This window comes from Cannabis sativa, chromosome 9 (genome assembly GCF_029168945.1).
Source record: "Cannabis sativa cultivar Pink pepper isolate KNU-18-1 chromosome 9, ASM2916894v1, whole genome shotgun sequence".
Lineage (NCBI taxonomy): Eukaryota > Viridiplantae > Streptophyta > Magnoliopsida > Rosales > Cannabaceae > Cannabis > Cannabis sativa.
In genome coordinates, this window is record NC_083609.1 from 53,311,427 (window position 1) to 53,430,432 (window position 119,006).

The 119,006-nt window shown below is 38.2% G+C and overlaps 9 protein-coding genes and 1 non-coding gene across 10 annotated transcripts; 6 read left to right on the plus strand and 4 right to left on the minus strand.

Annotated features, from left to right (window-relative positions):
* The first annotated feature begins 3,915 nt into the window (after positions 1-3,915).
* Positions 3,916-6,791, plus strand: LOC115721940 (ankyrin repeat-containing protein At5g02620). Its single transcript, XM_061104980.1, has 4 exons — positions 3,916-4,690; positions 5,305-5,359; positions 5,458-5,999; positions 6,159-6,791. The coding sequence occupies exons 1-4, from the start codon at positions 4,109-4,111 to the stop codon at positions 6,789-6,791; spliced, it is 1,812 nt and encodes a 603-aa protein (XP_060960963.1). The 5' UTR covers positions 3,916-4,108.
* Positions 6,792-25,990: 19,199 nt separating this feature from the next.
* On the plus strand, positions 25,991-45,265 carry LOC133031475 (uncharacterized). The gene is made up of 6 exons (XM_061104982.1): positions 25,991-26,122; positions 43,761-44,028; positions 44,114-44,332; positions 44,423-44,515; positions 44,595-44,696; positions 44,786-45,265. The coding sequence occupies exons 2-6, from the start codon at positions 43,762-43,764 to the stop codon at positions 45,263-45,265; spliced, it is 1,161 nt and encodes a 386-aa protein (XP_060960965.1). The 5' UTR covers positions 25,991-26,122; position 43,761.
* LOC133031474 (uncharacterized) lies at positions 40,108-43,656 on the plus strand. Its single transcript, XM_061104981.1, has 5 exons — positions 40,108-41,668; positions 41,765-42,638; positions 42,726-42,813; positions 42,901-43,071; positions 43,171-43,656. The coding sequence occupies exons 1-5, from the start codon at positions 40,108-40,110 to the stop codon at positions 43,654-43,656; spliced, it is 3,180 nt and encodes a 1,059-aa protein (XP_060960964.1).
* Positions 45,266-47,068: 1,803 nt separating the features above from the next.
* LOC115723261 (phytosulfokine receptor 1) lies at positions 47,069-49,876 on the plus strand. Its single transcript, XM_030652702.2, has one exon. The coding sequence runs from the start codon at positions 47,559-47,561 to the stop codon at positions 49,641-49,643; it is 2,085 nt and encodes a 694-aa protein (XP_030508562.2). The 5' UTR covers positions 47,069-47,558; the 3' UTR covers positions 49,644-49,876.
* An 8,132-nt stretch (positions 49,877-58,008) lies between these two features.
* LOC115699800 (uncharacterized) lies at positions 58,009-59,376 on the minus strand. Its single transcript, XM_030627344.2, has one exon. The coding sequence runs from the start codon at positions 59,374-59,376 to the stop codon at positions 58,009-58,011; it is 1,368 nt and encodes a 455-aa protein (XP_030483204.2).
* A 50-nt stretch (positions 59,377-59,426) lies between these two features.
* Positions 59,427-61,184, minus strand: LOC133031476 (uncharacterized). Its single transcript, XM_061104983.1, has 2 exons — positions 60,465-61,184; positions 59,427-60,359 (listed from the first exon to the last, which is right to left on the minus strand). Exons 1-2 carry the CDS (start codon positions 61,182-61,184, stop codon positions 59,427-59,429), a joined length of 1,653 nt encoding a protein of 550 aa, XP_060960966.1.
* Positions 61,185-66,628: 5,444 nt separating this feature from the next.
* LOC115722722 (MDIS1-interacting receptor like kinase 2) lies at positions 66,629-68,454 on the plus strand. The gene has a single exon (XM_030652007.2). The coding sequence runs from the start codon at positions 66,887-66,889 to the stop codon at positions 68,321-68,323; it is 1,437 nt and encodes a 478-aa protein (XP_030507867.2). The 5' UTR covers positions 66,629-66,886; the 3' UTR covers positions 68,324-68,454.
* Positions 68,455-69,001: 547 nt separating this feature from the next.
* Positions 69,002-70,797, minus strand: LOC115723471 (uncharacterized). Its single transcript, XM_030652963.2, has 3 exons — positions 70,613-70,797; positions 69,760-70,065; positions 69,002-69,661 (listed from the first exon to the last, which is right to left on the minus strand). The coding sequence occupies exons 2-3, from the start codon at positions 70,042-70,044 to the stop codon at positions 69,317-69,319; spliced, it is 630 nt and encodes a 209-aa protein (XP_030508823.1). The 5' UTR covers positions 70,045-70,065; positions 70,613-70,797; the 3' UTR covers positions 69,002-69,316.
* A 7,326-nt stretch (positions 70,798-78,123) lies between these two features.
* LOC115721500 (small nucleolar RNA R71) lies at positions 78,124-78,230 on the minus strand. The gene has a single exon (XR_004012519.2). It is a non-coding gene; the product is annotated as a small nucleolar RNA R71 (small nucleolar RNA).
* A 20,443-nt stretch (positions 78,231-98,673) lies between these two features.
* On the plus strand, positions 98,674-101,368 carry LOC115723120 (ankyrin repeat-containing protein At5g02620). The gene is made up of 4 exons (XM_030652547.2): positions 98,674-99,452; positions 99,537-99,596; positions 99,683-100,230; positions 100,600-101,368. The coding sequence occupies exons 1-4, from the start codon at positions 98,786-98,788 to the stop codon at positions 101,311-101,313; spliced, it is 1,989 nt and encodes a 662-aa protein (XP_030508407.2). The 5' UTR covers positions 98,674-98,785; the 3' UTR covers positions 101,314-101,368.
* The last annotated feature ends 17,638 nt before the right edge of the window (positions 101,369-119,006 follow it).

Sequence of the window (119,006 nt, forward strand, 5' to 3'; positions counted from 1 at the left end):
CTCATGCCCATTTTGAAGCTAAAAGAGGGAGGGATAAATTCCAAAAATATCTGGTTTGCAATATTTTACATTGAAACCTGGCACCAAAGACTTTGAGAATTACTCGCAAGCATTCAACCCAATTTAGAGATAAAGGCCATATTCAGATCTCGAATTTTTTTTATTCTGAGACCACAATCTAATTTTGGCTTGCAAATAAAGTCCCAGTTGATGAGGGCCAGATACTGGTGTTTGTTTGAAACCCCCAGCCACCAAAATCGATGAACCCGTTTATTCCTCTCATCACAAAGGGTTTTAGGAAGCATAAAATTTGACATAGTATACAGGGGGATACTCGAGATCACAGACTTAAGAAAGTAGTACGACCCTCTTGTGAAAGTAATTTGCTTCTCCAACCATCAAGTCTAGCTCTAACATTTCAAGAACAAAATTAAAATCACACACCTTTTTTTTTTTTTGAAAAGAAAATGGGATTCCCAAGAAATTTATCCAAACAATTAAGCATTTAAAAGTCAAGAAAATTGTCAATCTCAACCCTTATCTTCTCTCTCGTATTGTTGGAGATCACCATGGCTAATTTAGGTATGTTGATTTAATGGCCAGACCACGTACAATAAGTATCCAAGCAAGTTTTTATCCTTGCGACTTCACCAATCCCCACTTTGCTAAACAAGAAGGTATTGTCTACGTACATGAGATAAGTGGGCATCTAAGAGTGGCATGAAATCCATGGATTCCACTATTGTCTTCCTCATGAAGGATCAGTCTAGATAGCACTTCACTGCCAATAATAAACAAGTAAGGGGATAGGGGATCTCTTTGTCGAATTCCACAGGTTGGAAGAAGTGTTTAAGCGGGCCTCCATTTAACAAAATAGAAAAGGAAACTGAAGAGATGCATTTGGAGATTAGTTGCCGAAGTTTTTCCCCAAACCCAAATGCTTGGAGAGTTTTAGAAATGAAACTTCAATTAAAATGGTCATAGGCCTTAATCATCACACTTGGCAGCCCCTATCCTTTTTGGGATAAGAACCAAGAACGTTTGTTTGAGGTCCTTTGAGAAATCCCCTGTCCTAAAAAACTATGTAACAGTGTCAACAACATCATCACCAACAATATTCCAATAAGCTCGGTAGAAGCAACCCGGCATTCCATCCGGACCAGGGGCTGTCAATTGACCCATGGACCAAACCACTTTCTTTATCTCATCTCTAGACAGGATTCGCAACAACTCCACATTATCCTAAATTGAAATTGCAGATGAAATGAGATCAGAGAGTTTGCTGAGAGAAGAACCATGGTAAAATTTAGTATTTATATCCCCATCGCGTAACCAAGTCTCACGAGACTTCTGATGCCAAATGGCATCCTGCCAAGACGAATCCTCTTCAAGCTCAAGGAAGATATCAGCTTCTGATTGAGCATTCTTCGGAGACGGCGGTTGATTCTGAATTTCAAGAAAGAATTTGTCTAGCATAATTATTATTTCCTTACAGAAACCAAAATGGTTCCTGATCCAAATTGTAAGTTTTTTCCTCGTATTTGTTAATCGAGACACCCACTGGAAGCTCTTGGCTCCATTAACCACAAAGAGGCAAGCTTTTCTAACCACCTCCATACACTCCGGATCTAAGCTCCAAGCATCCAGGAACCTAAAAGTTTTATGGAACTCGTTATTATTTCTTATTTGAATATTCTATTTGGCAAAAGTGTCCAAACCACACGTTGTATCTCGTAATTAGTTACTAGTTTTCTGTATTATTTATTAAAGGGCTTTTTTCATAAACGTACAACAAAAACAACATAATTACAAAAAAATGTACAAAAAAAATTATTTTAAAAACTTATACATTTTGAAAACTTATTACATGAAACCATATATTTTAATCATTAAATAATAAAATATGTTTATTAAAACTCAAAATAAACAATTTCGTAAAATTAATTAAACAATTTTATAAAAATAAACAAATTAAATATTTTTTTTTATTAAAAGATAAATATTTATTATCTATTTTAGTATGAATTATTATAATTTAATAAGAATTTTTTAATAAAATACAATATCAAAATTATAAACACTAATGTATATAAATATAAATCAATACTTAAAATTACTAAAAATAAACATGACACATAGAGTGATATAATAAACATATGTGAACATTATTATTTTATTTATTAAATTAGCATGTTTAATAGATAGAAAACAAAATAAACATATATATACAAAGTATTTTATATTGTTAGTATGTTTATTATAATTGTAAATATAAAAATAGACATATCCAATTTATACTATACTAAAATAAGTATATTTTTTTTTCTATTGTTTCTATATATTGATTATTTTTTAATGAGTTAGTGAATGAATTTTCTATTGAAATATAATTCTTACATCAAAAAATAAATAAACAAACATAACTTTATAAACTTCAAAAATTATTTAATTGGAAAAAATAAACATGACACAATAAACAAAGAAAAAGATAAAGATAAACAATTTTTTTATATATATTATTTATTTATTACAAAATTACTAAAATATAAATATAACACACATAGAGTGATATAATAAACCTATATGAATATTATTATTTTGTTTATTAAATTAGTATGTTTAATTAATAGAAAATAAAATAAACAAATATATAAAATATTTTATATTATTGATATGTTTATTATAATTGTAAACATAAAAATAAACATAGCCAATATTACCATATATATAATAATCAATAATTATTACCATATATATTATAAAAAAAATTGAAAAAAAAGTTTTTAATTATATATAAAAATGTATGAGAAAATGATAATAAGTTTTTTTTGCACATATTTTATAATTAACTAAAATAATGTATACAAAATTGTAAAATGCCCTTTATTAAATCAATTTATTTGTGAACCGATATTAAATAATAACAATATGTCACATTTTATTGTATTTGACACCTTAAGCTATCTCTTAGCATTTTTCTAAACAAATGACATCATCAAAATAGAACAAAGCTATTCCTTTTATAAACACTCTCCCAATTTGTTTGAATGTGGAAAAGAATAAAGTGAGTTGTTTGTAGGGTAAGATATATGAAATTGTATCTCAAATTAAAAAGGAATAATATAAGTCCAAAAATATACATGGTTGCTTCTTAAAACCATTTGATAATTAGTTGAGTATGCATATGCATCTCATATTAAGTTCTCCCATTGGGGTTGTCATGGAGTTCTTTTGGCATATATGTAATGTGATCATTATTTTTAATGCAATTTTATCAATATCATTATCTATATTTAGCATCAACCATGTGACATTATTTTATCTTTTTCTTTTTTTATTCAAAAAAAATTATTTTATAGTATTTAATAAAATTTAATCATTTAAATGGTGGCACGTGGATCATGGTGGATAAATTTTGGGAAACTTACAAAAATACTGGAATTTGGATTAACTTTTATAAAAACATTGTCACACGGAAATCTTTTCAAAAATACTGTGTTTTTATAAAACACCAGTAAAACACCAGTAGAACACTAGTAAAAACTTAACACATATACTGCAGTATGAAACTTATAAAAAAACACAGTAAAAAAGTAAAAAATATCGTCTAGCAGTATTTTTGTAAAAAAATCACAAAAATTAGTATACCATGTAAATTTCCCTCAATTTTGGAATTGTCAACCATTAAAGTAATTTTTGTATGAAAAACTATCAAATCTAGAGAAGATAAAAAAAAATATATATTTTAAGATAATATGTACACTTTTTTTACAACTATAATTATACTTTATCAACAATCCACACATAGCAAATTATTATTGGTTTAACATTTTTAGATGGACATAACTTTACATAATACAAAAAACTGATATGTGTGGCTGGCTGCTAAGGATTTTTGATAAAGTAGTACAGTTGATTGGGCAAGTAGCAATATTTTTAGATTATAGATTGGGAAAAAACCAATAACTAATGAAGCAAATTGTCACTTTCAAACAAAATAAATTGATTGATAACTCAATTGCTTAGTTGTTATAGACCTATAAGCACTGGATTTGGTTTTATGTTCAGAGCAAATTCTTGTGTTAAGTAAGCAAATCGGTTTTTTGACATGAGTTCTCTGTTTCGCGGTCGTGGGCTACAACTTGAAGAAGAACATGTAGTAGCAGCCGGCGTTGTCAATCCCGAATTAGATCCTCACCAGATAACAAAGGCCAGAAACAACGCCTTTCATGTTGCAGTACTACATGAAACTAATCCCAAAGATTTACCTGTGCAGAGATTGCTACTATCCCATCCCTTGCTTGCCTTTCAGCCAAACAAGAAATTCGACACCCCGCTACATTTGGCGGCCAAGTTGGGGAATGAGAGTTTCGCAATGGTTCTGATAGATCATGCAAAGACATTAGGCCATGATAGTGACTACAGAAATCTGCTGAGGAAGGTGAATTATGAGAAGGAAAACACAGCACTTCATGAAGCTGTGATCAACGGTCATTTGGAAATTGCAAAGCGGTTGATTCGAGAAGATCCGACATTGACATCTTTGGTGAATAAGGCAGGGGAATCTCCTCTGTTTCTTGCTGTAGAGGGACGTTTTTATGAGATTGCTTCTATCATTTTGGACACTACTTTTCCTGATTACTCTGTGTTAGGAAGAAGCATGCTGCTGTCATTCGTTCCTGCCCTACAGGTATGTATATATATCTAATTTCATCATCTCTAATCCATCTAAACATCTTTTGGCACTCTTATACTGTGGAATACTAATCTGTTTCTGCTTGATATTAGTTGTTTTCATTAGTTGCATTGATAGTGTGTAGGAATTTAATACCATATTCTAACAATATGTAAGCTTGTGTTGTTGGGAGAAACAGTGAGTTTGAGTGAATTCCTTGTCTTTGTAATTTGTTCGGCTGTCAGTATTTTGAGAATTAGAGGGATTGAGGAGGAGAATTTCTTGTGTGTCTCCAGAATTAGCCCATTTTGGTTGAAGATAGAAGAACCAAGTAGATTTTATGCCTATTATGGAAAGCTGATTTTGTGTTTTTGGAGCTTCAAAAACACTTCTGCTGCTGTTTGCGTAATAAGTGAGTTTCAGCTTTCGGCTCTAAAAAGTTGAAGCCAACTTTAGTAGCTTTTTTTCTTCCTGAAAAGCTAAAATTAGAAGCAAAAGCCCAGTCAAACAGAGCACTTACTGTTGTTTGCTCTACCTTTTTGTGTATGTGTTTCTAATTTGGTTTTACAAGGAATTATGCTACAACGTACACTAATACATTTACGTATATGTATGCTATGTTGTAATAGTTGATGCAAGGCTGCTTTCAAGAAAAGTTACCACGGCCAAGGATTTTTACGGTAAGTAGTCAATATATTTCTGTTATGTATTCTTATTATCTGATTTTACCCAAAGTAACTTTTCATCAGCATTAATTCTGTCCCTACTTTCTTAATTATTAGAATTTGCTATAAAGGTGTTAGAGAGATGTGGATCCCAGATTTTAGAAAAAGCAGAAGATGAGTTAGGATGGACTCCTCTTCACTATGCTACAAACATGGGACTTACAGGCATGGTATACCTATTCTTGAAAGTTAAAAGATCAGTTGCTTACATCAAAGATAAACAAGGCATGACAGCTCTTCACATCGCGGCAAGGAAAGGATACGTTGAAGTGATCAAGGAATTGATGGAAGAATGTTCAGATATTGGTGAGATTTTGGACAACAAAGATCGAACTGCACTTCATATTGCTGCTGAACACAATTGTCACTCTGCGGTACGTACTTTACTGAATGAGAGAGGTTTCAGTTATCTTATAAATGAGCAAGACAATGAAGGAAATACAGCTCTACATGTTGCTGCTATTCATTCTCGTTATGGAATTATGAATAGTTTGACAAGTAATAAAATGACCAACAAGAGAATGACCAATAAGATGGGGATAACTGCGTTTGAGATTCTTCTCAAATCAACAACAATTACGGGTTTTATAATTGGAAAGGTATGTTATGTCCTCTACTTAAGTGGATTCACTTGTCTATAGACTTGTAACTATAGTATCTATCTAAAACTAATCTACAATAAGACTTATAAGACTAAATAAGATTTATTTAGGCTGTTTAAGCGTTAATTTGGACAACTTTTCTATTCCCATTGGCAGTTTATTGTTGGACTAAAATTGTGGCTGGCCAAGAATAAAGACCCTCTTCTAAGTTTGCAAGACACTGGATTTAGGATGGTGGAAGAACATGGAAAAAACGAAGAAACAAGTGAAGAAACCCAAATAGAAAAGACCGAATTTGGTGGACCAATTAAAGAAAATAGTGGTGTAGATTTACAACACATGCAAAACATGAACTTGGTGGTGACCACACTCATTGCAGGTATCACATTTCAAGCAGTCATAACCATGCCTGGTGCTGCCCAATACAAAACTAAAAAAGGCCTTGGAGCTTTCAAAGCTTTCATGATAGCGGATTCTATGGCTTTCGGTTTTTCTGCAGGCTCTTTGTTAATCCACTTCATCTTTGCAATGTTTTCCATGATCTTTGGAAGGAGATTTAGATATCCTACTATGGTCACAATATCTTTCATCTTTATTTCCATATTTTTTTTTGTGTGTGCCTTTGTCGCTGGTGCAAACGCCTTGTTGCACGAGAAGACAGAGCTAAGGAGTCTGCTTTTAGAGACTAAAATAGGTTGGTTTTCTAGTATTCCTGGAAATTATGCACTCGCAGCATTCTATCTCACTACATTTTATGTCTTCATCACCCTTGTTGACCTCAAGAAATAATTTGCCTTTTTTCTTTTAATACTTTGTATTCAAGTTACTTATTAAGTTTATATCAATTATGATATGGAACTTTTTAATGATATAATATCTCCCACTCAATTCTAGTTGAGACTAATCCACAGGCCTAAGTCAATGTACAGCTTCTTCTTCTCCCACTCAATTTTAGGCTCTGACTATGAAACCTGAAAGCCTATCAATTTTACCCAAATGATTTGGGGGCTTTGAAGGATTTCCTATTTTGATTTAGTCAATGGAAGGGAATAAAATGCAACTCTTCATCTTCTTTGGGATTGAAGACTAATCCTGTTAATGATACTGGGAAAGTTGTAAAGCTAAGCTCTCTTAATCATTACTCATTAGGCAGTTTGGATCAACTCAATCTTTCCCAAATTTAGAGGTTCTAGACTTGAGCTCAAATGATCCATCAATCCATATTTTGACAGCTCTCCATTTACCTTTATTACACCCAGGGCCGGCCCTGGGCATAGGCGGGCTAGGCCTGTGCCTAGGGCCCACCTAGTCCAGGGGCCCAAAAAAAAAATTTGCCCTTTTAAAATTACACAATTTTTTTGCTGATTTTGAAAAATACCATTTTTTTTCTAAATAAGGGCCCAAAAAATAATTTTTACCCTATAGCCCACTACATTTCAGGGCCGGGCCTGATTACACCTCTGAAAATTTCTTGGAGGGTGTCTTCTACAAAGTCTATATATGCTGCAAAAGCTAACTCGTTTGAGTCTTGCAGAGAACGATCTGTCAAGATCACTTAGCAAATGGATCAGTAAGCTCACTAACTTTGTTCAATTTGACATATCCACTTATGAATGGAAGAACTATTCTGGTTGTTTTTCAAAGCATTGGAAAGTTAAGAGAAATTTGTTGCCTCTTCAAACAAATGTTATATTACTTTTGAATAATATAACATATAAAATGTGGTTATCTAATCGTGTCTTTTGTTAATTTAACAGAATATAGAATATTTTAAGAACATAAGAATATTTCGTTAAATTTTACGGTGTTAGTAGGGTTAGTTTTATAAATATATATAAATATTAATATTATTTATTTTAGATTAATTTAAATATAAATAAAATTAATATATTATTTGTAATAGAATTATTTTTATTGTTATTTTTAATATTGAGAATATGTTAAATTTTAATATTCTTAAACTTTGTATTTATTTTTCTCAAATTTTTAAAACTGTAAATATTATTTTTGTAAAAAAAAAATTACTTTTAATTTATAAATTTTTAAAAATACACATAATAAAAATAAAAATAAAAAATATATTTGAATATACATGCAAAGCACGTAATAATAACCTAGTATAGATTAAGGGGTGTTCATCCGATCCAATCCGCACTTTTTTGATCAAACAACATCCAATCCGCACTAAGTGCGGATTTCATATTTTGGATCCAATCCGATCCGCATAAGAGTTTAAATCCAATCCAATCCAATCCGATCCAATCCGCAATAGTGCGGATTGGATCGGTTATTTTTTTTAATAATAAATTATTTAATATTTCATAGAAAAAAAATTAAAAAAAAGACTACTGTTTCTTAATCTCCAATAATAATCTATTTCCATCTCTATTTATATACAAATTAAATCAATATATATATCAATATATATACTTATTTTTAGATTTACACTAAACTATATATGTATCTAATTACTAAAATAAAGAAGCTAGTATATATATATTTAAACTTTATGAGTATGTGTCTATGTGAATAAGAATTATTTTTCTTATGTTTTTTATTACAAAATAAATAAAATGTACCAACTCAATATATTACTAAAAAGATTAAGAAATTAGAAGTTTGTGTCTTTTTTTAATTAATATATATTACATATTATAATTTTTAAAAAAATATATATAATTAAGTGCGGATTGGATTGGATCGGTTACTTTTTGAGGTCAAACAACATCCAATCCGCACAAGTGCGGATTTTAGATTTTTCAATCCAATCCAATCCGCACAAGTGTGGATATCCGTATTTTGCGGATTGGATTGGATTGGATCGTGCGGATTGGATTGGATCGGATACTTTGTGAACACCCCTAAGATTATGTATGTGTAACATACTGATAAGTGGGGATATGACAAGTTGTCATCATTTTGTAATATTTAGAGAGTTATTTATTGGTAAATTCCACAATAATCACCAATATGATAAAAGGTACACATCATAGATTGAAATTATCAAAAGTTATAGGAGTTATAAATTTATAATTGTTAGAAAAGAGTGTTGGTGTTGGAAGCTACACCAATACAAGAACAGAATTCAAAGAAAAATGATCAAGCTAATGAGAATCAACGCACATTCAATATGGAACCAGTATTAAGAGAACAAGATCACTTAGAGACTAATCTTGAGCAATGCAGCTTTAACAATGGCTGCTTTCTTTAATTGACATTCAATCTAAATTTAATCCAATACAAGCATAGCCTAAACTATTACAAGTTATCTCACATGAGAGGCATTGATCAGAAACACAATGCACTCTTTAACAACCCTCAATACTTACACAGTTTCTAAGTCTAGTTCAGTACATAAATGAATGAGTGTTAGACTTGTATTTATAGTACATGGATTAACATAAGTGACAAACAGAAAAAGTAACAGAAATTAAAAGATGCAACTATTAACAGACTAAAGAGTCGAGCAAGCTGAGTTTCATAGAGAGTATGAATCTCAGTTGCACTTGTCAATGTTTAGAAGGTTGAGACAGTGTTTGGACTTCTGTAAGCTCACACTCTTGGTCAACATATTAGCAACATTATCTTCAGTGTTGACTTTCATAGCTTGAACTTGACCTTTGACAGCAATGTCTCTGATAAAATGGTACTTAATATCTATATGCTTTGATCTTTCATGCAGCATAGGGTTCTTAATCAAGTGTAGGGCACTTTGATTGTCACAAAACACTTTCTGATTTGAAACCAACTTCTTGTGTCGAACCCTTTAACCAATGAGCTTCCTTGAATGCTTCAGTTGCTATCATGTACTCAGCTTAAGTAGTTAAGAGGGTAACTACTTTTTGCATATTAGACTTCTAACTCATTGTGTTTCCAGCCACACAGAACACTAAACAAGTGAGTCACTTTCTGGTGTCTATGTTTGCTACATAATCACTGTCAACATAGCCATAAATTTTAGCTTGTTTACTTGATCTTCTTCCATAGACTAACCCTAAATCTGTTGTCCCTTAGACATATCTTAGAATCCATTTGAGGGCTTTCCAATGACCTTCTCCAAGATCAGTCATGTACCTAATAACCACACTTAGAGAATGTGCTAGATCAAGTCTAGTACATACCATAGAATACATTAGGGTGCCTACTATGTCAGTATAAGGTACAATTGACCTCGCTTTTTAGCCAACAACTGTGAGTCTTAATTAAAGCGATGAGAATAATTAAATAACAGAAAGAAAAAGAAAATAAAGTAAAGAAAACACCAATTTTATAGAGGTTCGACCCCTTATAGTTGGTAATAGCCTTCTCTCTTTTTTGTTGTATTAACTTGTGAGAAGAGTAAGCAAGAATATTATGATCTCTCTCGAAAGTTCTTACAATGATCTTTATGTTGGATTTTGTGCCCCAAATAAAACCCATTTCAATATAATCAGATTTACTAGTTAATAAAGATCAGAAATAACATTTATGTTGCATGGTTCACATGATTTATTTCATGATTATATTTAATGTATAAATTCTATTAAGTCCAGAACATATGTATTTGTTAATGATTATAGTGTTGTCAGCACAGTGGAATATAATCATATTTATATGTTCGAAAGTTTAAATTTCCTGATTTTTCAGTTCACTGGATTTAGACTGGCATGATAATCAGCGATAGGTATACTTATACCTTGGATAAGTGTTATATCCTTTCTAGGGCATTGGCAAAGTTTACCAGTATCGGATGTATGGAGTATACATTGGAAGAGACCGATATTGAACTTTGATTAGATATGATAAATTTATCGTGTTATCTATTCAATTCAATATCACCTAGCTGATCCTAGATCAAATGATCTTAATCGTGATATGGTTAAGTTCGATCTCAAGAGTATTATACATGTTCTTTGATTTGTTAGTTAAGCCTACTTTTGGGTCAGGGTGATACGTACATTTTGGGAACATGGTAGTGCAATTGAGTGGGAGTGCTAATCATAGATATGGAATCTATAGCTTCTATAGGTATTTAGAAGTGAAACGATGATTTCCTTCGAGCTTGCTAAATAGAGATAAATGATAGAACGTTCATTTTAGTGATTATATTATTTCACTAAAATATCATTTATAGGTGGCAAGTGTTTTAAGGATAAAATACATTGAAAGAGTGTAACGACAATTTTATCCCTATGCAATGTAAACCATCTATAGAAGATCATTGATTATTGGGATTATAACAATGGATAATTTATAGCATATCTATATCGTGGAATATATAGAGCGTTCTATATGACTGAGAGTGCAATTCTAAATTCTATGCGTGGATGCAACAAGGAATTAATAAGTCAGTGGATTTACTTGGTAAATTCTTGATCTGCTTATTGGAAGCTCGGTTATATAGGTCCATGGTCCCCATACTAGTTGAGACCATACTGCTTGTAAGACTCAGATAATTGATTTTAATTAATCAATTACAATTCTAAAATTAGACTATGTCTAGTTTATGAATTTTCACTAAGCAAAGGCAAAATTATGAAAAAAAAAGAGAGATTTTAAGTCTTATTTATTAATTAGAAGACTTTATTAAGTCTAATTAATAAATTTATTAAATGACAATATTATTTAATAATTAATTTTTAGTTATTAAATAATTGGAATTGGCATTTAAGTGGTTAAATTAGAAAATTGACGTTTTTGAGAAAATGAGATGGAAAAATGACAAAATGGCAAAATTACAAAGTGGGCCCATTATCCACAACCTAGGGTCAGTCACACTAAGGAATTTACCATTTATTTTTCTATTATTTTAATGCTAATTAAATCTAACCTAAACTTAGGTGGTTACCTATAAATAGATAGTGATGGCTCACATTCACACTTAACAGTTGAGATGAAATTCACTTTCAGAAAATTGAGCCTTCTACCTATACCCTAGCCGCCACCCTCTTCCTCTCTTTTCTGCTTCATATTATTCAACCTTGAGTGATAGAGTGAGTGCCCACACACATCAAGTGGTATCTCAATCATAGTGTGGAAGATTGTGAAGAATCCAACCAACAAGAAGGAGAATGAGACTCAAAGAAGGAGAGAAAGAGATCCAGGTTCAGATCTTGATAATGCTCTGCTACAGAAAGGAATCAAGGGCTAGAGATCTGAACGGAAGGAGTCATTATATTTCACTGCACCCAATGTAAGGTTACTTAAACTCTTATGTGTTTATTTCATTGTTTTAGAAATTCATATTACGATGTTAATGAAACATACTTGCACTACAAGAAAAGGCATTTTTACCGGCGCAGTTCGTCAAATGCGCCAGTAAAAGTTGTCGAGATACAACAAAATCTGAAATTCCACTTGCATTTACGCTTCACTTTTGCCGGCGCATTACTGCGCCGGTATTAAAACGTTTTGTCGGCGCAATAATGAATATGCGCCGGTAAAAGTGACCCAATGAAGCGCCAACAGGCGCGAGAAGTTTGCCGCCTTTCATTTCATTTATTATGGCGCTTGTTCACTTTTATAGGCGCACAATTGCGCCGGTAAAAGTGCCAAAAAATAGAGGGAAACTTCCCGCGTTGATTTCCTTGGTAGGTGGGAATACTTTTACCGGCGCACCATTGCGCCGGTAAAAGTGTTAAAGGAAACGTGTGGATTTTAATGTGATAAGTGGGGATACTTTTACCGGTGCACAATCGCGCCGGTAAAAGTATTTACTTAAACGCGCGCTTTGGCTAATTAGGTCAGATTTTATTTAAACACTTTTACCGGCGCAATTGGATGCGCCGGTAAAAGTATATATATGAATCAGGAGCACGAAGCCCCCTTCTTCTCCTTCATTTTTCCTTTTTTTTTTTTTTCAGGTTTTGCAGAGAAAACCTCCCAGCCCCCTTCTTCTCAATCTCTCTTCGATTCTCTTCTATTCTCTATCAATCTCTCTCAATTTCTATCTCATTCTCTCAATCCCCCTCAATCCCTCTCAATCCCTCTTTTTTTTCTGTTCAAAAAAACCACCACCACCACCGTCGGCCACCACCACCACCGTCGACCACCACCACCATCGACGGCGGCCGAGCTACGCCAGCCACCACCGCAGACCACCAAGCCCCACCTCCTCCAATTTATTTAAGGTATTTTTAATTTTTTTTAATTTTGATTTTTTTTTAATGTTTATGTGTATGGATTTGTGTATGTATGTGTTGATTAGTGTATGTATGTATGTATGTATTTCTGTATGTATGTGTATGTATATTTATTTGGGTATAAATGTATGTATGTATGTGTATAAATACATGTATGTATGTATGTATATGTATGTGTATGTGAGATTAGGTATATATATATATGTGTATGTATGTGTATGTGTTTGTGTATGTGGGTGTGTATATATATGTGTGTATATGTATGTGTTGCCCCTGAATTCGCCCAAAATACGTGGACTAGTCGAATTAGGACACGTGGATCAGATAACCTGTAAACATTTGATAAGTCTTTGTGCGCCACAAGGAAGCGCAGTTAGCGTGGGTCCCGGAGGAGGCACCCGGAGTACAAGGTACTCCGGGAAGCTCGCATGACGTGAAGCCTCTCCGGGATGTGTCAGATCTCTCTCGAGCAATCAAGTCGCATTTAATGCCGCATGGGAGGAAGCGTGTTGGGACTGTAACACGCAATAAAGTCTGACGGCACAACCCCCAAACGACGCAGCTACAAGAATGATCATTTAAGTCTAGCGACGGCTACTCTGCGAAGAGTCACGTCAATCACAAGGCAAAAAGGACATTCTCCATAAAAACCCTACGGCACCTAAGGATTTGACCATGCATCACCCATGGTATGTTCATTGGAAATGCCCAACTTTATGGATACTTACAGATACATGTGTAAGAACAATTCTAGGGATTACCCCACCAAAACACTATAAATACCCCCTCAAAGCTCATTTAATGGGGTCGAGAATCTTGGTTTGCAAAAGAGCAAGAAGAGAAAATACTCACCAAGAACATTCTCTGTATTTATGAGAAAGACATTCTCTCAAGTGTGGAATCTGTATTAAAGTCATCCATTAATAACAAAGACTCGTGGACTAAGGCTCATTAACGCCCCAACCACGTAAAAATCTTCATCTCACTTTCTTACAGCTCTTTATTATAATCATATTTTAATAGTTGCCGAAAATCTCGGTCAACATTTTGGTGCTTTCATTGAGAGCTGAGGAAAGCTACTACATAACAAGCATTTGACTTCACAACAATGGTGGAGACAAGAAGTACACGTCACCCTCGCCCTCTGGGAGATGCTCAAGATCCAAATGAGGAAGATGTAGCCTCAAGAGCAGCAGAGGAGTCCGAGGAAGAAGAAGAAGAAATAGTTCCCGACGAGAACTACGAGGAAAACCTCGACGAGTATGCCTACGACGGAGGAAGTTACTCAGAGTTGGTGCTCCTTAGACAAAAAGCTATCGATCATGAAGCTGAGATCGAAGCTCAGAAAGCGCAAAATCAAAAAATGCAGGAAGTGATGCTAGCCATGCAGAAAGCCATGGAGGCTGCTGGTATTCACGTGCATCCCAAGGCAATGGCCGCTGGGCTCGACGGGGAACCAGCGACGTCCTCGCCTAATTCCCAGCAGCAAAGACCTAGGGAACCTAGCCCTATAAGGCACCCTGCTGAGGAAAATCAAACAAAAAACCCTACTTCTACCCCTGGGCGAAAGAAAAAGGTGCAGGATCCGCGAAGGGTCCGCTCAGATTTCCCTAAAGGGAAAGGTCCGCAGAGGGGCAAGCCCCAAAGAGGGAGTCTTGGCCCTCAGGATCGAGGGGACCGGAAAAGCGTTTCTGTGCACCAGGAACCAGGGGGTAGAGGAAGAAGAGGACAGAGATGTCCTCCCATTGATCTGAGAAATCAAATCAATGGGAATCAAGGTGACCTCCGGGATCACCTTGACCAAAAAAGATACAGGCCCGTGGTCTCTTCGGGTACTGTAAACGAAGGGATTATGGCGGAACTTGCCATACTTCGAAAAGATATTGCTCGAGTCTCTCGGAGGCAGAAGGGAGACGACTCCGACTCGGACAGTGAGGATCGGGAGCCATGTGCCAAGCATATCCTGGAGGCGGAGCTCCCTAAAAACTTCAAGATGCCCGAAATGGCGGCATATACTGGGAACTCCGACCCCAGTGATCACTTGTCACGGTTCAACCGTGTCATGACAGTCATGCGGGTCAGCAATGACGCCAAATGCTTGTGTTTCCCCCTCACTCTGAGCGGATCAGCGGAGGAATGGTTCAAAAAGCTGGAACCAGGATCCGTGGGTTGTTGGAACAAACTCCAAACCAACTTCCGGAGACAGTTTGTCGCCGCCAGGAAGGTTAACTTGGAGGTTAGTGCCTTGACCAACATCAAGCAACTGCCCACCGAGACCTTGAAGAATTACATCAAGAGGTTCCGAGAGGAAGCCTCGAAGACCAAGAAGGTCGATGACGGACAACAGCTTGCGCTTCTCCAAGCAGGAATCCGCACTGGGACTCCCTTCTGGAACGAGTTGCAGCAAGAAGGCGCTGCTAGCCTTCAGGACTTCCAGAAGAGAGTCCAAAAATATATTAACCTCGAAGAAGCCCAGATCGTGGCTTACGGAGGCTACTATCCCACCGGGATAGCAGGGTACATGCCCGGAGTGTCGTCCTCGGGCACTGTCCCGACCGCGACTCCACAAGTAAGCGGCATACAATTCTCTGCTACTCCCGGGTACAGCCAAGGCCAAGCTTTGGCACCGGCATCTTCCCATTACGGCAACCCGTCCGCGGTGAATGGACGAGCTCCTTCACAGGCGGCCCCGACTGCTAGCTTGACAGGCCCTACCCAGGGGTCGAGGAGCAAAAGGTCCTCCAAGGGCAGCACCCGAACGGGAGAGAAGCGCCAGAAAAAGGGGTACACACCCCAATACACTCAGTACACAGAGCTCACGGACTCTCAGGAACGTGTGTACTTCGCCACTAGGCAAAATACGCACTACCGGAGACCCCAGCCATTGTACAAAGATAGCTCCCGGAGAGATCCGAGTAAAAGATGCGAGTATCACAACGACATTGGTCATAGTACCAATGAGTGTAAGAATCTCAAAGACGAGATTGAGAATCTGATCCGCTTGGGCCACCTCTATGAGTGGATTAAAAATAGGTTGCCCCACCTTAATCCAGGGCAGGTGGCCGGGGGTATGCCTCCGGGAACGCCAGGGGGTACAGCAGGAGCATTGCCTCCAGCTGCTCCCGCAGGTGACACCCAGCGTATTCCCGGACTACCGCCCCGGCCTAATGGACGGGTAGCCATGATCTCCGGCAGTCCCCATATCGGAGGAAACACTCGCAAGGAGCGAAAAAGATATGCCGAGGCCGCGAAACACAGTGAGGTGTGGGAGGTTACTCAACTCCCAGCCCAAAGGCCTCGGCTAATGGACCAACCCATAACGTTCACAGAAGAAGACGCTAAGACGGTGCGTTTTCCTCACCACGACCCGCTGGTCATAGAGACCCCCATCGCAAATAAAGTGGTGGCTAGGGTCTTGATTGACAATGGGAGTTCCGTGAACTTGCTCTTCAAAGAAGCCTTCACTGCGATAGGGTTGACCGACCGAGACCTCTCGCCTAGTGGGTCACAGCTCACGGGATTTAACGGGATTTACCCTGTGCCCGGATACCCCCCAGAGCACATTTAAGTATTGCACCTTCGTGGTGGTAGACTGTCCAACAGCCTACAACGCGATCCTAGGCCGACCGGCCCTAGTGGACTTTGGTGCGATTACTTCAATCCGACACCTGTGCCTGAAATTCCCTACCCAGGAAGCCGGAGTCGGAACTGTGAGGGGAAATCAGGGAGAGGCCAGGCAATGTTACAATGTTGCCACTCACCTACCTGTATTCACGCTCCGGGAATCCCCTGGAATAGAGAAGGCTGAAGAGGATGAGTTGGATCCTCGCATAGGATCCGAAAGGGTCGTGGAACCAATGGAGGACGTCGAAGAAATACCAGTGTGCGACGACGACTCCACTAAAGTACTCCGAATAGGGAAGAGCCTGGATCCGGAGGAAAAAGAAAAAATAATAAAAACACTGAAGGGCGCCATCGACATCTTTGCAAGGCGCCAAGAAGACATGACCGGCATAAGCCCTCATGTCATTACCCATGTACTCAATGTCAACCCGGACATGCCCCCTGTACAGCAAAAGAGACGCCCGCTCGACTCGGTGAAAGTCGAGGCCTTAGAGAAAGAGGTGGACAAACTGTTGTCCAATGGCATGATCCGCGACGTATACTATCCGGAATGGCTGGCCATTCCGGTTCTGGTACCCAAGCCGAACAGGACTTGGCGAGTTTGTATAGATTTCACAGATCTAAACAAAGCCTGCCCAAAGGACTGCTTCCCGCTACCCAGGATCGACCAGATGGTAGACGCCACGTCCGGATTTAAGCTGCTGTCTTTCATGGATGCCTATGCTGGGTACAACCAAATAAAAATGCATACGGCAGACCAGGAGTGCACTAGCTTCAGGACCGATAAGGGGGTATACTGCTACCTAGTCATGCCTTTCGGACTGAAAAACGCCGGAGCAACCTATCAAAGAATGGTTAACCGGATGTTTAAAAGCCTCCTGGGACGAAACATGGAGGTATATGTAGACGACATGCTCGTCAAATCCAAAGCATGCAACAGCCATGCAAGCGACTTAGAAGAATGTTTCGAAGTCGTCCGGAGATACGGTATGAAGCTCAACCCGAAAAAGTGCACTTTTGGGGTGAAGTCGGGAAAATTCCTGGGCTTCATAGTCAGCCAAAGGGGAATCGAAGCAAACCCGGAGAAAATCCAAGCTCTCCTGGACATGCCATCCCCCAAGAAGCATAAGGACGTGCAGAGCTTGACCGGAAAGGTAGCTGCACTGAGCCGCTTTATCTCACGCTCCACGGACAAGTGCATACCCTTCTTCAACATACTGAAGAAATGCCAAAAGTTCGAATGGTCGGATGAATGCGAGGAGGCATTCAAGAGGTTGAAAGACCACATGGCCAAACCTCCTATCCTATCGAAACCCGTCCTTGGAGAAGACTTGTTCCTTTATTTGGCCGTCTCCGAGCACGCGGTCAGCCGCCGCACGAGTCCGGGAGGAAGAAAAAACTCAGCACCCCGTGTACTATGTCAGTAAGCGCATGATAGGGGCCGAGACAAGGTACCCGGTCATTGAAAAATTAGTATTCTGCCTCCTGATGGCATCAAGGAAGCTGAGGCCATACTTCCAAGCCCATCCGATCAAAATCTTGACCAATCATCCGCTCCGGCAAGTTCTCCAGAAGCCTGAAGCATCCGGAAGACTCCTCAAGTGGGCGATGGAGCTGAGTCAATTCGACTTACATTACGTGCCCCGGATTTCCATAAAAGGCCAAGCCTTGGCAGACTTCATCACCGAATGTAATGAAGCCGAGGCAACAGCCAATACACCGGTACCACCAATCCCCACTTGGAGGGTATTTGTAGACGGAGCTTCTAATGAGAACGGTTCGGGAGCCGGAGTGGCTATGATATCACCTACTGGATTGCGGCTCCAGGCAGCACTCCGATTCAACTTCACAGCTTCAAACAATGAAGCCGAATATGAGGCCCTGATAGCAGGGCTAAAATTGGCTAAAGCTGTAGGAGCCAAGAGAGTGGAAGTCTACAGTGACTCTCAGCTGGTCGTAAACCAGGTCTCCGGAGAATACCAAACTCGCGGCGAACGGATGGCCGCGTACGTAGCAATAGTCCGAGAACTGCTCCACGAGTTCACAGACTATAAAATAGAAAGAATCCCCCGAGAGAAGAACGCTCATGCGGACTGTCTGGCTAAGTTAGCCTTGGACAGTGAAATCGAAGAGCTGGGGGTAGTACCAGTGGAACGCTTGGCAGAGCCAAGCATCAAAATAAAAGAGACCACACTAACGGTTGGGCAAGAACCCGAATTTGGATGGTCCCCATCATAAAATACATAACCACAGGTGAGTTGCCCCAAGAGAGGGCAATCGTCTCGAAAGATTCAGTATCAGGCTCATCGTTATGTAATGATGGACCAAATTCTCTACCGGAGAGGACTCAGCATGCCTTATTTAAGGTGTGTATCGGACCCTGAAGCTAGACAAATCATGCTGGAGGTCCATGAATGTGGAGATCATACGGGAGGACCCAGCCTCTCAAAGAAAATACTGAGGCAAGGGTACTTCTGGCCAACAATGAAAAAAGATTGTATAGACTATGTCCAAAAGTGTGACTCGTGCCAAAGGTACGCGAACATACCGAGAGCTCCTCCAAATGAGATCACTTTGATGACCAGCCCCTGGCCCTTCGCGGTCTGGGGAATAGATCTCATCGGGTCTCTACCTACGGGAAAAGGAGGGGTAAAGTATGCAATAGTAGCAGTGGACTACTTCACCAAGTGGACAGAGGCTGAGCCTATGAAGACAATAACTGCTAAGAAGGCATTGGACTTTGTTATCAAAAACATAGTGTGTCGATACGGCTTGCCTCACAAGATAGTCTCAGACAATGGAAAGCAATTCGATTGCGAGGAATTTACTGACTTTTGCAACCAACACGGAGTGGTAAAAAGCTTCTCCGCGGTAGCCCGGCCTCAAACAAACGGCCAGGCGGAAGCAGTCAATAAAATCCTAAAGGTCACTTTGAAAAAGAAGCTTCTGGCCTGTAAAAATAAATGGCCTGAAGAATTGCCAAGGGCATTGTGGGCCTACCGGACGACCCCCGATAACCACAACCGGTCACTCGCCGTTCTCAATGGCGTACGGTTGTGAAGCAATGGTCCCGGTGGAAACATTATTCCCATCCCACAGGAGGACGACTTATGATCCGGCCACCAATCAGGCACTGCTCCAAGAGGCTTTGGATCAAGTCGAAGAACTCCGGGATGAGTCTCAAATACGGATGGCTGCTTATCAAAAGAAGGTGACCAAGTATTTTAACTCTAAGGTTAAAAACAGAAAATTCGCTATTGGGGATATGGTCCTAAGAAGGGTTTTTCCAGCCACCCAAGAACCCGGAGTGGGGTACTTGGACCAAATTGGGAGGGACCATATGAGATCGAGGACGAAATCGGTTCTGGCACTTACAAACTAAAAAGAATGGACGGAACCACCGTCCCAAGAGCCTGGAATGCCGATCACCTCAGAAAATATTACCAGTAGCAAATTAAAACTTAGATTTTGTTCAAAGGGTTTGTACCGTCCAAATGTATACCTCCTCTATATTAAATAAAACTGAGTGCCTTAAAAACAAAGTTTCTATGCCACTCAGGGGGGTACTAGGGTATATCGCACAGACAAACAAAAAACAAACTAAGTAAAATATCCTGACCCAAAGGGCAGGTCAAAAAGTATGCACAAAAATAAAAAGCATAAGTATAAAAACCCTGAGCCAAAGGACAGGTTAAAAAATATAAGTGTGACAAATAAAGATCGCATAAAAAAATATCCTAGCCCAAAGGGCAGGTCATATACATATAAACGGCCCGGGGACAGGCCTTAAAATATAATTGTCTCCCCTTCAAATGAAAGCTGCTACCTATATGTAAACTGTTCTAAGGCAGCAGCAAATATGTACAAACAAAAAAAAAAAGGGAGAGTTATAAAAGAAATGGGTGGAATTTGGGTCAATAGTACGGCAGCTCAATCAGCCCGCGGAGGAAGGCGAGGTCCAATACGCGCCTCTAGCGCGGCATCAAGCTTCTTCTTCTTTTCCCGGAATCTGGCAATCATTTCCTCGGGTTTGGGATAAAAAGTAAGCTTGATATTTTGATCATTGGTGGCCCAAGCCATGTAGACACCATCATCGAAGCGCTTCGGGCACCGGGCGCAGGAAACGGGAGAAAGGAGCTCGGCCCTCTTGGCCTTCCTGGTGGATTGTTCTTTGAAATCCCTAAGCTCCTTCAACTCCGCAGCTAGAGCGGCCTTGGACTCAATGTCCGACTGGTGAGTTTCCTCTAAAGATCTCACCTTGGCGACCATTTCATCCAAAGCCTCCCTGGCCTCCCGGAGATCCCGCCTGGCCTTGTCAGCAGCCTCGGTTTGAGCCCTTAGTTCCTCCTGATGATGGGCCTCCATCCTGTCCCTCCGCTGAGCCTCGTCCCGGATCATGGCCTCCGCCTGAGCCTCCCTCCGTTTGGCCTCCTCTTCCTTGGCCTTGGCCGCGGCCTCCTGGCGCTCGGCAGCCTCCTGGTAGATCTGCCTCTCCGCTGTGAGGTCCTGGAGGACCTTCCTGACGTCATTCATGTCCCCAAAGTCGGACAGAGTGAAGCCATGGTTTATGATGTTCTTGGAGAGGCGGCCAGCCTCAGCAGCAAGCTGAACCATAATGAAAGGATAAGAAGGAGGAATTTCTCAAAGGAGAAAGTAAAATACAAACAATAAAAGGAAACGCAAAAATTGCAAAGTACTTACCACCGTGAGAGAATGGCTGAGGTCCTGGACCTGGAAGATGGAGTTCAGGGAAGCGCAAGTGGCAAACCGCTTAGGCGCACAACGGGTGAGCTGAGAAGCGAACTCGCCGGTCATCTCCGCGGCAAAAGGAGCCAAGGTAGGCCCTAGGAAGCGACGGAACCAGTCCGATAAGGGGTCCAGATTAAGGTCCCACGGATCCTGGTATTCCGGGTGGTTGATGCTCGCCTCAACCTCAGCTCGCAGAATCCTCCTAAGGGCCTCCACTTCGGCATACCCCCGGGAGTACTCGTCCATAGCATAGTTGTGTTTGGCTATGCGAAGCTCCTGCCTCACCTCGTCCCCCGGAATCGGGGTAAGAACGATGTTGGGAGGAGCAGGATTTTCCTCCATCGGGGAGACCCCGCCGTCCAGACCATGAGCAGGAGTGTCGGCTCTCCGAGGCCTCTTTGGCTCATCCTGGGCAATCATCTTGCCCTTGCGCTTACGAATCAGAGCCACCTCAGGCTCCTCCTCGCCCTCCTCTGCTTCCTCCGGAAGGGCTCGAGGCTCTCCCGCACCCTCAGCGGCTTCCTCCGAGAAGTCCCATCCCTTCCCTTGGCCTTCTCCCGGAAGCACCTCCTCGTCATCCACTAAGTCAATAGTGTCGGGGGGAGCGCTGGAAGAAACCTTCAAGGAAGGGGCCGGGGGAGAAGAGGTGAAGGCCGGAGGAGCCACGGGAGTATGAACCCCGGCAAGCTGTTCCAGGATGGCATCCATGGAGATATCTGTTTCAAAAAATAAGCAAGTGTTAGAAGTCCGTGAGGAACCGCTTATACAAGATACAGCAGATAAACTACTCCTACCCGAACTCCCTAATTCGGCCCTAGCAAAGTCCTGAACTTTAATGCTGGCAGCGTCATCTCCAAGATAACTGTCCGAGGGCCGGAACCAGCTGGACATTATGTAAGCAGAGGGACCTAAGGGAATAGGTTCCGGAGGGCCGGAGCCCATCCGGGACCGACCTAGGTAATCTCCTAAGTTCGAAAAATAAAACTCCTTCAAGCGATCCCCCCACCGGGTCGACGGCATCCTAAATCTACGAAGACGCTCGTCGAACCCTACGGGCCTACGACTGGTGTACTCATCAACGGAAGGAACATAACGAACTACCAAGGGAGACTTACCGCCGGCACCGGAGGTGCTAGCACCGGGAGCCCCCAAGTTTGGTTCGGGGACCGGAGGCTGTGGCCGGGAAGTTTGCTTCTCGGAAGAATCTTCAATACGAAGGGGCCTCCTGGCAGGACGATCCCCAATCTCTTCTTGAAGAATCTTGTCAAAAAATTTAGCCTCGGACTTCCCGGCAATGGCTTGGCTCCTTCGCACCACCGGACTCCCCACGCGGAGTCCTCTCCCAGAGGCAGCCTGAGCCTGAGAGTATGCTTTCTCCTGGGCCTTCCGGTAGAGATAATCTTGGTACTTCTTCTCTGCCGTGGCAATAAGCTCGTCCCGGAAGGCCTTCTCCGCAACCGGCGCCCTCACATTGGGGCAGACGACCCGCGAGAGGTTGGAGTCATCCACGGATTGGTGAGAAAGGATAAGTTTGGCCTTCCTACAATTCTCCGTGGTGACTAGGCCCCCGACATCAAGATCGGCGTGGTCATAGGAGGCAAAGGCTTGGGCCCTTCGAAGGAAAGCCTGAGTGGGAAGCGTCCGCTGGTAAGGTGGGATCCGCACCCACTCCGTGAGAAGCTCCGGGTGGTCCACGGCCCTGAACCCGGAAGAGAAGAAAAAGCGGTGGCGGTACTCCTTAACGTGAGTCTGCCTATTATACGGAACCACCCCCTCGTTAGCAGGGTGGATCCGGAACCCATAAAAACCATCCTTAAGTTTGTCCCCTTTCTTGGGGACGGATACAAGTTCATAAAAATATAAAATTTCCGCCGGGCTGGGAGACCCCCAGCCGCGGGCGGTGTAAAAAATAAATAAGCCTGAGAGCAGGCGGTAAGCTTGAGGAATGAGTTGGTATGGCGCAAGGCCGACAAATACAAGGAAATTAACAAAGTAATCTTGGAGCGGGAGCATGGCACCGGCCATCAAATGAGTCTGACTCCAAGCCCCGAAGCCATCATAGTTATGATTAGGCGTCTCCGAGTCACGAGGAGGCCGGTGATAGGTCCCTGAGGTGGAGGGTTTGATCCCAGCGACTTCTATAATATTCTCCAGCTGGTGAGGACAAGTCAAGGTGGATCGAAGCTCAGCCGCTTCCCACCCAGTCGCACGGGATTTATACCCCTCCTGGGCAACAGGTCCCAGGGAAACCTCCTCCAGCGTGGCCATGTCTTTTCCCTTCTTCTTCGAAGATTTTGAGCCAGAAGCAGACATTTTGTGTTCTGAGAAAAACAAAAAGGGAAAAGGAAATTGCAGCAGTTAGGTCCCATACCAAACCCTAAGTCAAGAAAAAGGGAGTGGGGGTCCCCTAACCGATGGAAAGAGGCCCCCTCCGGACACGTGTCGCATGGGAAACCCTAGAGAAATTTCCTGAACAAGTGTCGGGTGCAGTGAAATCGCAGAAAGAGGTTTTACAGAGTAACAAAAAAAAAAAGAAGAAGAAGAAAAACCATTCTATGCCCTAGGCAACTGTTGAACGAAGAACGCATGGCTCTCTTCAACAAAGCTGTATGATTACAACAGAGGCATGATAATGGCGATTCTACAACTAACGTAGTAAACATAAAACAGAACTCGAAGAACTTAAACACTCACACACCCAGAAATCTCTAAGTACGAACCCAGAAAACGAACGAAGTAAATATAAGCATGTTATCTAAGGATGCAAGAAACTTACAGTAGATCGTTGAACTGGGGGTACTGAATGTGGTTAAGTGAAAGTTGAGAAGAACTGGCGAAGTCAAACACTGGAAAACTGAAAGAAGTGTCTAAGTGTTAAGACCGTTCGTGCTACTTTGAGGAATTTTCTCTCTGGGAAATTCGGGCAGAAATGGCAAGGAATGGAAAGTAACCGAGATGAAGGAAAGGTAGTGGCTTTTATAGGCAAAAACGCATGAGGAACATGCGTCATCACCTACCAATCGCACGGTGGGGGAGATGCACGATTCGAATTCTCGAAAATCAACGGAGCAGATCAATCTGCCATAAAGGCGGTGGAAACGTTTGAGTATCCGTCTGACACCATTAATGTGCCGCATCAATCAAAGGGCGTGAAACGAATCGACCTCTGCAAAAGCGGATTGCTGCATTTAATGCCATCATTAGACACGCCTTCACGCGCCCCAAGCTCGTGTCAGAAGACCGAGGAGGCGGCTGGAGACATTCCTGCAAAAGGCGAATCGCTGCATTAAATGTCATCATTTGTGCCCCCACGCGCTCAAGGCTTGAGACAGGGAAACGAGGAGTCGACCGGAGGCACTTAAGCAAGCCTTGGTTTATTTTTACTAAGTAAACAAGGCTTGGGGGGTAAATGTTGCCCCTGAATTCGCCCAAAATACGTGGACTAGTCGAATTAGGACACGTGGATCAGATAACCTGTAAACATTTGATAAGTCTTTGTGCGCCACAAGGAAGCGCAGTTAGCGTGGGTCCCGGAGGAGGCACCTGGAGTACAAGGTACTCCGGGAAGCTCGCATGACGTGAAGCCTCTCCGGGATGTGTCAGATCTCTCTCGAGCAATCAAGTCGCATTTAATGCCGCATGGGAGGAAGCGTGTTGGGACTGTAACACGCAATAAAGTCTGACGGCACAACCCCCAAACAGCAGCGCTACAGTAATGATCATTTAAGTCTAGCGACGGCTACTCTGCGAAGAGTCACGTCAATCAAAAGGCAAAAAGGACATTCTTCATAAAAACCCTACGGCACCTAAGGATTTGACCATGCATCACCCATGGTATGTTCATTGGAAATGCCCAACTTTATGGATACTTACAGATACATGTGTAAGAACAATTCTAGGGATTACCCCACCAAAACACTATAAATACCCCCTCAAAGCTCATTTAATGGGGTCGAGAATCTTGGTTTGCAAAAGAGCAAGAAGAGAAAATACTCACCAAGAACATTCTCTGTATTTATGAGAAAGACATTCTCTCAAGTGTGGAATCTGTATTAAAGACATCCATTAATAACAAAGACTCGTGGACTAAGGCTCATTAACACCCCAACCACGTAAAAATCTTCATCTCACTTTCTTACAGCTCTTTATTATAATCATATTTTAATAGTTGCCGAAAATCTCGGTCAACAGTATGTATGTATGTATGTATGTATGTATGTATGTATGTATGTGTGTATGTATTTATGTGTATGTGTATGTGGGTGTGGGTGTGTATATATATGTATGCATGTATTTATATGTGTATATTGGTGTATGTATATATATATGTATGTATGTAAATATATATGCATATATGTGTGTATGTATGCATATATGTGTGTGTAAATATATATGTATATGTGTGTGTATGTGTGTGTATAAGTGTATGTGAATGTGTGTGAGTCTATGTGTATGTGTGTATATGTTTAAGTTAGTGTAGGGTAATGAATATGTGATAAAATTTTTAAATTTTTATAGGTATTAACTTTTTAATTTGGTTTTACTTTTTTATGGAATTAGGTCCGTGTTCGACCGGTCCGGATTACCGTTAGCTGCCTGAAGTTGTCATTTTTGCACTCGATTCAGGTATGTTTTTTTGCTTTCGCTTAGTACGTAGTAGTGTTTGTTATTAGTTAATATGTCTATGCATGTTAGAGAAGTAGGTTCTGTGATAAAATTGACTGTTGTTGGATGGGTGGATATTATTTGTTTGTGTATATATTGTCTGGAAATATTTGTTTGTGTTATTTATAGGTATTAAAAATTTTGGGTTTACACTTTTTAAGCCGTTATGCTGCCGAAATTTTAGTAGAGAAAATGTAAAATTAATTGAATGTTTAAATGAAATAAAATTGAAATTGAAATTGAAAATATGTAATTAAAAAGTTTGTAAAATAATACTTTTTTAAAAAAAAAAAATATTTTCAATGTAAATAATAAATAATTAGGAAAATATTTAATTATGAAATGTAACATATATTTTTAAATATAATAAAATGATATTATTAGTGTTGACCGAGGTTTTCGGCAACTAATAAAATATGAATATAATAATGAGCTGTAAGAAAGCGAGATGAAGACTTTTTACGTGGTTGGGGCGTTAATGAACCTTAGTCCACGAGCCACTGATATTTATGGATGTCTTTAATACAGATTCTACACTTGGGAGAATGTTTCTCTCTTTAATACAAAGAATGTTCTTGGTGAGTTTTTTTTCTCTCTTTGCTCTTAAGCAGCCAAGATTCTCCGACCCCCTTAAATGAGCTTTGAGGGGGTATTTATAGTGTTTTGGTGGGGTAATCCCTAGAATTGTACTTACACATGTGTCTGTAAGTATCCATAAAGTTGGGCATTTCCGATGAATATACCATGGGTGATGCATGGTCAAATCCCTAGGTGCTGTAGGGTTTTTATGGAGAATGTCCTTTTTGTCTTATGATTGACGTGACTCTTCGCAGAGTAGCCGTCGCTAGACTTAAATGATCATAACTGTAGCGCTGCTGTTTGGGGGATGTGCCGTCAGACTTTATTGCGTGTTACAGTCCCAACACGCTTCCTCCCATGCAGCATTAAATGCGACTTGATGTCTCGGGAGAGACCTGACACATCCCGGAGTGCCTTTAAGCTATGCTCGCTTCCGGGAGTACCTTGTACTCCGGGTGCATCATCCGGGACCCATGCGAACAACGCTTCCTGGTGTCATACAAAGACTTAGCAGTTCTTCTCAAGTAATTTGATCCACGTGTCCCTTCCTGATTGGTCCACGTACATTGGGCGATTTCAGGAGCAACATTTACCCCCCAAGCCTTGTTTACTTAGTAAAAATAAACCAAGGCTTGTTCAAGTGTCTCCAGTTGACTCCTCGTTTCCCCAGCTCGAGTCTCGAGCGCGTGGGGGCACACTAAATGATGTTATTTAATGCAACAATATGCTTGTTCGCAGGAATGTTTCCAGCCGCCTCCTCGGTCTTATGATACGACTTGGGGGCGCGTGAAGATGTGTCTAATAATGGCATTAAATGCAGTGATTCACTTTTGCAGAGGTCGATTCGTTTCACGCCCCATGATTGATGCGGCGCATTGATGGTGTCAGGCGGATACTCAAACTTTTGCACCGCCTTAATGGCGGATTGATCTGGCCCGTTGATCTGTTGGGAATTCGAATCGTGTGTTTCCCCTACCGTACGATTGGTAGGTGAAGACGCCTGTTCCTCATGCACTTTTGCCTATAAAAGCCACCACCTTTCCTTCATTTCGGTTACTTTCCATTCCTTACCATTTTTGCTTGAATTTCTCAGAGAGAAAAATTCCTCAAAGTAGCACAAACCGTCTTAACACTTAAACACTTTCTGTAATCTTCCAGTGTTCGATTTCGCCAGTGCTTCTCAACTCTCGCTCAACCATACCCAGTACCCCCAGTTCAACAATCAACTGTAAGTTTTTCGCATCTTTAGACACTAACATGCTTACATTTATTTTATTTATTTTCTGGGTTCGTACTCAGAGATTTCTGGAGTGTGAGTGTTTGAGTTCTTCGAGTTCTGCTTTTACGTTTTACTGAATTAGTTGTAGGCGTACAGTTTTGTTTGAAGAAGGCCGTGTATCCTTCGTTTAGCAATTGCTTAGGGCGTAGGAAGACTTTTCTTTTCCTTTTTGCAAAACCACTTTTACTGTGATTTTACTGCACCCGACACTTGTTCAGGGATTCTCTTTCGAATTTCCCAGGTGACACGTGTCCGGAGGGGGCCTCTTTCCAGCGGTTAGGGGACCCCCACTCCCTTTTTTCTGGTTTAGGGTTTGATATGGGGCCTAACTGCTGGGTTTTTTCTTTTCGTTTTTCTCAGAGCATAACATGTCTGCTTCTGGCTCGAAGTCTTCGAAGAAGAAGGGGAAGAATATTGCCACCCTGGAGGAGGTTTCTCTGGGACCTGTTGCCCAGGAAGGGTACAAGTCCCGCGCCACTGGCTGGGAGGCGGCCGAGCTTCGATCGACCCTGACCTGCCCTCACCAGCTGGAGAACATTATTAACGTAGCTGGAATCAAACCCTCTACTTCAGGGACCTTCCACCGGCCTCCCCGTGACTCGGAGACGCCCAACTTCAACTATGATGGCTTCGGGGCCTGGAGTCAGACCCATCTGATGGCCGGTGCAATGCTCCCGCTCCAGGATTATTTTGTTAATTTTCTTGTATTTGTCGGCCTTGCGCCATACCAACTTATTCCTCAAGCTTACCGCCTGCTCTCAGGCTTATTTATTTTTTACGCCGCACGCGGCTGGGGGTCTCCCAGCCCGGCGGAGATTTTATATTTTTACGAACTTGTATCCGTCCCCAAGAAAGGGGACAAATTTAAGGACGGTTTTTATGGGTTCCGGATCCACCCTGCTAACGAAGGGAAGGTTCCGTATAACAGGCAGACTCATGTTAAGGAATACCGCCACCGATTTTTCTTCTCCTCCGGTTTTAGGGCCGTGGACCATCCGGAGCTTCTCACGGAGTGGGTGCGGATCCCACCTTACCAGCGGACGCTTACCACTCAGGCTTTCCTTCGAAGGGCCCAAGCCTTCGCCTCCTACGACAATGCCGATCTTGACGTCGGGGGCCTGGTCACCACGGAGAATTGTAGAAAGGCCAAACTTATCCTTTCTCACCAATCCGTGGATGACTCCAACCTTTCCAAGGTTATCTGCCCTAACGTGAGGGCGCCAGTCGCGGAGAAGGCCTTCCGGGATGAGCTTATTGCTACGGCAGAGAAGAAGTACCAAGATTATCTCTACCGGAAGGCCCAGGAGAAGGCGTATTCTAGTGCCCGAAGCTGCCTGCGGGAGAGGGCTTCGCGTGGGGAGCCGGTGGTGCGGAGGAGCCAAGCCATTGGCGGGAAGTCCGAAGCTAAATTTTTTGACAAGATACTTCAAGAAGAGATTGGAGGTCCTTCCGCCGGGGACCCCTTCGTCTTGAAGGTTCTTCGAGAACCGACTTCCGGCCTCAGCCTTCAGTCCCCGAACCAAACTCGGGCGCTCCCGGTGCTAGCACTTCTGGTGCTGGTGGTAAGTCTCCTTTGATAATTCAATATGTCCCTTCCGTTGATGAATATACCAGTCGTAGGCCCATAGGGTTCGACGAGCGTCTCCGTAGGTTTAAGATGCCGTCGACCCGGTGGGGGGATCATTTGAAGGAGTTTTATTTTACAAACTTAGGAGATTACCTAGGTCGGTCCCGGATGGGCCCCGGCCCTCCGGAACCTATTCCCTTAGGTCCGTCGGCTTACATAGCGTCCGAGTCGGTTTCGGCCCTCGGACGGTTATCTTGGAGATGATGCTGCCAGCATTAAAGTTCGGGACTTTGCTAGGGCCGAACTAGGGAGTCCGGGTAGGAGTAGTTTATTTGCTGCACCTTTTTGTAAGTAGTTTCTCACGGACTTTTAACACTTGCTTGTTTTATTGGAACAGGTACCTCCATGGATGCCATCCTGGAACGGCTGGCTGGGGTCCATACTCCGGTGGCTCCTCCGGCTTTCACCCCCTCTCCCCCGGCCCCTTCCTTGAAGGTTTCCTCCGGCGCTCCTCCCGAAACCATCGACTTGGTGGATGATGAGGAGGTGCTTCCGGGAGAAGGCCAGGGGAAAGGGTGGGACTTCTCAGAGGAAGCCGCCGAGGGTGCTGGAGAACCTCAAGCTCTTCCAGTGGTAGCAGAGGAGGACGAGGAGGAGTCTGAAGTGGCTCTGATTCGCAAGCGTAAGGGCAAGATGATCGCCCAGGACGAGCCGAAGAGGCCCCGGAGGGCCGACACTCCCGCTCATGGCCTAGACGGCGGGGTTTCTCCGATGGAGGAAAATCCTGCTCCTCCTCGCATTGAGCTTACCCCGATTCCGGGGGATGAGGCAAGGCAGGAGCTTCGCATAGCCAAACACAACTACGCTATGGACGAGTACTCCCGGGGATATGCCGATGTGGAGGCCCTTAGGAGGATTCTGCGAGCGGAGGTTGAGGCGAGCATTAACCATCCGGACTATCATGATCCGTGGAACCTCAACCTGGATCCTTTGGCGGACTGGTTCCGTCCCCTCCTAGGGCCCACTCTGGCTCCCTTCGCCGCGGAAATGACCGGTGAGTTCGCTTCTCAGCTTACGCGCTGTGCGCCCAAACGATTTGCCACTTGCGCTTCCCTGAACTCCATCTTCCAAGTCCAGGACCTCAGCCATTCCCTCACTGTGGTAAGTACTTTGCAACTTCTTGCGTTTCCTTTTTGGTGTTTGTATTTTGTTTTCTTCCTTTGAGAAATTTTTCCTTATACCCCGTTATGGCTCAGCTTGCAGCTGAGGCTGGTCGCCTCTCCAAGAACATCATAAGCCATGGCTTCGCTCTGTCCGATTTTGGGGACATGAACGACGTCAAGAAGGTCCTCCAAGACCTTACAGCGGAGAGGCAGATCTATCAGGAGGCGGCTGAACGCCAGGAAGCAGCGGCCAAGGCCAAGGAAGAGAAGGCCAAGGCCAGGGAGGAAGAGGCCATCCGGAGGGAGGCTCAGGCGGAGGACATGATCCAGGCTGAGGCCCAGCGGAGAGGCAGAATGGAGGCCCATCATCAGGAGGAGCTAAGGGCTCAAACCGAGGCTGCCGAGAAGGCTAGGCGGGACCTTCGGGAGGCCAGGGAGGCTTTGGACGAAATGGCCGCCAAGGTGAGGTCTCTAGAGGAGACTCACCAGTCGGATATTGAATCCAAGGCCGCTCTGGCTGCGGAGTTGAAGGAGCTTCGGGACTATAAAGATCAGTCCATTAGGAAGGCCAAGAGGGCCGAGCTCCTTTCTCCCGTCTCCTGTGCCCGGTGCCCGAAGCGCTTTGATGATGGTGTCTACATGGCTTGGGCCACCAACGATCAGAGTATCAAGCTTTCCTTCTATCCCAAACCCGAGGACATGATTGCCAAATTTCGGGAGAAGAAGAAGAGACTTGATGCTGAGCTTGAGGCACGGATCGGACCTCGTCTTCCGCCGCGGGCTGACTGAGCTGCCATATTACTGACCCAGATTGTACCCGTTCTCTTCATAACTCTTTTTTTTTTTTCTTTGTACATACTTGCTGCTGCCTTAGAACAATTTACTTACAGGCGGCAGCTTTTATTTGAAGGGGAGACAATTTAAGGCCTGTCCCCGGGCCGTTTATATGTGTATGACCTAACCTTCGGGCTAGGATATTTTATATTTTTTTTTTATTTATATATATGTGCGATCTTTTTTCCACACTTTATATATTTCAACCTGTCCTTTGGCTCAGGATTTCATACTTACGCCCTTTATTTTTGCGCATGTTTTTGACCTGCCCTTTGGGTCAGGATATTTTACTTAGCTTAACCTGCCCTTTGGGTCAGGATGTTTTACTTAGCTTGACCTGCCCTTTGGGTCAGGATATTTTACTTAGCTTGACCTGCCCTTTAGGTCAGGATCTTTTACTTAGCTCGACCTGCCCTTTGGGTCAGGATATTTTACTTAGCTTGTTTTTGTTTGCCCGTGTGGTATACCCTAGTACCCCCCTGAGTGGCATAGAAACTTTGTTTTTAAGGCACTCAGCTTTATTTAATATAGAGGAGGCATACATTTGGACGGTACAAACCCTTTGAACAAAAGCTAAGTTTAATTCGCTACTGGTAGTATTTTCTGAGGTGATCGGCATTCCAGGCTCTTGGGACAGTAGTTCCGTCCATTCTTTTCAATTTATAAGTGCCAGAGCCGATTTCGTCCTCGATTTCATATGGTCCTTCCCAATTTGGTCCAAGTACCCCCACTCCGGGTTCTTGGGTGGCTGGGAAGACCCTTCTTAGGACCATGTCACCGATAGCGAATTTTCTGTTTTTAACCTTGGAGTTAAAATACTTGGTCACCTTGTTTTGATAAGCGGCCATCCGTATTTGGGACTCATCCCGGAGTTCTTCGACTTGATCCAGAGCTTCATGGAGCAGGGCCTGATTGGTGGCCGGATCGTAGGTCGTTCTCCTGTGGGATGGGAATAATGTTTCCACCGGGACCATTGCTTCACAACCGTATGCCATTGAGAACGGCGAGTGACCGGTTGTGGTTCTGGGGGTCGTCCGGTAGGCCCACAATACCCTTGGCAATTCCTCAGGCCAGTTATTTTTACAAGCCAGCAGCTTCTTTTTCAAGGTGACCTTTAGGATTTTATTGACTGCCTCCGCCTGGCCGTTCGTTTGAGGCCGGGCTACCGCGGAGAAGCTTTTTACTACTCCGTGTCGGTTGCAGAAGTCAGTAAATTCCTCGCAATCAAATTGCTTTCCATTGTCTGAGACTATTTTGTGAGGTAAGCCGTATCGACACACTATGTTTTTGATAACAAAGTCCAACGCCTTCTTAGCGGTTATTGTCTTCATAGGCTCAGCCTCTGTCCATTTGGTGAAGTAGTCTACTGCTACTATTGCATACTTTACTCCTCCTTTTCCCGTAGGTAGAGACCCGATGAGATCTATGCCCCAGACCGCGAAGGGCCAGGGGCTTGTCATCAGCGTGATCTCATTTGGAGGAGCTCTCGGTATGTTCGCGTACCTTTGGCACGAGTCACACTTTTGGACATAGTCTATACAATCTTTTTTCATTGTTGGCCAGAAGTATCCACCGCCTCAATATTTTCTTTGAGAGGCTGGGTCCTCCCGTATGATCTCCACAGAACCCTTCGTGGACCTCCAGCATGATTTGTCTAGCTTCAGGGTCCGATACACACCTTAAATAAGGCATGCTGAGTCCTCTCCGGTAGAGAATTTGATCCATCATTACATAACGATGAGCCTGATACTGAATCTTTCGAGACAGTGCCCTCTCTTGGGGCAACTCACCTGTGGTTATGTATTTTATGATGGGGACCATCCAGCTGGGTTCTTGCCCAACCGTTTGTGTGGTCTCTTTTATTTTGATGCTTGGCTCTGCCAAGCGTTCCACGGGTACTACCCCCAGCTCTTCGATCTCACTATCCGAGGCTAACTTAGCCAGACAGTCCGCATGAGCGTTCTTTTCTCGGGGGATTCTTTCTATTTTATAGTCCGTGAACTCGTGGAGCAGTTCTCGGACTATTGTTACGTACGCGGCCATCCTTTCGCCGCGGGTTTGGTATTCTCCGGATACTTGGTTTACGACCAGCTGGGAATCACTGTAGATTTCCACCCTCTTGGCTCCTACAGCTTTAGCCAATTTTAGCCCTGCTATCAGGGCCTCATACTCGGCTTCATTATTCGAAGCTGTGAAGTTGAATCGGAGTGCTGCCTGGAGCCGCAACCCAGTGGGTGATATCATAGCCACTCCGGCTCCCGAACCGTTTTCGTTTGAAGCTCCATCCACAAATACTCTCCAAGTGGGGATGGGTGGCTCCGGAGTATTGGCTGTTGCCTCGGCTTCATTACATTCGGTGATGAAGTCTGCCAAGGCTTGGCCTTTTACAGAAATCCGGGGCACGTAATGCAAGTCCCATTGCCCATTTGAGGAGTCTTCCGGAGGCTTCAGGTTTCTGGAGGACTTGCCGGAGTGGATGATTGGTCAAAATTCTGATTGGATGGGCTTGGAAGTATGGTCTCAACTTCCGCGATGCCATCAGGAGGCAGAATACCAGCTTTTCAATGACCGGATACCTTGTTTCGGCCCCTATCATGCGTTTACTAACATAGTACACGGGGTGCTGAATCTTTTCTTCCTCCCGGACCAATGCAGCACTGACCGCATGCTCGGAGACGGCCAAGTAAAGGAACAAGTCCTCTCCAAGGACGGGCTTTGATAGTATAGGAGGTTTGGCCATATGGTCTTTTAGCCTTTTGAATGCCTCTTCGCATTCGTCCGTCCATTCGAACTTTTGGCATTTCTTCAGTATGTTGAAGAAGGGTATGCACTTGTCCGTGGATCGTGAGATAAAACGGCTCAATGCGGCCACCTTTCCGGTCAAACTTTGCACGTCCTTATGTTTCTTGGGGGATGGCATGTCCAGGAGAGCTTGGATTTTCTCCGGGTTCGCCTCAATCCCCCTTTGGCTGACTATGAAGCCCAGGAATTTTCCCGACTTGACCCCGAAGGTACACTTCTTCGGATTGAGCTTCATGCCGTATCTCCGGACGACTTCGAAACATTCTTCTAGGTCGTTTGCATGACTATTGCATGCTTTGGATTTGACGAGCATGTCGTCTACATATACTTCCATGTTTCGTCCCAGGAGGCTTTTAAACATTCGGTTAACCATTCTTTGATAGGTTGCTCCGGCGTTTTTCAGTCCGAAAGGCATGACTAGGTAACAGTATACCCCCTTATCGGTCCTGAAGCTAGTGCACTCCTGGTCTGCCGTATGCATCTTTATTTGATTGTACCCAGCATAGGCATCCATGAAAGATAGTAGTTTAAATCCGGAGGTGGCGTCCACCATCTGGTCAATCCCGGCAGCGCCGAAAGGGGCCCCTTTGGGCAGGCTTTGTTTAGATCTGTGAAATCTATGCAAACCCGCCAAGTCCCGTTCGGCTTGGGCACCAGGACCGGATTGGCCAGCCATTCCGGATAGTATACGTCACGGATCATGCTGTTGGACAAAAGTTTATCCACCTCTTTCTCTAAGGCCTCGGCTTTCGCCGAGTCGAGCGGGCGTCTCTTTTGTTGTATAGGAGGCATGTCCGGGTTGACGTTGAGGACATGGGTGATGACATGAGGGCTGATGCCGGTCATGTCCTCTTGGCGCCATGCAAAAATGTCAATGGCGCCCTTCAGTGTCTTTATTATCTTATCCTTTTCCTCCGGATCTAGTCCTCTCCCTATCCGGAGTACTTTGGTGGAGTCGTCGTCGCACACTGGTATCTCTTCGACGTCCTCCATTGGTTCTACGACCCTTTCGGATCCTATACGAGGATCCAACTCGTCTTCTTCAGCCTTCTCTGCTTCAGGGGGCCCCCGGACCATGAGCACTGGCAAGTGGGTGGCAACGTTGTAACATTGCCTGGCCTCCCCTTGATTTCCCCTCACCGTTCCGACTCCGGCTTCCTGAGTAGGAAATTTTAGGCATAGGTGTCGGATGGAAGTTATTGCACCAAAGTCGACGAGGGCCGGTCGGCCTAAGATTGCGTTGTAGGCTGTTGGACAGTCTACCACCACGAAGGTGCAATACTTAAACGTGCTCTGGGGAGTGTCCGGGCACAGGGTAACTGGGAGCCTGACTTTTCCCATCGGGATTAGAGTTGTCCCGTTAAACCCTGTGAGCTGCGATCCGCTAGGAGAGAGGTCCCGGTCGGTCAACCCTATCGCAGTGAAGGCCTCTTTGAAGAGCAGGTTCACGGAACTTCCATTATCAATCAGGACCCTGGCCACCACTTTATTTGCAATGGGGGTCTCTATGACCAGTGGGTCGTGGTGAGGAAAACGCACTGTCTTGGCGTCCTCTTCCGTGAACGTTATGGGCTGGTCCATTAGCCGAGGCCTTTGAGCTGGGAGTTGAGTAACCTCCCACACCTCACTGTGCCTTGCGGCCTCGGCGTATCTTTTTCGCTCCTTCCGAGTGTTACCTCCGATATGGGGACCTCCGGAGATCATGGCTACCCGTCCATTAGGCCGGGGCGGTAGTCCGGGTATATGCTGGGTGTCACCTGCGGGAGCAGCTGGAGGCAATACTCCTGCTGTACCCCCTGGTGTTCCCGAAGGCATGCCCCCTGCCACCTGCCCCGGGTTAAGGTGGGGTAACCTATTCTTGATCCATTCATAGAGGTGGCCCAACCGGATCAGATTCTCAATCTCATCTTTGAGATTTTTACACTCGTTGGTGCTGTGGCCGATGTCGTTGTGATATTCGCACCTTTTGCTCGGATCTCTCCGGGAGCTGTCCCTGTACAATGGCTGGGGTCTCCGGTAATGCGTATTCTGCCTCGTGGCAAAATAGACACGTTCCTGAGAGTCCGTGAGCTCTGTGTACTGGGTGTATTGGGGTGTGTACCCCTTCTTTTGGCGCTTCTCTCCCGTTCGGGTGCTGCCCTTGGAAGACCTCTTGCTTCTAGACCCTTGAGTAGGGCCTGTTAAGCTAGCGGTTGGGGCAGCCTGTGAAGGAGCCCGTCCATTCACCCCGGACGGATTGCCGTAATGGGAAGATGCCGGGGGCAGGGCTTGGTTGTATCCGGGGGTAGCGGAAAACTGTATGCCACTGACCTGCGGGGTCGCGGTCGGGACAGTACCCGAGGGCGATACCCCTGGCATGTATCCTGCTATCCCGGTGGGATAATAGCCTCCGTAAGCCACGATCTGGGCCTCTTCGAGGTTAATATATTTTTGGACTTGCTTCTGGAAGTCCTGAAGGCTAGCAGCGCCTTCTTGCTGTAATTCGTTCCAGAAGGGAGTTCCAGTGCGGATTCCTGCTTGGAGAAGCGCAAGCTGTTGTCCGTCATCGACCTTCTTGGTCTTCGAGGCTTCCTCTCGGAACCTCTTGATGTAATTTTTCAAAGTCTCGGTGGGTAGTTGCTTGATGTTAGTCAAGGCACTAACTTCCAAATTGACCTTCCTGGCGGCGACAAATTGTCTCCGGAAGTTGGTTTGGAGTTTGTTCCAACATCCCACCGATCCTGGTTCTAGTTTCTTGAACCACTCCTCCGCCGAACCGCTCAGGGTGAGGGGGAAGCATAGGCATTTGGCGTCATTGCTGACCCGCATGACTGTCATGACTCGGTTGAATCGGGACAAGTGATCACTGGGGTCGGAGTTCCCAGTATATGCCGCCATTTCGGGCATTTTGAAGTTTTTAGGGAGCTCCGCCTCCAGGATATGCTTGGCGCAGGGCTCCCGGTCCTCACTGTCCGAGTCGGAGTCATCTCCCTTCTGCCTCCGGGAGACTCGGGCAATATCTTTTCGAAGGATGGCAAGCTCGCCATAATCCCTTCGTTTAGCGCACCCGAGGAGACTTCGGGTACGTATCTTTTGATCAAGGTGATCCCGAAGGTCACCTTGATTCCCATTGATTTGATTTCTCAAATCAATGGGTGGACATCTCTGTCCTCCTCTTCCTCTACCCCCCGGTTCCTGGTGCACGGAAACGCTTTTCCGGTCCCCTCGATCCTGAGGGCCAAGACTCCCTCTTTGGGGCTTGCCCCTCTGCGGACCTTTCCCTTTAGGGAAATCTGAGCGGACCTTACGCGGATCCTGCGCCTTTTTCTTTCGACCAGGGGCAGAAGTAGGGTTTTTTGTTTGGTTTTCCTCAGCAGGGTGCCTTATAGGGCTAGGTTCCCTAGGCCTTTGCTGCTGGGAATCGGGCGAAGACGTAGCTGGCTCCCCGTCGAGTCCAGCGGCCATTGCCTTGGGATGCACGTGAATGCCAGCTGCCTCCATGGCTTTCTGCATGGCTAGCATCACCTCATGCATCTTTTGATTTTGCACTTTCTGAGCTTCGATCTCAGCTTCGTGATCGATGGCTTTTTGTCTGAGGAGCACCAGCTCTTGGTAGCTTCCATCATCGTAAGCGTACTCGTCGAGGTGTTCCTCGTGGTTTTCATCTGGAACTTCTTCCTCGGACTCCTCTGCTGCCCTTGAGGCTACATCCTCTTCATTGGGATCTTGAGCATCTTCTAGAGGGCGAGGGTGACGTGTAGCTCTTGTCTCCACCATTGTTGTGAAGTTAAATGCTTGTTGTGAAGCAGCCTTCCTCAGCTCTCAATGAAAGCACCAAAATGTTGACCGAGGTTTTCGGCAACTAATAAAATATGAATATAATAATGAGCTGTAAGAAAGCGAGATGAAGACTTTTTACGTGGTTGGGGCGTTAATGAGCCTTAGTCCACGAGCCACTGATATTTATGGATGTCTTTAATACAGATTCTACACTTGGGAGAATGTTTCTCTCTTTAATACAAAGAATGTTCTTGGTGAGTTTTTTTTCTCTGTTTGCTCTTAAGCAGCCAAGATTCTCCGACCCCCTTAAATGAGCTTTGAGGGGGTATTTATAGTGTTTTGGTGGGGTAATCCCTAGAATTGTACTTACACATGTGTCTGTAAGTATCCATAAAGTTGGGCATTTCCGATGAATATACCATGGGTGATGCATGGTCAAATCCCTAGGTGCTGTAGGGTTTTTATGGAGAATGTCCTTTTTGTCTTATGATTGACGTGACTCTTCGCAGAGTAGCCGTCGCTAGACTTAAATGATCATTACTGTAGCGCCTTTCTTGTTTTGGGGGATGTGCCGTCAGACTTTATTGCGTGTTACAGTCCCAACACGCTTCCTCCCATGCAGCATTAAATGCGACTTGATGTCTCGGGAGAGACCTGACACATCCCGGAGTGCCTTTAAGCTATGCTCGCTTCCGGGAGTACCTTGTACTCCGGGTGCATCATCCGGGACCCATGCGAACAACGCTTCCTGGTGTCATACAAAGACTTAGCAGTTCTTCTCAAGTAATTTGATCCACGTGTCCCTTCCTGATTGGTCCACGTACATTGGGCGATTTCAGGAGCAACAATTAGTTTTAATAAGTTACTAATTTTAATTTAATTAATAAATTATCAAAAATTAATAAATGATTGACAAAAAAATTAAAGAATGTAATATATAATTGAAAATATAATAAAGTGGTATTAAAATTTTTTAAAAAGTGAGTACTTTTAATTTAAATAAAAAAAATGATTAAAAAATAATAAAAATAAAAAAATGTAATGTATAATTTAAAATATAATAAAGTGATATTATAAATTTGAAAAAGTTAGTAATTTTAATTTAAATAATAAATTATTAAAAAAATAATAAAAGTGAAAAATGTAACATATAATTTAAAATATAGTAAAGTGATATTATAAATTTTAAGAAGTTTTTAATTTTAATTTAAATAATAAAGGATTAAAAAAATAATAAAAATGAAAAAAAATGTAATATATAATTTAAAATATAATAAAGTGATATTATAAATTTAAAAAATTTGTAATTTTAATTTTAATAATAAAAGTGAAAATGTAATAAAGTGATATTATAATAAGTATAAATGAGCATAAGATATTGTAAAGTATATGATAAGATATTGTAAAATAGCATAAAATTAAATTTGTATTATCTTTTCTTGATCTATTTGGTTATACACCAAAGATAGGATTTAACAATTGTATTTGTATTATCACATAGTGATAATTTTTTTTTTAATTTTACACATGCACGAAATACCTTAGACCTGTTTGGAGAGGCTGAGTCAGTAAGGACTCTTAAATACGCTTCTCCAAATTATCCAGGACTGTTTGTCCACATGGATAGTTTGGGCTTTTTTTATACTTATAGTATGATCTATTGCTTATTTGATTATTTCATTAGTAAATATTTTGGTACAATGTCTTCTTACACGTTCTTGTAAGTCGGCAAACTTAATTACTACAAGTTTGCTAACTTATAAGAACTGTAGGGAGGTGCTGCCGAAATTTTTACAAAAATGAAATAATCTTAAGAGCGTAGAATGTACTATATGTATATTACAAACCTGAATGGGATAGGTTCTTTACCCTTTTAGTAATGGAGTGAAAAGGTGGATTAGGACACTTGCACATTTTGTTGTTTGTTTTTAATTTTTTTTTGTTAATTACTTCATAGTGGAAGATGCCTACCAACCGAAGTTGGATGAAGGCGCACCGGCGCTCTGCAGAGTTTCGAAGTGGCGTTGAGGAGTTCGTTGCAGTAGCAACGAACCACGTGAATTCTGACGGATTAGCTCGATGCCCATGCATGCGGTGTTTGAATGTGAATTTCCACACACCTGCAACTATAAGGGTTCATTTATTTCTCAGCGGGATCCAACCTTCGTACAACCCTTGGTATTTCCACGGGGAGACTTTCTCGCAGCCCGCAGTTGAACTTCCTGAAAATGACGAAGAGGAAATGGCAGATGTGTTGGCGGACATGTTAAGAGGGGACCCTGGGTTTAACGAATCTGCTAACACGACTGATTCTTTCAATGAACCCCCTATCAACGACAACAATAAGTTTGATGACTTGTTTAAGGAGATGGAGGCTGAGTTATATCCAGGTTGCAAAAAATCAGCCCTCAATGCACTGGTAAAGCTTATGCACTGCAAGGTTTTGAATAGGTGGAGTAACCACTCTTTCGATATGTTGCTGTCCATCTTGATTGATCTATTTCCGGAGGGGACAAAATTACCGAAGTCGCATTATGAGTCGAAGATGCGATTGCGCAATCTAGGTTTGGGTTACGACTCAATAGATGTGTGCAAGTATAATTGTGCTATTTTCTGGAAGGAGAATGAGAAGAAGGAGTTTTGCCCTGTATGTGGCGAATCACGATGGGTGAAAAGAAAGGGTAAGGGGAAAAAAGTTCCTCACAAAGTTATGCGTTACTTCCCACTCACACCTAGACTAAAACGATTATATTGCTCAAGACACACTGCAGAGGATATGCGTTGGCATTACTCGCAGAGACCAAAAGAAGACGGTGTGCTTAGGCATCCTGCGGATGCTGAAGAATGGAAGCAGTTTGACCGCCTTCATCCGTCTTTTGCTGTTGAACCTAGAAATGTCAGACTGGGATTGGCGACTGACGGTTTTAATCCATTTGGCAACATGAGCAACTCTTACAGCCTGTGGCCAGTTATTTGTGTCCCATATAATTTGCCACCGTGGAAGTGTATGAGTGCTGAATCGTTGTTGTTGACCTTATTAATTCCAGGTCCATCATCTCCTGGGAAAGACATAGATGTATTCATGAGACCGTTAATTGATGAACTGAAACAGTTGTGGGAGACGGGTGTTGAAACCCGAGATGCCTACAACGGAACTGTGTTTTCAATGCGTGCGGCAGTGTTATGGACAATAAATAATTTTCCTGCTTATGCTCTAATGTTTGGTTGGAGCACAAAAGGGTATATGGCGTGTCCCACTTGCAATGAACATACTCCTTCCATTGGCCTAAATAGTCAGATTGGATATGTTGGCCACAGACGTTTTCTTGAAATGAGTGATCCGAGAAGGAGAAGCAAAAAGTACAATGGTAAGACTGAGAAGAGAGCACCACCTCCTGTATTGACGGGGGATGATATTTTAACTCAATTAGACCGAATTCCATTGACTTTGCCTGGAAAACACAAACAATTCGGGGGTGTGAAACGGAAGCGTTCTAGTGAAGAGCTCAATTGGTCTAAAAAAAGTATTTTTTTTTAGCTTCAGTACTGGAAGTCAAAGTCATTACGACATAATCTTGATGTAATGCACATTGAGAAAAATGTGTGTGACATCTTAGTAGGTACTCTTCTAAGTATCGACGGGAAGTCAAAGGATACCGACAAGGCGAGAATGGATTTGCAAGACTTGCAAATACGACGAGAGTTGTGGTTGTATGAAGACCGGAATGGGAAGTGGAAAAAGCCTCCAGCTAGTTACACACTTAGTGTTCAAGAACGGATTGAATTTGTAGACTTCATAAAGTCTGTACGATTTCCAGACGGTTTCACAGCAAACTTAGACAAAAATGTAAATTTGGATACAGGCAAGATTTCCGGGCTCAAATCACATGATTGTCATGTGTTGTTACAACGTTTACTACCGGCAGGTATCCATAAGTTCTTGAAAAAAGAAATCCGGGACACAATCATTGAGCTCTGTGTGTATTTCAAACAATTATGCTCAAGAACACTTAATGTTTCGAATTTAGAAAAAATGCAAACAAATATTCTAACTATTTTGTGCAAGTTAGAAACAATTTTTCCACCGGCTTTCTTCGACATAATGGTTCACGTAGTTATGCATCTCCCTAAAGAAGCTATACTAGGTGGACCAGTGCAGTACAGGTGGATGTATCCCATTGAACGGTCAATGTCTGTGTACAAGCAATATGTCAGGAATCGTGCCCGTCCGGAAGGCTCTATTGCTGAATCTTTTGTGGTTAATGAGGCATTAACCTTTTGCTCAATGTACTTTCGAGAAGTCGAAACTCGATTCAACCGTCCTGACCGGAACAATGACATTGTCCAAAACATGCCAACTCGACAATTTTCTGTATTCAAGCATGTTGGCCGACCCCTTGGTATGAGGACAGTCGACACCTTACCCATGCAAAGCAAGCGTAAGGCGGAGTGGTACATTTTGAACAATTGCACAGAGGTTGAGCCGTATATCAAGTAAGTATAAATTCCAAAAACACAAACACACAATAGTCGACTTCATCTAAAAAATTCTTAACTTACTAAGTGCATTATATTATATAGTGAGCACAAGGAGTTGCTTCAAGCAAGGGGTGTAGGCAATATTGAAAAAGTGCAAGAGACTGAGTTCCCTGAATGGTTCAAAACTCGAGTAAGTCTTGTTGCCTCTCAATACTCTTAACCTTGTTCTCAATAACTGTTCAACTCTTCTTAATTTAATCTTTTTCCTGATATGTAGATTAATGAACTACGGTTGAGCAACCACGGTGCAGTGTCAGATGAGTTGTATGCTATCGCTAACCCAGCGAATGCAGCAATTTATTTTTATCCAGGGTGCATAGTGAACGGTATTAAATTTTTGGTCAAGGAAAGGGATGAGAACCGCAAAACACAAAATAGCAGTGTCATGGTCCCCGGTGAAGATGGACAAAATTTTTACGGCACACTTGAAAAAATTATGGAGTTCACTTATTTAAAAGATTGCAGTGTTCTCTTATTTTTTTGTAAGTGGTTTAAAACTAACGGGAGTAGAATGGATAGTGACGGTGTTATTACTAGCATCTGCGTCAACCGACAGTGGTACCAAAATGAACCGTTCATACTTGCATCTCAAGCAAAATTGATCTACTACATTCCTGATTTAAGGAACGGTAAAGACTGGCTGATTGTAAATGAGTACATACCACGCAATGTTTGGGACTTCCCGGACACGGATGGGGAGACACCCTTTGTACGAGAAAACAATTCAGCTGAAACCGAGTTCGTTGTTCAACTTCCACAGTTGGATGATGTTGACTATGTTCGCCATGATGTCGACCCAACTGAAGTTGCAAACATCCATCGTGTGAATTCACAGCCTCAACAATTAGATGATTTCATTGTCGATGATGACAACGAGGGTTTAAATACCGAAGAAGACAACTCCTTAGAATTAGAGAGTGACAGTGATGATAATGCTGTATATGTAACTGATGATGAGGATGATGAATTGTAATTGAAATAGTGTTTTAAATAAAATAAAAATTACAACCCTTCTTCTTTAATATGTTTGCAATATGTTAGTTTATTTTAAATAAACAATATGTGTTGTATATGTAGTATGTCTGCACCAGGTGGCAGCAGTTCGAAAAAGAAAGGGGTCAGAGGTAAATACAAGGGCAAGAATGTTGAGGAGGAGCTCTCCAAAACACAATCTGCCAAGTTACCGATTGAGGTGCACGCAGAGACTGGCACCCCCGTAGGCAAAAACGGAAAAAAATTCAACAATATGGCCAAATGGATGACTCGGATGTCTATCCCCATTAATAAATTCAAATGGGAAGATGTCAGTAGAGCTGACATCAACGCACTCTGGGATAGACTTGAGGTATGCCTTAATAATTTTTTTAATTTCTAAATTACTATACTCTTATTAAATTGTAATTAATGTATTAATGTGTAACTTTTTGCAGACCAAGTTTGTCCTCCCACGAGATAACCCTACATTCGTAGACTACGGTGAGTACGAGATGTCAAAGGGTTTACGTGACTGGAGGGCAGACTGCAAGAAGAAGTGGATACAAAACATTGAGGAGCTTGGACAGGAGAGGGCCGACATGTCACCTCCTGAGGGAGTAACTCAAGAGGTGTGGAGTGACTGCATCGCTTATTGGAGCACAGACAAACAAAAGGTACATTTTTTAAAATTTCTAATTTTGGTAATGTTTAATTTATATAGTCAATAATAAATAATTAATTGTTAGAAAAATTATTAATTTCAGGCGAGAGCAGCGAAAAATAAAGAAAGTCGGGGTAAGATGAAATTTCTAGGAGGCTGGGGCTCCAAGCCTATTGTTTCACATGTTGTCGAGGGGGTAAGTTTATATTTAACTATCATTCATTTAAATTTTTCTAGTAAAATAACAATACTAATATATTTTTTCTTGAAAATAGGCTAACCCCGACACAGGAGAACTGCCAACTGCGGTGGAAACTTTTCAAAAGTTTCACCATAAAGGCAACGATTGGCGCAACGAGTTCGCGCAACAAGCTTACGTAAGTTTACGTTTTAATTCAATTTTTATTTATTTCTTTCAATTTATTTTGTATTAAAATTAACCATTTAACTTATTTGTTTGTTTTAGGAGCAAATGGTTGAAATAGCGGCAACTCAACCAGCGCCCACTGAAGATGAGCCCGAAGAGCCTGCTGTCGATCCTACACAGTACCCCCGAGACTTACCTGTTATGACGCAAGTACTCGGGGAACGATCTCGGCATCTTAGAGGCTTTGGCCATCTCCCCAGACTGAAGGGAGTTGGGGCCAAAAGAGCACCTGCCACGCATCCTTCAGCCCAACCGACTATTACAATGGAACAGTACGAGGCTTTACAGAAAAAAGTGGAGGAAGCGGAACAGACAACTCAACATACGAGGCAGCAGTATGAGACACAACAACTCTACCTCAGACGATTCCAAGATCAGTTTGAGTATCTTTCTCGAGCTGTGCCGGGTTTCAACTTGCCTCCCATGGATCTTCCACCATTGCCCACTCCTGGTGCTGGATCGTCATCGCAGCCTCCCGAGACTCAGAGAAACAATGATGACGACATTACCCGCCTATAGAACTGTACTTTTTTTATTATCATTTTGTTTATATACTGATTTAGTAGTAATTGATGTTGGTTTATCTTTTAATGGAAATTATGTTGGTTTATTTTGTTAATATAATATTATAATTATTTAAAAACATTTACTTAATTATATTTGATTAATTAATATTATAATTAATTAAATATAATTAATTTAATTTTTTAAAAAATAAAAATTAATACTTTTGCCGGCGCATTATTGCGCCGGTAAAAATGGATGAAACTATTGGCGCCAACTGTCAGATTGGCGCCAATAGTTTTGCCGGCGCATGTATTGCGCCGGCAAAAGCTTATCATAGCAGGTTCATGGCGGATAAGGCCATTTTTTAACACCGGCGCTTATTTTTCACCGGCGTTATTACTCAACGGTAAAAGGAAGTTTCACCGGCGAAGTTACTATACGCGCCGGTAAAAAGTCCTTTACCGACCAAGCTTCCCAGATAATCTTTGCCGGTGCACAACTGCGCCGGCAAAGCTTTGCCGGCGCAGTTAGGGTACTTTTGCCGGCGCAACAATGCGCCGGCAAAAGCTGGTTTTCTTGTAGTGTTGGTAGTAAATCTAGATCCTGGTAAAATATTTCCAACACTTTAAGTACTTCACTCTTAGATTGAGGTTTCACTCTTAAGTATTTTCTCTCTGAATTATTTTCTAACCCTGAATGGTGAGATTAAACCACTATTTATAGGGGCAAATTACATGAAGAATGGTTTCCCTTAACCTATAACAAATAAAATAGAAAACTAGTATGTTTCCATAATTACAATAAAGAGATTAGGAAATCTAAGCCAATTGTCTTTATTCTCTGAAGATACAAATTAATTCCACAAATGTAGGGATTGTTTTCGTGACATGCCAAATTAGAAATAACGATGTCCATCTCTGAGATTGCTAACTCGCACCCCCTGGTCGGTGCATGCAAGTTACTTACGTGATCAAGCTGGTCGGATGTCCACAAATAACCATGTTCGAACGTCCTACCATTCACGTATAACTTTGGGCTTCATATCAATCTGCATAGCCTGCTAGGAGTATAACCATCTATCCAAGTTATGAAATATGATACACGTGTCACCCAGTCAGATGCCACGTCATAGTTAAAAAAATTAGGATAACATTTGTCCCTAAGTCTGTGCGGGACCTTCTTGGTCACACGTGAACTTATTCAGCTAGGAAGTTGCCCGAATGGGTGATCTGTGTCTAATTATCAATATTGATCCGACGTGACTTGATCAAAGGTCTCTTCGGTTTTTAAGGCATTAAATATCTCTTGAAAGTTGTACCTCGAGTCACACACTGATTGTTAAGTGACACCGCATACGTGACGTGTGTACTTTCACAATAAGTGCTAACATTCACTTTTGGGAAAAAATCCCAAATATTTGAATTTTAAATAAATTAATTACCCCTTTTAGATACCTATTAAAGGGAATTAATACCTTCAAGGAATCCTTTTTAGCCATTTTCACTTTTAGAGAACCAGAGCAAAAATTTCTTCGTGTTTTACTCTCAAATCTTCATAGAAAAATTCTTAGAAACTCCATTAAAAAATAAAATTATTTATAAATATTAATTATTAAAAAAAGTCTTGCTAAATATTTAAATTAAAACTTAATTATAATTAATTTAATTTTAAAAAAAAAATTACTAACCTCTTAAAAAACGTACAATTGCCATTCTTTGGCTCTAGCCATTGACTAGTTGTAGACAAAATTTGTAGAGAAAAGTTATTTAATTTCTTTTCAAAATAAATAAAGAAATAAAACAATAATTATACATATAGTACAACTCGTTAATTAGCAAACAAAAAAGATAAAATGAGAAAAAGAAAAAAAAATAAATAACCTTGATAGTGATATTGCGGTAGAGATAACAAAGGAAAAAAGAAAAAGTAAAATACCTAAAATGTAACTGAAAGGAAATTAATTAGTTAGAGAGAGAATTGAGTAATGTTAAAAAAATGTTAATAAACCTATTAATTATTTATCAAAAATCTATTAATTATTTTGATGAAATGGCTTGAAATTATTGGTGGCATTCGAGACCTTGTTAACTACTTTGATGAAATGGCTTGAAAGTGGGAGCAGGGGATTCGGGAAGCAGACTTTTTTTCTAATATAATATCTCAGTCGCACTCAACTCAACTTAGTCAATATAGTTGACTTTATCCTTGCAAAAACTTGACTACCATTTATGTAGAATGGAACTGACAACTTGAATTCTACAAGTTATTTGTCCATTTGAATGTGTTCTGCAGCTTCCTCTACCAAATGGGTGCTTTAGATTTCTTGGTCATCCTCAGTTTTATAGGATGTTTCTTACAATCTCAGGCTCAAAGCCTATCATGCCACCCAAATGATTTTCAAGCATTACAGGATTTCGTGAGGGGTTTGGAAACAGTGATTGATGGGTGGGAATCTGAATCCTATTCTGATTGCTGCAAATGGAAAGGAATCAAATGCCATTCTTCATCTACAGGGAAAGTTGTAGAGTTAGATCTTGCAGAGAAGAAACTTTCTGGTAAGCTCTCTCAATCACTTGGAAATTTGGATCAGCTGAAAGTTCTCAATTTGTCCCACAACTTTTTTAAAGGCTCCCTTCCAAAATCACTTCTCAACTTACCAAATTTACAAGTTATAGACTTGAGCTCCAATTATCTAACAGGCCCAATTTCCACTGCTATTAATTTACCTTCAATACAAGAGTTAGATATCTCTGAGAATTCCTTGGAGGGTTTTCTTTCACAAAGTATATGTGACAATTCTTCTTCACTTAGATCATTGAATCTCCAAAGAAACTACTTGCAAGGTAATCTTCCATCACAACTTGGGAATTGTAGTTCATTAGAGTACCTTAGTCTTGGCCAAAATAATCTTAATGGTGAAATAGCAGAAAGTATATATAAGTTGCAGAAGCTAACTCAATTGAGCCTTAGAGAGAACAAGTTTTCAGGGCTAATTAGCCAAAGGATCAGTAACCTCACCAACCTTGTTCAATTTGACATATCTTCTAATGCATTTTCAGGAACCATTCCAGATGTTTTTCACAGCATTGGAAAGTTAGAGAAATTTGTTGCCTTTTCAAATAATTTTACTGGTTTTATTCCTCTGTCCATGTCAAATTCTCCCACTCTTACTACACTAAATCTTAGGAACAATTCCTTGGAGGGTTTGGTTAATCTTAACTGTTCAGCAATGGTAAAATTGGTTACTCTTGGTTTAGCTACCAATCGGTTTAGTGGGCCTATTCCAGATAATCGCCCTTCATGTCAAGCTCTGAGTACTTTAGATCTTTCTCGCAATAGATTCACAGGTCAAATACCAGAAAGCTTCAAGAATTTTCATAGTCTTTCTTACTTCTTTCTTTCAAATACCAGCAACTCTAATCTTTCTTCTGCCTTGAGAATCTTTCAGCATTGTGAAAACCTTAGTACTTTGATCTTCACCTTAAACTTTCATGGTGAGCAGTTGCCAGCTGATCCTACTCTTCATTTCAAAAAGTTGAATGTTCTCATTATTGCTAACTGCAGACTCAGAGGCTCAATACCACAATGGTTGAGTAGAAGCAGCCAATTGAAGCTATTGGATTTGTCATGGAACCACTTGGATGGAACAATTCCTTCATGGTTTGGTGATTTCAAGTTCCTCTTTTACTTGGACTTATCAAACAACTCATTCAGTGGCAAAATCCCAAGAAGAATAACTGAGTTAAGAAGTCTTACTGATATGGATGTATCCCTGGAAAAATCTCCAATGGACTTTCCCTTTTCATTGAAGAGAAATGTAAGTTTAAGTGGGTTGCAATACAATCAACTAATGAGTCTTCCACCAACTCTAGACTTGAGTTATAACAAGGTTAGTGGATCAATCTTGCCCGAGTTTTGTAATCTTAAAAAGCTTCGATATTTAGATTTGAAATTTAACAACCTATCAGGACCAATCCCAAGTAACTTGGCAGGGTTGAGAAACTTAGAGGCATTGGATTTTTCACACAACAAACTTTCTGGGACGATTCCCTCATCATTGGAAAGTCTAAGCTTTCTATCAAAGTTTAATGTTGCTTACAACCAATTGCATGGAAAGATCCCTTTAGGGGGTCAGTTTTCAACCTTTCCAAGTTCAAGTTTTGTTGGAAATATTGATCTTTGTGGTGATGATTACACAAATATTATTTGTGCAAAACATGAGTCTTCCAATATTCCAAGGGAGGCAACCCATCAATCACAAAGAGATGAAAGCTTTACAAATGGGATAATTGTTGGAGTTGCCTTTGGTTTTGTGTTTGTGTTTGGAGCTTCATTATTCCCTGAAATCTTAAGATATGCTGGCCCCATGAAGAGATTAAGGACTCACTAAATGAGCATTAATCCAACTTGAAATAGTTCAAATATTATAATGTGGAAATTAACATTCGGCTTCAATGGCTTGTTTTGTTTATGTGTTTGGGTGGTGTTTATTTGTTTCTACAGGGTATGGAAGTTGTGAAATTATTATGTGTTTGTTTTGTGATGGCCTTTTCAGCCTTTGTTCAATGTAATTTGTGCTCTTCCTTGGTTCCAACCCTGATGACAGGAAAAGTACCTTTGGCATGTGCATCTTCCTTGGTTCCAACCTTGTATCGTGGTCTTCAAAGAAGTAGAAAATTGTCTCTCGATCGAGTAAAGAAGCAGAATATTGCAGCTAGGGCTATTCAAAAAAATTTACAAACCGTGCAAACCAAACCGAATAAACCGACAGATTACACAACCCGAATAACTTTACGAAAAAATCAAATCGCCCAATGAATATATTGGACGGGTTGAATATTATTCTAACCCGCCCAAATAACCCGAATAAACCGATTTACATGTTTTTTACTAAAATTATCTATAATATAATATATAAATTGCATTTAATAGTTAAACTATTTTATATTTTAAGTTTGTATTTTATAGTGTTTAATTTGAAATTTAGAATTTATAATTAATAATTTTGACGGTATTCGAATATTGAAGTTGAAACTTAGAATTTACATATGAGTATAATTTTTAATTTTATTTTGTAAAAAAATATTGTTTAATACTTTAATGTTTATTCAATTTATATTTATTTTTTAACATTAATTTAAAATAACTATTTTAATCTTGAAAGACGTATACTATACATTTATTTTTTCAAATCAATCATTTGAACACTAAAAACTAACAATAATAAAAAAAATAAATAAAGATCAGTTTAAACGGGTTAACTCGACCAAACCGACAAAAATTATTGGACGGGTTGCACTTTTTTTATTTTTTTCATTAGACGGATTCCAATTAGATATTTGCAACCCAACAATTATATTGGATTGGTAAAAATACACTATAACCTGATCAAACTGACCGATGTACACCCCTAATCGCAGCCTTGCTCATACTGCTGCAGAAATAACTTGGACTCAAGCTCTCATTGCTGAGATTGGTCTGCAACTGCAAACTACTCAAACTATCTGGTGTGACAATCGAAGTTCGGTTCTGATGGATGTCAACCTGATTCTTCACTCACAGTCACAAACCAAGCATATTGAGTTGAATTCATACTTTGTGCGTGAAAGAGTTCTGAACAAACAATTGATTGTCAAGTATGTTCCTGCTTGCGATCAAATAGTCGACATCTTAACTAAAACTTTGTATAGCACTCGTTTTGTTTTTCTAAGAGACAAACTTATTCTAGCTTCTTTAGCTATACTAAGTTTGAGGAGAGGTGTTAGATAATATTTGTTTTCAAGTGTTAGTTATAGGACTGAACATTTCGAGCGGATTCGACCTGAATTCGAACTGGTGAACTCGCAAATTTTTTTTTTTAAAAAAAAATGTTTGGGCGGGTTGAGTTTAATCCGGTACCCTTCGAGCGGGTTCACGGGTTGAGTTTTTAGGAGTACCGGGGTTTTGGGTTGAACCTGAACCCGCGCGCCAACAACATATTTAGTATATTATATATATTTTTTATTTTTTATTACATTTTATATATATTAATTAAAAATAAAAAGAATTAAAAATAAAAACTGTTATATTATATATGTTTAATTTAATAAATAAAAGAAATAATTATTTGAATAAAAAATTAATTTTTTAAAAGAGTTGACTGAGTTGACCGAGTTGACCGGGTCAAACCGTCAACCCAGTCAATCCGGCCAACCGAAACCCGCTAATTTGCCAACTCGTGCCCTATCCGAGTTCGAGTTCAGGTTCGGGTTCGGTTTCATTTTTTTGAACCCAAAACCCGATAAACTCATCCGATGTTCATCCCTAGTTAGTTATGCTTTTCGATTATGGTTGTCATATTTCTATTATGACAGATGTACTTTAGTTAGTTCATTTTTCTTATTGTATATATTTTAATGAAGATTATTTTCTCCATTCTGTTCATCTTTTCAACAATATCTACACCATATCATATATATATACTAGCAAAAAACTACGTGTGAGGCACGTATATTAAATTTTATGCTAGGTTTTTTTTTATGTTATTTGAAAGTGAGATTATTATTGAATACTGAATGCAATATATTAGTGTTTAAGAAAGCTTAATGATTTAAATATGTTCTTAAGTTAATCCAAAAATAAACTAAAAATTGATGTTCCAATACTTAAAGAAATATTACTTAAATGGGGGTAAGATAAAAAGAAAATTAAAAATCAATCTCTAAATTGTTGATAATTGAAGATAGCATTAGTCTTAAAATTATAGATAAGAAAACTAATGATAGTCATTGGTGGATTTCAATCTTCATTTTCTTTGATAGAGACAATAGTGTAATTTTTGTATTTTGCACTTTTCATTCTAGCCGGGTCCGCATATATCTGGATTATCCATTTTTTCTTTGATAAATTGATTATGGTAGTGTCGACAAAGCGGCGGTGTTCCTGCAAACAGTGATGTATTTTCATTTAAGATGATTAGACATGGTGTGCATAATTTATTTAATTAAAAAATCAACTTATGAAAGGCATGTAAAACTATTTAATTTTTTAAAAACTACACCTCTGCAGTATAGTTCATTAGTTGGGCAGCATTGTTGGGTTTTATGCCCTAAATAAAACTCTTTACAATCTGATTAGTTATCAACATAAGAAATTTGAAGTGATTGATGTTTGCATGAATTTTACATGCTAATGGTTTAATATGTTTAATATGTTTATTACATTCATACACACAAAATCAGTCAAATTCAGATCATATGTTTATTCATAATTACAGTATCGTCAACACAGTGGAATGTGATTGTGATCATATGAATCAAAAGTTTTGGTCCCTGTTTCATCAGTGTTATTGGATTTACACTAATGTGATAATCAGCGATGATGTGTACTTACACTTGGAGTAAGTGTTATGTTCTTTCCAGGACATTAGTAAAGTATACTAGTTTCGAATGTATGGAGTATACATTGGACTGGACCGATATTGCAACTAAGTTAAGATATTACAAACTTACCGTTATACATATCTTTCCAAGTCAATATCAGTAGTTGATCTTAAGATTAAAAGAATCTAAATCCTGATATGCTTGGGCTCAACTCAGGAGTGCTATTCATGTTCTTTGATTTATTAGTTAAGCCTACTTTTGGGTCAGGGTGATACGTATATTTTGGGAACATGATAGTATGATTGAGTGGGAGTGCTGAACATAAATATGGAATCTATAGCTTCTACTGGTGTATAGAAGTCAAGTGATGATTCCCTTCGAGCTTAGCAAATAGAAGTAAATGGATGAGCTCTTGTTTAACTGACTAATTATTAGATCACTAAACACCATTTACAGGTAGCTAAGTGTTTTAAGGGGCAAAATACATTGAGGGGTGAGAACGGTAAAGAAATCCCATCTCGATGTAGATCATCTATATAGAGGATCTTTAAATCACAATAAGATTATAACAATGGTTAAATGAGATAGTATATTGATATCGTGGAACATACAATATGCTCTATATAAGTCTGAGAGTACAATTCTAAGTTCTAAGAGTGGATTCAACGAAGAATTAATAAGTAGGAATTTACTTGGTAAATTTGGTTCACTTATTGGAAGCTCAGCATATAGATCCATGGTCCCCATTCTAGTTGAGAACATTCTGCTTGTAAGACTCATTAATTGATTCGTGATTGATCAATTATAATTCTAAAGTTAGACTATGTCTAATTTTATGAATTTTCACTAAGCAGGGGTGAAATTGTAAAGAAAAGAGTTTCTAGGTTTATTTATTTATTAATGGACTTTATATGTCTAATTAATAATTAAATTAAATGACAATATTATTTAATAATCTATTTTAGTTATTAAATAATTAGTTTTGGCATTTAAAAGGTTAGAATTGGAAAATTGGCGTTTTTGAGAAAATAAAGATAAAATTTGGTAAAACTGCAAAATTAAGTGAGGCCCAATACTACACCATGGCCAACCACTTAAGTTGGTTTTTCAAATTAATATTTTCATTATTTTAATGCCAAATAAATCCTAACCTAAACCTAGTAGTTGCCTATAAATAGAAAGTGATGGCTCAGTCACATAACATGCTTTCATTAGTAATCTGACAGAAATTTCTCTCTTCAGAAAAAATGAGCCTTCCCCACTTTCTATACCTGGCCGAAACCCTCTCTCTTCTTTTCTGCTTGATCAATTTCGATCCTAGTGAAAGAGTAAGTGCCCACACACAGCAAGCAGTAACTCAATCATAGATTGGAAGACTGTGAAGGATCAAACTTGAAGAAGAAGGACATTCGGGCTCAGATCTTGATTATACTCTGCTACAGAAAGGATACAAGGGTTAGAGATCTGAGTGGAAGGAGACATTAATTCCGCTACATCAATGTAAGGTTTTCTTAACTTTATATGTGTTTAATTTATCGTTTTAGAAAGTTCATATTTAGGGTGTTTAAAGAACATACTTGTGAGTAGATCTAAGATCCTGGTAATATATTCCAACAAGCATTACACGAAAAATATTTTTTCGACAATATCTGCGAACATGACAGCAGATAGTCTCTTTGTATTGTCATCAAGTTCAACATATGCTATAGCACTGTAAAATGCATTATAAGATTGTTAGTATATTTTTTTATTTTAACTTAATTTCAATAACATCATATGTTTTTTGTAATATACCGTGGTGTAGGAAATACTTCTTGGCCGCATGTTGGCTTGTCACATATGATTTTTTCATCGCGATTGTATAAATCTATTTTTTTATGACATGCGTCACATGACATGTAATAAAAATTTTGAAGAGTGTCAGTTATTTTTATTGCCGCCTCAATCCAAAAATATTTTTTCTACATCCAAATCAAATGGTGTTAATAATAGTAAGATATTGAAACGAAAGTTTCATAAAGTAAATATTATAGTAGTTTTTACCTCATTCAGTTGCAGATTTTTCGTCAACTCTGAAATTTGGATGTTAGTCACTATTTCGTAATCCAACAAAAGATTTTGGAGAAGATTCATATATCAAGCAGTTTGCTATTGCGTTTTTAATTTCTGTTTCGTTGCTCTCCGCCCTTAAAATAGAGTAAGTATTATTATAAATATAGTATACAAAAATTTAATTTTTTTTGTAAAATGTGTAGCTATAATAGTATGTGTATTTGATTTTATGAGTATTACCATTCCTTTAGTGCTTCTGCTTTGGGGAGTTGAGGATTGATTTTGAAGGTACTCGTGTTGCGTGACGATAGAGACAGCCCTAAATCAAAATGTATGTGTTAATTGAATTTTTGAATTTTCGTTTTTAAATATCAGTAGTTCAATTAATGCAAACCTCTCTTGGTTTGAACAATTAGTTTTGATCTCAATATTATGGGTATGTCTTCGATTACTTCTGCTATTTGTAAGCATTCATCGTGAACTTTATGCCCCCACATCGTCAAACATACTGGTTTGAAGCTACAACTTTGTAAAGAAATAAAAAAATGGATTAGTAAAAATTTTGTTAAATAGTATTTAATATATCACAATAAAAATGAACACAAGGGTGTATTTATAGTGGTAGATTAAATGTATAGTTTACCTTCCATCAATTAAATATATCTCTTGAATTGTATGTAGTCCATAGGGAGTGTTGACTTCTTTTGGTGAGTTCATTTTGAGAGCAATAGCCAAAATATCTAATAAATTGAAATATTAAATAGTTAGTCAATGAGGAATATATATATATATATATATATGAAAATCAAATTGTAAATACCTATTGGTTTGTTGAATTCTTTAGGTGTATGCAGGTCCCTAAACGGAATGAAATCATAGTTTGGTGTTGATATCTGGTTGTCTTCTGTTTGGATTTCTTCGATTTCTGTTCTTGAGTTCAATGTCCAAGAATATTTGTAGTCTCGCTTTTTATCGAAAGGTGGGGCTGTTTTTTTTTACATAAGCGTTGCTCATGTAGTAAGTGTGGAACACTTCCAAAGTGTTTTCTCTAGCATCAATTTCAGTGCCAAATATTACTGCTTCAACATCATTACCCTGTGTTCATTTTTAAAGAAAAAAATATATTTATGAAATAATAATCTGTTGAAGCGTGTTTATAGTCAGAATTCGGAAAATATAGCATTTATTAGTAGAGTATTTACAATTTCAACGGTAAATAAACTAATTGTATACCTTTTTATCTGCTAACATAAGCTTTTGATATTTGAGTGGTGAACTCTTGCTTGTCCGCTTTTCAGATTTTTCTAACACTCTCATTTCAATCTTCCAACTTTCTGTAGTTGGGGTGATATCCTTAATTGTTGTATATATTGTAGCCATTTATTCAACTGTTTTTAAATAAATCTGTAGATAGACAAAATAAAAAATATAGTAATGACTACGTAATCAATAAAAAGAGTCATAAAATATAATCAATATCTTATTAATTATAATATTAGTGAAGAGTAGTGCATGAGATTGAAGATGGTAGCCACAAAGCATGGAAACTCCGTGAGCTAACCTTCACTTATCTTTGGGTTAGACAATATATGCATCAATTACAAACACACAACCAACCTAATATTTAAATAAATTAATCTACACAAAAGAAGGTAACTTTGGCAACATATTATTTTAATTAATTTACTCAAAATATTAGTTATAAACTAACACTAAAATTTGAATTTAATTGTTTGAACTAAAATATACATTTATCAATTTATACTGTAACATATACATATTACACACATATTATATATAAATATATATAATCCTTAATAAAATATATATATGTATGTATACAGCAAGTCATATATCATATTAATAATAAATCACTTTACAACATCACATATATATGCCAAAAAACTCCTACAGCAAGTAATTAATAAAGAAAAGGAAAAATAAATAAATAAACTACAACTTACGAATCAATTCAATATATATGTATACTTAAGAGGATTGAAGCCAATAAAAAAATTCAATCAATTAATACGATTGAAAAAAAAAAACTGATTGATGCATTATATGCCATCCGTATATGAACCAAAAACGAAAATTAATGGCAAAAGCCATTAAACATATATTAACGAACGTCCCAAAAAAAACCATATTATTATATATATAGATATATATTAGAAGAATATTATTAATATTTCATAAAACATCAATAGCTATGCTTAAAAATTCGCATCTGTGTGATACAAAAGCAATTGTGAGATTAAGTTAGGCATTGAAGTTCCCAAGTGATACATACTTCTTTCCAAGTTCAGAATCCTTGCTAGCATCACCCAGTACTCGCTGAACTTCCTTCACTCGTAGACGAAGCTCTCTAGCAAATATTAATACTTGTTGTTTTTCCTTCCATCTTGGGAAAAAACTGATTGTGATATATATATATATAGTTATTTAAGTGTACAGCTTAAAGTAAATATCATGATATATGATATATTTTAAAATTTTAAAAAAATATCAGTTGAATATTTCAAACTTTTAAATTAGATTTTTTTATAAAGTTTAAAATTAATTGACAATGAGGTCGTGCACTGAAGACTAATAGATAGAATATAAGTGTATAATAACTGTTGACTAATGAATATCAACAGTTTTATTCATTCTAATAACTCTATGCCTTTACTTGGGCTTTTTATATAATACAAAAATCTTCACAACAGTTTTTTATGTTGACTGTTTGACTGCCCAGAAAATACAGCTAATTAACTATTTTATTTATAAAAAATATATTCTTTTTTGTCTTTTTTATATAAAAAATTAGAATTTTTCACCCAAAACTTTATAAACTATCAAATTGTATTCTTTATACTATAATACTCTTCGAAATAGGATTTATCATATTCTATTCATTTACTATTTATCATATTATACATTATATTCTATTTTTAATATAAAACGAGTAATAATAGTTAATAAATAAATGTAAAAATTAAAAGATAAAATTATTAATTATTTTTTTTTATCAAAATAAATAAATGAAAAATAAAAATGTGTGTGAGTTACAGTTAGCCGAGTGCGATTAACTCTAACTTTATCTATTTATAATAATATTTTTTTATATACTTATTTAAGTTAATTTTTGCTACTCAGCTAAAGAGCTCAGCTCTGTTGATATTCTAATCAAAAACTGTTGTGAAGATTTTTGTATTATATTAAAAAACTGTTGTGAAGATTTTTGTATTATATATCACTTCAAAAAAGGTGATACACTTAAAAATGTTCATTTCATCTTTGTTCAAAAAGCCAAGTAAAGGCATAGATAAAAAATAAGTACGGGGTTATTGCTTCAAATTAGTTTGAACTTGATAATTCTAATAACTCTGTGTAGACTATGTTTTTGGTGTAGTCCTTATCGTGCTGGCCTGTGGTCACAGGTCGTATTAATACACGCACTGTAGACGATGTTTTTGCCCTTGACAATGCCACATATAACTGACCGTGTGAAAAAACAGGTTGTGGCAAATAAACTCCAACATAATCTAACGTTTGGCCTTGCGATTTGTTTATTGTCATAGCAAAACTTAATCTTATGGGGAATTGTGTTCGTTTAAATGGAAAGCCGCTATTTTCATCCACATTGGGTAAGAATGGTATTCTTGGTATAAAGACTCTTTTTCCTCTATGGTGTCCTACAGCAATTTCAGCATCTATCACATTTGGTTCAAATGCTCGACAAATTAAACGGGTTCCATTGCAGAGTCCATCTGAAGGATTAATGTTTCTAAGTAACATTATTGGACAATTCCTCTTTAGTTGCAATTCATGTGGAGGAAGGCCGTTTGGTGTAAGAGTGTTTAAGAAATCTTCCATAACTGATTGCTCGGTGCTATCTATAGCCTCAACTCGACTGTAGTAGTGATGTGCTTCTCCCGGGAAACGTGCAATTAACATCAAATTAATTTCATCGACAAAAGAGTTCTTTGGTGTTAATATAGCTCGATTCATCATGGTAGACACATTTTCTGGGTAGTGATGGATGTTGTGGAAGACATTTTCTATTAGGAGGTTTAAAGATGTGTTGTCGTCGTGATAAGGAATGAGCATATTACTTGGGATTTGTAAGGTGTCATTGACGGTGATCGGTGGCATTCCATTGCCGACCGACAATATGTAATCAGAGAATATTGGGTCCAGTCTTGCTCTCATATTTTCAATTAGGTAGAACTTGGTGAAGGTGGGCCACAAGTATGAGTGAACCAAGCTAGAATTTACCTGCTCCTGTCTTGTTCCTTTTCGGACAACAGGTAATACCTGTCTAAAATCTCCTCCAAAAATAATTACCTTTCCACCAAAAGGTGTGTCCGAATCATTTATGTCTCGTAGCATTTTATCCAATGCTTCTATGTGTTGTTTTCTTGTCATTGGAGCCTCATCCCATATTATTAATTTTGATGCTCGTAGAAGGTTTGCAAGAGAACTTTGTTTGCTAACGGAACATGAGGTTGTTTCGTTGGCATCAAGTGGAAGCTTAAAACGTGAATGTGCTGTACGACCCCCTGGGAGAATGGAAGCGGCAACACCCGATGAAGTAGTTGCAAGTGCCACAAGGTTTCTCGATCTTACTGTTGCTAATAGAGCTCTGTATAAGAATGTTTTTCCTATCCCTCCTGGTCCGTCTACGAAGAACGCTTGTGCTTTGTTTGATGAAATATGTTCCATCACTGCATTATACACTTGTCGTTGCTCTGCATTTAGGGAGTGGGAAGCTGTTATATCTTCTTCGGGTATTCAACTCCCAATTCATCGTTGATTTCTCTAGATTGAAATTCTTCATCGTCATCGAACGAGATGTCCTCGTCAAGAAGCTGGTAGGAATTGATGTCTTTTCCCATGGATTCTATTGTAGAAGAGATGGACTTTAGAACTTTATTTCTCACAATAGATAGAGAATCTTCTTCAGATTTCAAATCGGCGGACATTTCTTCCTCGTAATGTTCCCATAGGTCTCTGGGGTTCGTTGGATTGCAATAAACTAATATCGTTGCGAATAGTTGTCTCAGACTCGAAGGCGCTTGGTATAGAGATGCTTCATGTAAACAATCTTCCAAGCAGTTGTCTCTTTGTAACAACCCAAGCATCGTCGCTGCCTCACGATACGTTGGGGCCAGAACTCCGTTCACTGTCCTTAGATCTTCGAATGACAACGGCCCTCTTACATGGTTCAACAATATGCGTAGATAATATCTCTCACCCTCAAATGGATTTGTTGTTACAATACGTCCTATGACTGTTTTTTTTCTTCGAGTAGACCATATCTTGTGTTGTTGGTTCCAAACATAGCTTTCTGGGATTTGTTTGTATGGTAATGCGTTTGCATTTTGATCAGTTCGATTCAATACAAAAAATTCTGTTAGCATTGATTTTTTAAAATGTTCTGAAGTGGCAATGTTCGATAGGTCTTGATCTGCTCTGAAAGTTACTGGGTGTTGATGCTCGAGGTGCAGATGCAAACTATAAACTGACGGGTACATCTCATTAACAATAAACCCATATATTCTCCACATAGCTTCAGGTGCTGCAATCCATCGGGCCATTTGGAACTGGTGAATTTCATCAACTTCGTCATTTCTTGGTTCAGATACTAAGTTGAAAGCAACACGATCATGACCCTTATAAATGTACTTGTAGAGATACTTGACATCCTTTATTGTAGAGCAAATTTCAACATTAATGTGAGAGTCAAAGGTTGCAAGCAAATACGGGTTGTATGGGACGACTCAACGATTGTCTAAGTGTGTGCCTCTCACCTTCACGTGCGTTCCATTGTTTCGGCGTCTATATATTGGGAAGCAATCATTTCCAACAGACGTAAAAGGTGCATAATTTTTTGGATAATTACTTTTACAACGTGGAGGATTGCCCTTCATGCAAACATTTGATCGATTCAAATCTCCACATGGTCCATGCATCATGTGTTTCACAACAGCGTTATGCAAGTGCATGTTTGTATTTTTATCAGGAATCTCCGCTGATACTATCTCATCAAAATATTCGGGTGCATGTAATCTCCAATCGCCTTGTAGGATAATTAAAAAATGAGCGTGTGGTAGGCCCCTTTTTTGGTGCTCAATAACATAGACGTATGCGGCAACCTTGCCGAATATTTCACGTTTAAATAATTTGTCTTTTAATTCTTCCAGTTTGGCATGGAATACTCGAGCAACTAAATCGGGTCTATTTTGAGCTTCTTCATGTTGGCTTAGTTCATTGGTAATTTCTTTCCAGTTTGGGTTGCAAGTCATCGTTAAAAAAATGTCCGGTTTTCCATATCGCTGAACCAAAGCCATAGCTTCCATGTATCTCTTTCTCATGTCTCGTGGACCTCCAATACAAGAAGATTGCAATATTATCCTTTTGCCAACATTAGAGGCATCTCTTTCTCCAAGCGTTACTGTGTCAACTATACCTTTATATAACTCAGACCGAATATGTTGTTGCTCATTTCTGTAATAGTCTAATCTTGACATACATATCTACGGCATATTGTTGTAGCATTCGTCCTGAGTGTAGCAAAATTGATCGTGCATCTTCTCTTATTTGTAACTTGAAGCAATAATATTCGCGACACGAAACTACTGCTTCCTTTTTTTGTCGGTTTGATACTACAGGAGTTGAGTGAGAAGGAAGTGTTACTAAATATGGTGTGCACAATGAATAAAACATTGATGAGATTTAAAATTTTACAATCTAACCTCGTTCTTCAGCGGCAAGTAATTCTTCTGCAGTGGTTGACTGTTGAGGATCTATTGTTGGGCTACGAACATTGGATCTGGTTGTGTGTCCTCCAATTCGTTTTATGTGTTGATGCCAACCACAATCTCCGTGAGGAAATAAAATTTGATATTGTAATGGATCGTAACAGTCGTAGTAATATTGAACTTTATGTTTTCCACCATCATGATTATACACAAAAATGTCACGCCCTCCTTGTTGATACCCTTCATCATCTTCCACCCAAATTGCTGCAACTTGTGAGGATGTAGGAGCATTGAATACACGCTGATCTAGCCCAACATCTTCTCTTACTTGAATTATTTGTGTTTCCAAATCTGGAAAATCTCCAAGTGAACGAAAGAATATAGAATACGGATTGATTCGAAGGATATTCATAAATTGACTTGTAACAGATGGATCCAATCTGCATTTTGAATCATTAAGTCGGTGCTCCAATTCATTCTCGGTGTCATAAAAATATAGTTGCAGATTAGAGGGACGTCCATCAGATGGTAGTAAATTATTGATTGTGTGATAGATTTGCCCTTGGCTTCTGAAAGTATATATTCCTTTATTCCTTCGACACATTGATTTGTCGTAAATTTATTGTTGTAAGTTCGAATGTATGTTCGAAAATGTGTAGATTCTTTGCTACTGGAAGTAAACAATTCATAAAGTTCATTCGGCACATCGTTTGTTGCGAGATAAATTTTTCCATCGGCACAACAAAAGCCTGTTGTTTCATGAATGAAACGCTTCGCTTTGCAATGTTTGCATCGAGGGACGGATGGTAGAGAAAATGCTTCAGATGGCACCTCTTTTAGCAATTGACGAAATCGAGGTGAGGAATGAAGATGTAGACCTTTTTTATTGTAAAATAATAATTAGGTATCAAATTCCAACTCACATAACATATTGATTTTAATTATAAATTTAAAGTGTCCCTTACCGCTACGAGGTCTTGTTACTCTTTTATTGTAGGTTGATCCCCCAGCAAATTCATTTGGGTTCTGATTATATATATTAATATTTATCAAAAACAACATCCAAAATAATCATAGGGAGTTTCATCACGTGAATGAAGTAGCTGAGTTTTGAAAAAAAAAAAATATGGGACAAATGCAAACCTGATTGAAATTGACATTGCTCGAAGATGATGAATTTACAAATAAATTAGTTTCACAATCGACATTGGTAGAAACATTATCTCCACAAGAACATTCATCTTCATTTATGGTAGTGTGAGTGGAGTCATTTCGCAGTCTTTTTATTTGTTGTTGACTTGACGTTGCCATATTCTCGGCAATATATGTGTGAAGATCAATATGACTGGGATTACTACTTACAATAATGTTATTGATCTTAAATGCTTTTTGTCTAGCATATCTCTCTCTCTTTGTTTTTTACATATTGCTTTCTTTTTTTCGATTGGTAAATCTTTATATGGAATTCGCTTTGAAGGTTCTCTGTCACGATCTTGTAAAATTAAATTATAAACATTAATTTCATATGTATTAGTTTCTCTTAAACAAAATACATTTTTAAGTTTTAGGTATTTTGTGTATGACATCTTACCATGTGTCATTATGCTAATGCAGAAAATGTTGTAAGAATCCAATCTACACAAGTAAGAAAAGATGGTGTAATAAAGTAATTGCAGACATTAAATTTAAATAATAATAATTCATAAAATCCATACTTACATGAAACGGTTAGATCAAAAAAGAAAAACTCTATATGATTAAATATAGTATAGAGTTTTATTTTTGACAATATTCATTATTTTTGAATATAACATTTGGACAATATTCATTATTCACAATAAATTGTTACAACTACTTTCTTTTTATATTTTCTTTTAATTTACAATCAATCAATGTTATTACTGTTTTAGAAATTTAATAGAAACAATAGAAACGAAAACGAAATATGAGAGATGCATGATGAAGATATATTCTTCTTAAAAGAAACAAATGAAGAAGCGGTGAATATTAACATTAAAATTTCATATTTATCTTTATTCATAAAAAAAAAAAAAAAATATGATATTAAAGTGATGATCTATTAACATTACTTGGGAGAATAAGCAGAGAGAAAAATCTGGAGAAAAAAAGAAGCGGTGTAACGGCCAACAAAAAAAATTAGAGGGTATATGATTCTGTTATATATATTGGAATGAAAAAAGACAGAGAAGAGATGAAATATAAATAGGTTTTGGGTTGATGACATATATTATTATTCTCAGCTAGCTATGATATAAATTAGAATAAGAATGTCCAAATTATAATAAGAAAAGGAATACATAGATATTTAATTTTTAAATTCTTTATGGCGAACTAAATAATAAATAAAAAAAAAAGATAAAAAATAAAACAAAAGCTAAATAACAAAAAAAAATAATAAATAAAAAAAAACGATAAAAAATAAAATAGGAGCTCGTATCATTTTAATATGCCCTGCTATTCATAAATACCCTCTCAAACAAATAAATTAAATTTATACAAAAACAGAGTTAAATACTGCTAGCTCCCACTTAATTTTAGTATTTTACAATACATATATTGAAAGTAATTTATCTTTTATAGATTAAGAAATAAATAATAGACTATCTAAAGTATAAACAATATGTATATTGCTCAATCAAAGAAAACAAAAATTGAGATATACTTCAAGCTTCAAAGTCACTCATTTACATGTTCAAAAAGACTATGAAACCAACTCAAATCATAATTCTTACAACTTTGTTAACCTGTACAAAGGACTCTATTATAAACCTATATAATAATAAATCTGATAGACACCACTATAATATCATTTCAGCTGCATTAAGCAAATATGTGTGGTAAGTACATGTGCAAAATTCAGAGCAAATTAAGTGGTTATTAGAAGTAACGTTTGGGATATAAGAGTTGGGATCCCAGATTTGGCAGCAACATTTGGGGCCCAAGGGAAGAAACATACCAAAGGAAAGAGTAGCAAGAGATATTAGAAGAGAACAGAAAAAATTACATAACCCAAAATCCAACCAAAATTTCCATATCTACTCGATAATTTTCTGTCTACGCTCTTATTTACAAATTTTCCATGTGTTGTCTCTCACATGACAGAACAAGCATTCAGGTTCTCGTCACTGAACATTTGGTGGGCGTGGACATTTTCTCTTCCTCTCTTCCTCTCGTGGACATTTGAAGGGCGTAAGATCACAATAATTCATGGTCAATTGGCAAATTCTACACACTTACGAGTAACATTTAGCTAGCTTTTGCACAGAAGATCAATGATTCAATGGGAAACTTTTAAACAATGACTAATAACATTAATACCTTGACCATTCCAGTTCCATTATCGCAGACAAGTGGCTGAATATCCTCTGCATCTGCCATCTTCACTTACCTATTTGTTCACCAAACTATGCTATAAGAACATATTTCATAGAATAATAAATAAATGCCGTAGATCGTCAAATTTTGTAAGCTATTCCATCGAACTCAATAAAAATCTCAAGAAGAGGCAACTGTCATAATTAAAAAAAAAAACATGTAACTAATAATTCAGACAATAAATAATAATCCCAAAATAAATAAAAAAAAACATTCACAAATATAAACTCTAAAAATACATATATTATAATTTTGAGCCAGAAATAATACATATTAGTAATTAAAAACATTCTACGACTGACTACAAATTTCAGACTTTAAAAAAAAAAAGACATACTGATTAGTTATAAGAATAAGTGCATTGAATTTCTTCAATAAAAGAAAATAACTCAGTTTGTTACAACAAATAATCGGTCTTACCTCGAGATACGGTTGGCTTGTTACGAGCAGTGAATGCAAAAGGCTTAACATCAACTACATCATCATCAAAATACTCAACATCAGATTCATCCTTGAAGTCAAGATCAATGATTTCCGATCTCAGATGAGATTTCTTCGAGAAACGTTTGCCGGAGTTGGATTTCTTGAGATCCGGCCAGAGATAGTTGGAGGTGAGACGAGTGGACCGCGGCGGCGCATTCGTCGAGATGAAGTCGGAGATAATAGCTCCACCACACATGGTTCTCGATCCACGGCACACAAAGCCTAGATTGAAATGGTTATGGAAATTTTAGAGTAAGAGATTGTAAAAGAAGAAAACTTTTTGTGGGTTTTTGATATTGAAGAAGAAAACTTTTTGTGGGTTTGTGTCTAAAAGGCTCTGTTTTTCTTTCTCCATTGTTTTAGAATATTTAATTGAGGGCAGAGGTGATTCAATTGTTTTAGGATATTTAATTGAGGTGATTGTTAATATCAGTTCAAATTCAAATATTTAATTTAGGATATTTATTATTATTTTATTATAGATAAATAATATTTTATTATTTTATTAAATAAAAATTAAAAGTTACTCATAAAATTCTCAAAAACCAAAAATTTCAGTTATATAGGTATACTTTATATAAAATAGATATATAAACTCTATTCTATATAATATATTCTCACATTACTTTTACATTTACGTGTATGTTTTGTTTTGAGTTATAACTTTGTTCTTATCTTTATTTGTATTTTATGATTTAAAATTGTAACATTTTTTAATTTAATTTATAGTCCTTATAATCTTTTTCTTTCTTATTGTATAAAGTTGTAATTTTCTTAGTTTCTTTGTTCATCATGTTATCATTCTTCTATTAATATCTTATATTTTCCTAACATGATTAATCTAACTTACATATACAATAGAGGTCAAATGTTCAAATCTCATAAGCACCTTTAATTTTAATATTTAAACTTTTAAAGGTTACTTTTTGCCATCCTCAAACAAAAAAAAAGATAAGATTCCCCTCAATTTTAATTTTGCGTTGTTAATGTGCTACGTCATTGATGTCTAATAATAATACTTTCTTTAAATAATATTTTAAACAAAAATCTTTTAAAATGATAAAACTACATTTCTTTCAAAAAAAAAATTACTTTTTCAGCCAAAGGAAGACTTTGCATGGCTGCTATCTATTGTTTTATTATAGTTATCAGTTTGATAATATAACTCTTTAATTAATAATTATCCGTTATATTAAAAATTAATGGCTAACAAGCCGCCACCTCCCAAATCTATCCATGTGATCATTTATTTTGAGTCCTAATATTTACTCAACTTAACTATTCACATCACAACAACACTCTTAAGCGCAAGCAGTCAAAGTCAACATCTTCAACAAAATCTAATCTTTAATAAAAATATCCATACTAGTACCAACCACACCACACCACACCATTAAATCTTAGAAAAGTTATGTGATACACTCCAATATATAATTAAGTGCAAATGTCATTACTCATCTCATCTACACTTATTTAAACACAGTCAAAGTCAACATTGTCAACAAAATCCAATCTTCAATAAAAGCTTCTCACAATCACAATCAACACTTATCTTCACTTGGATCATTTTAGTTTTCTCCCAAAACCCAAAAATGAGCAAACTTCATCTCACCCTCTTCCTCTTCATCACCACTATTCTCACCCACCACTGTGTCAAAGATGCCTCAGCCGCCTGCCACGTGGATGACGAATCAGCTCTACTGAGCTTCAAATCTGGTATCACAGCTGATCCTTCAGGCATCCTCAGCTCTTGGAAAAAAGGTACTGACTGTTGTTCTTGGCCGGGTATTAACTGTCGGATCAACAACCGGGTCACGGAGCTTTCGTTAGTGGGTCAACCCGATCAACCCAAAAGCTTCTTATCTGGTACAATCTCACCATCTCTTGCAAAGCTCAGATTTTTAAGCGGTCTTTACCTTCAAGATCTTCGAAACCTCACAGGTCCATTTCCGGGTCTGCTTTTTCAGCTACCCAACATAGATTTTGTCTACATTGAGAACAACAGGCTTTCGGGTCGGGTACCTGAAAACATTGGGGATTTAGCCCGTTTAGGTGCCCTTAGCTTATACGGGAATCGATTCACTGGAACGATTCCGAGTTCAATTTCGAAGCTGACTCAGTTAACTCAGCTCAAACTCGGTGGGAATCTCTTCACTGGGTCTTTCCCAACTGTGATCCGAAACCTAAAAAACCTTACTTTATTGTATTTGGATCGAAACCAGTTTTCGGGTCCTTTACCAGAAATTTTCGGGTCATTTCCAGAGCTTAGGTTTCTCAATCTTTCTCACAACAAATTTTCCGGGAAAATCCCAAATTCAATCTCGACCTTGTACCCAAAACTAACTTTCCTGGAGCTAAACCACAATCTTTTCACAGGGAAAATCCCAGATTTTCTAGGAAAATTCAAGGCACTCGATACCCTTTTTCTCTCACACAACAAATTATCAGGAACTGTACCGAAAACCTTTGTGAATCTCACCAAGATATTCAATCTCGACCTTTCTCACAATAATCTCACCGACCCATTTCCTGAATTGAAAGTTAAAGGAATCGAATCACTAGATTTGTCGTACAACAACTTCCATTTGAAAACAATCCCCAAATGGGTCACCACTTCTCCGATCATATATTCTCTGAAACTTGCCAAGTGTGGAATCAAAATGAAGCTCGATGATTGGAAGCCATCGCAGACACATTTCTACGACTTCATCGATCTATCGGAGAACGAGATATCTGGTAGTCCGATCGGGTTACTGAACAGAACGGAATTGTTGGTGGGTTTTTGGGCATCGGGTAACAAATTGAAGTTCGATTTGGAGAAGTTGAAGATAGTGAAGACATTAAAGTATTTGGATTTGTCGAAGAATTTGATTTTTGGGAAAGTTCCTAAGGCTGTTACAGGGGTTGGGAAACTAAATTTGAGTCATAATCATTTGTGTGGAGCTATTCCGGCGAATAAGTTTCCGGCGAGTGTATTTTTGGGGAATGATTGTCTTTGTGGAGCTCCATTGTCACCCTGTAAAGCTTAAATGGTGGAACTTAGTATATTTTAGTATTGGAATTTGGAAGTTAATTAATCAATATTTTCTGTTAAATGATAAGACTGTGAGTTCATGTTGTCTTTTTCTAGTTTAATAATAAATATTTCTAAGCAAATAAATTGTCTTTTTTAATGTAATAAATTTCTATTTATGGTCATGGAATTCTAGTAGACTTATAATTACTTGTTTGTTTTATTATTATTTCTTTATTTTCTTGTTAGTTTGTGTGACAATGTGCCATATATTTGTTTTTTAATTGTCCTACGATTCTTCTTCAGTTTTTAAAGAAAATTAAATTGTTTAACTGGTACGTCAAAAAAAATTTGTTTGCTGGTAAAAACAAAAGAGGGAAGTCATAATCACAAAAGGGTTATTAGCGATAAAATCACTTGAAATAACAGAAGTACAAAAATCGAATTTTTAGGACAAAATTGCGTAAACTCTCATTCTATTTGGTTCTTTACTTATCTATTTAAAAATATCTTAGTTGTCATAATGAATTGTTGACATGTACACACTTTTATATAACAAATTTTTAGTAATCCATATAATGTTAATTATTAAAATATTATAAAAAAAAATAAATTATTTCACGCTTAGATAGGTAGTTGAGCTTGGGTCAAGCCCCTAAATTTGTAGTGTGCCTTAGATTGGAGACCTATCTCAAATCACAATCAACATCTTTTTGTATATATACATTGATTAAACTAGTTTTGACATCAAGAATAAATTTGGAAATAATTATTTGACAAGTGGTGACAAATATCTCATGAATCACAAACTTATTTTGCTTTCACAAAATTTTGGAAGATGGAGAACCACAGTCTTGGCTAGTATGAGAACCAAAAAATGCCAAGTTTGGGCATGAGTCATGACCAAATCCCATTATAATTTTCATGAGTTTTGAGTTGAGATCTAATTCTCATTAGATGAAAATTATGATGGGATTTGGTCATAATAAGGGCCCAAGTTTGTAAGCCTTCACTTCAGTGCTGCTTTTGCTCTTGCTCTTGCTCTTGTTGCAGCATTTTCTGCTGCATTTGCTTCTTCAATGGCTTTTGAGGCTGCTACTGCTGCTAATTCCGCTTCTTCTTTGGCTTTCGCTGCAGCTCTTGCTGCTGCTTTAGACTTTCCTTTGGCTTTTTCTGCTGCTATTACAGCTGCTTCCGCTTCATCATTCGCTTTTTCGGCTGCTTCTTCTGCTGCCATTGCTTCATTTATGGCTTTCACAACTTCTTCTGCCCTTTTGGCTTCTTTTTCTGCTGCTCTTGCTTCTTTTTTCGCTTTTGCTACAGCTGCTTTTGCCTTCTCTTCCTTCTTTTTATTCTAATAATAACAAACATTATAACACAAAAGAGTTACAACAATTCACCTGATTAAGGAGTAATCAATAAAACAGGAAAAACACACAAAAAAAGAATTACTCTAGCAAGATCAGATTCCATCTTCCTTCTCTCCTCATCATGTTCAAAATTCATTTGTAGCTGCTCATCGAAAAGTTTTCGAGCATAGGCATCCTTGAGTATGTCATATGAACACTTGAGCCTCTGGAATTTAGCATTGGCTTTTGGATCATGTGAGTTTTTATCAGGGTGCAACAATAGGGCCTTTGCTTTATATGCCTTTCTTATCTCTTCTATTGTAACCTTAGCACCTTCTTTGCCAGTTGGCAACCCAAGAATTGTATAGTGATCCATGAAAACATACATATCTTATGCTTCTTTCTTGTTCTACAACCAAAAATCTACCATATTCAGGTCTGTCAAAGATTAGTAGAATGGTACGATTATGTCTTGTTATTATGATTCTTACCAAGTTTTATTGTACTGTATTTGATTTGGTACTTCTACTTTTCTCAACAATTACAAAAATGAATTCTTTAATTTTCAAACCAAGAAAACCAAACTTATTCATATCATTCCTTTGGGAAATTAACTCCACTAAAAGTATTAATTTTTCTTGTAATTTTCACCATCAAATCTAATCTCAGTACATTAACTAATCAAAAATTCCTATGGAAAATATATACATGGACGGATGCACATATAAAAAGACTTATAAAACCATGTAAAGAACAAGATTACATAATATATGAATTCTTTGTTCTGTTTTTTTTTTTTTTCAATTAACATTAGTATAAAACAAAATTGTCAAAACAAGAAAATCAAAATAATTGAAATAGTGAAAAATTACTTCAAAAAAAGCTCATATTGGGACTGAGAATCTATATATATATTTATATAATAAAAGCATGTAAAGAAAGAAATGAAATGTTACCTATGAAGAGATGAAAAGTAGAAAAGCGGTGGAGAATGGTAGTTGGGCTTGACCGGAGGAGATGAAGAGTGAGTCAGTCAAGAGAGAAGCTCTCTTCTAAGTAACCGAACAACATTAATTAACGAATAATGGAAAATATGTGTGTTATTAATAATATCTCTATTTGTAATAAGTTTTTTCTTCCCCTATTATTATTTTTTATTTTCTTTATCGGGTCGTATGTTATTTATTTTAATTCTTTTTTTTTTTTTGTATAAAAATAAATTTTTTCTCGATTACTCTTGAAAAAAATTCTACCTAAATTATAAAAATTGCTGTGAATATTTTTTTTGCTTATTTTATTAAATAATTTTAATTACGTGTATTATAGCATATATGATTTTTTAAAAAAAAAAAAAAAAGTACAGCAGATATGATTACAAAGGTCTATTTAACTATTTAAATTTGTTGAAATCCATTTTATTAGTTGTAATTTCTAAAAATACAATAGTTCTAAAAAGATGTATATTTTCAGAATTTGTCTATATTTTTTACTTTAGAACTGTATCAAATTAGTGTCACATTATTCTTTTTTTTTTTTTTTTGAAAATGTAATTTATCATTGATAATTAACTTGCTTCCGCAATTACAATATTTCTTAAAGAAGAAAGAGCGTTATGCTCATGGAAAATTCGATCTGACGAAAAACAAGACCCCCTAGCAACACAATGGGCGGTCCTATTAGCAGAACGATTAACAAACTTAACTTGGACATTATTTAAAGTAGATAAAATTGAACGACAGTCTTCCACAAACAAGCCAAACTGAGATGGCATATGAGTAGTACTAGTTATTGCTTGGACAACAACTAGAGCGTCAGACTCAACAACCACCTTATCCCAAGGTTTACCCTTGATCCAACTCAACGCTTCCTTGATACCAATTACCTCAGCAATTTCAGGGAGAATACAACCCAGACGATTCCCTGAAACAGCTTCAATAAGTGTACCATTGCTATCCCGCGCTACCCAACCATAGCCAAACTTTTTATGTGCTTCAAAGATAGCTCCATCGACATTCACCTTAACAGTATCATGATCTAGTTTAGCCCACAGATTACTTCTAGTTACATCACCCGTAGCAAAGTAAGCATGGGGCGATTCAAAGTTAGCAATCTTCCAATTTGCAAGGACTGTTCTTGCCGACTTCACTACATCCAAAGCTGAACGGTTTTTCCTCTCCCACAGTAACTCGTTTCGAGTTTTCCAAATGTTCCAGCTGATCATAGCAGCGTCCACCACTACATCAACTTGGTTCCCTTCGAGTAGACCAAAGAACCAAGCTGCAAAGTCCTCTGGTGCACCAGCAATAGGCACGGCTGCTGCAGAAAAAAAACCAGCAGGATTTGGTGAAATTGCAACCCAGTAGCACGTGGAAAATTGACTCCTGCTCTCTATTACAGAATGCACAATAAAGATCAACATTTATGTGCTTCGTGTGGAGCTGAGTCTTCGTTGGAAGAGTACCAGAACAAGCTCGCCACAAGAAATAACAAACCTTTGAGGGAACTGCCAGATTCCACAACAATTTCCAGCAGTTGTTGTCTTCCAGAAAAAGCCAGTTTCCTCTACTCGATTGAAGATGTTTATAAGCACTCTTAACTGAGTAAAACCCCGATGATTCCATGTTCCAATACTAAGAATCCCTATCCACAGAATCACTTAATTGAATATTGAGAATCAAGTCCACATCTCTTTCCACAAACATGTCCGAAAGAAGATCAACATCCCAACATCTTTCTGCAACATTCATGAGACTAGCCACAAACTAATTTTGAAGCCCTTGGTTCACAGTAATGACATAAGGATTTGAATCATGAGGAAGCCATGGATCCTTAAGAACATTAACTCGAGAACCATCAGCAATTGAAATTCTAGCACCTTGTTTAACCAGTCCTTGAGCAGCCTAAATACTCCTCCAAATGAAACTGGGATTTTGTCCCAAATCAGCAGTAAGAAAAGTGCCATTAGGATAGTAACGAGCTTTGTAAATCTTACCAACAAGCGTATTTTCCATAGTTAGTAATCTCCATCATTGTTTACCAAAAAAAGAGAGGTTATAATCCCGAAGATCACGAAATCCTAACCACCCTATATTCTTATGTTGACAAAGACGTTTCCAACTAACCCAACTCACACCCTTGGTTGCATTCTTAGATTGAGACTTCCACCAAAACTTAGCCATCATTCCTTCTAGGCTTGAACAAATCTCTTGGGTCAAAAGAAAAACACTCATAGCATAGCTAGGCAATGCTTGAGCAACCGACTTAATAAGCACTTCCTTACCCGCTTTAGAAAGAAATTTAGTTTCCCAACTAAAAATTTTCTTCCTCATCTTCTCTTTCAAGAATCCCAAGATGGCATTCTTATTTCTACCCATAATGCAAGGGAGACTCAAATAGAAGCTATCATCCGAAGCCTCTCTCAACCCCATTAAACCACACATTCTACTACGAACATCCGCCGTAGTGTTCTTGCTAAAGAAAGCAGAAGACTTGGCAAAATTAACTTGTTGTCCAGAAGCAAGAGCATAGGATTGCAACAAGCGCATAACATTTTGAGCTTCCCTTTCATTAGCTTTACAGTACACATAACTATCGTCCGCAAAGAGCATATGTGACACCATTGGAGCACCTCTAGCCACACGGCATCCAGTCAAAAGATGATGTCTCTCGTAATATTTCAGCAAACAAGAAAGACCCTCCGCACAAACCAAAAAGAGAAATGGAGGAAGCGGATCACCTTGTCGCAAACCTTTACTCGGAACAATAGGACCCATAGTAAAGCCTCCATGAGTGACATTATTCTTAAATCGTTTAAAACTTAATCGTTTTAATATTTGCAATGTATATATGAAGAATATTATTGAGCAATTGTAATTAATTTAAAATTAAATTAAAATAATTAATAAATTATTTATAACCTGATACTGAAGGAAGGCATCACTTTTGACTTAGTGGGAGCACATTTTATGTTTCTATAAATAGAGAGAAAATTAATTATAATTTTTTTGGAATATTTTTTACTTTTGAGCATTTGTTATGTTACTAGTTACAACTTGTGGCTATATTAATAGATGTTGTTACTAGAGGATTAGAAAAATTTCTTCTTTCAGTTGAGAGTGAGAGAACACTTTGTATAACTAGTAACAGAGTTGAGTGTGTTGAGATGTCTGTACTAGTTTCTGAGCAAGTCTGGTTTTGTATGCATGCTCTCGAATCTCGATTATACTTGATTAATGTTTCATGTAGTAAAGCTTGTCATCAATAAAGAAATCATCTTAATGAAAAGCTTTACATCTCCTCCCCTTCTAGTGTTCTGCTCGAATGTGGTATTTTCAGATACTTTTATTTCTCTAAAAAAAATCATCTTGTGATTGTAGACACATATGATTTACAATTTTTCTTTCCTTCTATTTTTTAACTCATTACCAAACAGCTTAATAAAAAAAAAAAAATTCTCCAATCCTGCGAATTAATATTTTCTGTCTTTCCTATTTTCCTTCTCTCTTCCAAATAGGCATGTCAAAAAGATCCATTTAGTTGGAGGAGGTTGGAGCTCCGACCCGACGGATCATTTTTGATCCGAAACATTCGGATACTTATTGGATCTTGGATCAGATCCGCTCCGCCCCGCCTAATCTTTTTCTGGATCGGATCTGATCCGACCCGATTTTAATTTATTTTTAAAAAAAAAACTTAATTCAAGACTCAGATCCATTGGGACCTGGACTCGGACCAGGACCCAGACTCGGACCCAGACCTGGACCGCGACCCGGGACCCGGACCTGAGACCTGGACCCAGGACTCGGACCCAGACCCGGACCCGGAACAAAGACCCGGGACCCAGACCCAGACCCGGACCCAGACCTGGAACTCAGACCCGAGACCTGGGACTCGGACTCGGACTCGGACCTGGACACGGAACCGGGACCCGAGACCTGGACCCGGTGCCGAACCCAGGACTCGGGGCCCGGACCCAAACCCACGACCCCGGACACAGACCCGGACCAGGACCCGGACCTTGTCACGGACCCGGACCCGGACCTGGGACTTGGACCCGGACCCGGACCAGGACACATACCCGGACCTGGACACGGACCCGGACCTGGGACCCGGACCCGCACGGGACTCGGACTTGGGACTCGGACTTGGGACTCGGACTTGGGACCCCGGACCCAGACCCAGGACCCGGGACCCGAACCCCGGACCGGGACCCGAGACTCGGGACCCGAACCCAGACTCGGACCCGGACCCAGACCGAGATCGGGACCCGGACCCGGACTTGGACCCGGGACCCGAACCCGGGACTCGGGACCCGGACCCGGATCCAGAGCTGGACTGTTGGGTTTTATGCCCTAAATAAAACTCATTTCAATATAATTAGATTTACTTATTAATAAAGATCAGAAACAATATTTTATATTGCATGGTTCACATGATTTATTTCAAGATTATATGTATATAATGTATGAATTCTATTTAAGTCCAGAACATATCAATTTGTTAATGATTATAGTGTTGTCGGCACAATGGAATATAATCTTAATTATATGTTCGAAAGTTTATTCCCTGATTTGTCAGTTCACTGGATTTAGACTGACATGATAATCAGCGATAGGTATTCTTACACCTTGGATAAGTGTTATGTCCTTTCCAGGGCATTGGCAAAGTTTATCAGCATCGGATGTATGGAGTATACATCGGAAGGGACCGATATTGAACTTTGATTAGATATATTAAAATTTACCGTAATATCTATTCAATTCAATATCACCTGTTGATCCTGGATCAAATGATCTTAATCCTGATATGTTTAGGTTCGATCTCAAGAGTATTATACATGTTCTATGATTTGTTAGTTAAGCCTACTTTTGGGTCAGGGTGATACGTACATTTTGGGAACATGATAGTATAATTGAGTGGGAGCGCTAACATAAATATGGAATCTATAACTTCTATAGGAATTTAGAAGTGAAATGATGATATCCTTCGAGCTTGGCTAAACAGAGATAAATGGTGGAGATCTCATTTCACATCGTTGAAATATCATTTATACGGAGCTAAGTGTTTTAAGGATAAAATACATTGAAGGTGTAACGGTAACTTAGTGCCTATTCAATGTAGATCATCTATTAGAGGATCATTGATCACATTAGGATTATAACAATGGATAACTAATGATGTATCTATACCGTGGAACATATAGAGCGTTCTATATACTGATAGTGCAATTCTAAGTTCTATGCGTGGATTCAACGAAGAATTAATAAGTCAGTGAATTTAGGATATAAATTCTTGATCTGCTTATTGGAAGCTCGGATATATAGACCCATGGTCCCCATACTAGTTGAGACCATACTGCTTGTAAGACTCAGTTAGTTGATTTTGGTTAATCAATTATAATTCTAAAGTTAGACTATGTCTACTTTGTGAATTTTTGTTAGGTTATTTTTAGTATTAATTTTAGATTAAGTTTAGTATATTTTTAATTAAGTTTTAATCGTGTTTGGAGCATTTTTACGCTTGTTATCTTTTATTTTTACAGATTTAAAATAGAAGAAGATTAGAAAAATATCAGAGAAAAAGATGGGAAAAAGATAAAAAATATCATGATATTTAAAATAGAGAAAATTGTGGAAGCCGAAACTTCAAGCCTTAATTCGACGATGTTCTGTTCAGATTTTGGAAAAAGTCAAAACATGAAAGTTCTAGATCTCTCTTTTATCTTTCCAGAACATCTTGAATCGTCTAATTCCGAGCAATATTGAGAGAGTTATGGCCAAAATACTATCAGCCAACGCAGCAGAAAAAAAAATATCTCGTTTGAGGTTTCCCAAAAATTCAAATCCGAATGGGAATTTAAATATTGCGTTTTTTTTCCATATTTTTAGGCCTTCAATGCCTATATAAAGGGAAGAATAGAGTTGATTTCAGCAAGCAATTTTAGAGAGAAAAACAGAGAGAATACAGATGGAAAGTGGAGAGATCAACTGCAATATTGGAGGCATTCTTCAGAGGGTTTTCAGCATTCTTCTCTTCTCTATTTTTATCTCTTTTCTTAAAGTTAATATGTGTGATTGTGCTCTCATGAACATGTGTAGCTAAACACTTTAATTAGGGTTAGATGGATATTGTTTAACATTGTTTATGGTTTTAATATGATTAATTTTCCCCCTAATTTCTATGTATTCTATTTTATTTGTGCTTAATTACTTTTAATTGCTTGATCACCAATTAACTGTCTATGATTTTGATGCGAGATCTGAGAAGTGAGTGTCAAATATGCTATAGTAGAATAGAACTGAATTTCGATATAGGACGAGAGTACCTATATGGTTTAGATAGCTTATAGGGTTTCTGTGTTTAATGCCTATTGCATGTTAAATTTATCACGAGAGTAGAAAGTTTGCATGTAATTGAGGTTTATATATCTGAGAAGACTATAAATTACCTTAGTAAACCTGCTATTGCATTGGAATTAATATTAGGGAAATAATCATATTAGACCATATTCAATAGAAACAATTGAAATCGACACCCTAGTTTTTATTAACTTTAAATTTTCTTGTATAATTGTTTCTTACTAGTTTCTTATTCTTAATTCTTTCTTTATTTTTTATTTAACCAAATAGAAGTAAAAGTTTAATTTTAACGTACTTAACTACACTCCCTGTGGGATCGACCTCACTCCTAGTGAGTCTACTACTTTAAACGATACGTACACTTGCGTGTGCAAAATATCGCAACAAGTTTTTGGCGCCGTTGCCGGGGAATTGTTTAAAGATTAATATTACATAAAATTATACTAACTTCTACTTTGGTATATTTTCTCTTGCTGATTTTTCTAACCTTTTTCTTGCAATATTTTCTTTATTTATCTCAGGAATCCTAAGTGCATGCGCCGTCAAGGACAATCAGTCATATTACCAGTTGATCCTGAAATTGAGAAAACTTGCAGGAAGAATCGAAAGAACAAGAGGCAAGAAAGAGTTTCAGCAACTGCTGAAACATCAGAAATCATGGCTGCCAATGTGAACAATAATGTTGGGAACAATGGGCGTAATAATGGTAATAATGGTGGCGCTGTGGAAGATCAAGCTAATGGCCGAAGCTTGAGAGATTACATTCTCCCTACTCTGACGGGAGTGCAGTCATGTATTAGGCCACGGCGATGGATGCAAACAACTTCGAGATCAAACCTGCCATCCTTCAAATGGTGCAGTCTTCAGTTCAGTTTGGTGGTCTCCCTTCTGAAGATCCTAATTTGCATCTCTCTAACTTCATGGAACTTTGTGAAACTTTTAAAGTTAATGGAGTTAGCGACGATGCCATTAGATTGAGGTTGTTTCCATTCTCTCTCAGAGAACGAGCCAAGAGTTGGTTGAATTCTTTGCCACCGAATTCTATTGCTACATGGAATGATCTGGCAACAAAATTCTTGTCAAAGTTCTTTCCTCCAGCGAAGTCTGCAAAGCTAAGAGGAGAAATTAATAATTTCTGCCAACAAGATAATGAATCTCTCCATGAGGCTTGGGAGAGGTTTAAAGATCTGATCAGGAGGTGTCCCCATCATGGTATAGAGAAGTGGATGCTGGTTCACAACTTCTACAACGGGTTGGTTGGTAATACTAGAACTCTAATAGATGCAGCAGCTGGTGGAGCTTTTATGAGAAAGAGTGCTAATGAGGCATATGATCTATTGGAGGAGATGGCTCTAAACAACCAGCAGTGGCCAACTGAAAGGAGTCAATCCAAGAAAGTAGCTGGTGTGTTAGAAGTCGATGCCATCACAAAGTTAACAGCTCAAGTTGAGGCATTGACTAAAATCATTGCAGGGCAAGCTAAGCAAGCCCAAATTGTTTGTGAGTTATGTGGAGGAAGTCATCACTTTTCGGAGTGCCGAGCAGATGTGGATGATTTGCCAATGGATGAAGCTAAGGCCATTGGGAATTTTTCACAGAACAACAACAACAACAATTATGGGTTCAACCAGAATAACAACCGAAGAAATAGTGGGTTCTATCAACAAAGAAATCAGAACCAACAGTTTAATCAGCAACAATCCTCTGGTGGAAGTTCTAGTTTGCAGACAGATTTACTGCTCCAATTCATGACTGAAACTAGATCTTCAATTAAAGACCTGCAGACTCAGATGGGCCAGCTAGCAACTCAGGTAGCAACCCGCCCTCAAGGAAATTTGCCTAGCACCACTGAAGTTAATCCTAAAGAAAACTGCAAGGCAATTACCCTGAGGAGCGGTAAGAAGTATAATGGGCCTGAGTTACCACAACCAGTTGAGGTAGAGGTAGAAATAAATGCTCAACCAGTGCCAAAACCAACACCGACAGCAGAGAAGGCTACTGATAGCCCAGCACCACCACAACAGTCTCCACCGATTAGTATTGATCATCATGTAAAGATACCATATCCTCAGAGGCTGAGAAAGTCAAGCTTAGACAAGCAGTTCACCAACTTTCTAGAAGTCTTCAAAAGACTTCACATTAACATTCCTTTTGCTGAAGCTCTAGAGCAGATGCCAAGTTATGTGAAGTTTATGAAGGAAATTTTGTCAAAGAAGAGGAAGATGGAAGACTATGAGACAGTGGCTCTAACTGAAGAGTGTAGCGCTATTCTACAGAAGAAACTCCCTCCAAAACTCAGAGATCCAGGGAGTTTCACTATTCCTTGTACTATTGGTAAAATTGAAGGGATAAATGCACTATGTGATTTGGGAGCCAGTATTAACTTAATGCCCTTGTCAGTGTTCAAAAGATTGCAGCTAGGTGAAGCAAAGCCAACTACTGTAACTCTTCAATTGGCAGATCGATCGCTAGCTCACCCTAGAGGAGTCATTGAGGATGTGTTAGTAAAGGTGGACAAGTTCATCTTCCCAGCTGATTTCATTGTTCTGGATATGGAAGAAGACAGTAATGTTCCTATCATTCTGGGGAGACCTTTCTTGGCAACAGGGAAAGCACTAATTGATGTTCAGAAAGGAGAGTTAAAGCTAAGGGTACAAGGAGATGAAGTTGTATTTAATGTACTCAAAGCAATGACCTATCCTACAGCTAGTGACAACTGTTTTGCAATTGATGTGGTGGATCAGTTGGTGGAGACAAAGACACATGCTGAAGACCCTCTTAATCTGACTTTGGTACAAGAAGAGGTGGTAGAACAAGATGGTAAGGAAGCTTTTGAATATGCTATGTGGCTCGATTCTTATGGACCGTTGAATAGAAAATATTATGAAGAGTTAGGAGTCATACCAACAAAGCCTACCCCATCTACTGAAAAGCCTCCTCAACTAGAGTTAAAAGTCCTACCAGAGCATCTCAGGTATGAATATTTGGGTGAAAATAAGACACTTCCTGTTATTGTGGCTTCTTCCCTATCTTCTGTAGAGACAGATAAGCTATTACGGGTTTTAAGGAAGCATTCAAAAGCCATTGGATGGACTTTAGCAGATATTAAAGGGATCAGCCCTTCAACTGTAATGCATAGAATCTTAATGGAGGAAGGAGTGAAACCAACCATTGATGCACAACGTAGATTGAATCCACCAATGAAGGAGGTTGTCAGAAAAGAAGTTTTGAAGTGGTTAGATGCCGGGGTAGCGTATCCTATTTCAGACAGTAAATGGGTGAGTCCAGTTCAAGTTGTTCCAAAGAAAGGAGGGATGACGGTGGTGAAGAATGAGAAGAATGAACTCATCCCAACTAGAACTGTCACGGGATGGAGAATTTGCATTGACTACCGAAAACTCAACAAGGCCACAAGAAAAGATCACTTTCCACTCCCATTCATTGATCAGATGTTAGACAAGTTGGCAGGACAAGAGTACTATTGTTTCCTTGATGGATACTCAGGGTATCACCAAATAGCTATAGCACCGGAGGATCAAGAGAAAACAACATTCACATGTCCATATGGTACTTTTGCTTTTCGACGAATGCCATTTGGGCTATGTAATGCTCCAGCAACATTTCAGAGGTGTATGATGGCTATATTTTCAGATTTAATAGAAAAGTGCATCGAGGTGTTCATGGATGATTTTTCAGTGTTTGGCTCATCGTTTGACCAATGTCTGAGTAACTTGGAGTTGGTTTTAGCAAGATGTGAAGACTCTAATTTGGTGCTGAACTGGGAAAAGTGCCATTTCATGGTTACAGAAGGAATAGTGCTGGGACATAAAATCTCAAAAGAAGGTATTGAGGTTGACAGAGCCAAAGTATCTACAATTGAGAACTTGCCTCCTCCAATTTCAGTGAAGGGAGTCCGAAGCTTTTTGGGTCATGCCGGGTTTTATAGAAGATTTATCAAAGATTTCTCCAAAGTGGCCAAACCGCTATCCAATCTTCTTGCTAGTGGAGTTCCTTTTGAATTTGGGAAAGATTGTCTTGAAGCATTCCAAATTCTCAAGGAGAAGTTAATCTCAGCACCGATTGTGACTACACCAAACTGGGAACTACCTTTTGAAATCATGTGCGATGCAAGTGATTATGCTATTGGAGCAGTCTTGGGACAACGGGTTGACAAGGTATTCAGAACCATTTATTATGCAAGCAAAACCTTGAATGATGCCCAACTAAACTACGCTACTACAGAAAAAGAGATGCTGGCCATAGTATTTGCTTGTGACAAATTTCGACCCTACTTAATTGGTAATAAAGTGATAGTGTATACAGATCATTCAGCAATCAAATACTTGATGACTAAGAAGGATGCCAAACCACGACTGATTCGATGGGTTCTTCTTTTGCAAGAATTTGATCTAGATATAAAAGACAAGAAGGGTACTGAGAACTTGGTGGCAGATCACTTGTCAAGACTAGAGCTGGAAGAAAGTCAGAATACAAAAGAGGTACAAATAAATGAACAATTTCCCGATGAACAACTCTTTAGTGTGAGGGAAAGTCTGATGGTACCATGGTATGCTGATTATGTTAACTTCTTGGCTGCCAATATCACTCCTCCTGAGCTATCTCGTCAACAACTAAAGAAGTTCTTTTCTGAGGTGAAACATTATTATTGGGAAGAGCCAATCCTCTACAAGCACTGTGCAGATCAGATAATAAGAAGGTGTGTGCCTGAAGAGGAGATGTATTCTATTCTTAATCACTGTCATGCTTTACCATGTGGGGGACACTTCAGTGGAACTAGAACAGCTGCCAAGGTGTTGCAAAGTGGATTCTTTTGGCCAACACTTTTCAAGGACGCTAGTACTTTTGTGAAGGCATGTGATCGTTGTCAGCGTACAGGAAACATCTCAAGGAGAAACGAAATGCCTTTGACAGGAATCTTGGAAGTTGAATTGTTTGATGTATGGGGGATAGATTTTATGGGTCCTTTTCCTTCATCGTTTAGCAATTTATACATCCTATTAGCTGTGGATTATGTGTCAAAATGGGTGGAAGCTGCAGCCACACCAGCTAATGATGGTAAAACAGTCCTTCGGTTCCTTCAAAAGAACATATTCACTCGGTTTGGAACTCCCCGAGCAATCATAAGCGATGAAGGGAGTCACTTTTGCAACAAACAATTCGAAGCACTCCTTTCGAGATATGGTGTTCGTCATAGAACAGCTCTACCTTATCATCCGCAAAGTAATGGCCAAGCTGAGATTTCTAACCGGGAAATAAAGATGATTCTGGAGAAAACGGTGCAGAGATCAAGGAAAGATTGGTCAAGAAAGTTGGATGACGCATTGTGGGCTTATAGAACAGCGTTCAAAACACCAATCGGGATGTCACCATATCGGTTGGTGTTTGGAAAGGCTTGTCATCTACCGGTAGAGTTAGAACACAAAGCTTATTGGGCAATGAGAACTCTAAACATGGACTTAAAAGCTGCTGGGCAGAAAAGACTACTACAGTTGGATGAGTTGGAAGAATTTCGAAATGAAGCATATGAGAACGCCAAGATTTACAAGGAAAGAACTAAGAGATGGCATGACAGAAATCTAGTCAGAAAAGAGTTTCAACCTGGTCAACAAGTTCTACTCTTTAACTCAAGGCTAAAGTTGTTTCCTGGTAAATTAAAATCAAGGTGGTCAGGGCCATTTACGGTGATCAAAGTGTTTCCCTACGGAGCAGTGGAACTAAAAGGTGAAAGTCCTAATACTTTCAAAGTGAATGGACAACGATTAAAGCTCTACTTGGGGGGTCAATTTGATCAAACCAAGTCCGCCATGATTCTGGCGCCACTTTGAAGATCTCGATCAACGTCTGGCCGAGCCGACGATAAAGTTAGCGCTAATTGGGAGGCAACCCAAGTTTTCTTTTGATTTAGTTGAACTCTCTTTTTAAGTTTACTGTTATTTTTCTTGATGTTCATTCGTTTCGTTACCGAAAAAAAAAAAAAAAAAAAAAAAAAAAAAAAAAATTTTTTTGGTTTTGGGTCAGGGGCCGCGGCCATGAAATGTCTGGCCGCGGCCAGAATTGTTTTACAGAAAGAAGAGTATTTTGGAGGATTCTCGCCGCGGCGAGGCTACAGGTCGCCGCGGCGAGATAAGACTTCCAGAACAGGCCTTAAATCCACGGATTCTCGCCGCGGCGAGGCTACATGGTCGCCGCGGCGAGAGGTCAGTTTTTTCCTTTTTAAATCCCAAAAACCCTAACATTTCAAAATCACACCTCATTCAAACACCTTCTTCTCCCAGCCGAAAACCACCTCTTTTCACCCTAATTTCTTCATCTAATCCCATTCAAACCAATTTTCCTCAAAATCACCCATAAACTTTCATCCCAAATCATCATAATCTCTTATTTCTCTCATCTAACACTCTTTTCCTCTAAAAATCCATTCCAAAATCCCTAAACCTCACCCAAATTTCAGAAAAATCACTATTCATCTTCTTCTTCCCTAAAGCTTCAAGGTTCTCATCAATGGAGGTTGACTAAAGAGTGATTTTCATTGAGGTATTGATTCTAAGACTTCCATTCCAATTTTTATTGAAAAATTTCTGAATTTGTTGGATAGTTTTGAATTATTTGGTGGATATTTGGGATTTTTGCTATATACATTGTTGAAATTGATTGTGTGAATAGAATTGGGTTAAATTGAAAGGGATTTTAATCCCGGGAAGTCAATTTTTAAGGGGAAGTGCTGTCAAAATTTTGAAAAATCTTGAAAGTTAGAAAAAAATTTGGGAGTTATGGGTCCAAAGAGGTCAAGGGTCAATGAAGAGGGAGCTTCATCATCCAACCCATCTAGGGGACGCCCTAACCTTGATAGAGTTAGGTTTGCCAACGTGGAGGCTCAAGAGAGGTTTTTAAAATTGAAAGATAGGGCGTTCATTGAAGATAGAGGGATAGACATAGTCAACCTAAGCCAAACTGCCAATATTCCCCCTGCTTTTGCATCTATTAGGGATCAAATCCTAGAGAGGCAGTGGACTAAGTTCGTCGATGTCACTGAGCGTGGTAATCAAACTCTAGCTTTGGAGTTTTTAGCCAACTGGCCTGAAAGAGAAGAGGGAAAAGTTAGAGTTAGGGGGGTTAGAGTGCCTGCTACCGTAGACGCTATTCATGCCCTTTATGATCTCCGAACTTTCACTTATGAAGAACAACAATTGAAACAACAATTCTATAATAGAAGTACGAATTATGTGGATATGGCTGAGACTCTAGGGTATCCTGGCCTTAGGTTCCATGAGCTTAGTGGAGTACCATACCAATTATACCGATGTGAACTCAATCCAGTGGCCAAGGCTTGGCTATACTTTGTTAGTGCAAGGCTGCTCCCCAACAAGCATTTTTCTGATGCTCAAATGGACAGACTTAAATGGGTTTATGGTATTATGAAAGGGTATAATCTGAATGTGGGGGATATTGTTCGAACAACCTTTGATATTATGGTTGAGGGATCTTCCGGTGGAGGACTGGGGTTGGCTGGAATAATCACTGACCTCTGTGAGAAACATGGAGTACCACAGTACTCATATGATACAAAGGTACCGCCCCAGCGCCCTATTACTTTGGCGACTGTTCTGCGCTTCAAACCTCCTCATCCTCATGGTCAACCGCCAGTTCAAGGAAAAAACTTGTTGCTATATTTTTAAACGCTACGCAAGTATACGCAATCAAGTAGTAAAATCTCACACAGGTGAGGTCGCTCCCACAGGGAATTGGATTAAGTACCACTAAATTATACTTATGATTCTATTCGGTAAATCAAAAGTAATTATGGTTTAAAAACAGTAAAATTTGAAAGAAATTCAGAAAACTTAATAACACAGTTTAAAGTTGAGCAAGATGAGACAATAGGGAGGAGAATCCTGTTGTTGTTTACCCAAATTGTTAATGATTAATTACTATCCTATTCTTGGGGTGAATGACAGATTATAAAATAACCTAGCTCCTTTCAGATCTTCTAGATTCTAAATCACATGTTATCTAATTAATTCCTTAATTAAACTAACATGAAATCAGCATTAAGCAATAATCTCCTCGTCACATAAGTCATGTAAATACTTTCGTTTCACATAGAACATCGATTATCTTAATTTTAGCATTCTCAATTCTCACTTTTCAGATTTTGAATTGAGATCATAAAGCATGCACAAGGTGATCAATCTTAAACATGAAATTAAACACAAATTAAGATAATTTCACACACAAGAATTGAGGAATGGTAATTAAACATTAACTAGGCAAAACATTAAACAACAATCATCATCCTCCCTAAATGGGAAATTTAGTTCAGAAACAAATCCATAACCATTCCTATAGCAATATTCAACATTAATAAATTAAAGAGGAATAAAGAAAAGAATTGTTTAAGGGTGAATTCTGGATCTTCACTTGAATCTCTACGCTCTTCCTGCCGCTCTCAGCTGTGTTTTAGGGTTCCAAATCGCTCTCCCTGACTTCCAATCGCAGTTTTCTATTTATACTTGAAATTTAGGGTTCGATGGACGAAATTACCCCCGGTCCGTACGGGATCTCGCCGCGGCCACACTTCCTCTCGCCGCGGCGAGAATGTGCCAAAATTAGGCACTTTCTGTTTCTCGTATCTCGCCGCGGCGAGACTCTTCATCGCCGCGGCCAGATATGCAAAAACTCAAAATATGAAGTTTTTCTTCGGCATCAGCACGTCTTTCAGTGAATTTCTGCACCCGAGACCTCTTTTACTCCAAAGAACCTGAAAACATAGAAAACAAGCGTAATTCCGTCCCAACACAGCTAAGAATGCACATAAATTGGATCCAAAACATAGGCTAAAAATAGCCTAACAAACTCCCCCAAACTGACTCTTTACTCGTCCCCGAGTAAACTAAGACTAAACTAAAAAACTAAAAATGATAGCTGAACTTTCCAACAATTAAATTGTTACCACCACCTGCACAACTTCAATCCCTCAATAACCAGAATTTCAACTTGCCAACTCTAAGAACTAAGTTGAATGTGCAGTTTACAAGTAAGTAATTCATACAAACATAAAGCATCGCAATTCCCATCAATATCACAACTGTTCTAACTTTCCAACATCCCACTAACACATGATCAATAAGTTTGAATGACATACCTCTCTCCACTAATGTTGACAAATTTCTACCTGGAATCAATAGGTCTTTTTCGGTTAAAATCACATGGCTTAGGTACATGGGTAGATGAGAAGTCATTTAGGCTATACTATACCATAAGCACTATTAACCAAGCAAGCCTAGACATTTATTTTGCTTTCTTTCCATATATCCCAAAAACAGAAATAAGAGATTGCAGTTTTTTTCTTGTGTGTGCACCTCATAATTTTCTTAACTTTTTTTTTCAAGAAGACACATTTTTTTTTTCATAGGCACAACACACAATATTCTTATTATTTTTTTCAATCTCTCATTCCTACAATTTATATTTTTTTTTCACTTACAGCACTTTTTCCCCCCCCAAACTTGCTTTAAGGCTCATGGCATAACACAATATGTTCAGGGTGAAAAGAGTTTAGAATAACGAATTCAGCTCCGTGAAGTGGTGAAAAATTTTAAAACAGGCTAAGGCTCAACTTTGGGTATACTAAGGAAAAAAATTTTTTCAGGTAGGCTTGAAAGGTTCAATCGATCCAAAGAAAATTTGCCTAAATCATTTTCCAAACAAAAATCATCAAGGATTTCGCTTCAAGAGAGTATGTCAAACAAATTCTATTCCATGTTCAATCAATCATTCCACAATCCAAATAGAACACAAGTGATATGTGAGAATAGCAAATGTTTTAAACCTACATGAATCACTTCCTAGCACACATCCAATTTAATTCAAACAGTTGCAAGTCAAGCACACAGTTATGTTTCAATCCATTGCACAAGTGAATAACAACAATTCAATCCATTTTTCAATTTAGCTATCACGCAAGACTAAAAAAAGTTTGTTAGGCTATTTTTAGCCTATGTTTTGGATCCAATTTATGTGCATTCTTAGCTGTGTTGGGACGGAATTACGCTTGTTTTCTATGTTTTCAGGTTCTTTGGAGTAAAAGAGGTCTCGGGTGCAGAAATTCACTGAAAGACGTGCTGATGCCGAAGAAAAACTTCATATTTTGAGTTTTTGCATATCTGGCCGCGGCGATGAAGAGTCTCGCCGCGGCGAGATACGAGAAACAGAAAGTGCCTAAATTTGGCACATTCTCGCCGCGGCGAGAGGAAGTGTGGCCGCGGCGAGATCCCGTACGGACCGGGGGTAATTTCGTCCATCGAACCCTAAATTTCAAGTATAAATAGAAAACTGCGATTGGAAGTCAGGGAGAGCGATTTGGAACCCTAAAACACAGCTGAGAGCGGCAGGAAGAGCGTAGAGATTCAAGTGAAGATCCAGAATTCACCCTTAAACAGTTCTTTTCTTTATTCCTCTTTAATTTATTAATGTTGAATATTGCTATAGGAATGGTTATGGATTTGTTTCTGAACTAAATTTCCCATTTAGGGAGGATGATGATTGTTGTTTAATGTTTTGCCTAGTTAATGTTTAATTACCATTCCTCAATTCTTGTGTGTGAAATTATCTTAATTTGTGTTTAATTTCATGTTTAAGATTGATCACCTTGTGCATGCTTTATGATCTCAATTCAAAATCTGAAAAGTGAGAATTGAGAATGCTAAAATTAAGATAATCGATGTTCTATGTGAAACGAAAGTATTTACATGACTTATGTGACGAGGAGATTATTGCTTAATGCTGATTTCATGTTAGTTTAATTAAGGAATTAATTAGATAACATGTGATTTAGAATCTAGAAGATCTGAAAGGAGCTAGGTTATTTTATAATCTGTCATTCACCCCAAGAATAGGATAGTAATTAATCATTAACAATTTGGGTAAACAACAACAGGATTCTCCTCCCTATTGTCTCATCTTGCTCAACTTTAAACTGTGTTATTAAGTTTTCTGAATTTCTTTCAAATTTTACTGTTTTTAAACCATAATTACTTTTGATTTACCGAATAGAATCATAAGTATAATTTAGTGGTACTTAATCCAATTCCCTGTGGGAGCGACCTCACCTGTGTGAGATTTTACTACTTGATTGCGTATACTTGCGTAGCGTTTAAAAATATAGCAACAAGTTTTTGGCGCCGTTGCCGGGGGGTGTTAGTTAATATTATTAAAAATTAAATTTTGTTCTAATTTGGTTTTTCTTTTTAGTTTTAGTATTATTGTTTTTCAAATTTTTATCTTTTTAGTACTAATTTAGTTTTTTTTTTATTATTATTTTACTAATGTTTTATTGATGAGCTTGACCTGCAAGATAAATTCAGATGCTATATCTTGAGGATTTTGCCCAACAACACAATGAACCATTCTATTCTGCTTGGAGGAGATTTAAAGAGTATGGAGAGAGATGTTATCCCACTTTCTCAAGTGGATGTTTTACTTTGCTCTTTTATAATGGACTTGATGATGAAACAAAAAGTTGGGTGGATTATGGAGCAGAGGATACTGGAGAGCCTTTGTTAAGGAGAGGCCATGAAGCAATAAATCTGTTGAATAACATGGCAGATTTTGATTACGACTGGCATTGGGATCCATCACTTCAGGGTTGGAGTCACCAATACCCACCTTATTGCCCAAATTCATCCCAACAAACTGAAAAAGAGGAGCAACTACGAGCACTTTTACAATCACTTCCAGGAGAGATTAATCGCTTAACAGACATGGTGAGGTCCTTATGTGATAATTTAGTGGCTCATGATTCAGAATGTAATAACTCCAATACTGAAAGTTATGAGAGTTATTGCTACAATGAAGAAGGGTCATTAGTTGAGTACAAGGAAGATAATGAGCCTACAATTGAAGATCAAGATCCTTGTGAAGAGGAACTCATTGCATATGAAATCACAAGTGAGGGTATGAATAGCCACGTGGAGAGTGAGCAACAAGAAGAAGGTTTGTTAGATGAAAGAGTAGATACTGTGACATTGGAAGATGAGAAAGCACATGACATCATTGATTCGACTTCATCAATGATATTGACTTATAAACCACCAATGAATCCATATATTTCATCAACACCATATTACATCCTCTGCGAGCTACGAAAGGCTTCTCCCCAAGCACATCATCCAAAGTCTTATGTTGTTGGTGCTGACTTTGGTTCAAACTCATCGCTTGCCAAGCTTGAAGGCAAGTACAACAACAATTTTCAAGTTGTCTTGCATGACGCTTATTATGGGCGTCAACCGCTTATTGATGTGGCACCCAGGTAAGTTTCCTTTCCTTGTTCTTTAATGTCACATTGGGGACAATGTGTCACTTTAGTTTGGGGGAGGAGTGACTTAATTTTTATTTTGAGTTTTTAAGGTTTATGTCTTTTAATTTTTAGTTTTTAGTTTTTATTGTTTTGAGTCAATTTTCTTAATATGAGTCAATCTGAAAGTAGGTAGATAGCATGATTTGAAAAGTTTATTTATTTTTTCGAAAAATCCGTGTGCTTGGTGATGTTATACTCTTGACTAATTTTAATTTTGTGCTGTAAAAGAACATGAAATCATATTAAGTAATTTTTCTAGTAATTGAATTGATTTATGTATGCTAATTTGACATGTGGAAAGTTGTTTGGAAAATTCTAGAACTTGCTTGCTTGCTATTTGAGGCAAAATAATAAATTATGCATGACTAGGAAAGTGATGTAGGCAATTTTTTTGGATCGATTGTGCTTGTCAAGCCATCCTTATAATTTTATCTTAGTTACCCTTTTTGAGCCTTAACTTATTTTTTTCTACACATATTGAGCCTAAAAAGATAAACCCATAAATACCCAAAATTTCAATTCTAATCATACCATAAGTAGATCTTTAGTTTGGGGGAATTTGGATGGGAAGTTTGTTGTATGTGTGTGGAAAAAGTGTGAAAATTGAGAGAATATAAAAAAAAAAAAAAAATTGATTGACAACAACTTAAAAAGGAGAAAAGAAAGAAAAATCTGACAACTAGTGTCAAATCTAGAAAAAAAAAAAAGATAAATATAAATTGTTGCACCCTTGTTGAAGAATATATCTCTCATGTAATTAGAAAAAAGGGTATTGGGATTGTGTGAAAAATATTGTGGGTGACATAATTTGAGAAGCTTATGGTATAGGAAAGCCTAAATGACCATTTCAACTACCTTACCTAAGCCTAACAATACAAGCCTAGAAAGACCTTCTGATTCTTGGTTGTGCATTAATCTGTATTAGTGGAGAATAGTAAGTATTACAAGCATATGGAATTTTGGGTTAGTGGATTGTCGATTTTAATTGGCATGCATAAAGTGGTTTAATTGTTAGTTAATTGCATTCAATGGTTTCATGAGCTAAATGAAAATAAATTGAAATCTGTCAAGGGTGTAATTGAACTAAAATTCTGGATTATATGCATAAGTGAATTTTTTCATAATCATATTATTGAACCTACTTGAAAATTACTCGTGTTTTGGAGATTGACTTGTTTAATGTTTATTTAGTGTTTTACTCGAGGACGAGTAAAAGCTTAGTTTGGGGGAATTTGTTAGGTTATTTTTAGTATTAATTTTAGATTAAGTTTAGTATATTTTTAATTAAGTTTTAATCGTGTTTGGAGCATTTTTACGCTTGTTATCTTTTATTTTTACAGATTTAAAATAGAAGAAGATTAGAAAAATATCAGAGAAAAAGATGGGAAAAAGATAAAAAATATCATGATATTTAAAATAGAGAAAATTGTGGAAGCCGAAACTTCAAGCCTTAATTCGACGATGTTCTGTTCAGATTTTGGAAAAAGTCAAAACATGAAAGTTCTAGATCTCTCTTTTATCTTTCCAGAACATCTTGAATCGTCTAATTCCGAGCAATATTGAGAGAGTTATGGCCAAAATACTATCAGCCAACGCAGCAGAAAAAAAAATATCTCGTTTGAGGTTTCCCAAAAATTCAAATCCGAATGGGAATTTAAATATTGCGTTTTTTTTCCATATTTTTAGGCCTTCAATGCCTATATAAAGGGAAGAATAGAGTTGATTTCAGCAAGCAATTTTAGAGAGAAAAACAGAGAGAATACAGATGGAAAGTGGAGAGATCAACTGCAATATTGGAGGCATTCTTCAGAGGGTTTTCAGCATTCTTCTCTTCTCTATTTTTATCTCTTTTCTTAAAGTTAATATGTGTGATTGTGCTCTCATGAACATGTGTAGCTAAACACTTTAATTAGGGTTAGATGGATATTGTTTAACATTGTTTATGGTTTTAATATGATTAATTTTCCCCCTAATTTCTATGTATTCTATTTTATTTGTGCTTAATTACTTTTAATTGCCTGATCACCAATTAACTGTCTATGATTTTGATGCGAGATCTGAGAAGTGAGTGTCAAATATGCTATAGTAGAATAGAACTGAATTTCGATATAGGACGAGAGTACCTATATGGTTTAGATAGCTTATAGGGTTTCTGTGTTTAATGCCTATTGCATGTTAAATTTATCACGAGAGTAGAAAGTTTGCATGTAATTGAGGTTTATATATCTGAGAAGACTATAAATTACCTTAGTAAACCTGCTATTGCATTGGAATTAATATTAGGGAAATAATCATATTAGACCATATTCAATAGAAACAATTGAAATCGACACCCTAGTTTTTATTAACTTTAAATTTTCTTGTATAATTGTTTCTTACTAGTTTCTTATTCTTAATTCTTTCTTTATTTTTTATTTAACCAAATAGAAGTAAAAGTTTAATTTTAACGTACTTAACTACACTCCCTGTGGGATCGACCTCACTCCTAGTGAGTCTACTACTTTAAACGATACGTACACTTGCGTGTGCAAAATATCGCAACAATTTTCACTAAGCAAGGGCGAAATTGTAAAGAAAAGAGATTCTAGGTTTATTTATTAATTAAGAGACTTTATATGTCTAATTAATAAATATATTAAATGACAATATTATTTAATAATTAATTTTAGTTATTAAATAATTAGAATTAGCATTTAAATGGTTAAATTTGAAAATTGGCGTTTTTGAGAAAATAAGATGCATGAATGATAAAACAGCAAAATTGCATAAGTAAGGCCCATTATCCAAAGTCCATGGCCGACCACACTTATAGGGTTTTATCATTTATTTTTTCATTATTTTAATGCCAAATAATTCTAACCTAAACCTAGGTGGTTACCTATAAATAGATAGTGATGGCTCTCATTCACACTTAACTTTGTGAATTCTGTCAGATGAAATTTGAGCCTCTTTCTATTCTCTATAGCCGAAACCTCTTCTCTTCTTTTCTTCTCTAAATTTCGAATTCCTAGAGTGAATGAGTGAGTGCCCACACACATCAAGTGGTATCTCAATCATAATGTGTAAGACTGTGGAAAACCATCCAACAAGAAGGAGAATCAGCATCAAAGGAATGAGAGAAAGAGATCCAGGTTCAGATATTGATAATGCTTTGCTACAGAAAGGAATCAAGGGCTAGATATCTGAACGGAAGGAGTCATTATATTCCGCTGCACCCAATGTAAGGTTTCTTAAACTTTATATGTGTTTATTTCATTGTTTTAGAATTCATATTAGGATGTTAATGAAACATACTTGTTAGTAAATCTAGATCGTGGTAAAATATATTCAACATGGACCCCTGTTAGGTTATTTTTAGTATTAATTTTAGATTAAGTTTAGTATGTTTTTAATTGAGTTTTAATCGTGTTTGGAGCATTTTTATGTTTGTTATCTTTTATTTGTGCAGATTTAAAATAGAAGAAGATTAGAAAAATATCAGAGCAAAAGATGGGAAAATATAAAAATATCATGATATTTAAAATAGAGAAAATTGTGTAACGAAATAAAGCCAGAACTTCAAGCCTGAATTCGACGATGTTTTGATTAGATTTTGGAAACGGTCAAAACATGAAAGTTCTATATCTCTCTTTTATCTTTCTGGAACATCTTGAATCGTCCAATTCCGAGCAATATCGAGAGAGTTATAACCAAAATACTATCAGTCAACGTAGCTGAAAAAATATCTCGTTTGAGGTTTCCCAAAAATTTAAATTCGAATTGGAATTTAAACATGTGCGTTTTTTCCATCTTTTTAGGCCTTCAATGCCTATATAAAGGGAAGAAGGGAGTTGATTTCAGCAAGCAATTTCAGAGAGAAAAAAAGTGAGAGTTCAGATACAGAGTAGAGAGATCAACTGCAATACTGGAGACATACTGCTCAGGGTTTTCAGCATTCTTCTTTTCTTCTCTTCTCTATTTTTCATCTCTTTTCTATCAGTTAATATGTGTATTTGTGCTTCAATGAACATGTGTAGCTAAACACTTTAATTAGGGTTAGATGGATATTGTTTAACATTGTTTATGGTTTTAATATGATTTATTTTCTCCCCAATTTCTATGTATTCTATTTTATTTGTGCTTAATTACTTTTAATTGCCTGATCACCAATTATCTGTCTATGATTTTGATGCGAGATCTGAGAAGTGAGTGTCAAATATGCTATAGTAAAATAGAACTGAATTTCGATATAGGACGAGAGTACCTATATGGTTTAGATAGCTTATAGGGTTTCTGTGTTTAATGCCTGTTGCATGTTAAATTTATCACGAGAGTAGAAAGTTTGCATGTAATTGAGATTTATATATCTGAGAAGACTATAAATTACCTTAGTAAACCTGCTATTGCATAGAAATTAATATTAGGAAAATAATCATATTAGGCCATATTCAATAGAAACAATTGAAATCGAAGCCCTAGTTTTTATTAACTTTCAATTTTCTTTAATCATTGCTTCTTACTAGTTTTCTTATTATTCATTCTTTTCTATTTTTTTATTTAACCAAATAGAAGTAAAAGTTTAATTTTAACGTACTTAACTACACTCACTGTGGGATCGACCTCACTCCTGGTGAGTTTACTACTTATAACGATACGTACACTTGCGTGTGCTAAATATCGCAACAAGTTTTTGGCACCGTTGCCGGGGAGTGATAGTTAATATTATTAAAAATTAAATTTTGTTCTAATTTGGTTTTTCTTTTTAGTTTTAGTATTAGTTTTCTTTTTTGTTTCAAATTTTTATCTTTTTAGTACTAATTTAGTTTTATTTTATTTTTTTTATTTTACTAATGTTTTATTGATGAGCTTGACCTGCAAGATAAATCCAGATGCTATATCTTGAGGATTTTGTCCAACAACACAATGAACCATTCTATTCTGCTTGGAGGAGATTTAAAGAGTATGGAGAGAGATGTTATCCCACTTTCTCAAGTGGGTGTTTTACGTGGCTCTTTTATAATGGACTTAATAATGAAACAAGAAGCTGGGTTGATTATGGAGCAGAGGCAACTGAAGCACCTCTATTAATGAGAGGTTATGATGTAATAAATCTGTTGAATAACATGGCAGATTTTGATTACGACTGGCATTGGGATCCATCACTTCAGGGTTGGAGTCACAATACCCACCTTATTGCCCAAATTCATCCCAACAATCTGAAAAAGAGGAGCAACTACTAGCACTTGTGCAATCACTTCCAGGAGAGATTAATCGCTTAACAGACATGGTGAGATCCTTATGTGATAATTCAGCGGCTCATGATTCAGAATGTAATAACTCCAATAATGAAAGTTATGAGAGTTATTGCTACAATGAAGAAGGGTTATTAGTTGAATACAAGGAAGATAATGAGCCTACAATTGAAGATCAAGATCCTTGTGAAGATGAACTCATTGAACATGAAATCACAAGCAAGGTTATGGATAGCCAAGTGGAGAGTGAGCAACAAGAAGAAAGGTTGTTAGATGAAAGTGTAGATACTATGACATTGGAGGATGAGGAAGAACATGGCATCATTTATTCGACTTCATCAATGATATTGACAAATAAACCACCATTGAATCCATATATTTCATCAACACCATATTATATCATCTGCGAGCTACGAAAGGCTTCTCCCGAAGCACATCATCCAAAGTCTTATGTTGTTGGTGCTGACTTTGGTTCAAACTCATCGCTTGCCAAGCTTGAAGGCAAGTACAATAACAATTTTCAAGTTGTCTTGCATGATGCTTATTATGGGCGTCAACCGCTTATTGATGTGGCACCCAGGTAAGTTTCCTTTCCTTTTTATTTAATGTCACATTGGGGACAATGTGTCACTTTAGTTTGGGGGAGGAGTGACTTAATTTTTATTTTGAGTTTTTAAGTTTTATGTCTTTTAATTTTTAATTTTTAGTTTTTTATTGTTGTGAGTCAATTTGAAAGTAGGTAGGCAGCATGATTTGAAAAATTTATTTATTTTTTTCGAAAATCCGTGTGCTTGGTGATATTACATTCTTGACTAATTTTTATTTTATACTTAAAAGAACATAGAATCTTATTAGGTAATTTTCTAGTAATTGAATTGATTTATGTATGCTAAATTGGAACATGTAGAAAGTTGTTTGAAATAAATTCTAGAACTTGCTTGCTTGCTATTTGAGGCGAAATAATAAATTATGCATGATTAGGAAAGTGATTTAGGCAATTTTTTGGATCGATTGTGCCTTTCAAGCCATCCTTGTAATTTTTATCCTAGTTACCCTTTTTGAGCCTTAACCTATTCTTTGTTCTACACATATTGAGCATAAAAAGATAAACCCATGAATATCCACAATTTGACCCTAATCATATCATAAGTAGATCTTTAATTTGGAAGAATTTGGATGGGAAGTTTGTTGTATGTGTGTGGAAAAGGTGTGAAAATTGAGGGAATATAAAAAAAAAATTGATTGGAAACAACTTGAAAAAAGAAAAGAAAAGAAAAATCTGACAATCAGTGTCAAATCGAGAATAAAAAGATAAATATAAAGTTGTTACAATTTTGTTGAAAAAAAATAAATATCTCTCAAGTAATTAGAAAAAGAGGTATTGAGATTGTGTGAAAAATATTTTGGGAGACATGATTGGAGAAGCTTATGGTATAGTAAAGCCTAAATGACCATTTCAACCACCTTTACCCTAAGCCTAACATTACAAGCCTAAAAGACCTTCTGATTCTTGGTTGTGCATTAATTTATATTAGTGGAGAATAGTAAGTATTGCAAGCATATGGAATTTTGGGGATTGATGATTGTAATTGGCATGCATAAAGTGGTTTAATTGTTAGTTAATTGCATTCTATGGTTTCATGAGCTAAATGAAAATAAATTGAAATCTGTTAAGGGTGTAACTGAACTAAAATTCTGGATTATATGCATAAGTGAATTTTTTTCATAATCATGTTATTGAAGCTACTTGAAAATTACCCATGTTTTGAAGATTGACTTGTTTAATGTTTATTTAGTGTCTTACTCGAGGACGAGTAAAAGCTTAGTTTGGGGAATTTGTTAGGTTATTTTTAGTATTAATTTTAGATTAAGTTTAGTATATTTTTAATTGAGTTTTAATCGTGTTTGGAGCATTTTTACGCTTGTTATCTTTTATTTGTGCAGATTTAAAATAGAAGAAGATTAGAAAAATATCAGAGAAAAAGATGGGAAAAAGATAAAAATATCATGATATTTAAAATAGAGAAAATTGTGCAAGGAAATAAAGCCAAAAATTCAAGCCTGAATTCGACGATGTTTTGATTAGATTTTGGAAAAGGTCAAAACATGAAAGTTCTAGATCTCTCTTTTATCTTTCTGGAACATCTTGAATCGTCCAATTCCGAGCAATATCGAGAGAGTTATAACCAAAATACTATCAGTCTATGTAGCAGAAAAAATATCTCGTTTGAAGTTTCCCAAAAATTTAAATTCGAATTGGAATTTAAACATGTGCGTTTTTTCCATCTTTTTAGGCCTTCAATGCCTATATAAAGGGAAGAAGGGAGTTGATTTCAGCAAGCAATTTCAGAGAGAAAAAAAGTGAGAGTTCAGATACAGAGTAGAGAGATCAACTGCAATACTGGAGACATACTGCTCAGGGTTTTCAGCATTCTTCTTTTCTTCTCTTCTCTATTTTTCATCTCTTTTCTATCAGTTAATATGTGTATTTATGCTTCAATGAACATGTGTAGCTAAACACTTTAATTAGGGTTAGATGGATATTGTTTAACATTGTTTATGGGTTTAATATGATTTATTTTCCCCCTAATTTCTATGTATTCTATTTTATTTGTGCTTAATTACTTTTAATTGCCTGATCACCAATTATCTGTCTATGATTTTGATGCGAGATCTGAGAAGTGAGTGTCAAATATGCTATAGTAAAATAGAACTGAATTTCGATATAGGACGAGAGTACCTATATGGTTTAGATAGCTTATAGGGTTTCTGTGTTTAATGCCTGTTGCATGTTAAATTTATCACGAGAGTAGAAAGTTTGCATGTAATTGAGATTTATATATCTGAGAAGACTATAAATTAGCTTAGTAAACCTGCTATTGCATAGAAATTAATATTAGGAAAATAATCATATTAGGCCATATTCAATAGAAACGATTGAAATCGAAGCCCTAGTTTTTATTAACTTTCAATTTTCTTTAATCATTGCTTCTTACTAGTTTTCTTATTTTTCATTCTTTTCTATTTTTTTATTTAACCAAATAGAAGTAAAAGTTTAATTTTAACGTACTTAACTACACTCACTGTGAGATCGACCTCACTCCTGGTGAGTTTACTACTTATAACGATACGTACACTTGCGTGTGCTAAATATCGCAACAACCCCAGACCCGGGACCCGGACCCATTGATATAAAATTAAAATGGATATAAAATTATAAGTTAATATTAAAATTCTTTAAAAAATATAGTCGGGTCGGATTTGATCCGATCCGTATAAGGCGGGTCGAATCTGATCTGATCCGAGTATCTGATCCAGCGAGGCGGGTCGGGGCAGATCCGTACATGATCTAGATCAGGTCGGATCTTAGTCTGATCAGATCCGACCCGCCCCATTAAAATTCCTACTTCCAAATGGAAGCAACTCAATTTTGTGTGCCCACTTAAGTATTTGACAAGATTATTTATGAGAAAAATTGATTGATATGTATCTATCTTTCAATGATTTTACACTAATTAATGAAACTTATTAATTTTTAAAAGAGAAGTGTTAATGTGAATCTCATATTACAATTTCTTAGTCAATCACCATGTCCAAAAACATATGTCGGAATTTTTTTTTTTCAAATGTTTTTTTATACTAGTGTTCGTTATACTTAATTACAACATCATCTCTGTAAATTTTCGAATAATTTATAGTGCTAAAAATACGTTTAAAGTTTTTTAAACACACGTAGTAAATTAGAATATCAGGAACTCTATTTTTGTTATTGTAAATTATTCAAAAATTTACAAGAATAATACTGTAACTAAAACAAATACTACTATAAAAAAAAATGACAAAACTCTTAAAAAATGTCGAATTTCTATAATTTAGAACACCATACCACTGAGACGAACGTGCCATTGTCCATTTGAAAATGAAAGATTTTTAGTCATATTTTATTAGTGAGTAAGGATCATCATGTACTTACTGACAAATATATCTATATAGAGAATAAATTATGACCATAGGGCCAAGTGACCATGTGACCAACTATTAATATACATATATACGTGTTTTAATTGTCAATATTTGGCTTTTGACTTTTGACTTTATCATTGTCAGTCCATTTTGGGAAAAAACCTCTATAGATTGCATTTTGGAACCCCAAAAAAGGTAACAATGGCAGGACTAGTTGAGCTACTGACTTCTATTTTGATGCCACCAGAGGAAAGACTCTTTAGATTCATCCAAAGCATAACTAATCCATTTTTCGGTAGATTTGATGGCGAAAATTCAGTAGACATTGACAATTTAGATCCTCTACAGATAACTTGTGGCCAAGAAAACAATGTCTTTCATATTGCAGTAAAATGTGGAGCAAATCCACAAGCAGTGCCTGTGCAGACCTTGCTAATGCTGCATTCATTGCTTGCCTATCAACCAAACAACAAAGGTGACACGCCTCTTCATGTGGCGGCGAGGTTAGGGAATGAGAGTTTCGCAGCGGTTCTGATAGATCATGCTAGGGGATTAGCACCAACAGGCCATAATAATCATGACTATAGAAGTCTGCTGAGGAAGGTGAATTATGAGAAGGAAAACACACCACTTCATGAGGCTATTCTCAATGGTTACTTTGAAATCGCTAAGCGGTTGATTGAAGAAGATCCAACTTTGACATGTTTTGTTAATAAGGCTGGGGAATCTCCTCTCTTTCTAGCTGTGGATGGTGGATTTTATAACATTGCTTCAATCATTTTGGACACTACTTTTCCTATTTGCTCTTTGTTAGGAAGAAATGGCATGACTGTCATGCATGCTGCTGTCATTCGTTCATGCAGCCCAGGTATATATACATATACACAGTTTTCATCATTTCCGTACATATTTTTTCAGTTACTTATATATATGATTTGTCTTATAATTGTAGATAGGCTGGTGCTTTCAGTTAACATAGCCAACATTATTAACATTATCAAGGATAATGACTGTAAGTTACAACATGTTTACTCCCTCTTTGCTTTATAAATCAACTCTAGCCTTTTTCACTAACCGAAATTAGCCAACATTTTTCAGTTCCTTCCTTTTTAGGATTTGTTAAAAAGGCATTAGGGAGATGTGGATCCGAGATTTTAGAAAAGGCTGATGAGTTTGGATGGATGCCTCATCACTATGCTGCAAACATGGGACAATCAAGAGTTGTTAAGCTATTTTTGGAAGCTAAAAGATGTATTGCTTATAGCAAAGACAAACAAGGTATGACTGCTCTTCACATATCAGCAAAGAATGGACATATCAGAGTGATCAGAACATTGATGGAAGAATGTCCTGACATTGGTGAAGTGTTGGACAATAGAGACCGGACTGCACTTCATATTGGTGTTGAGCACAAACAGGTTTCTGTGGTAAATACTTTCTTGAATAAGAAAGCTTTCATTGATCTTATAAATGAGCAGGACAATGAGGGAAATACAGCTCTACATGTTGCTGCTATTCATGGTTATTATGAGATTATTATACATTTAGCAAGTAATCGAAAGACCAATAAGAGAATCATCAATGAGATGGGATTGACTGCTTTTGACATTATTGGCAAATCAACTCTACTTGGTCCTGTTGAAAAGGTATGTCCCATATTCCTAAATTTGGCTAACTTGTCTAACACTACTAGATAATGACTCACTTGTACCAAAAATTTGTAAAACTGTAATTTTCGTCCGTACAAATTTCTTTTTGAATTTATTAATCCAAGATTTGAAAGTAAGTGATATTACATGTTTCTGTCCAAACTGAATAATTTAGAATTGGGCCTTACATGTGTCTTGTTTAAGACACTAATAGAGTTTGTACTAACGAAATTGGACGAATATTATAGTTTTACTAAGATTGAATACCTATGCTGCTAAAAAAGATCATTGGGTTTATACTGCTTACAAATTCAAAACTTTACTTACTTATGTCGCTATTTACCCTAATTACTACTTATTTCTCAGGCCATGATTAGATTAAAAATGAATAAAGAAGGCCCTCTTCTAAGTTTGCAAGAAGCTGCAATGGTGGAAAAAACCACAACAAATGACAAGACATCTGAAGAAATCCAATCAATGAGGAGTCAATTTGGACCAAAGGCAGAAACTAATGATAAAGATGTAAAGCACATGGCAGACATGAACTTAGTAGTGTCAACACTGATAGCAAGTATCACATTTCAAGCAGCCATTAGCATGCCCGGGGCTGGAAAATACAACACTTCAACTGGCATGGAAGCTTTCAAATTCTTCATGGCATTCGATTCACTGGCTTTTGGTTGCTCGGCGGCCTCTATGTTGATTCATTTTGCTGTTGTAGTGTACTCCAAGTTAAGAGGAAAGGCATGTAAGTATCCTATTGAGTTCACAATGATTTTAACTCTGCTATCCATTAGCTCCTCTGTGTTGGCCTTTATCATGGGCACAAAAGCACTGTTGTATGAGAAGAAATCTGAGCTTACTATTAGTGGGAGTACTAATCATAAGATTTGGGATTTTGATTTCCCTGGAAATATTGCAATAGTTGCATTCTTAGCTACTCTCTTCTATGTCTTTCTCCCACTTCTAATGACTATTTTGAATTGTTTCCTCATTTTGGTTCCAGATGATGGATTACCCATCTTTATGGTTGCAACCAAATATGTACTCTTGAAAATCTTCAGAATTTTCTACAAGTGATCATGTTGTATCTATTTCTCATCTAATTTATACAATCTAGTTGTACATATTACTCAATTGTAAACTATGGTTTATCTAAACAAGAAGCTTTAAGAAAATTGATGGAATATGGGAAAAATTCCTCTAAGGACACATCTCTTGGGATCAAACTTATTAACCCAATTATGGAATCTCCCCTGGAAAGAAGTGCTTCTTAAGTCCAAGTAGAACAAGAATCCAAAATCGCAAATCAAGGTTTAAATTTCCCATCTAATTGGTTGATAGACAAGTTCAAAACCTCCAAGTGGCTGCTTCTTCTCTCCAACATTTTGGTATTGAGCCTCTAGTTTGTAATTGGCAATGATGAGAGCCTTCATCAGTTTCTTAAAATGAACTGTAGGATTCTCAGGGCAGAAGAAAGATTGGAGTTGCTTGAGGTTGGTTGAATAGAAGAAGACAGTGAGACTTAAAATTCTTGAAGACTCAGATATTGACAGTTTGAAAGGTTACCCACTAAAGAGATTGATGGCTAAAACAAGAGAAACCAAATCAACCATTGCTGAACAGTTAGATTTTATTGAACCCTCCAAGGAATTGTTTGTCACATTCAGCAGATCATTGAAGAATAATTTAACAAAGATGGTGGTAAAAAACCAGTGAAACTGTTTATTTTGAGCAACAAAAGATTGCAACTTTGGTAACTTGTGAAAAGCATTTGGAATAGTTCCTGAAAAAACTATTTGAGGATATATCAAGAATAACAAGATTAGTAAGATTACCAATTCCTTTGTAGATAGACTCATAGAGTTTTGGCAGGCGAAAATGCTATCAGTCATACCACCCAGTAAGACAATCCATGCCAAGATAGAGCTTCTCCAAGGAACTACAGTTGCCTAGTTCAGGTGGGATGATACCAGAAAAGGAATTCACTTTGAGATTTGATACTTCAAGTGAGGAACAATTTTTACCACAGATACCAAAAGGAAGTAAACACTCAAACAGTTTTGAGACAAGTCTATTATCTGTTTGAATTGAAAAGTGACTGACCATGGAAGTGGGGCTTTGAGATACTTGTGAGAGAGATTGAGTGTTCTTAGCTGAGTCAAATTGCCCAATGATCAGTCAGAGAGTTTCACAAAAATCATCTTCACAAGCTCCAACTTCACTTCACTGTCATATGTTTTTGCCCCTTCTTTTCACAGCAAGCATCCATTAATGAGATAAATTTTTCAATTAAGTAATGCCATGCATGTATGGGAAAATTTGTATCTTTCTCCACCTAATGACCATTTGGGTGGCGTTTTGGTTAGAGGGAATAAAAACGTAAGAATAGAAATGAAAATGGGAATAAAAATGGGAATGAGAATAAGAATAAAAATAAAATCAAATCAAATTTAAAATGCATAAAAAGATTATTAAATTATTTCTCATCTTATATTGAAATGATTTTTCTTTCCATTTTAAAATGGAACATTAATTTTATGAAAAAATCATTCTATTGGAAAGATATTTCAGTACTTTAAAATGCAACCATGAAAAGAATAGAACAAAAATTGTTTCATTTCTTTTTCGTTTCATCTCACTACCACTAACCAAACGCCACTCTGCTATGAAATCACATCATAAAAGGCCAACTGATGCTACTGCAGCTAACGTCCTACTCCCACATTGGTGGAACTTGCTTCCATTAAAAATAAAGAGATATGAAAAACAGAGTTTTGTACATATGTTCTAATAATCTATAAATACATTTAGAGCAGCTAACTAAAATTAATGTATGATATCATGTTGTAATTCTAGCGGAAATAACATTGAGGATTCAATCATAAAATCTACAATAAACTCACAACTTTGACAGCAATAATGAACACAAACCAATTAACAACATAATGAATCAAGAAACAGAAATTAAACAAAGAACAACACAAGAATTTATCCTAGTTCCGGTCCTAGAGATCAACATGATCCCTGGCCATACTCCAGCTGAGAAACATCACCAAAACTTCATTTATATGTGAATGAGAGAGTAGGAATACAATTACAATAACCAGAGCAATCACAGCTCAGATGGTACTCGACACACACCAGAGAAAACAGTCACAGTTTTCTCTCTATCAACCCGAGTACACCCCTTGTTCTTGACCCTCTTCAAGAACAGAACTCTCAGCTTAGAACCCTAAGAAACTCTCTACAATCCTCTCTCTTCTTCCTTCTGTTCTCCTTTAAAATGAAAAGACTAGACTTATATATAGGCCCCAACTCAAACAAGGATAGCACCAACTAACTAACTAACATAACCGAAAGTTAGTTAAGTTAGTTGGTTTAAATGAGTTGGATAATAAGATGGTTTAGGGGATCAATTTCAACAAATTTCCACCTTGATTCTCTAAAGCAATTTATCAGAGTCTTTTCACTGAAGTCTTGATGATGTGATATCTCGAAATGTTCAGCAAGAACCAATGTTTAGCAAACTGAGACAATGCATCAGTTTACTGAAAGTAAGAACCTTTGTTCCCATGTCAGCAGGGTTGTCACTTGTGTGCACCTTTTCCAATTCCAGAACCCTGTCCTCAATCTTCTCTCTAATCTAATACAATCTAATGTCAATGTGCTTGCTTTTCTCATGGTATACAGGATTCTTGCACAAGTGAATAGATGACAGACTATCCGAATAGACTGTCCCTTTATCTTTGAGCAGTAGCAGCTCTTGCAGTATTCCTTGTAACCATATAGCTTCCTTGAATGCTTCAGTGGTGGCCATGAATTCTGATTCAGTAGTTGACAGTGCCACCACTGGTTGTTGTTGTGATTTCCAACATATGCAGCTTTTGTTAACCAAGAACACATAAGCAGTGGTAGATCTTCGATTGTCCCTGTTTGATGCATAATCTGCATCAACATAGCCTTCTAACCTCACATCAGATGTGTCTTTCTGATAGATCAGACCATACTTGATTGTCCCTTTCAAGTATCTAATCAGCCACTTTACAGCATTCCAATGCTCTAACCCAGGGTTTGCCATAAACCTACTCAAAACACTTAGAGCATGTGCTATATCAGGTCTAGTACTGACCATGATATACATTAGACATCCAACAGCCATAGCATATGGTACACCTCTCATATTTTCCCTTTCAGTTTCAGTTTTAGGGCAGTACTCATTAGACAACTTGAAGTGCCCTGCAAGTGGAACTGCAGTGGCCTTAGATGAATCTAAGTTAAACTTCTTGATCACCTTCTCAATGTAGCTTCTTTGAGTTAGCACCATCTTTCCTTCTTGCTTGTTCCTCATGACTTCAATCCCCAAAATTTTCTTGACTGCTCCCAAGTCCTTCATTTCAAATTCAGAGTTGAGTTTGTTCTTAATGACTTGTATTTCAGCCTTGTCTTTGCTGATGATCATCATATCATCAACATATAGTAATAGGTACACAACCTTAGGTGTTCCTAGTTCCTTGTAGTAAAGACAAGAGTCAAATTTTGACCTTGAAAAACCAATACTCTGAACAAACTGGTTAAACCTTTGATTCCATTGTCTAGGTGACTGTTTCAACCCATACAATGACCTTTTAAGCAGGCAAACCAGATCAGTTTTGCCATTTTCCACCTGAAAACCAGGTGGTTGTTCCATGAATATCTCTTCATCCAGAAAACCATTTAAGAAGGCAGTTTTGACATCCAACTGCTCAACTTCCAAGTCATTGTGTGCAGCAATGGCTAACATCATTCTAATGGTTTTGTACTTCACAACAGGTGAGAAGATATCTGTGTAATCAATTCCCTCAACCTGTGTGAATCCCTTAGCTACCAATCTAGTTTTATATCTAGGTGGTTTACCCTCTAACATTCCTTCTTTTTCTTTGAACAACCATCTGCAGGAGACAAATTTCTTGTCTTTTGGTCTTGGCACCATAATCCAAGTTCTACTCTTCTTCAAGGAATGCATCTCTTCTCCCATTGCAGCTAGCCATTTCTTCTTTGATTTGCATGCAATTGCTTCTTCATAGGTAGTTGGTTCAGGTTCACTCTCAGATTGTATCACAGCCAGGGCATAGGCTATCAAATCAGCTTCAGCATACCTATTGGGAGGTCTAATTTCTCTTCTTGACCTGTCTCTAGCCAATTGATAGTTGGTCAAATCTAGTTGATCATCTTGACTGGTTTCCACCTCAGCTGTATCTGTACCAGCCTCAATTGTGTTTGCACCCTGTATTTCCACCTCAAGAGATGTCCTTGCTTCTGGTGTGTGGGGTAAATCAATGGAGACTTCAATCTTTTCAGTGTTGATCTCCAACTCAGCAAGGTCATCCCTGTTAGTACCTGCAACATCAGAACCTTTGCCTTCCTTGGCTGTCAAGTGCATGAAATCATGCTCATTAAAGACTACATCCCTAGATATGATAATCTTAGGTTTTCCATTTTCAACATGACATAGTCTATATCCTTTAACACCCTTAGGATATCCAAGAAAGAAACATTTAATAGCCCTAAGTTCCAATTTGTCAAGTTTCTGGTGTGCATATGCAGTGCAGCCAAATATTTTCAAGTGATTCAGTTTAGGTGTAGTGCCATGCAATTTTTCATAGGGAGTTTTTAAATCAATCACTCTACTGGGACTCCTATTAATCAAATAACATGCAGTGATCAAAGCCTCTCCCCAATAGATTTTACCTAAACCAGAACTAATCAACAAGCACCTAACCTTGTTCAACAAGGTTCTATTCATCCTCTCAGCAACACCATTTTGCTGAGGGGTGTGCTTAACAGTTCTATGCCTAACAATTCCAAATTCCGAACACAACAAGCCAAATTCAGTATTAATGAACTCTAAACCATTATCTGTCCTAAGCACTTTCAATTTCCTTTCATACTGATTTTCCACTTCAATTTTCCATTCTCTGAATTTCTCTAGACATTCATTTTTGGTTTTGAGTAAATAAACCCATACATGTCTACTGAAATCATCTACAATGGACAAGAAATAGTGTTTACCTGAGTGAGTTCCAACCTTGTGAGAACCCCATAAATCAGCATGAACATATTCTAATGGTCTTTTAGAACAATGATGGCCAGCCATGAATTTCAGTCTGTGATGCTTTCCCAACAAACATGCTTCACAGAAAGGTAATGAGTTCAGTTTGAAATTGCCTAAGAGCCCTTGCTTGGTCAGTTCTTTGATCCCTTGCTCACTCATGTGACCCATCCTTTTATGCCACAGTTCCATCTCAGTTTCTTGGTGTTGCACAACACTAGCTTCACAAGCCATTACTGTTTCTCCTTGCAGAATGTACAAACCATTCTTCTTTTCACCTTTCATGATGGTAAGAGACCCCTTTGCAATTCTCATCTGACCATTGTTAGACTTGTAACTGTAGCCTTCATCCTCAAGAGTACCAAGTGATATCAAGTTCCTTCTAAGTTCTGGTATATGCCTTATTTCATGTAGCATTCGAACAGTACCATCAAAGTGCCTCATAGCAACCTTTCCAATGCCAATTACCCTGCAAGAATTGTCATTTCCCATTAGTACAGTACCAGAATTTACTTTCCTATAGTCAATAAAATTTTCAAGAATAGGACACATATGATATGTGCATCCAGAATCAAGAATACATTCATTTGTGATTCTTTGATCTGAAACCATATACAAGTCACCATCAGATGAGCAACGATCTGATTCTTCAACATTAGAAGCAGAATCATGCTTCTTTTCTCTGTCTTCTTTGAGTTTGTTCTTGAACTCAATGCAAAACCTCTTAATGTGACCTACTTTCCCACAAAAATAACATTTTCTGTCCTTATGGTATTTTCCTCTTGATTGGGATCTATGTTGGCCTTTGAAATGATCCTTTCTGTAGTGATCTCTGCCTCTGTTGTTGTCTCTTCCTCTGGCCAGGTAAGCTTCATCCTTGACATTGTCTTTCTCCATGGACATTTCTTGTTCTTTGGACTTCAAGGCTCCAAGAACATCATCAAGGGTGAGAGTATCTCTTCCATACTTGATCACGGCCTTTAATTCTTGGTATGCAGGTGGCAAAGATCTGAGAAGAATGACAGCTTGGCTTTCTTCATCAACAGTGTGCTTCAAGTTAGCCAATCCTATAATGATTTGGTTAAATACATCAAGGTTATCATCTAAAGATAAATGAGAAGACATTTTAAAACCATATAAGGATTCTAACAAATTAATCTTGTTAGTTAGAGAGGGTTTCATGTAAATCTCTTCAAGCTTGCTCCATAGTTCTCGAGTTGTCTTCATATTCTGAACCTTCCTTCTCACTGTATTGGACAAGTACATTATGATAGTGTAATATATTGGAAATTATTTTACCATGATCTTAGATCTACTCACAAGTATGTTGATTAACACCCTAAATATGAACTTTCTAAAACGATGAAATAAACACATATAAAGTTTAAGAAACCTTACATTGGGTGCAGCGGAATAATATGACTCATTCCGTTCAGATATCTAGCCCTTGATTCCTTTCTGTAGCAGAGCATTATCAATATCTGAACCTGGATCTCTTTCTCTGAATCTTTGATGTTGAAACCTCCATCTTGCTGAAAGTCTTTCTTCACGATCTTCCTCACTATGATTGAGGTATCACTTGCTGTGTGTGGGCACTACTCATACACTAAGAATTTCGAAATCTCAATGAGGAAGAGAGAGAGAGTTGGTTCGGCCAAAGATAGGGAGAGAGAAGGCTCAGGTTTTTCTGAATCAGAAGTGTAGAAATTTAAGTGTAAATTTCCTGAAGCCTTCACTATCTATTTATAGCATTCCACTAGGGTTAGGTTTGAATTATTTGGCATTAAATAATGAAAAAAAAAGTTTAAATTTCCTACAAAAGTGGCCAGCCCTATACTAGTGGATTTCGGCCTCACTTTTTGCAATTTTGCAGCTTTACCTATTCTGCATCTGATTTTCTCAAAAACGCCAATTTTCTAATTCAACCATTTAAATGTCAATTCTAACTATTTAATAACTATAAATAATTATTAAATAATATTGTCATTTATCATATTTATTAATTGAACCATACAAAGTATCATAATTAACAAATATGCCCCTAAAACTCTTTCTTTACAATTTCGCCCTTACTTAGTAAAAATTTCACAAATAGACATAGTCTAATTTGAGAATTATAATTGATTAATCAAAACCAATTATATAAGTCTTACAAGTAATATTATCTCAACTAGTGCGGGGACCATGGGTCTATATAACCGAGCTTCCAATAAGTAGATCAAGAATTTAGCACTAAAATTCACTAACTTATTAATTCTTCGTTGAATCCACGCATAGAACTTAGAATTGCACTCTTAGTTATATAGAATGCTCTATATGTTCCACCATATAGACACATCATTAGTTATACATTGTTATAATCCTAATTTGATCACTGATCCTCTATATGAATGATCTACACTGTAAAGAGACTAAATTACCGTTACACCCTACAATGTATTTATTCCTTAAAACACTTGACCCTGTAGAAATGATATTTCAGCTTATGTGAAATGAGTACTCCACCATTTATGTTCGTTTGGTCAAGCTCGAAGGAGATCATCCTTTGCTTACTATTCGCCAGATAGAAGCTATAGATTCCATGTTTATGTTAGCGCTCCCACTCAATTGCACTACCGTGTTCCCAAAATGTACGTATCACCCTGACCTAAAAGTAGGCTTAACTAACAAATCAAAGAATACGAATAGCCTTTCCAGATTGAGCCTAATCATATCAGGATTAAGATCATTTGATCTAGGATCAACTAGGCGATATTGACTTGAATAGATATTACGGTAAGTTTAATAATCTAAGTCAAAGTTCAATATCGGTCCCTTTCGATGCATACTCCATGCATCCAACCTGAGCTTTACTTTAACCAATTTTCTGGAAAGAACATAGCACTTCTCCAAATGCAAGTAAACTCTGTTGTAGATTATCATATCAGTAAAACCCTATGTCTGATAAATCTAGGAAACTTTATTCACATAGTCATGTTTACTTTTCAATGTGTTGACGGCACAATAAACAGGATCAAGTATGTGAAAAGGGTTTCAGATGACTTTATACATTATGTACATATAATCATGAAATAAATCATGTGAACCATGCAACATTAAATGTTATTTCTGATCTATATTAATAAGTAAATCTGATTATATTGAAATGAGTTTTATTTAGGGCATAAAACCCAAAAAACTCTCACTTGCACTAATATAATCCTCTCTCTTCTTCCTTTTGTTCTCCTTTCAAATGAAAAGACTAGATGTAATACTCGGGATTAAGAAAAGGATTAGCAAAACCCTAACTAGATAATTATGAGTTAATTGAGGAATTATTATTATTATATAGTTCAACATATGTGAAATTATATGAATTTAACATGTTAAAGACCCCGTTGGTGAGTCAGGGGCATTTTGGTAATTATGACCCGAGAAGGGTAAATTGTTGAGATTAATTTAATTACGTGCTTAATAGAACTATATTATTATATAGTATGCATGTGTTGTCTTTTCAGGTGTGTTCTGACAGGTTAGCACGGTATAGTCACACCCGGGAATTTCGGGCCGAACCGGGTTCGGGCCCGAAATGTAAATTGAATTGATTATTTGGCATTTTATTTGACATGTGATAATCTGGAATTTATTTGGCAATATTTGAGTGTGATTTGGCATTTATGCCCTTGAAAATGAATATGTTGGTTTTATAGCCTTAGGGGCAAAATGGTCATTTGACCATAAATGATTTACATTGGATTAATTGGATTTTTTTTGGGAAAATGAATTTATTTCTGGTTTCTCATTTCTCTCACCCGAACCCTCTCCCTCTCTTACTATATTGAATTTTTCCAACTTGGAAATTGAGGAAAAGCTTGGGATTTTGGGCTTGAAACTTGGAATTTCTTGAATTGGCTTGGAATTGGAAGTGAGGTAGATTCTTTACTGAGTTTTAATTGATTTGCTTGGTGAAAATTCTTTTGAGATGAGCATGAATTAATTTGATAAGCTTGTTATGCATGTATGAGGATTTATAGCTAATTTTGATGAATTTGAGTATGTCTATGCTTGAAACTTTGATGTGGTGATTACTTGAGCTATAAATGGGATTTTAGGGTTCCTCTTTACCTTAAATTCAAAATGTGTGTGATTAGTTGTTGCTGAAATTGTTTGGGTAGGCTGAAGTTAAGCTCAAGCTTGAAAGCTTGAATGTTGTGGATTTGAGCATGATTTTTAGGTCAAGTTTGGAGCTTGAAAGTTGTATATGGTTAAATCTGATTTTGGTTGTGGATTTATGCATGAATTTTGTGTTTTTATCCTCTGTTTTGGTTGAGGTTCGATTATATGGAAAAGTGGGCATGTTTAGACCTTAAAATCTGGTTTTCTGGGTTTTTCGAACCCAGTGGCCGCGGCCAGATCTATGGTCGCCGCGGCCATAAAACCTGGCAGTGAGCCATCTTTTTCCTGATTTTGTTTTGGCCATAACTTTTGACTCGGGACTCCGTTTGGGACGTTCTTTATACCGTTGGAAAGCTCTTTTCGAGCTCTATGTGATTATCTGTATTGTAAATGCCATGCTTGAATTTTATTGAGTTAAAAGTCAGGGGTTAACCCTAAGTATGAATTATCCCGAATTTGTGTGACTAGGATTACCGGCACCTGATCAGGAGCACCCGGGGATTTGGAATCTCCTTCTATAGCTGGACAACAGGTAAGACAGTAGTTTGCACGTAGAGTATGTGCAGTGGCGCCTATGTTGAATATGATATATGTGAGTTATGGTAACCGGGATTAGGGTTATTACCTTAATAGGAACGGTTTGTTAGCCTAGGGTTATAACCCTAGTGGAATATGTGTATAAATACCATGTATGTTAATTGAAATGAAATTTAAGGATTATGCGCTCAAGGCATAATCAGGTTGGACTCGGTACACATAACCGAGATGAACCACTTCTGAGGCCTTAATGTATTTAGACGTGTGAGAGCAACACGTGGTTCTACGTCACGTAGATTTAATTAGATGTGTGAGCGCAACACATAGGTCTACGCCACGTAGACATAAATGGGCATGTTGATATAGTGATTAGGTCTGTGCTATACAGACATATGTAAATGAGCATATTATATTTATTATGAATTATACTGTCTTGCTGGGCTTGGCTCACGGGTGCTCTACTGTGCAGGAAAGGGTAAGTCAGTGGCTGATCAACCATGAGTTTCAGGAGCAGGACGAAGAATGTACATGTTCACGCCACTTCAGACCAAGCGGGTTATGGGTCTAACAGTGTTGACTTTTGTATTCGGTTTTGCCGCTTAGGTCGGCTAGTAAGAACGAACTTGTACTAAGTTTGTAAATATTTTTGGGATCCCAACTATTTTGAAAAGTTAAATATATTACAAGTTTATTTTCAGTCTGTTTAATATAAAAGTTTAAATTTTGCGCTATTTTAATCAGTAATCTCGATTAGGGGATTAGGGTTTCATAAGTATTTTTGAGTAGCGTGCCTAATTATTTAGGGCGTTACAATTTGGTATCAGAGCGCCAATGTTTTTAAACTTCCTGTAGACCGGTCGAACATGTACATTCGTCGTCAGAGATAAGCTCGACTCATGGTGCAGTAAGTATTGAGAGTAAATACTTGACTGTATGTGTGATCATCTGTTTACCGCTTTCCATTTTAGGCAGTATACAAGCATCTAGAGTATGTATGTGTTATGTGATGCCATGCTATAAATGCTAATTGTTTATGTAAATATGTATGAGGTAAATAGATGAGTTAGGGTTTAAGGCAATAAGTGCGTAAGTGTGGTATCGGTGCTTAACTCGCTGGGGTTGTTGATTACAGGGGTACTAGTAATGGACCCTCCGCAATCATCCAGACCACAGGGCGAGCAAGTAGAGCCCGGGGCTACCCGAACCGATCCACCAGCACCGCCTCCACCTCCGCAAAATCCAGGGGATAATGCGGAGGCTGTTAATGCTAATCCTCCTGCTGACTGGCAGCAGATGTTTCATGAAATGCGGAGTGTCATACTTCGTCAAGAAGAAGAGTTGCAACGTTTGAGGCAACAAGCTGTCCCAGCTAATCAAGGGTTACCACCAGCTCCTGTGCCAGTGGTGGGTAACCAAGGGTATGTTATGCCGCACCGGGACTCTGTGTTCGAGCGGTTTGTGAAGCTGCAACCTCCAGTTTTTCTGGGAGGTATTGATATTATTAAGGCTGATCAATGGATGAGCACTGTTACCCGTATCCTCGATAATATGGGGGTGACGGGAACTGAGAGAGTAAATTGTGCGGCCTTTATGTTTCAAGATCATGCCCGGGTCTGGTGGGACATAGTGAATCAAACCCGGGATGTCAGTGTGATGACATGGGATGAATTTAAGAAACTTTTTGAGGAAAAGTTCTATAATGTGGTTGTAAGGACTTCACACCAAGAAGATTTTGTGAAGTTGACTCAGGGGAAAATGTCTGTGGCCGAGTATACTCTAGAATTCGATCGGTTATCTAAATTTGCTGGTGATCTGGTGCCTACAGATTTCACTCGTAAAGCGAGCATGTTCGAGGACTGAATGCTACAATCAGTCGAGACTTGAAAATTACCACATCCCATGACACTCTGTATAAGAGAGTGGTAGACTTGGCCTTAATTGCTGAAGAGGCCGAGCAGCAGGTAATGAAGGAGCAGGCTGCAAAGGATGCCGCCATGGCATCAAACCCTCCTGCTGGTGGTAACGTCAGTAAGGGGATCGACAGTAGCAACCCTGAGCACAAGCGGAAGGCTGAGGCTTCTAGAGCGTCAGGGGGAAATAGAAAATTTTGGGGAAACAGAGGTGGCCGTCAGGGCCGCGGGTCCTCATTTCGATCATATCCAGAATGTCCTAAATGCAAGAAGCATCATCCTGGTGAGTGCCGAGCCAAGGCATGTTTCCAGTGTGGCATGGTGGGCCACTTTATCAGAGATTGTCCCCAAGCCAAGAAAGAAGAGCCTAAGAAGAATGTTGCTCAGAACCCGGGGCGACTTTTCACTATAACTCAGGCAGATGCTGATGCTAGTCCGTCAGTTGTGGCAGGTCAGTTATCTATTAATGGTTGTGCTTATGCTGTATTATTTGATTCGGGAGCTACTCATTCATATGTATCGAGTAGGGTGATAGAAAGTTTACATAAGCCATGTGATATTTATGCTTCGGGGTTTGGAACCCTGTTACCTTCGGGAGACCTGATAGTATCCACAAGGTGGATTCGGTCCTTGTCTTTTTGGATTGACAGTTGTGAATTGACCGCCAATCTAATTGAACTGCAATTATCTGATTTTGACATAATCCTGGGAATGGATTTTCTGTCTAAGTATGGAGCAATGATTGATTGTAAACGGAAGATGGTAGTGTTTGAGCCCGAGAGTGCTAACCCAGCGGTGTTCGTGGGTAAAGTTCAGGGGGCGCGCATACCGAGAATATCGTTGTTGAAAGCTAAAGACCTGATGGGTAGAGTTTGTCTAGGGTTCATAGTCACTACAGTGGACACTAGCCAACCTGTGACATCAGGGCCTGAGAATACGAAATTGGTATGTGAGTTCCTTGATGTCTTTCCAGAAGATTTGCCGAGATTGCCACCTGTTCGGGAAATTGAATTTGTTATTGAACTGGCTCCGGGAGTGGATCCAGTGTCTAAGGCACCGTACCGTATGGCTCCAGCCGAGTTGAAGGAATTGAAGATACAATTGCAAGAGTTACTGAATCTGGGATTCATCAGACCAAGTTACTCACCTTGGGGTGCTCCGGTTTTGTTTGTGAAGAAGAAAGACAGAACCCTGCGAATGTGTATTGACTACCGGGAGTTGAACAAGCTTACCATTAAGAACAAGTATCCTTTACCTCGGATAGATGATCTGTTTGATCAACTGAAGGGGAAGACGGTCTTTTCCAAGATCGATCTTCGCTCAGGCTATCATCAGCTGAGAATTCGAGAGGAAGATATCCCGAAAACTGCGTTCCGTACTCGGTATGGACACTATGAATTTCTGGTGATGTCTTTTGGACTCACTAATGCCTCGGCGGCATTCATGGATTTAATGAACCGGGTGTTTAAAGATTATCTGGATAGGTTCGTGATTGTATTTATTGATGACATTTTGGTGTACTCTGAGACTGAAGAAGAGCATGAGTTACATCTCAAAGCGGTTTTGCAAAGGTTACGGGATCACAAGCTTTATGCTAAGTTCAAAAAGTGTGAATTCTGGTTATCACGTGTCTCATTTCTGGGGCACATAGTGGATAAAGATGGGATCATGGTGGATCCGGCCAAAATTGAAGCTGTTCGGGATTGGCCAGCACCGAAATCCGCTACAGAGGTTAGAAGTTTTCTGGGTTTGGCTGGTTATTACCGTCGGTTCGTTGAAGGTTTTTCAAAGATTGTTGTGCCCTTAACGGAGCTGACCCGGAAGAATCAGAAATTTGTTTGGACTGATCGGTGTGAGAAAAGTTTCTTGGAGTTAAAGCAACGCTTGATTACCGCTCCTGTACTAACTCTTCCTTCAGATAAGGAAAAGTTTGTAGTATATTGTGATGCCTCGAGACAGGGTCTCGGCTGTGTGCTTATGCAGGCTGGGAGGGTAATAGCGTATGCTTCTCGGCAGTTAAAGGAGTACGAGCAGAGGTACCCTACTCATGATTTAGAACTCGCAGCGGTGGTATTTGCGCTAAAGATTTGGCGGCATTACCTTTATGGCGAGAAATGTGAGACATACACTGATCATAAAAGTCTGAAATATTTCTTCACCCAGAAAGACTTGAATATGAGACAGAGGCGTTGGCTAGAATTGGTGAAAGATTATGATTGTGAGATTCTTTATCACCCTGGTAAAGCTAACGTAGTTGCTGATGCCCTGAGTAGAAAAGGTCAGAGTCAATTGAATTCTATGAAGCAAATCCCTCAACAGCTAGCAACTGAAATGACTCGAGCTCAGATTGAGTTGGTCGTGGGGCAATTGGCTAATATTACCCTACAATCCACTCTTCTAGAGAGAATTAAAGAAGCACAAAAGCAAGATTCAGAATTGATAAAAACCCGAGCTAGGGTTTCGGCTGGGAAGGCTAGTGATTTTTCAGTAGATGAAACGGGAATGTTGAGATTTGGGAATCGAGTTTGTGTGCCTATGGATGAGAACATCAAGAAAGAGATCATGGATGAGTCTCACACGACTCCTTATTCAGTTCATCCAGGGTCGACAAAGATGTACCAAGACCTGAAAGCCATGTTTTGGTGGCCAAGCATGAAGAATGACATCGCTGAGTATGTTGCAAAGTGCCTTACGTGTCAGCAAGTAAAAGCTGAACACCAGCGACCTGCAGGGTTGCTGCAGCCGCTGAAAATACCAGAATGGAAATGGGAAGATATAGCTATGGACTTCGTGGTAGGTATGCCTAGAACCACGGGACAATTTGACTCTGTGTGGGTCATTGTGGACAGGTTTACAAAGTCTGCTCACTTCTTACATGTTCGGACGAATTTCTCCATTGATCAGTACGCTGAGTTATATGTTAGAGAAATTGTTCGTCTGCATGGTGTCCAAAAGTCCATTGTGTCAGATAGAGATCCGAAGTTTACATCAAGATTCTGGGAAAGTTTGCATCGAGCTATGGGAACTCAGTTAAAGTTCAGCACAGCTTTTCATCCTCAGACGGACGGACAATCCGAGAGGACCATTCAGATTTTAGAGGACATGCTACGGGCATGTGTGCTTGACTTTGAAGGATCATGGGTAAAGTACCTTCCCCTGATCGAGTTTTCTTATAATAACAGCTATCAGGCAACAATCGGGATGGCTCCTTATGAACTTTTATATGGAAGAAAATGTAGATCACCTATTCACTGGGATGAAGTAGGTGAAAGAAAGTTCTTGGGTCCCGAAGCTGTTCAAAAAACAAGTGAGGCAGTTGACAAAATTAGAGCGCGAATGCTCGCGGCTCAGAGTAGGCAAAAGAGTTATGCCGATCCAAAGCGTCGAGATATTGATTTTCAGGTCGGGGACATGGTATTTCTCCGAATATCTCCGATGAAAGGCGTAAAGCGCTTTGGGAAGAAAGGAAAGCTTAGCCCGAGGTTCATTGGACCTTTCGAAATCCTTGAGAGGATAGGGCAAGTAGCGTACAGGTTGGCTATGCCCCCGTGCACAGTTGTACATAATGTGTTCCATGTTTCAATGCTTCGGAAGTATGTCTCGGACTCGTCCCATGTCCTGAGTTATGAAGCGTTAGAACTTCAGTCGGATTTGTCATACGAGGAACAACCAGTGCAGATACTTGATAGAAGAGAGAAAGTCTTGAGAAGCAAGACTGTGGCACTGGTGAAAGTACTGTGGAGGAACAGTAAAGTAGAAGAGGCAACCTGGGAGCTCGAGACGGATATGCAGCAGAAATATCCGGAGTTGTTCAGGTAAATTTCGGGACGAAATTTCTATAAGGAGGGGGTAATTGTAATACCCGGGATTAAGAAAAGGATTAGCAAAACCCTAACTAGATAATTATGAGTTAATTGAGGAATTATTATTATATAGTTCAACATATGTGAAATTATATGAATTTAACATGTTAAAGACCCCGTTGGTGAGCCAGGGGCATTTTGGTAATTATGACCCGAGAAGGGTAAATTGTTGAGATTAATTTAATTACGTGCTTAATAGAACTATATTATTATATAGTATGCATGTGTTGTCTTTTCAGGTGTGTTCTGACAGGTTAGCACGGTATAGTCACACCCGGGAATTTCGGGCCGAACCGGGTTCGGGCCCGAAATGTAAATTGAATTGATTATTTGACATTTTATTTGACATGTGATAATCTGGAATTTATTTGGCAATATTTGAGTGTGATTTGGCATTTATGCCCTTGAAAATGAATATGTTGGTTTTATAGCCTTAGGGGCAAAATGGTCATTTGACCATAAATGATTTACATTGGATTAATTGGATTTTTTTTTGGGAAAATGAATTTATTTCTGGTTTCTCATTTCTCTCACCCGAACCCTCTCCCTCTCTTACTATATTGAATTTTTGCAACTTGGAAATTGAGGAAAAGCTTGGGATTTTGGGCTTGAAACTTGGAATTTCTTGAATTGGCTTGGAATTGGAAGTGAGGTAGATTCTTTACTGAGTTTTAATTGATTTGCTTGCTGAAAATTCTTTTGAGATGAGCATGAATTAATTTGATAAGCTTGTTATGCATGTATGAGGATTTATAGCTAATTTTGATGAATTTGAGTATGTCTATGCTTGAAACTTTGATGTGGTGATTACTTGAGCTATAAATGGGATTTTAGGGTTCCTCTTTACCTTAAATTCAAAATGTGTGTGATTAGTTGTTGCTGAAATTGTTTGGGTAGGCTGAAGTTAAGCTCAAGCTTGAAAGCTTGAATGTTGTGGATTTGAGCATGATTTTTAGGTCAAGTTTGGAGCTTGAAAGTTGTATATGGTTAAATCTGATTTTGGTTGTGGATTTATGCATGAATTTTGTGTTTTTATCCTCTGTTTTGGTTGAGGTTCGATTATATGGAAAAGTGGGCATGTTTAGACCTTAAAATCTGGTTTTCTGGGTTTTTCGAACCCAGTGGCCCGACGCATCTATGGTCGCCGCGGCCATAAAACCTGGCAGTGAGCCATCTTTTTCCTGATTTTGTTTTGGCCATAACTTTTTACTCGGGACTCCGTTTGGGACGTTCTTTATACCGTTGGAAAGCTCTTTTCGAGCTCTATGTGATTATCTGTATTGTAAATGCCATGCTTGAATTTTATTGAGTTAAAAGTCAGGGGTTAACCCTAAGTATGAATTATCCCGAATTTGTGTGACTAGGATTACCGGCACCTGATCAGGAGCACCCGGGGATTTGGAATCTCCTTCTATAGCTGGACAACAGGTAAGACAGTAGTTTGCACGTAGAGTATGCGCAGTGGCGCCTATGTTGAATATGATATATGTGAGTTATTGTAACCGGGATTAGGGTTATTACCTTAATAGGAACGGTTTGTTAGCCTAGGGTTATAACCCTAGTGGAATATGTGTATAAATACCATGTATGTTAATTGAAATGAAATTTAAGGATTATGCGCTCAAGGCATAATCAGGTTGGACTCGGTACACATAACCGAGATGAACCACTTCTGAGGCCTTAATGTATTTAGACGTGTGAGAGCAACACGTGGTTCTACGTCACGTAGATTTAATTAGATGTGTGAGCGCAACACATAGGTCTACGCCACGTAGACATAAATGGGCATGTTGATATAGTGATTAGGTCTGTGCTATACAGACATATGTAAATGAGCATATTATATTTATTATGAATTATACTGTCTTGCTGGGCTTGGCTCACGGGTGCTCTACTGTGCAGGAAAGGGTAAGTCAGTGGCTGATCAACCATGAGTTTCAGGAGCAGGACGAAGAATGTACATGTTCACGCCACTTCAGACCAAGCGGGTTATGGGTCTAACAGTGTTGACTTTTGTATTCGGTTTTGCCGCTTAGGTCGGCTAGTAAGAACGAACTTGTACTAAGTTTGTAAATATTTTTGGGATCCCAACTATTTTGAAAAGTTAAATATATTACAAGTTTATTTTCAGTCTGTTTAATATAAAAAGTTTAAATTCTGCGCTATTTTAATTAGTAATCCCGATTAGGGGATTAGGGTTTCATAAGTATTTTTGAG

Coding starts and splice junctions, on each gene's coding strand:
- LOC115721940 (XM_061104980.1), top strand. CDS start 4,109: ATGAGTTCTCTGTTTCGCGGTCGTGGGCTACAACTTGAAGAAGAACAT. Junction 4,691..5,304: donor CATTCGTTCCTGCCCTACAG/GTATGTATATAT, acceptor ATGTTGTAATAG/TTGATGCAAGGCTGCTTTCA. Junction 6,000..6,158: donor CGGGTTTTATAATTGGAAAG/GTATGTTATGTC, acceptor TCCCATTGGCAG/TTTATTGTTGGACTAAAATT.
- LOC133031474 (XM_061104981.1), top strand. CDS start 40,108: ATGCCTACCAACCGAAGTTGGATGAAGGCGCACCGGCGCTCTGCAGAG. Junction 41,669..41,764: donor GCTCAATTGGTCTAAAAAAA/GTATTTTTTTTT, acceptor ACATCTTAGTAG/GTACTCTTCTAAGTATCGAC. Junction 42,814..42,900: donor CTGAATGGTTCAAAACTCGA/GTAAGTCTTGTT, acceptor CCTGATATGTAG/ATTAATGAACTACGGTTGAG.
- LOC133031475 (XM_061104982.1), top strand. CDS start 43,762: ATGTCTGCACCAGGTGGCAGCAGTTCGAAAAAGAAAGGGGTCAGAGGT. Junction 44,029..44,113: donor CACTCTGGGATAGACTTGAG/GTATGCCTTAAT, acceptor AACTTTTTGCAG/ACCAAGTTTGTCCTCCCACG. Junction 44,516..44,594: donor TTTCACATGTTGTCGAGGGG/GTAAGTTTATAT, acceptor TCTTGAAAATAG/GCTAACCCCGACACAGGAGA.
- LOC115723261 (XM_030652702.2), top strand. CDS start 47,559: ATGGGTGCTTTAGATTTCTTGGTCATCCTCAGTTTTATAGGATGTTTC.
- LOC115699800 (XM_030627344.2), bottom strand. CDS start 59,376: ATGGAACATATTTCATCAAACAAAGCACAAGCGTTCTTCGTAGACGGA.
- LOC133031476 (XM_061104983.1), bottom strand. CDS start 61,184: ATGTCAAGATTAGACTATTACAGAAATGAGCAACAACATATTCGGTCT. Junction 60,360..60,464: donor ACAATGGAACGCACGTGAAG/GTGAGAGGCACA, acceptor TCTACAATAAAG/GATGTCAAGTATCTCTACAA.
- LOC115722722 (XM_030652007.2), top strand. CDS start 66,887: ATGAGCAAACTTCATCTCACCCTCTTCCTCTTCATCACCACTATTCTC.
- LOC115723471 (XM_030652963.2), bottom strand. CDS start 70,044: ATGTATGTTTTCATGGATCACTATACAATTCTTGGGTTGCCAACTGGC. Junction 69,662..69,759: donor TGGAATCTGATCTTGCTAGA/GTAATTCTTTTT, acceptor TGTTATTATTAG/AATAAAAAGAAGGAAGAGAA.
- LOC115723120 (XM_030652547.2), top strand. CDS start 98,786: ATGGCAGGACTAGTTGAGCTACTGACTTCTATTTTGATGCCACCAGAG. Junction 99,453..99,536: donor CATTCGTTCATGCAGCCCAG/GTATATATACAT, acceptor TTATAATTGTAG/ATAGGCTGGTGCTTTCAGTT. Junction 100,231..100,599: donor TACTTGGTCCTGTTGAAAAG/GTATGTCCCATA, acceptor CTTATTTCTCAG/GCCATGATTAGATTAAAAAT.